Source organism: Eretmochelys imbricata, chromosome 25, assembly GCF_965152235.1.
Source record: "Eretmochelys imbricata isolate rEreImb1 chromosome 25, rEreImb1.hap1, whole genome shotgun sequence".
In the NCBI taxonomy this organism is placed as follows: Eukaryota; Metazoa; Chordata; order Testudines; family Cheloniidae; genus Eretmochelys; species Eretmochelys imbricata.
The window spans coordinates 6,240,342-6,382,223 of NC_135596.1; the positions used below are offsets into that span (position 1 = coordinate 6,240,342).

The 141,882-nt window shown below is 53.6% G+C and overlaps 2 protein-coding genes across 7 annotated transcripts; both read right to left on the minus strand.

Annotated features, from left to right (window-relative positions):
* Positions 1-3,349: 3,349 nt before the first annotated feature.
* On the minus strand, positions 3,350-27,870 carry ABHD17A (abhydrolase domain containing 17A, depalmitoylase). Of its 4 annotated transcripts, none has more exons than XM_077842136.1 (6): positions 27,575-27,870; positions 26,714-26,831; positions 23,638-24,179; positions 11,850-12,044; positions 6,439-6,618; positions 3,350-4,490 (listed from the first exon to the last, which is right to left on the minus strand). In XM_077842136.1, exons 3-6 carry the CDS (start codon positions 23,943-23,945, stop codon positions 4,265-4,267), a joined length of 909 nt encoding a protein of 302 aa, XP_077698262.1. In that variant the 5' UTR covers positions 23,946-24,179; positions 26,714-26,831; positions 27,575-27,870; the 3' UTR covers positions 3,350-4,264. The 4 variants fall into 4 exon arrangements, with proteins under 4 accessions (XP_077698262.1, XP_077698261.1, XP_077698263.1 ...); XM_077842135.1 differs by having other exon boundaries at positions 26,702-26,831; XM_077842137.1 differs by lacking the exon at positions 26,714-26,831.
* A 15,013-nt stretch (positions 27,871-42,883) lies between these two features.
* Positions 42,884-60,687, minus strand: LOC144280156 (AN1-type zinc finger protein 5-like). Of its 3 annotated transcripts, none has more exons than XM_077841955.1 (7): positions 60,530-60,687; positions 58,600-58,703; positions 56,051-56,215; positions 54,673-54,763; positions 53,099-53,217; positions 49,593-49,703; positions 42,884-45,958 (listed from the first exon to the last, which is right to left on the minus strand). In XM_077841955.1, exons 3-7 carry the CDS (start codon positions 56,199-56,201, stop codon positions 45,810-45,812), a joined length of 621 nt encoding a protein of 206 aa, XP_077698081.1. In that variant the 5' UTR covers positions 56,202-56,215; positions 58,600-58,703; positions 60,530-60,687; the 3' UTR covers positions 42,884-45,809. The 3 variants fall into 3 exon arrangements, with proteins under 3 accessions (XP_077698081.1, XP_077698079.1, XP_077698080.1); XM_077841953.1 differs by having other exon boundaries at positions 54,673-54,766; positions 60,530-60,684; XM_077841954.1 differs by having other exon boundaries at positions 54,673-54,766; positions 60,434-60,684.
* Between the last annotated feature and the right edge of the window lie 81,195 nt (positions 60,688-141,882).

The following is a 141,882-nucleotide window of genomic DNA, read 5'->3' on the forward strand; positions in this document are numbered from 1 at the left end:
GGCTGCCTTGTCCATGGGGCGAGTGGGGCTGGGATGGAGGCCCCGGGCCGGAGTTTTCGGCCTCCTGCTGCTGTTGCCACCTCAGTTTCTGGTCCCGGGCCGAACAATGAGCTCCTTTGAGTCCGCCCAGCGGAGACCGGGGCAGCAGACCCGCGGCGTGGCCCACGCACATGACTGCCCCCGAGCCCCGCCAGGCCCCGAAGGAGATTAGCGCGTCACCTGACGCTGCGGGAGGCCACGGGCCTGGGAGGGGACGTGCAGGGCAACAGGGAATCACAGCCTGGGGGGGGACCAGGACTCTGAGACCAGCCTGGGGGAGGGGAGCAGGCAGTGCTGGGACAGGGCTGCTCGGAGAAGGCCTGGCAACCGGGCCGCAGGGCTAGCAGCCAGAGCGCGCCTGGGACAGACGGAGCCCAGTTGGGGCTTGTAGTGGGGGGGATGGGGTAGAGCAGCACCCCCGAGTGGGTCTGATTAGCTCTTCTGGAGCTCAAGCTTGGGCCATTCTGCAAAGTGGGCCCCCCCCGCCCCCCGGTGTGTGATCTGCCCCAGTCCAGCCCCGGGCCCCTCCAGAACGTCCCTGGCGAGGGGGGGCACTGAGCGCACCAGCAGGGGCTGACCCGCCCAGCGTGGTGGTGGGGGGGGCAATGGACAGCTGTGATGTGAGCAGGTTTGAGTCAGAAGGGACCCCCTAGCACACCCCACATGGGCCATGCCCCTGCCCTGATAGGGACACATGGGCACCCTTGTCAGGCGAGGCAGGGAGTCGGATCATTCCTCATGCCAGGCCCCAAACCGAATGCCCACCCACACCCCCCCCGCCGAGCTCCAGCCATGCCAGTGGGTGAGTGCCCAACACCCCAGTGCCAGGTCTCTGGTGCTCCCCCCCACGGCCCACATCAGGCCGTCTTGAGGGGTGGAGGGTGGGCACGGTGAGCCCCCCATTGGCTGGCACGGCCGCCATAAGCAAAGGGGCCAGGGGTGTGTAGAGGGGCCAGGCCGGGCGGAGTCACTGATTGTCCCTGTTTCACCCACAGCCCGACTCGAAGAGACAATTCGTTCACAGCTTCCCTGGCACAGCCGCTAATTGCTCCTGGGAATGGGGGCTGCAGCCAGGCAGGGGCTCCACGCCAGGAAGGGGGTCGTAGGTGGTCCCAGAGAGCTGGGTGGGTCCATTTCAGAACCCCCCCGCCCACCACCACCCACACACACACATCAGGCTCCTTCTCCCCCGGGTATGGGGTTAACTCAGCAGCCCTTGGCCTAGCAATCGGGGCTGCGGCAGCTGGAAAAGGCCTTGCTCACTCTCTATTTGCTGTTGCTTTGACCAGTCTCAGGGCTTGGGGCTTCCAGCCCATCCCTCAGGAGGAGCATGCATGGGTGCTCCTGGGTGTGGGCGTACATGGATGTGGGTGTGAGTACGTCTGTGGGGGGGATGCGGGCTCTTATATTTATGGCTGGGAGTGCACGTGGGAGTGTGTAGGTGGGTGTGTACTTCTGTGTGTGGATGTGCAAATGTAAGTGTGCACATGGGTGAGTGTGACCACGGGGAGGTATACGAGTGCACGTGGGGAGGGTGCATGGGGAGTATGCACATGGGGGGGGCAGGTGTGACCCTGGGGTGGGGTGAATGCCCGTGTGGACGGTGGACATGTCACTCCAGTAGCAGTGTCCCCTGCACACGTCTCTTCCCCACACGCTGCCCCAGACCGAGGAAGGCCCCACCCCTCCCGCCACCGCCAACCCCGCCGGGACTCAGAGCCACCGGACAGAGCCAGGCGTCAGGGAACCTGGGGCACAAGGCTTTCGTTGGCTGCTAGTGGGGCTTGTCTCCTTCCCTTCCCCCGACTCTCCCAGCCCCACTCCTCTGCACTGGGTCCCCTTTACAAGCTCCCCCTCCTGTTGCACTGACCCACTCGCCCCCCGCCCTGCAGCCAGGTCAAGGTTGCTGGTCATCAGCAAAGCTGGTAGGGGGAGCCCGGGACTGCAATGGCAGGGGGCTGTGGGTTGGGACTGGTAGAGCTGGGGCAGGGGAGACCCCAGGTGTAGGAGAGCAGGGTGCAGATCAGGACTGAGGGATACCAGCCCTCCCAGCTTAGCTCCCACTCGTTCTCCCGAGAGCCACGTTTATCCCACACGTTTTCTGCCCAGGCCTGGTGGCATTTGGGGTTAAAACTCAGCCCTGCAGCGAAGGGGATGCACATGCAGGTCAGAATCGGGAGGGGGGTCAAGGGGGCTGAGGCCTGGTCTGTCTTGGCTCCTCGTGTGCTGTTGCTCACCTGCAGGAATGTGGCAAGGGGCCCCAGCTGCCCGTAACGCTGGTGGCTTTGCACCAGCCTCGTGCCCAGCAATGGGGGGAAAATGCCAGCACAGCCAGAGCTCTGGAGAGGCTCCAAACCTCCCGCCCAGCACGTCAGGAACTCACCCGGGGCAGAGATTCTGTTGTGGACCCTAATAAATGGGGGGAAGGGGAGACTAGGTCAGGGGGACGCATTCTAAACTGGGGTAATTTACACCCCTCGGGCTAGTCTGCCCCCTCCCTGCCCAGCCTCCGCTGGTCCCCATACGCTGCTCTGGGGTCACAGAGGGGCCGTTATGTTGCAAGGCCCTGGGGATGAATTCCCTAGCACAGGCCCAGCACAGAGCACATGGCATCAGAGATTCTGCACTGGCCCACCCTTCTGGGGAGAGGACAGCTGGTCCAGTGGCTGATTCATTTCCCTGCTTGGCTACACACTCACTGGGGGACCTTTGCCTAACTCCCACTAAAATCAGCCTGACCCAGTCGCTTGGTGCCTCAGTTTCCCCTCTGTGAAACGGGGATATGAGCCCTGCCCTGCCTCCCAGGGAGGTTAAGATAAATACATTAGCAATCATGAGGGGCTCGGATACTGTGGGGAGGGGAGCCAGAAATAGGAGCACAGAAAGCCAGAGACTTCAAGCAGCCCGGGGCTGCTCTGACTTAGCCCGGGGGCAGGTTCAGTCCCCAGAATCCAGAGGGCAATGGAAGTGGCATAAATCTCCTGTGCCCCCTTGCCCTAGCAGCACATCCCAGAATGGAGCTGGCAAAGAGAAGGGTTCCCCAGTGGCTTCCATCCACCTTAGACGGGGGGGCATGATAGTGGGGGAGGGAGGGGGCACGGGGTGGCTGCCCTTGCTGGTGAACTCATGCTGGGCTCACGGGCCTGCAGCTGTGTGCTACTTGGGCGGAAGGGGGAAATCAGGCTGCTGGCGTGACACATCACACTGTGTAAAGTGTCATAAATTGTCCCTTGTGCTGGACTCTAGAACCACCCGATCTGGGACGCCCAGAGGTGTAAAAAAGCCCGAGATGGGCACCTGGTGAGAAGTGTTGTAAAATTTTACATCTTAAATCTTTATTCTTCGATTCCCTCCTTCCAGCGTGACTCGAGGGATCTGTCTCTAGATATTTGGAGTAAAGAAAGGGGGTGCCCCAAATACAGGGGAGTCTTGCGGAAAGAGAAAACAGGACGGATGCCGAAGATCGGGGACAGCGCATGTCTCCTAACCATGCTTGCCCGACCCTTTTCAGGGAGCAGGGGTTGCACGTCGGGGCCGTTCCTTCCCAGCAAGGAGCTCAAACGCCACTCGGTCTCCTCCATCCCTGCCCTCCTGGTCCTCACTGGTGTTCGATCCAAGGGAAGCTTTGCTCAGGGCCAGAGAGCCCTGCTCCTCCATTCTGATGCTACTGATCTGGGTAAGGCAGAAGGAGGGGTGGGGGGTGTCTCATGCAGTGATCAGATCCCAGATAGGAAAAGGCATGGGGCTCTTCAGGGATAATTAACCCCCTCAAACCTGCGGCAGGGCCAGGACTCCAAAACATCTCATTGCTCATGGCAGAACAGCTGCATGATGGGAAAGGAACTAAGAGGGCTGTCTGCAGTGGGGATGGGGGGACAGAACCCACGGCAAGCTCCAGAGACGGATCGAAAGTGGCCTCAGCACTTGGAGCAGGAGTCGGGAAGCTGGAGCCGGTCTTTTCCCCACCGCATGGGCTGGGGCTGCCCAGGCTGAAATGGGAGCCATCCCGCACGTCCCGTCTGTAGCGTCTGGCGGGGAGGCGGAGGGTGGGCCGAGCCGGGAGCACAGTGCCTGGAAACACCAATGACTTGAGGACTGGCCACGTCCCGCCAGCTCGCCAGCCTCAGTGTGGGCTGGAGCTGAGGCTGCCCAAGTTGTTACACCTCCAGGGGGCAGCGCGGCCCGATCCTGCCTCTGGGTCAGAGTCAGGGGTGGCAGCTGGGGCTCAGTTGCGTTGGCTGGTCAGCTCCTGGGAGATGAACTTCCGCAGGCGCTCGAGGTACTGGCTGTACAGTTCAATGTCATTGTGGCCTGCCCCCTCCACCCACAGGGGCTCCACGGCCTTGGGGCAGCGCTCATACAGTGCCAGGCCGTGAGAGAAGTCGATGACCTCATCTTCGGTGCCATGGATGATGAGGACGGGCGAAGTGATCTTGGACACCTTCTCGATGCTGCCGGGAGGAGAGAAGCAAACAACCCCTGAGCAAACGCTGCCCTGCATCGAGCACCTCCAGCCACGAGGGGCGCCCCAGAACATGCTGCAGCCCAGGCCCCACCACTGAAATGCAGCTGCCTCTGGGGTGGAGGAGGGGAAGCAACCAACTAGCTCACAGCCCTGTGCACAATCTGTTGGGGGTGGAGGGCCTGAGGAATTATGGTAAGGACTTGCAGCAAACCCCCCCCCCCCAGCTAGACTGCAAACCCCTCACGACAGGGGCTGTGTGTCCTTTGTCTAACACCCCATAGACCAGTGTTTGCCCACAATAGTGGGCTTGCTAGGGGTGCCACAAGATCGGGGGCAGGGGCTCCACATGGATTGGCCCTCAGACCCAAAGAGGCGTGTTCTGAACTCGGGTTGAAATAGCACATGGCAGCTCAGATGGCAGCTCAAGATCCACTCCAGGCTCCATCTGCATCTGCTCAGCCCAGTCCAAAGCCCTCACTACGGTTTTCACCTGGTTCGCTAACCTGAGTTCAGAACGCACCTCTTCTGCTGCGAAGACAGACCCCAGGGACTCTGGCTCCGCCGTGCTCCGACCACAAGTAAAAACAGGGGGCTTCTTCCAGCCAGCCCTGTCAACTCCTAGATTTCAAGGCCAGAAGAGACCGGTGTGGTCATCTGCTCCGACCTCCTGCACGCATGGGCCAGAGGATTTCCCCCAGTGCTTCTTGCAATGAGCTCAGAACTCAGGGAGCCTGAGCGCGTCCTTTAGAAAGAGCCGACTGATCGCCAGTCAGAGATTCCAAGTGATGGAGGATCCACCATATCTCTTGGCACAGTTCCCTGGGGATTTTCCTTTCGGTACATCCCTGTTCCTGGAGGGTTTTAAGAACAGGTTGGACAAAAACCTGTCTAGGTTTACTTAGTCCTGGCTCAGCGCTGGGGGCTGGACTAGACAACCTCCCCGGGTCCCTTCCAGCCAGACATTTCTATGATTCTGTGATCGATGCTGCCTGTAACTGACAGTATGTGTACATGGCTACAGAACACCTGTGGCTGCTCCGGGTCAGCTGACTCGGGCTCGCAGGGCCATCAAATTGCAGGAAATATTCCGGCTCAGGCTGAAGGGGTCTCAGAGCTCAGACTCCAGCCCAAACATCTATTCTGCAATTTTATAGACCCACAGCCCGAATCAGCGGTCCAAGGCCAGCTCCGGGTGTTTTACTGCAGTGTAGACGTAGAGGTCTGCAGGGCAAACCAGAGCCACGGCTGTCACTGTGATTACACAGGGGCGCCGACGGGAACTTAACAACCCATTCTGCTGATGCTGCGCAAACAGGAAAAGCCTCCCATGCCCATTTGGGCAACTAATGTCTGCAAGGCACTTCGAAGGCCCCAGGCTGAGGTTCCAATGCAAGCGGGGTGCTGTGGGTACAAAGCAGCACCATGCAGGCACCCTGTAATCTCGCTGTTTTGGGGGATGCGTGGCCACTTCTGGAGGAGAATCTGCCTTCGGTCCCCAGGCTGGCTTTGGGGCCCAGCAGGTGAGGCGGCAGCACGAGAATGGGGGAGGGTGGGATTAAACCGGTGCCTCCCCGTCCCCTTACAGGGGTGGCTGGATTTCCAGAAGGGCAGCTGGCAGCCAGAGGGGCCCCAATTTTCAGACCCAGGCACTTTAACAGTTTGTCTGCATCCTGCCATCTGGCACCAATGGACATCCATGCACCCCGGCGGAGATGGGCGCCTCCCCAGGGGATAATCAGATGTCCTTCCAAGGCATCCACACAGAAAACAGCCCCAAGGCTCACCTTTTACCCACCATCTCATGTGCTGCCCCCCACCCCTGCAAGGGCGAGTTGCAGTTGGAGTCCATGTGGACACTGGGCCATCGTCCCCTGGCAGCCTGAGCTGAGCAATCTCCCCAGCTGGGGGGGGGTCAGTGTGGGGGGAACACTCACTTGGGGAAGGCGTCAAAGCAGTACGTCTTCTTAGTGTCGGGGAAGGCGACTCTCATGCCCGAGGTGAGGGGCGAGTGCAGCACCACGGCGGCACACTCGTAGCGGGAGGCCAGGTCCACGGTGGGCACCGTGCCGATGCTCTGCCCGTACAGGATGATGTTCTCCGGGCTGATCCCGTACCTGGGCAGGAAGGGAATCTGGGGGGTTAATTCCCAGATGCTGTCCAGCTGGGGGAGACATCTCCCTGCAGCCCCAAAGGGAAATCCCAACACAACAGGTTGATGGCGAACAAGGAACTGTCCCGCCCAGGCCAGGAGATGGGCTGGAAGGTCCGACAGGCCTGGCTCCTATGACTCTCTGAGAGTGAGGGTCCCTGGGCAGAGGACACTAGGTGGTGGGATTCCCCCCAGCCCATCGGGGACCCCAGTACAGGGCAATGCAAAGGGCAGCCCAAGCCGGCTGTCTCCCTGCAGGCCACCTGGGCAAAAGGCAGGTTAACCACCCGCAACCACAGAGACCAAGTGACCCACCCACGCTCACACAGGCAGAGCTGGGCCATGCACCCCGGACTCCCGAGTCCCAGCCACGCAGCAGCCTGTTCCCATCCTTCCCAAGGAGCCGTTGCAGGGGGGCTCTGGGCTTCCCCCCGAGAGCCGCAGCAGGGAGCTGAACCCTGCACAGCAGCGAAAACACCGACTCGGGCTTGTGGCACTGATTTGCCTCCTGCTGGGGGGCGGGGGGAACGTGGGGCACCCCGCCCTTGGGCCTGATCCTACTCCTAGCAGGGCCCCCCTTCTCCTAGCCTCTCCCCCCAACGCTATCAGCTGAAACAAACATCCATCCCCGGGCCAACCTACATGCACCGCAGAGGTTGCCATGGTGACTGGCTTATCCCCTCTGGGTTTCGGGCCTCGCCCCTTCCACAGGTGGCTGGCTCCCCCCCAGCCCAGATTCAATCGGACCAGCCTGAGGTGCCTCCCGCCCCCCCCCCCCCCCCGGTCCTGGGCACGCTAAGATCCCTGGGTCCTGATCCGTTCCCCACAGGGAACATGACTGAGTCCCGTGCAGGCCTGTGGGGCTGATGTAGGGCAGGGAAACCTGGGGGAGGCAGAGGAGGGGACGGCTGCTCCAGCGGGGGGCCCGGGCCCGGGGAGCTGCTGAGGGCAGGGGGGGTGGTGGAGGGAAGTGCTGGGAGCAGAAGCAGAGGCAGAAGCAAGGCAGGGAGGGCCCTGGGCAGGAGGGCGGCCCAGCCAGGAGCCAGCAGAGGGACTGTGGGGTGCAGGGGCCACTGACGGCTGGGAGGATCCGTCGGGTCTGGGGGGCTCCATGTCTCATTGTCACCCACCCAGGATCAATTTAAGTAAGGCATCGAGCCGACCCTGCAACCCGAACTGCCCAGCACAGCCTCCCCAGCAGACGGCCGCAGCTACACGCCATCCCCCTGGCCTGCTCCAGGCCGCAGGGATTCTCTGGATCACGAGCCCTGTAGGGCGAGGATCGCTTATCCGCCTGGCTGTGACCTACTTCTGCACAACGCCGCGGGCGGAGGCAGGGCCGCGCACAGGACCCAGGCAGACGCTGAGCAATTAGCAACGTCAGTGGCTCCAGTGTACATTTCCCCAGGGCGTTCGGTGCTGGGGGAAGATGCCGCATGCCGCGTTGGCAGTCGTGGGGATAGAGGCTTCTGTTTACCCACAGCCTGGGCAACAACCGGGCAAACTACCTCCCCCCACATCCCCAGCTCTGGAAGGACACACCTCTCCGGTTGAATTACTAAGGCCCAGTCAGCCCCGCGGGGGCTTGGTCTTTCCCCCGGTTTGGATCCTTCCCTCTGGGTGAAATACAACTGAATTGCCAGTCGGATTTCTCGGTGCCAGTGAAGGCATACACCTGCTCTGGAGAGGGATACTGGTACCGAGGGACTGGCCAATGAGCCCCCCACTCAGGGCTGGGAGCCTTGTCTACACTAGTCATTTCTGCCTTGGGCTCAGCTTGAACCTGGAGAGGGAAGGCGGATTCTTTTGCTGAGTGCTCAGCCCCACCCTGTGGCTTCTCTCTTTTAACAGAGCCCAGCCCACGTCACCCAAACCGGAAGGCTCCCCACGGCACCGGGCGATGAGTCACCCCAGAGCAAAGCAGCTGGGTGGGCTGGGACTGTCTAGCACCACCACATAAATCGCGGCCTCCGGTCTCTCCCTCCTGCTTCCCCCTCTGCAGAGACGCCGGCCCCTGCCTGTGACTGCCCGGATGACAGGGCCGGCGGCTCTCCGAACAGGCACTAGGCAGCCAGAGGAGGGACAAGTGGCCTCCTCCGAAGACCACAGGAGGAACCCGCCTCTCTGCTCAGTAGCGGGAGTGCGGCCGAGTGGGTAGCGCAGCAGAGTGGGACTCAGAAGAGCTGGGTTCTGTTCCTAGTGCTGCCACTGAATGGTCTTGGGCAAGTCCCTACCCTGTGCCTCAGTTTCCCTGCCTGCCCTTTGTCTCTGTTGTCTAGCTAGGCTGTGCTCTGGGACTTGGACTGTCTCACTGTGTCTGCTCAGCACCTGGGACAATGGGCCCAGGTTTAGCTTGGCTCTAATACAACTAGTAATAAAGGGAACCTGCGTGGGGGGAGGGGAATGTGGTGCTCTCTGATGACATGCAGAAAAGGCCTGAAGCTTTATTTGTTTCCTAGTGTGGTTTGTCACATTGGGGACTCAGGCGTCCTGGCTCCGGTTAGACGCTGAGCAACAGCAGAGTCGACAGGGTTAGACACGGGCAGACCATGCCCCCCAGGGGAGTCCTGGTCAAGGGATTTCTACTCAGGCTGTTCACACCACTTCCCTTATTGCCTTATTTCCTGTAGGAGAAACACTCCCTGGAAAAAAGATTCAGTGACCCTGTCATCCAGTTCAAAGCTCCTGCTGCACATCCCAGAGTCACCCCAGGAGTGCTCCAGCTAAACCAGACCTGCCGCCCCCGCCAGACACAAAACTAGGTGGAACAAACCAAACCTTCCAGACCCTCTTCCTACCATATCAAAAAGGGCACAAACCTCCCCACAGCTCCTTGCTGGGCACTTCCAGGGCAGCCTCTGAGACTCCCAGCCACGCACCCGCCAGCCCCCGGCATCCAATCCACAAAGGCCCCCTTGGCGCCGATCGACGCGTGGCAGGAGAAAGCATCCGGGCCCGTCCCTTCGCGCCGAGTCAGCGGGGCTCATGCATCATGGTTGGTTCTCCAGGATGCTTCCTTCTGCCACCTGTCCCCCGTCCCTAACCACCACCTGCCCCAAAAAGGAGGGGTTCAGCCTCTGGGGCCCGGGCAGCCCTTGGCCTCGTCGCTGAGGCTACTGAGATGGTGGCCAGTGAAAGCAACCATCTCCACTGGCCGTGTCCCCTGGGAGCTGAGCTGGGACCCACCAGCCCCCTGCATGCTGGCAGCACCCAGCCCTGGACCACGGTCACACTGGCCACCCCAAGGGGAAGGCTCCGTCCCTACGGTTCCCCCGGAGCCTGCCCACCCGCACCGTCCCGTGCATTAGCTCAGCCCTGCCCCCACCCCACCAGCGGCCTCCCCTGCGAGCCCCTTCCGAGTGGCTGTCTCGCCCGGTGAGGTTTCCTGTTTTCCACAGTGCAGGCCACGGGGCTTTCCTGGCCCTCCCCACCCCCACGGCACTCTCTGCGGTGACCTCGAGCTGGGCTGCCTGCATCTCACTGTGGGTGACGGGTTCCCAGCCACCTAAAATGCTGAGCCACCAAATTGCTGTGTTCTGAGCCAGCTGGGCCTCCTCAGGGCGCCACTGATTTTGACGTTTTGATTCTGAGCTTTTTGCTACAAACCATTTGCAGAAATTACGGTGAATTCGCAAAACGTTTTGGTCAATCTGAATCTGCCTCTTTCGCTGGAAAAAGTTTCAGTGGAAATATTTCCCCAGCTCTCCTCGCAGTATCTGTGGCTCGGGCCCGGAGAGGGAGAGTCACACACGTGCTACCAGTGGTCTCCCGCCGTGGCCTGGGTCGGGGGATGCTGGGATTAGGAGAGCTCTCCTCACCCTGTATTGTCTGGCCTCAGCCTCAGACACTTGCCTTCACGCTGGTGTGGATCTAGGCTGACGAGAGAACTGGGGGACGGGGCTCCTTGTTGGTGGAGGCACAGAGCCGGGTGGCGGCCACGTGCTGCAGCCAGCATTGCCTTGCCAGATCCCCCAACAGCTTCATGTCGCAGGGCGAGAGGATGGAGCCTGGTGGGACTCCATAGAAACATGTGATCTCCCAGCAACACCGGACGGTTCATCCCAGTGGAGCGCTCCAGAGTTGGGAGTCAGGAGTCCCTGGGCGCCTCCCTTCACCTGGAACATGGCTCCCTATGCACATCTATCCACCCAAGCCTGGGTCCTCCCTGTTGAACAGATGGGGAAACTGAGGCACTGAAAGGTGGAAGTGACATGATCCACTGAGTTGGTGGCAGAGACAGAAAGAGAACCCAGGAGTCCTAGCTCTCTGAGGTTTAAGCCACAAGGCTGTCTCTCCTCTGTAGATAGCTGAGAAATCTGCCCCAAAATACTCCCCCACTTTTAGCCCAACTCTCAGGCTTTGAAACCTGAACCTTCTTCCAGGTTCACAAAGGTGTGGTGGGTTCCCTCCTATCGCCCCCATTATTTCTGTGCCACGTCTGTGCTCCCTGGCTCCCTGCAGAGGGGCTCTGCAACCGCAGGGAAAGCTGCCCTCCGATACTGCGCACGCAGCTGGAAGCCCCAGAAATCTCACCCTACAGCTGTCCCGAAGGAGCAATCTGTCCCACCAGGTGACAGTCGTCCAGATCATAAATAACCCTTGGCCCTGCTCTAGCACATGACCTTCCATCTGAGGCTCTCAAACAACTTGACACACAATAAGCAAAACCCCTCATCACATCTTCTATGAGGCAAGTCAGTATCATTCTCCCTGTTCTACATATGGGGAAACTGAGGCATGGAGGGGAGACATGCCCAAAGTCACAGAGTGGGACTCAGATCTCCAAAGGCCTATCCACTGGGCCATGGTGCCTCTCTCAACCTTAACCTGCAGCCCTCCCCCTCCCATGCTCTTCTGTCCCTGAGCTCCACTCATGCCCCTCAAACCTGACCCACAGCTCCCAGGCTATGCCAGCCCTGGGATCCCCCCCAACTCTGCCGATGCCCTCCAGTCCTGACCTGCAGCCCCCTGCTATCTCAGCTGTGGGGGTCCTTCCTATCCACAGCTCTGTGATGCCCCTCAATCGCAGCCTGTAGCCCCTCTATGCCAGGCCTGGGGTCCCCAGGCACTGACTGCCTGAGCAGGACTCCGGGAAGGCCAGATCTTCCTGTACCCACTTCCCTTTACTCCCCTTCCCAAGCAGCCTTGGGCCTGTGAGGCCATTGGGGAGGCTAGCCGGCCCCAGGCAGAGCTCACCTCGTTCTCAGGGCCTGCCAGGCCGCATCGATGTCGGCGTAGAGATTCTTCTCCGAGGGCTTCCCCGTGCTCACGCCGTAGCCCGAGTAGTCGTAGGAGAAGATGTTGCAATTGATGCGGGTGCCCAGGCCGATGTAGAAGCTGCTCATCTGGCCCAGGTCCACAGCGTTGCCATGGGAGAAGAGCACCGTGAACCTGCCGGGGCAGAGCTGCGGGTTAATGCACAGAGAGGGGCAGCCGGAGGCCCTGGGCCATTGCTGAGCACTGCAGCCTTCTGCCAACTGCCTGCCCCCACAGGGACCCAGCACAGGACTGGGGAGCCGCTGGGAGCGCCTCGCTAGCCAAGGGCTGGGGGAGCCACAGGAGGGGGAATGGGGGAGGGGAATTTGGGAGGGAAGAGGATGCAGGGGAGATCAGGGGGCACGGAGAAGCCTGGGGGGGGGGCAAAGGAGGGGGAGGTACAGGGGAGGGCCGGTGCCAATGTCATTCCAGAGGAGAACAGGATGGGAGGAGACGGGAGATGGAAAGGTAACTCCAGCAGAACGGAACCCAACCCCTCCCCAGCACCAGCCCCCTCCCCAACTTGACCACCCCCCAGCTCAGTCTAACTGACGTTCTTCTAGCCCCCCCGCCCCCCCCCGCCCGCGTGCTCCTAGTGGGAGGGGCAAGAGGCCGGAGGCTGCACGCCTCAGACGGCGCAGACCCAGTGAGGGCAGGGGGCTGGGCCCACCAAGCGCCCACAGAGAGCAACGACCTTCCACTGAAGTGAACAGCGAAGTCTCTCAAGCAGCCGCTGCCCCCCCCTTCCCCGCTCCGCCGCCCGCCGGCAGCAGAAGCAACAGCAGCAGGAACCGTTGTTACTGCCCCACGGGCCGGCCCCTGGGGCATGCCTGGTGTGGGCTCTGCAGACCTGCGGGCAGTGGTGATGAGTCTGACACTCTCCCCTCTGAGTTCACACCGGCCTGGCACCATGGTGTGGGCTAAGAAACACCACATCAGAGGGAGGGGAGTGGGTGACTCTTCCCACCGGTTATTTGCAGTGTAGCTGTAGCCGCATGGGTCCCAGGAGACCAGCGAGACAAGATGCGGGAGGAGGGACCAGCTTTTACTGGAACACTCCCACGTTAGCGTCAACTTCCTGGACACTATGATCAGCTTCCACAATGGAACCCTACAAGACAACCATATACAAGAAACCCCAGGATCTCCCCACCTACCTTCACAGATCCAATAACCGCCCCAAACACGCCAAGAAATCCGTTCTCTACAGCCTGGCACTCAGGCACCACAGAATGTGCTCCGAGGGGAAGGTCCGGGATACACACCTTAACACATTTAAACCCGCCTTCACCAAACTAGGACATGCCACCAGAGAAGTAGATTGCGTCATGGAACGGGCCACCCAAAACCCCACGAGAACCTGCTTCAGGACAGAAATAAAACCCCCTCCAACAGCACACCCCTAGTTGTCACCCACCTCCTCATACTGGAATCCATACGGGGTATCATCTAACAACTACAACCCATACTCAATGGGGAGCCCATCCCGAAAGAAATCATTCCTGAACCCCCATTTCTGGCCTTCAACCCTCAACCTCTCCAAGCTCATCAGAAGCAAACTCTCCACAGACCAGGACACACCAGCGCAAAGCGGCCCCAGACCCTGCCAGAACAACAGATTCAAAACCTGCATACACATCTCCACCGCTACAACAATCAACACCCCCATCCCAACACACCTTTCCAGATCCATGGGTCCTCCATGTGCCTATCACAGCCCGTGGTGTGCCTCATCCAGCACACTAAATGCCACAATAACAGCTGTGTGGGTGAAACCAGACAATCACTACGCTCTCGAATGAACTTACACAGGGAAATGATAAAAGCCAAACACACCCTATCACCCTGTGGGTGGACACTTTTCACAAAGCGATCACTCCACACCTGACTTGTCAGTCCTCGTCCTCAAAGGAAACCTGCACAACGCTTTCAAAAGACGAGCCTGGGAGCTTAAATTCATAACTTTGCTAGACACTAAAAATCACAAACTGCACGGAGACACTGGCTTTATGGCTGTTACAACAATCCGTAACCCACTGACCCCCTCTTTTTGTCCTATGACTGTGGAGGTGTTAATGGACAACTCTACCTTGAATGGCCCCTTACTTACAATATATGCTGCTACTCATGCTAAACAAACTGTTCCACCTTGCATTTTGCTGGTAGGACCTTTCCCAGACCTGAAGAAAAGCTCTGTGTGGCTGGAAAGCTTGCCTCTCTCACCAACGAAGCTGGTCCAGTAAGAAGCATTACTGTGCCCATCTTGTCTCTCTTTCCCCTGGGGCAGAGCTAACCTCAGTTACGTGCTCAGGCATGCTGTGCTGCGGGGTGTGGGGGCCTTCGTAAGATGGGGGGCACTCCTCCCTCTTCGGCGTGTTGTGAGCATCAAAGTGCGAATGCTGCTCAGAGCGAGGCCAGGGGATGTGACTCGGCCTTACTCTGAGGGGAGAGCAGATCTTCGAAGTGCACCAGGGAAAACCAGCTTCTGAGCAGTCCGCAGCCCAGGGGGAAGGGAGGGGCAGGGAGCCACATGCTCCTTGGATCCCAGCCGCCAGAGAGAAGATCAGAGACCGAGCAGCTGGCACACGCGCCTTCAGCCAGACGGGGCCGGCGTTTATGAGGCCGCCAAAATTGACAAGGCAGAGAGGCTTGGCTGGCGGCATCTGCAGCCAGACCAGGTGCTAACACACTTCGTCAGCTTAGAGGCAAAGAAATCCCCTGCAATCCCAGCCTGTCCTCATCATGTGCTAAATCCAGGCGCCTGCAAAGAACAGCGGGGGCAGGTCTGTGCTTAGATCAGCTCTTCATGGCACTCCTGGTTTGGCTGGCACGTTTGGAGGCAGAAATCCCACTCATGGGCAGTCAGTTCCTCTTTGCCAACCCCAGTCCCCCTCGCCCGGCCTGCTCTGCCGCCAGGTCCCAGCGCTGCCTGCAGGAGGACAGCCCCACAGGACAGACGTACGGCACCAGGGTCCCAGCAGACACATCCCAAAATCCGGGGCATGTGAGCCTGGATGCAAGGCGGGACGACCCCCAGCCAGAGCTGGTGTCTCCGACAGACGGCAGTGTGACCTCATGCCGGCCACGGAGAGCCTGAACCGCCCATCGGCGCCAACCGTGCCGGAGGATGGGACGGGAAGGGGGCTGGGCAGCAGGTGGCCTGGCTGGGAGTGCGGCCCCCCAGAGCAGCCTCCAACCCCAGACCTCGGCCAGGCTTCAAACGGTCAGAAATGGACTACGCGAAAACCTCCCATTTCTGCTTTGCTCAGCTCTTCAATTCTTGTCCCCATCCCGCTCCCCCAGCTGCTGTCTTGGTATGGGCCAGCTGCTCTGGCTGACCCTCGGTATGAGCTGTCTGGCCATTGGTACAGTCTGGCTGACCCGTGGTATGGTACAGCTGACCTTTGGTACAGTCCAGCTGGGGGGACCCTTGGTGTGATCTGGCTGAACCTTGGTATGGTCTGGCTGGGGGACCCTTGGTGTGATCCGGCTGGTCTGGCTGGACCTTGGTACGGTCCAGCTGGGTATGGTCTGGCTGGGGGACCCTTGGTGTGATCTGGCTGGTCTGGCTGGCCCTTGGTACGGTCCAGCTGGGTATGGTCTGGCTGGGTGTGATCTGGCTGACCCTTGGTACAATCTGGCTCGGTGACCTTTGGTATGGTCTGTCTGGGTGACCCTTGGATTCCAGGCTCTCTCACCCATGCCCCCTGCCCTGGTTCAGGCCTCACTCCCTATCACCTGGGTTGGTTCCTCCCCCACGCCCCCCACCAGCAACTTAGGCCGGCCCAGCCGAATTCAGCTGTGCTCCAGGTGCCTTGGCCACGATGCCGTCTACTCCTCTCAGCGACAGCTGTGGGCAGCATCTTCCGCTGGGCGGCAGGGAGAGCCCTTGACTTTCCCAGAGCCAACGTCAGGTGCCAAGGGGCAGGCTCCAGCTTGCCGCACCGGCCCTGCAGGCCACCACGCCAATGCAGATACACATCGCCCCACATGCACGGTGCGGGGACAGACACGTAATACACTGCACTTATCGCTGCCCTTTGCCCTCCTCACCAGCACTCTGGATCAAGCCTTGGGTTCAACTCCCAGCTTTGCCACTAGGCCTGACGGGAGTCCTTGGGCAAGTCACTTTCCTCTCTCTGTGCCTCAGTTTACCCATCTGTAAAATGGGACGAATGACACTGACCTCCTTTGTAAAGTGCTTTGACATCTCCTGATGGAAAGTGCTGCGTACAAACTAGGGATTATTAACCAACCTGCCCCAAAGTTTATTCATTCCTCTGGAGCAGCCATACCCAAAATTATTCCACTGCTATACCCAATTTACGCTGGCCAGATGCCCATGATGGGTAAACTTGGGCCTACACCAGTTCAAGTTTAAGGTCTGACTGCTGTTACTATTGATGAGTTGTACTAAAGGAGCCCTTAGGGGTCCCCAAGTGAGATCAGGACTCTATCATACTAGGCACTGCACAGACTCATAGTAAGAGACAGCCCCTGTGCCAAAAACTTGCAGCCTAAACAGAGGAGGCTGACAGATGGTGGGAGGGGAAGGGACTTGCCCAAGGTCATCCACAGGTCAGTGGCAGAGCCAGAAACACCCAGGTCTCCTGAGACCCAATATAGTGCTCTACCCACTAGGCAATGTTGCTTCAGCAGGTGTTTTATACTACGTGAAAATACAGCTCTCATTTCTCGCTTCAGAAGGGCCTAAAATCGTGCACATGAAAGCCACAATGCTTATGTACAGACAAACTATGTGAGGTTATTTTGGGGCGTGAGGGGATGTGGGTGTGTGGGGGGGGGGGAAGGGTGTGACTGGCCCATTCTGAGCTGCGCCGTAGTTAGACACAAGGACCAGGATTCAGAGGGGAACGGGGGAGGATGGGAAACAGCATTTAAAGTCAGGTCCTAACGCCTAAATGGGAAGCTGAGCTGCTTTTAAAAATCTTGGTCATGGTAGCAAAGGGCTTTTAGTCTAGAAACACAGAAACTGGGCTGATTTAAGTCAATCGGTTTCTAAATAAATTTAGATCAAACAGCCCTCTGGTGCGGACACACTTAAATCGTGTTCGTGAGGGCCTCCTCCTGGGAAAAGCTTAATTTGGTTTGTTACCAGATTCAGAATCTACTTTAGCTAAAATCACTGTAGTTTCTGTGTGCTGAGCAGGGCCTCAGGGGCTGGGATTTACAGGTGGAGGGATAAGTCCCCTTAAAATGTCTAAATCCATTTCTAGCATACAGTAGAACCTCAGAGTTACAAACAGACCAGTCAGCCACGCACCTCATTTGGAACTGGAAGAACGCAATCAGGCAGCAGCCAAGACCAAAAAAAAAAAAGAAAGAAAAAAGGGCAAATACAGGACAGTACTGTGTTAAATGTAAACTACTAAAACAATAAAGGGAAGCAGCGTTTTTCTTCTGCAGGGTAAAGTTTCAACGCTGTACTGAGTTAATGTTCAGCTGTAAACTTCTGAAAGAACAATCGTAACGTTTGGTTCAGTTACGAACACTTCAGAGTTACGAACAACCTCCATTCCCGAGGTGTTTGGAACTCTGAGGTTCTGCTGTAGTTTCTCCTGTGACACGTGGTATAAACAGGTTGCATGATGGTTGGAAGTGGGGTGCAGACTTTATTGGATACCCTATATACCTGACTTGTGCAATGGGCTTTCCAAACTCCGGCTGAGAAAACCCTTATAGTATCATCCAGCATTCTCTGCTGGCCCTGCTATGTACACTTACAATTTAGACTGACCTGGCCATGTCACTTGAGGGGGGGCGTGTAAAAAGTTCAGACCCCTGAGTGCAGTAGTTAAGTCAACCTAACCCCCAGCACAGATGAGCCTAGGGCAACTGACGAAGAAGTTCCTCCCCGTGAGCTGTAATGGCAGTTCCTCAAGATGTGTGTCCACAGGGGTGCTCCACTTCAGATGTGCGTGTGCGTCTCGCGCCCTTGATTGGAGATTTTCCAATAGCAATGCCCGTTCAGCCAGCGCATGCCCCTTAGCCTCGTCGTGCCGGACCCCGAGACTATATAGGGGTGTGTCGGCGAACCGTCCTCCGTGCCTTCTCCACCCAAACATCTCTGCAGAGAACCGTCTGAAGCAGAGGCGAAGCAGAACAAGCAGGGGAGCACCATAGGGACACGCATCTCAAAGAACTGTAGTCACTGCACGAGGTGAGTCATCTCTTCTTCAAGTAGTGTCCCTGTGGGTGCTCTACTTCAGGGGACTTCTGAGCAATTTCCCCACAGGCAGGAGGGAGCTTCAGAACTGAGTCCAGAATTGAAAATAGTCCTCCTGTACCCTGAGCCACATCAGATCGGATGGCCTGGATCACGGCGCAGTGCTCTGAAAATGAAGGTACTGAAGCCCACACGGTAGCCCTACACATCTCAGACATCAGATGTTCTTAAGCAATGCTGTGGATGTTTCTTGTGACTTGGTAGAATGTGCTGTCACCCCTTGAGGAAGATGAACGTTTGCGGTCTCATAACAAGTGACAATACATCCAGCTACCCACCTCGACAATCTCTGAGCAGCAATCGTAGATCCCTTGGCTATATCCATGGAGGAGATGAACAGCCTGGGTGACCTCTGAAATCACTTGGTCCCATCCAAGTAGAAGGCCAGTGCTCTTCAAACATCCAGGGTATGAAAACAGAACCCCTACATAGGTCTATAGCTCTGGGAAAACCAATGGCAGATGAATAGATTGGTTGAGGTGGAACTCCGAGAGAACCTTAGGTAAGAATTTAGGGCGTGGGTGTAAAGAAACGTTATTATTGTAAAGGGGAGTTCTGCCATCAAGGTGCAAATCTCCCCAACTCTACCGGCGTTGTGATGGCTCCTAAAAAGGCTGTCTTCATAGATAAATGGAGTAGAGAACGGGTTGCCGTAAATTCAAATGTTTCATAAAGTAACTGAGTACCAGATTGAGGTCCCAGGTTGGGGTCGGGTCTCCACTTTCGGGGTAGAGATTCCCCAAACCCATAAAAAACCTAGATACAGGATGAGCCAATATGGAAAATCCCTCTATATTCGGATGAAAGGCTGATATTGCAGACAAGTGGACCTTAACTGGGTTAACTGATAACTCTAATTTCTTCAAATCCAGCAGATAATCCAGGATTACCTCTTGTCGGGGGTCAGCAGCCACTACCGCCAGGACCTCGGAGAACACCCTTGGGGCCGAGGAGAGACCCAAGAGGACACTAGGGCTCCGTCTCAGGCCAAGGCACTAGAGAAGGAACTGAGGGCGGTTTGCCCGCTCGACCCTATATGGCTTCGGTGTCTGGCATAAGGAGGTATAGGTCGCATGCGCGGCCCAAACGGACACTGCTAGCGGAAAATTCTCCGACCAAGGGCTCAAGGGGCACCTTAAGCGGAGCAGCCACAGGGACACTACTTGAAGAAGAATAATTTTTCCATCAACCTAGCTACTGCCGCTCGGAGAGGTGGGTTAACTTCCACCGCTATAGGAAACATCTGCACGACAATGCTACACTGGCGTAGACATGGTCTCATGCTGCTAACGCTGTCAAAGCCCTTCGCAAACGCCCTTTCATTAAGTTTCATGACAAGCAGGAACTCTACACCGATAAGGGACCTTTTCACCCACCACTAAGAGGCATCCACCTCTGGAGTGGGAACACAGCAGCTGTTTAACCCTGCACTGGCACGCTTATGTAATCGTTGAGGACAGGAAGTGTGGAAAACCCTGCAGGGAGGATTCGCTTCAGAAGAAGGTCACTACCTTAGCCAGGAGCCAGGTCTAACATGGACAGAAAGACCCACTTCCACCCACGCAGCATCAGGCAGCACTGCCTCCAAGGAGGGGAGTGCCCCCTGCTGAGTCACTGACCTCTGGAGGTCTCCGATCCAAAGAGCGACCCAGTTTGAGAGACCCAATGCCCACGGTGGCCCAAGCAACAGGCATCACGCCACATGTCAGCTGTCAGGAACAAAGGCAGTGACCCAGGAATTCCAAAGGCAGCTGCGAAGCCCCCGGCCGTGTAGAGAGCTTACGCAGCAGCTGCCAGTTCCCAAACTCAGCCGTGCCCCTGCAAGCCCTAACCGCTGGCAGGATGAACAGCAGACTCTAGGGCAGGGCACACACAACGTGAGGAGGCCTCGGTGCTGCTCCCTGGTCTGCCCTTCCCCAGCTGTCACTGCCGGGTGTTGGGAGCCGCCATCACTTTTTGGAGGTTTAGGAGTGGGCCAGACAAGTTCCACCCCAGCCTACAGGGGGGAGCATGGAGCCTTGGATAAGAGTGGCACAATATCAGCCCCAAGCAGCCTAGCAAAATGTACCTGCCCCGGCACAAAATCAACAGCACCCGGCACAACTGTGCCTCTGGGTGCCACTTTGTAAGACACATAATAAACGCTCTCCAAGATGATCAGAAAGGCAAGTGATGGGCAAGGAATAAGAACCTAAAAAGCACAGAATCATGGGGGGCAGATGGGGAACTAGTGATATTTCACTTGCCCATGACGAATAGTTGCTAGCCCGGGCATGTAGAAGGTAAGTTAAGTATTTGAGACGCCCTCCATCCATCTCGGGATTATTCTGCCCTGCAAGGCGGGTTGACAGCAAAGATCTAGGTCTCTACGTGTTAAGATGTTATTCACAGGGAACAAATATTTAATAATGGGCTCTTCAGTCTACAGAGAAAGGTCCAACCCGATCCAATGGCTGGAAGTTGAAGCTAGACAAACTCAAACTGGAAATAAGGCATACATTTTTAACGGCGAGCGTAATTAACAACTGGAACAATTTACCAAGAGTCACGGTGGAGTTTCCCATCACTGAGTTTTCAAACCAAGATTGGATCTTTTTCTACAAGACCTGCTCTAGGAATTATTTTGGGGCAGTTCCCTGGCCTGTGTTACGCAGGAGGTCAGAGTAGATAATCCAAAGTGGTCCCAACTGGCCTTGAATCTATGATCGCAGATCAAATAGAAGGGGTGAAGTAGGAAATAAATATATCATATTTGTGACTTTAAATCTCTTCTGTCTTTGTTGTTTTGGTTTTTTTCCTATTTAGAAATAAAATCTCTAACATTTTAGACCCAAATTTGCCAAAGCAGCCCCTGACTCTGTTGGCTTCTATTATCACAACTTCAAACACCTAGGGAAGCCTAGTGATCAATCACTGGAACAAGCTATCAGGAGGAGGGAGTCTCACCTCTGGCTGTCTTCAAATCTAGACCCTAGACCCAAATCTAGAATTCTGCAAGATGCTTTAGCCCAGGGGTTTTAAACTTTTTTTCAGTTGCGGGCCCCTAAAATATTTTGAATGGAGGTGCAGACCCCCATAGTCTGTGGATCCCCAGGGGCCCATGGATCCCAGGTTGAAAACCACTGCTTTAGCCAAACACGAGTGATTTGGCTCAATACTCGGGCAACTGGATGCAATTCTCTAGCCTGTGATACACATGAGGTCAGACAAGATGTTCTAATGGTCCCTTCTGGCTTTAACTCTATGAATCTATATCCCGGCTCAACTGAAGTCGATGGCAGAACTCCCACTGGCTTCCGCAGGGCCAGGACATCAGCCCATGGGTGTCCTTTTCAGAGGTGGTGAGCAGCCGCGGAGCTCAATGACGCCAGTTGGGGTCCTGGGTGCCCAGCACTCCCCAGCCGTCTCAGGCTGGGCACCTGGAGATGGAAACCACCAGTTGCCCTGAGTCGTGAGTTCTCATCTTGAGGGTCACAATACCCCTGCCCACCTTGCATTGCTACGTGGGAAGGGAATCCTGGCTTAGTGGGAGCGGGACCCCAAGACAGAACAGGTTGGGAAGCACCCGTGGACTATGCGGTCAGCGGCACTGGAGAGCAACGGCCCCTCTGCACAGTACATCCACAGCCCACCCCAGCCATGGGCCCGGACTGACTTGCAAGGGCTAGCACTGGGATCACAGCCTGTCGGTCCTTGGCCAAACTGCTGCACAGTTGGCCAGGTGATCCAATCGTGGCTCTTCCGTCGTGGACACCAACCAGCCACTGGGCTGAGACCCACCCCAGCATATCCAGCGGATGGAGAGGTACCGAACAGACGCCTGCCCTGAGGAGAAGGCAGCCCCAGCCCTTCGCCAGGGCTAGGGAAAGGCTATGTAGTGTCCGTGGGGTGAGGGTGGGCCTGGAGAGGGAAGGGAAAGGGTTAATTGAAACTGACATTCTGTGGGGCTCGTTGGCCTCCTTATATGCTCCCCGCTGGTAGCAGAGAGGGTCTTCTCGATGCCCGTCCTGCCACAGCTGTGATTCTAGCGCAGCACCTGCGAGGGACCCTGCTTTGGTTTATCAAGGCCCAACCCGCGCACACCGAAGGCAGCGGGAAGGAGTGGGGCAGCACGGAAGGGAGGGAGACGTGGCTGCTGGATTGGGGACACGCACTCTTGGGAGGAACCGTGAAACCTGAGCAGCTCACGGACCGATGCCCTCTGGCAGCAGGGTGAGAATGGGGAGGAAGACACACCAGGGCAGATGCCTGAGCAAGTGTGGGGTCTCACAAATCATGGCATGTGGGACACAGAGACTTGGGGGGGAGGTGTTGGGGGGGTGAGGGGCACAGAGGTCTCGGGGGAGGGGATGTGATTCCACTGGCACTCCTAGCTCAGGAGAGCGGCTGGGGTTCCAGGTGCGAGTCAGGGCCTAGAAACCCCAGACTCAGCTAACGAGACTAATGAGCCCAGCCCACTGAGTGGGGCAGGGGAGTGGGGCTGAAGATCAGTTGCGGGCAGAGACACAGAAAGGAGCCAGCGCTGGTCCACAGTCCATAAATAAAGCTACCACTCACCCCACCCCTCACTGCCCCCAGCTCTGCCACCTGAACCAAGGTGCCAGCAAGCTGGAGCCCAGGCCCTAGGCTCAAGTGAGGGAATAGTGGCCAATCAGAGGTGGGCAACAAGGCCTCACCTGGCAACACATCCTTGGGAGCCTGGGAGCAGTCCCCAGGGCCCCCATACGAGCTGTGAACGTCTCCAGCAAAGGGGCAGAGCCCCCACAGGCAGCCTGGACACTCCCAGCGCAGCACACCTCACCCATTCGCCTGCATTCAGCCTCGCCATTATTATTCAATAACCCTCTGCCCTGCACCAGCAGCATCCATTGGCGGATCTCACAGCACTTCACAACTATCAGCTAATTAAGCGGCACAACCCACCCACCAGTATAGCGCCATTCCCCTCATTCTACAGATGGGGGAAACTGAGTCACAGAGCAGGGGAAGCAACTTGCTCAAGGTCAGTAGCAAGGCTAAGAACGGAACCCAGGTCAGCAGCAGGGCTGGGAACGGAACCCAGGTGTCCGGGTCAGCGGCAGGGCTGGGAATGGTACCCAGGATTCCGTGCCCCAAGCACTGTGACTTTACTACCTCCCTCCGCTTTGATCTTTTTGTTTGATTCCATCCCCAATTCTAGTTATGAGCAAAACAGGTTTTGACAGCCAACCTGCAGTGAGCATTTGCCCGGGCGTCTCCAAATCTCTGTGACTGGGCATCTCGCTTGGGAAGGTGCCCGATCTGGCACCGGGTCGCTGCAGGCCAGGAAGTGGCACCATGTCGGAGCTGCATTGGCACAGGATGGCACGCTCCCTACAAGGTGTCACGGACAGAGGACCTGCAGGAGGGGATCAGACCCTTGGCCCAACTGAGTCGGGAATCCTACCCCCTGCTCTGCAAAGAGGGTTCAGCTCCCAGACCCGTCCGCAGCTTGCCACTCACCTAGCGCCAGGCACACACCGGATATACATGCAGCCGACCCGGTTCCCCCGGCCACTCTTGGTTAGGAACACCTCAATGGTGTCCAGCTCCCGCTGGGCGTACTGGAAATCCGCCCGGTCCGTCAAATGCAGCTTCCATCGCCCCGCGGTGCCTCCTCTCAGAGAGCTGGTGCTGCCCACGGGCTCTGGCTCGGGGACCATGGCGTAAGTAGGCTCCGGGGGGAGGAAGGCCAGTTTGGCCGCTATCCGGCTGGGGCAGGGCGGGCAGCAGAAGAGACAGCACAGCTCACTCACCGACAGTCCGTTCATGGCGGCGGAGAAAGCACCGAGCGCGGAGTTCAGTTTATTTTTCGATTTAACGAACAAAATCAAAAGGAATTTTTTAAAAAACCAGCAGATCCGGCCTGGTCACCGCCCGTCTCCTCAGCCTGCCCTCGCCATGGCGGCCGTCACAACCAACGGGCCAGGCGTCTGCTGCACACCCCGGCGCCGGTCAAGGTAAGGTCGGCCACCCTCTGTCCGTCCGCACCGGTCGGCAACACCCTAGGACCGAAGGGGGATGGACAAGGGGTTGATGAGAAACCATGGGTAGTGCAACCTGGCAAAAAAGAGCATCCCAGCCCACGCTCCGAAAGCTACACAGCACACAACCACACAATTCACACCCCCCCCCCCCAGAAAAACACACACAGCATAACCAAACAATAAACACCCCTCCCCAGAAAAACACACACAATACACACTCTTCTTTGAAAAACACATAACACCCATCACCTCACCGAAAATACACACTTTATACCTACACAATACAACCCCCTTGCTGGAAAATACACAATAGACACACACAAAATATACCATCCTCACTCCAAATCCCACAAAACACAACACACAATACACACCCACACAACACATACTCTCATCAAAAACCACACAAACGAACACCCACACAGTACATTCACCTCATCGAAAACCACACACAAACCACCCACGCAACATACAACACTCACTATAAATCACACACAGTATGCCCACACAACACACATCCATCACTAAAAGCCACAAAAAAACCACCCCCATGCCATACTCTGCTGACACATAATTCACCCACCCATCATACGCCTGCCACCAAAACCCCCACACAGCACAGCCGCACAACACACCGAAAACCACATGCAGCTCATACCACTCACCTACCAAAGCCACACTCTGACAAACACACACGGATCACCAACACACGCGACACACCTCCTGCGCCTCAAACCCCACACACAAGACACAATGCCCACCATGGTCATGATCCTGCAATCCGGTTGACAGATTCCCTGCCCCCCCCACACACACACAGAGCTCAGACGACGGACATGGGGCTAGCATGTTGCGTGTGCTATCATCCTATGCATCGTCGCGCAGCACCACATCCACTCCAGAAATTACACAACGCCCCACGCACGGGGCAGCGATTCTGCAGCATATGCTCACAGCCAGGAGACAGAATTTAACACACACACCAAAGCGGTTTCTGCAAGTTTGGGCAGAGCCTCCTGTCTGAGGAATGTTAAACTAGCCTAGACCCCGAGGAATTCTACTCCAGCTGCTTCCGCAGGCGGGGAAAGAAGAGGAAAGGGTGGAAGGAAAGAGAGGCCTGTGAAATAGAAGGCTTATATGGAAATATTTCTATCCCGAATAACTGGATCCCCCCCACTCCCAGAATAACTGGATTACACACACACCCTCCCTCCCCCCCCCCCCCCCATCTGGGGCTTGTTTTACATTAAGGGCCAAATTCTGATCTCACCCCAGTGTAAATCCTGAGTAGCTGTGCTCAAATCAATGGAGGTCCTCGGGATTTAGGCCAGTGTAGGAAAAAGCAGGATTGTGACTTCCCCCTGCCTCCCAACACAAGCTGATGGGGGGCAGGAGGGAGATGGAAAATAATCTATTCAGCGCCCCCCCCCCCCCAAAAAAAAAAGAATAGGTCCCAGGATCAGAGGCGCACTTCCTTCCATTTCATTCTTCCCTCCGGCTGGGATATTTGTGCTTTGTGCAGCTACTCAGCAGAACAGCTGCTCCCCTCTAATGGTACATCAGAGACATACCACACAGAGAAACACCCCTGTCCACACTGGACAGGTGTCTGCCACGCAGACATGACAGATGCACCCTACACACGTGCCATTAGACACACGTGCGGCCGCACGACCCCGTTGTATGCATGACAGGCACACCCGGAGACGCACACACTAACGCGAACGTTTGCTCGCTTTTCACGGACACACGCACGAGACAACACCAGAGGGCACGCTCACACACCCAGTGACCTGTATTACAGGCACACACCTGTGCACGCTATAGACACAGGCAGGGTAGAAACACACTCACACGTTTACAGCACAGGCTCACGCCCACACCTGTCTACTCTACAGACACGCGGATTAGAAAACACACACACACACCCCCGTCTACACTGCAGACACACATTTTTCGATACCACAGCTTGACAAAGCCCTGGCTGGGATGATTTAGTGGGGGTTGGTCCTGCTTTGAGCAGGGGGTTGGACTAGGTGACCTCCTGAGGTCCCTTCCAACCCCGATAGTCTACGATTCTTACAGACACAGTCACTCCCCGGCCCACACAAGACTCGTGTCACTCCCCGGCCCACACAAGACTCGTGCAGCCCAGACGCACACTTATCGGCACCAAACACACACACTTATCTACACTGCAGACACAGCACCATTGCAGAGCTACAAAATACATGGAAGTATCCATGCGACAAACACACACTTATCTCTAGTCCCAGACACACATGCACCCGGTATGAAGACAGTATTTGGGGGGCAGAAGAACCGCCGGGGCTTACGACTGCTTAAAAGAAACCAAAACTAGCCCCTCTCTCCAAGGATCTAACTCCAAACTTAACTGGGGGGTTGGGGGGGGGGGCAGCGTTTGGATTTACACAAGTAGGCTGCAACCCTGCCCTTGCAGAAGTCAATGCCCGGAAAGGGCCCCCCTCCCCCGAACAGTGCACCCCCCCCACAGCACGCTAGAACAATGGGATAATCACCCCCATAATCACCCCCACATCCTGCAGGCGCCTTGGGCCCCGCTGAGCAGGGCAAGTTCGGAGCTGGAGATATTGAAGGAGCCGACGGAGGAAGACACCAGCAGCCGGGGCGGGGAGTGCGGGGCGACGGCTGCAGTTGGGGCAGAGGGAAAGAAGGGGCGCAGGGAAATCAGCTTCTAATGGGACTGGGGGGCGGGGGAAGGTGATTGCAGCTGGGGGAGGCGATACAGGGGGATTGAATCAGCTCCCAGATGGGCTAGGGGCTACACCGGGACGGGCTGGGGGCTGCCGGGGATCGGGCTGGGGGCTGCAGGGGATCGGGCTGGGGGCTGCACCGGGACAGTCTGGGGGCTGCAGGGGATCGGGCTGGGGGCTGCACCGGGACGGGCTGGGGGCTGCAGGGGATCGGGCTGGGGGCTGCACCGGGACAATCCGGGGGCTGCAGGGGATCGGGCTGGGGGCTGCACCGGGACAGTCTGGGGGCTGCAGGGGATCGGGCTGGGGGCTGCAGGGGATCGGGCTGGGGGCTGCACCGGGACGGGCTGGGGGCTGCACCGGGACGGGCTGGGGGCTGCAGGGGATCGGGCTGGGGGCTGCACCGGGACGGGCTGGGGGCTGCAGGGGATCGGGCTGGGGGCTGCAGGGGATCGGGCTGGGAGCTGCACCGGGACGGGCTGGGGGCTGCAGGGGATCGGGCTGGGGGCTGCACCGGGACGGGCTGGGGGCTGCAGGGGATCGGGCTGGGAGCTGCAGGGGATCGGGCTGGGAGCTGCACCGGGACGGGCTGGGGGCTGCAGGGGATCGGGCTGGGAGCTGCACCGGGACGGGCTGGGGGCTGCACCGGGACGGGCTGGGGGCTGCTAGGCAGGGCACCTTTGCTCCCTTATCCGCTGCAAGCTCCGGAGCGGGGAGCATCCGGGCTCAGAGCCGGTCCCGGGCCCCACTCCGAACCGGGCCGCTGCTGCCCGCTCCGAGCCCCGCTCCGAACCGGGCCCGGGCCCGCTGGCGCGCTGAGCAGCTGGAGCCGGGCGCGGCCCCCCGCATCCCCCCGGGGGCCCTGCAGGCTGGGCCCGGCGCGCGGCGCGGCTCCCGGGCGCTCCAGGCTCCTTGGCCGGCGCAGCCAGCGCCTCGTCCCCTGGCTCCGAGCGGCCGGCGGCGGATGTGACAGCAGCGCAGCCCGCACTGGAAGTGACGCCTCCTCCTGAGTCCTGCTCCCTGCACGGCCCCCGGGGAAGGAGGAGCAGGAGCCTGGTGCAAAGACATGGAGGGAAGGGGGCTGCCTGCTCCCCGGGCTGCAACCACCCCCCCCCCCGCCTGGAGGGGCTGCCTGCTCCCCGGGCTGCAACCCCCCCCCCCCGCCTGGAGGGGCTGCCTGCTCCCCGGGCTGCAACCACCCCCCCTCCCCCGCCTGGAGGGGCTGCCTGCTCCCCGGGCTGCAACCACCCCCCCTCCCCCGCCTGGAGGGGCTGCCTGCTCCCCGGGCTGCAACCACCCCCCCTCCCCCGCCTGGAGGGGCTGCCTGCTCCCCGGGCTGCAACCACCCCCCCCCCGCCTGGAGGGGCTGCCTGCTCCCCGGGCTGCAACCACCCCCCCTCCCCCGCCTGGAGGGGCTGCCTGCTCCCCGGGCTGCAACCACCCCCCCCCCCCGCCTGGAGGGGCTGCCTGCTCCCCGGGCTGCAACCACCCCCCCTCCCCCGCCTGGAGGGGCTGCCTGCTCCGCGCTGCAACCACCCCCCCCCCCCCGCCTGGAGGGGCTGCCTGCTCCCCGGGCTGCAACCACCCCCCCCACCCCTGGAGGGGCTGCCTGCTCCCCGGGCTGCAACCACCCCCCCTCCCCCGCCTGGAGGGGCTGCCTGCTCCCCGGGCTGCAACCACCCCCCCTCCCCCGCCTGGAGGGGCTGCCTGCTCCCCGGGCTGCAACCACCCCCACCCCCCCCCCCGCCTGGAGGGGCTGCCTGCTCCCCGGGCTGCAAGCACCACCCCCCGCCTGGAGGGGCTGCCTGCTCCCCGGGCTGCAACCACCCCCCCCGCCTGGAGGGGCTGCCTGCTCCCCGGGCTGCAGCGACCCCCCCACCCCCGTGCTCCACAGGCTGCAATGATCCCTCCCTGCAATGTGTGCACCAGGGCTGCATGCTTCATTGCTTCGTGCATGTCGGATGCATAATTCATAGGCTGCAGCAATTACTCTCGCCCCCCTCCGCCCCCCCCGGCAGGGTTTGCATGGCTGCTATTTCCATGCTTAATTGGGTGAACTATTCACCCCACCCTTTGCAAGCCCGAGTTTGCTTCATTTGCGGCAGCGAACCCCCCATCTCCCGGTAAGCTAGGTGCCTGCTTTATGCTTGAATCCCCCCCCCCGCGCCCAGTTACTCTGGAAGCTGTGCAAAACGGGGGGGGTGAGGTATTCATACTTCATACATACTGTAGCGACACTATCCCCACTTCCTTATTTGCAGGCTGGGCAGGAGGTTGGGGCTTCTTGCACAGGAACATGGGGGACAGAGGCCGGAGTTTCCCTCAAGCTGCATTAAAAACTCCTTGGATTAGCGAGAAGAGGCCACTCAACCCAGGAGGTGACCAGGGAGGGGTCAGAGTGTGCAAGCCAGGGGACCTGTCCCATTCCGAGCGCACCGGCTGCATCCCCTGTGCCGTGGCTGGCATTATCCAGCCAAGGGTCCCTGCTGAACCAGGGATCAAACGACAACTCTGAGCAACTTCCCTGAGTTTTTCAACGGTGGATCTCAAAGCGCTTTACAGAATGGGAAACTGAGGCACCCGGGTGAGTGTCAGAGCCAGAGCTAGAATCCAGGTGGCAATGCAGACGGGAGTCAGGGTTCTCTTCCTGGTTCTGCTGGGCAACCTTGGACCAGTCACTTCTCTGTCTCTCCTGTATGTTGTGTCTATTTCGGGGGTGAGTTCTTGGGGACAGGTACTGTCTCTTGTTACCTGGATGTACGGCACCCTGTACAACCGGGTCTCTAAGCACTACCGTCACACCAATAACAGCTCTCCCGATCAGGGGCGGCGAGTTATATGGGCCCATGGTGCCCTTGCTCCAACAAATTCAGGGCATGGGGGCCTGGATCCACCAGGCAATGTTCAGGGCCAGGTCTCTCCCCCAGCCCCACCTGCTGCCCCGAGCATCCCCCTCTGCCCCAGCCCTGACCCCCTCCTGTACTGTGAACCCCTCATCCCCGGTCCCAACCCACACCCCAACCCGCTGCCTTAGTCCTGAGCCCCTCCCACACCCCAAACCCCTCATCCCCAGCCAGAGCCTTCACCGCCCCCCCCCCACACCCACCCTCTGACCCAGCCCTGAGCCCCCTCCCACGCTCCAAACCCCTCAGCTCCACCCCATTAATTTTGTTATGTGCAACAATATGCGGGGGTGGGGGCAGGACTTGGACCCGTTCTGGGCACTACCAAAAATTATACAAACCTGCCGCACCTGCTCCCAGTCCAGTACCCTATCTCATAACACACCGGATCAATAACAGGTTGTAACCTCTGGTGTTTAACTGGCCCCCACGTTACCCTAATATCTGAGCACCTCACGGTCTTTACCATACACCAGGCAGGGCAACAATCCGCATTGTACAGCTGGGAGGAGCTGAGACGCAGGGAGACGATGTGACGTGTCCAAGGGCCATGCAAAGAATCCATGGCAGAGCAGCAGCTTGACCCCAGATCTCCCACCTCCTAGGCTAGCGCCCTACCCAGCCTTCGCCTCTCAAGCAGGAGTGATCCAGTTGTACTAAACGTGTCAGTCTATCTTGGCGTTTTAATCTGCAGGCTCCAAAGAGGCTCCAGGGATCTTAGCATGATCCACACGGGTGCCACATGGATGGCACAGCAGCAGTGGACGGCAAAGGTCCCGTTATTTTAGCAGGGATGTTGAGTACGCTCAGCTCTGCACCTGGACGGCTGTTTTCAGAGCAGGGAATAACATAAAACTCCCAGAGAGGAAGCCTCATTGGTAAAAGTAACAGAGCTGTAAACTGAGGGTATGTCATCACAGGGGTCTGTGCAAACAGGATGGGGGCCCATCGTTTCCTGGGATCAAATAGCCTCACATTGCATGGGCATGCGGCTAGGATTCTTCGGACGTGCACGAGAGTGGGTTTTACAACCAATGTAGTGAAATCGGTGCAGAGCCCTGTATGGACGCTCTTACTTCAGTTTGACGGCGGCTTACTGGGGAGGCCCAGTGGCCTGGTGGACAGAGACTGGGACGCAGGAGACCTATGTTCTATTCCCGGCTCTGCCGCTGGGTGACCTTGCGCAAGTCACTGCCCTTCTCTGTGCCTCAGTTTCCCCATCTGTATAATGGGGGTCATGATACTGACCTAGTTTTTAAAGCGCTTTGAGCTCGACTGATGAAAACCTGTATAAGAGCTTGGTACAGAAAACTTGACAATGCTGCTGAGACCACAGCCTATCATGCTAAGCAATATTGTCCTTGTACTCCCATGCCTGCAGTTGTCTCTTGTCTTATACTTAGATTGTAAGCTCCTTGGGGGCAGGGACTGTCCCTTTGTTCTGTGTTTGTACAGCACCCAGCGCAGTGGGATTCTGCTCCATCACTGGTCCTACAAATAATAATGGCAATAATATTTAATAATGACAGGTTTCAGAGTAGCAGCCGTGTTAGTCTGTATTCGCAAAAAGTAAAGGAGTACTTGTGGCACCTTAGAGACTAACAAATTTATCTGAGCATAAGCTTTCGTGAGCTACAGCTCACTTCATCAGAATTCCTGTCTGAATGCATCCGACGAAGTGAGCTGTAGCTCACAAAAGCTTATGCTCAGATAAATTTGTTCGTCTCTAAGGTGCCACAAGTCCTCCTGTTCTTTTTGTGAATATTTAATAAGAAGCTCAATCTTATATAAGCCACTCAGACTGAAATAGGGGCATCCTCACTGTGGGTTTGCCCCAGTCTAAATCAGTTTACATTCATCCCTGTAGTTTAACTGCTGAACCTTCCCCCTGCAGACCAGCTCTTACTACAACCCAACGTGTCTGAACCATTTAAAAAAGTTACTGCACGTAGTAAACCATCGAGCGTCTGGTTCAGATGTTGACACCGGGAAGTGCGGGTGTTTAAAATATTCAGAACCTGATTCTCAGTTATGCCAAGGCCCCTGAGCGCCAGTCTGGCAGTATAAAGGAGCCTTAAAGTAGGTGAATATGGTCCCAGGACACTAAACCAGCCCTGCCTCCAGTCCCCAGCATAGGGGCATATCAGGGACATGGCTAGAGTGCTCTGCACTGTGGCTATTCTCGGCTCCCTGTGGCCCATAGGCAGTAGAGCACAAGTTAGAGCAGCCTGAGGGCTACTCTAATTACACCAGAAGCCAAACAGGTCCCAGAATACAGGGAGTGCAAAGGTGGTGTAAGGTCACGTTTGCCTTTCCCCCACCCTTCTGTCCCTGCCTTACATGCAGTGAGGGAGGAACTGAGACCCGGGCGCTGAATGTGCAGATTCGCAGCATTTCTATGTCCCATTATAAAACCAGGGGTTGGATATTTGGAGTGCTCCAGCTGTCATGACAACCGGACTGGGCACCAGAGTCCAGACCTTCCTGAAAATCACCCTTTCCACTACCTCCAGCGGCAGCCTTTCACACCCAGCAGCCACATCGTGAGCGCTGGCAGAGCCCGTTACCCAGTGGGCATTGCACAGGGGACGAGGGTGCTGGGCCTGCGGGTGTGAGGAGCACACAGGGTGGGTCTTGGGCACAGAGCGCAAAAATCATTCACAGGCTTCAGAAGGCTGAAATCAGCCTCCAGCCTGGAGCCTCAAAGTGCAGCCAAGATATGTGAGCCTTAAAAGGGAGCATCTTCACTGCAAGGCTCTGCCCTTAACCCGTCTCCCGTCCACACACAAAACTCTCTGACCTGAGTGGAGTGGTGCTTTCAACCCAGGCTACCTGACCCAGCGGAGGGGATAGGCTAACACCTGGGTGCTGCTTTCACTAGGGCTGGTAACCCCACAGTGTGCAGTGGGGATGCAGGGTAAACCACCTGAGTGTGATAGTCCTCCAAGCACCTTCCCACACTTCCCCTGTGTGCCCAAAAGACCAAGTTCTCCCTGTGCGCCCATCAAGCCCCCTTCTGTCCTCCTGGCTCTTCACCCACTACCCCCATTCTGACTGCTCCTCAGCCTTAATCCTGACCTGATTCGACCCACCTCCCCACTGCTGGCCTGCTGAGGGAGCTGTCAGGGAGGGCGTCATGTCAGGAGGTGGGGCAGTGCCCTGCGCCACCCTGCCCCACCCTGCATCGTTCCAAACCCCTTTTTCCAGCATAGCCCGCCCTAGTGGAAGCCCCAGGGAACAACCTCCCTCCTGGGTGGCATCCACCTGGAAATTAACCAGCCTCCCAGACGCTGCTGAGTGTTTGCAAAGGGCTTTGATGCTCCCAGATGAAAGGAGAGCTACAAGCCTGCAGAACTGGTTATTGTCGTCCTCCTCCTCTAGGGCTGGCCCAGGCTTGCAAACCCCCCACACCTGCTGGTCCCAGCTCAGTGACATGTCTACACCCTTCTCTGTTCTGTTCACTCGGAGCCTCAACCCCGTTTATAAGCCTGAGTCTGATTTACCTCGGGTAGCGAATTCAGTCTGGGTATAAAATGCCCGTCAGCTTCCCTCCCTCCCCCAGCTGACCCCCTGCCAGCTTCCCCCATTACTATCTGGGGGGGGGGGGCACACACCACACCCGGAGCCAGCCCCATGACCAGTTGGGGGGTCAAATGACTGCACAGACTGGGCCGAAGAGCTCCTCTTCCCCATGAAGGTGGTGACAATAAGGACGATGCAGGGCGCCCCACAGCCGGTCTAAGCGAGGCAGATGTGTCACATCAGACCTGTGGCCCCAGCTGACCCAGGGGGGATTAACTGGCCTGGCAGCTCCAGTCTGGAAGCGGCTCGCCTAGAGGTGGAGCATGGAGCCCGCCAGACTTTGACAATGGGTTGGGATCTCCTGGCCTGGGGAAACACCCTGGCAAACAGCAGAGGAGCCTTGGATCAATACAAACAAGGCGTCACCTTGCCATGGAGTCTCTCAGCCAAAGTGCTTGGTAAATATTCATTCATGGAGTCTCCCAACACCCCCTTGCATTGGGCTGGCTGGGACTTTATGAAACATAGACGCTCCCTGGTCTGTGTGGTTATGAAAGATTATGAAAGGTTATGAAAGATATCAAGGTTGGAAGGGACCTCAGGAGGTCATCTAGTCCAACCCCCTGCTCAAAGCAGGACCAATCCCCAATTTTTGCCCCAGATCCCTAAATGGCCCCCTCAAGGATTGAACTCACAACCCTGGGTTTAGCAGGCCAATGCTCAAACCACTGAGCTACCCCTCCCCCCAGGGTAGCTGTTGGTTCCAGGTTCAGATTTTGCAGTGTTGTCCACCGGCGGGCACGCTCCACCCTAGAGGGGGTGCATGACGGTGGTGGGGTGGTGTTACTCAGCTTGGCCACAGTCTTAAGGGCCTGAGCACCTTCTGCTCCCTGCTGAGAGCAGCACTGTACAGGATCGGGGCCCGTGGAGCGAGCCAGTTCCGGCACATTCGTTCACTTCCACCCAGGGCAGAGAGGCCAACTTTGGAGCGCTGCAGAGGCTCATAGGCATCTCAGCGTGCTCTCCCCCACCCCGACCCAAGCTGGATGGGAGGCTGGTGGGTGAAGACAGGCTGAGAACTGGCCTCTGGTTCCCCCTTACTCAGCTGGCAGAGCACACCCCTCCTGGCAGAGCCGTGACTCAGAGCGGAGAGTGGGGCCATGCTAGTCAGAGCAGTTCTGCCCCTTCTCCAGCCACCCAGACTGTGCTACAAGACCGTGCACCCCCTTACCGCTGCAAACTGTACCAAGCAGTGTCAGTGGGGAGAGGGGATAGGTAGGTCCCATTTCCTCTCCCGTATTGTTCCCTGGTGGCACAGGCCTTGCCGACACCCCAGTTGGCATCTCCCAGACATGTTCCTGGTCAGGCCTGGCGGGTTGGCTGCCAGGAGAGCAGAAGGCAGAGCCCTCAGAGGATGAGAGCCTTGCACCAGCAAAGGGTGTGAGCAGGTGGTGAGTACGACACAAGGGGCTGGAGGGGCTTTGGAGTCTAGTCTCTGGGGTCCCTCCCCTGCTGGGATCCCTCCCCTGCTCCAGAACGAGGAGACAGCCCCGTCCCCCAGGAGGGAAGGAGCCCGAGGCTGTAAAACGCCACCTGCGCTGATGGGGTTCAGGGAGTAACAACAGCCGTTGGCCCTTCTCCAGCACCATCCTTCCACAAGCGCTCAGAGAGTCGCCCCAACAGGAACGAATCAGCCCCAGGGCTGGGTCATAGCATTAGCCCCATTCGACGTGGGGCAACCCGGGCCTGGAGAGGGGATGTGACTTACATAAAGTCACCTCACGAGTCAATGGTGGAGCTAGGACCAGAACCCAGGAGTCTTGACGCCCGTGGCTTAAAGGGGTCCAAAAATAGTCCAGAGGGTGGAGGGAATCATTGTCTACGGCAAGGGAAGTGACATTGCATCTGCCTGCCCCCCATCAGTTCTGTGCCCCCCGCACCTCTGCTTCTCCGGCAGCTGCTGGGACTCCACCCCCCAGCCCTTCCCAGGCGGGTGCTGCAAGGAGACGAGCCACCCGGTCCCCATTGCTCCCAGGAGGGGAAGGGGGAGCCGACCCACTCTGTGCTGCTGGGCTCTCCTGTGAGAACGATGGGGGCTCGCGACTGCACCGCGTGCCTCTGATTGGCTGCTCTCCCCCAGGGGGTGGGGTGGTAGTGAAGGCAGCCAATCAGAGGGGGGGTTTCCTGCAGGTTGGGCTGATGTGTGCACCCCTCAGTGACCCAGCTCCAGTTGTAGAAACGTTATTTCCCGGGGTCCTTGTGGGCCGGTGCCCTTGAAGCCCTGCTGATGCCCCCGTCCTGTACGAGCCCCACAACCGCCCGCTCTGCGGTACCCGAAGCGCCCGAACGCGCACAGCCGAGGCTGCGGGGCCCCCTCAGCCTTTGGGCGCCAAAGGAAGAGCTGACGCGTCCAAGTCTATTATTTGCGGTTATTGGGCATCTCTGACCTAAGCTATTTATCTGGGCCAGGCTCTTCAAAGAGGAGGCCCTAAGTGACGCCCACAGGAGCTGTCGGGTGCACGGCTCGCTCAAAAACCTGGCCCCAAAGGTGGGTGCTGAGCCCTTGGGAACCTGGCCCTGGGCTCTGCCATGAAGACGCAACACGCAGCCTGAGTCAGATGACCCAGTCCTAATCCCTCAGCCGATCTCCCAGCACCACAGATGGCAGGAGATCCCTTCCAGCTGGAGCTCAAGGGAAAGGTGACTTCCCCCGCCCCAGCTCTGATCCCATCCCCACAGGGCGGTGGCTGGCTGGACCTGCCGCAAAGCACGTTCAGGAATCGGCCTGGAGATTGTGTTGAGCCCAGTCTAGCTCAAGGCTCTTCCTGGGCTAAGAATAAGCACAATAACAACAACAACAATAATAATCATGCCTAACTGATATATAGGGCTTTTAAGCCATAGATCTCAAAGCATTTTACCAAGGAGGTCAGTATCAGATGCGGAAACCGAGGCACAGAGTGGGGAAATTATTTGCCCACGGTCACCCTGGCAGAGCCAGGAATAAAACCCAGTTTCTTCTGTCCCAGGTCGGTGCTTTATCCCCTAGGCTACACTATTTTGCATAGTGCAGCAACTGCAGCTTGGTCTGAGCTGTTAGTCCAGCTCCCAAGGCCAGTGCAGGATCATTCCCTGCAGCGTATCACCCTGGGCATTTTTTGGTCTAGTTCGACTCAAATGACTCAAGCCCTGGGGCTCCCACCACTTCCTCTGGGAGACAACTCCCCCCACCCCCTCCGATCTGCACCAGGAGGAAGTTTTTCCTGCTATGTCACCTACCTTTTCCTTTCATCCCATTGCCTCTAATGAGATGTCCTCCGAACACCCTAAAATCATTCCTCCCTCACATCCGTCAGCGCCTGGTTAGCCGGCCCCCTTCAGCCACACTGGTTGAAACACGTTTGTCATTTGTGGATGGTATCTAGCCATGCCCAGAAAAATGAGTTACACCCTGGGGCTGTCCAAGGAGGGGCGGCTCATTAGCCAGATTTCTGCAGCCAGGAAAAGAAAACCAGGCTCTGAGGCCTTTTAACTGATCACTCCTGCCGCTGCTCTGGAGCAACACAATGTGAGGGTTTAGGAGACAATCCCGTGCCCCAAAGGGCTTGTGAATCTAGCAGAGAGGCAGACCAAGGACTGATGGCTGGATGCTGAAGTCAGACACATTCAGATTAGAAATCAGGCCCCCGTTTGTCACCGTGAGGGGAGTAACCACGGGAACAAACTCCCAAGATTCTCCATGTCTTGCTCTCTTCAAGACCCCGACCGGCTGCCTTGCTGGGAGAGACACTTGGCCAAACACACGTTATTGGGCTCAAGACAGAGGTAACTGGATGACATTCACGTGTAGGAGGTCAGACTAGAAATACCTGGCACTTTTCACCCATAAATCTCAAAGCCCTTCACAGAGCAGTGTCATTATCCCCATTTTACAGATGGGGAAACTGAGGCACAGAGGGGCCAAGTGACTTGCCCAAGGTCACCCAGCATGCCATTGGCACAGCCAGGAATAGAATCAAGGTCTCAGGCCACTGCACTAGCCCTTAGGCCACACTGCCTCTCTTTTGGCCTTACAGTTTATGACTCACGCCCCTTCCCTTGTCTCCAGCTAAATTCATTTTCATGAACCAGGAGCAGAAAACCAACCCCCTTCTAACCTTGCGTCTCCAGCTGAGACACAGGCCTCCTGCACCTGTGCCGGGTAAGCCTCTTGAAGGATTCACAATCTCCACCCCCGCCCCACCTTTGTGTCCTTTCCACTTAGAATGAGCTTCTCTCGAGTGGAGGGCAGAATGAGAATTAACTCTGACAGGGGATTAGAGTCTAGTAAGGAGTAAAAATAAACCAGAGTGCGGGGGACAAATAGAGGAGAGCGATGGAGACAGGGACACTGGCAGACAGGACTCCAGGGTTCTATTTCCACCACTGGGAGTGTCAGGTAGTGGTTAGAGCAGGGAACCTATGACTTGCTGTGAGCATGTCAAAAAGGAAGCATCCAAGAAGTGGAAATCTGGTCAGATGACTAGGGAGGAGTATAAAAATATTGCTCGAGCATGCAGGGGTGTAATCAGGAAGACCAAGGCACAATTGGAGTTGCAACTAGAGAGGGATGTGAAGGGTAACAAGAAGGGTTTCTACAGGTATATTAGCAACAAGAAGAAGGTCAGAGAAAGTGTGGGCCCCTTACTGAATGGTGGAGGCAACCTAGTGACAGATGATGTGGAAAAAGCTGAAGTACTCAATGCTTTTTTTGCCTCGGTCTTCACAGACCAGGTCAGCTCCCAGACTGCTGCACTGGGCAGCACAGTATGGGGAGGAGGTGAGCAGCCCTCAGGGGTGAAAGAACCACACATCACCACCCAGGAATTTCAAAGTCCTGCGGCCAATCACGATGGTGCTAAAGTGCTTCCAATAGCGGTTGGAAAAATGTGTATAATGGTAGATGTTAGGCAGCCTTAGCACAAGAGCCACTGCTACAAAGCGAGGACTCCTCCAACGTTCAGCCTGGAAAATAGCAGGCAACCGATGATCAGAGAAGATGCCAAAGCTGCTCCTCTCCTCCTGTTTCTGCTCCGCTTTAGCTCTTCCCCAGCCGCGCTCTGGGGCTAGCTAGTGATGCAGCCTTTCCATTGGTTCTTGGCAGTTTCCTGTTTGGCCTTCCCAAATCACATGCTATCCGGCCCACCCCAGAGACCTTCCCCATCCCTGTCCCAGACAGCTTCACTGAGTGAGGGCCTGCATGAAGGACACCTGGCCAAATGTCAGGCTGAAGTCAATGGTCTGGAGCAGGGCAGAGGTCGGAACAACACGCGATCCAGTCCTCTTATCCGCTCCCCTTTAAACTGCAGTGTCGCTGATGGGAATTCACTGCCCCTAAGCATGGGAGGATCCCCCTTGCTTTAGCGAAGGTGGGGGCATGCTGGATCTTTTCATCCCGTGCCTGGCTCCTGGCCCTTCACTGTCAATCAATTAACTCTGCCCCACTCCATAGCTAACCCCTTTTTACAGCTGGAGAGGCCAAGGCAGAAAGGTTCAGTGATTTGCCCATAGGTCACATAGTGAGTCAGTGGCAGACATGGGATGCAACCCAGACCCCAGGGCTCTCAGTCCCACAGTATATAATGGGGACCCAGAAAGTACAAACACCGGGCCTGATCCCATGAGGTGCTGAGCTCCCAAGAGTTCAGCACTTCCCAGGATCGAGCCCCTATCCTGTTACCTCTGGTGTCCACTTTCCCTAGGGGATAAGATGAAGCGACTCTCTTAAGATTTGCTTAATTCGTAGATGTTAAGGCTAGAAGGGACCCTTACGACCCCCCAGTCCGATACCCCGCACAGCCAGGCCAGAGAACCTCACCCCGAGACTCCTGCATCAAACCCACAACCAGGAGCGGCGGTAGAGCATAAAGACATCCCTCTTGCTTTAAAGCCTTACGAAGAAACAAGTGGTCTCTCGGGAGTTAAATTAAAACATTGAGGTGATAGTTCAATCTTTCATTAAGTCTCATTACGATCTTTTGATCATAGTTTTCAACTTATTGAAAGCAAGAGAAATATACACAAGATGAAGAAACTCTCACATCTCACCGTAAAGGTACGTGAACTTATCTGGGTCCAGGCAGCATATAGACTAAACTAAGAACATTTAGAAATAAAGGGCCAACCATTAGGAGAGAAATCTCAGCAACCGCAGGAATCTGTGCATCAGTGGGATGCTGTAGCATGTGCCGGTTAGGGGAGGTGGCTGCTCATAGACTCGCCACCTGGAATTTGCATCTAGCTAAAATCAAGTCAGGGGAACTGCTGCTTTTCCCCTTTCAGTGGATGAGCTTCATAGGCCAGATTTCCAAGAGCGCTTGGTTCTACTTCCGGTTTACTGAGACTAGGAGAATCCTGCATCTTGGCAGGGGTTAGACTAGATGACCCTTGTGGTCCCTTCTAACCCTATGATACTAAGGCATCAAGGTTAGTTCCCCTTTACCTTACACGCTCACTGGCTAACCCTAACCTAAACGTGACTTTTCCTGATCGAGACAAACCCATAGGCACCTAAGAGGATGTCTGCATGGTAATTGGTGTAATTGCAGCATGTGTAGACATACCGGAGTGAGCTTCGCTCAAGGACCGGTAGTAGTGAAGCCATAGCAGCATGGGCCAGCTGTCTGAGTACTTACCTAGGATCCTGGGAGGGCCCATAGAGCCTGTCCTAAAGCTAGCTAGATCACAGCTCCAGTGGGTATGTTCACACGTGCTGCAATCAAATTTGAATGCAGGGTGCACACACCCGAAACGCAACTGGTAGATTTACTAAACTTCTCAGCACCCAGCAGAGCTCCAAGAACAAAGGAGAATTGCCCCCCCCCCCGCCCCCCGCCCACAACCACATGCACTGAAACCCTGGTTGCTGGGTTTTCTGAAAAGCTGGCCCATACCCCACGGGGGCACACCCCTTGGGAGGTCTTCTTTTCACCTGACCAGCTCTTCCACCACTGGGAAATTCCCCTTCTTCTTTTGCCTGTGAAAGCCATCAGCGACAGAGCGTGTGTTTGAGAACGCGTGGGCCTGATCTTTAGCTGGCATGAATTGGTGTCACTCCACTGACTTCCACCAGCCAAGGATGTGGCCTTCCAGCCCCTGCCAACACTCCAGCTGGAGCTTGCTTAGTTTTCAGCATGTCCAGAAGCAGAGATTCACATTCGCAGGCTGAGGCACAAAAATAAAATGTGGCCGGTATCCTGAGATCACTGGAGCGAAGGCCACCAAAGCCATCTCCCTGGGATGTCTTTTAGCTGCGGGCTCACAGAGGCTGTATTGTAATTTGCCTTTATTGCACGTGATTTACTAATGCCGGGAGTTTGGAGGCAGGTTATCAGCTTTAGTGACAGGACACAGGAGCCATTGAGCAGCCTGGTCAGGGTTCAACCAGGGATCTCGTCGTGTCAGGGAAATGCTGGTCTGGACAGCTGCAGGTAACAGCTCTAGGCACAGCAGCACATGGGACACTCCCCCTTTCTTTGCTTCCCCCCAGCACGCTCCCCAGCAGCGAACATCTCCCCAGCTGCAGGTGTGAGTGAAGCCTTGGGCCTAGACCCAGCTCCAGAAGCACCTGGGTTGGTGACCAGACACACACAGGCCCTGCCCCCGATGAAGTGAGCTGTAGCTCACGAAAGCTTATGCTCAAATAAATTGGTTAGTCTCTAAGGTGCCACAAGTACTCCTTTTCTTTTTGCGAATACAGACTAACATGGCTGCTGCTCTGAAACCTGTCAGAGGTACTGTGGCTCCTAGCTCCCACTGATTTCCATGGAAGTTGGGTGCCTAAATGCCTTTGAGGATCTGGGCCAAAGCTCCCAAAGGAGCCAAACACTTGTGTCCAAGGGTAGGATTTGGCCTTCAGCCCTTTTCATCCACGTGAAGTGATTGCCACCAACCCCTTCCTGCCCTGGGACCCAGCCATTGCTTCCACATCCCCCATGGAGTTATGGGTCACAGGTTATAGCAGCCTTGCTGCGATGGCCTCGCTGACAGCTGAGGAGCAGCGGATGGATCTCAGGCTCTGGCAGCAGCATGCTGTGAAGCTCCAGCCTGCCCAGTGCTGGGGCAGCAGAGGGGCACCAGCTGCCTTGGGTCGTCATGCACAATACTTCCAATGGCTTCCATCAGGCACGAAGGATGGGCACCTCCAAGCACCATCCCCGAAAAGCGGCAAGGCGAGTGACAGCCTGGCACTTGTCTGGAAAGGCCTTGGTTAGGGTTGGGCAGGACAAATCGGGGAAGGTGGGCATGGGAGTTTCACTGACTCCTTGTAGCTTTGTGTTCCTGGGCTCCAGCTGACTCTCAGGGTGTGTCTGCACCGCAATCACGGAGCGTGACCGCAGCATGGGCAGACACACCCAAGCTCACTTTAGTCCAGCTAGCTCGGGTACAAACAGCGGCAAAGCCCCAGCAGAGCACTGTACAAGGCCACCAGGTACCCTAGGTACGGCTTCGAACAGCTCACCTGTGCTGAAGTCCACGATATGGCGGCTTCACTGCTCCAGCACCCACGTTAGCTAGATGAACACTAGCATGGGTGGGTCTACACACAGTCTGCAATCTCCCCTCCGACTACAGCACATACCCAGCCTAACGTCCAACCCAAGAGGAACTGCACTGCAGGACAGGAGCGATGGGGACAGAACAAGCGGCAAAGCGTCCTGGGGCACCTTATAGACTGACAGACTTATTGGAGCAGAAGCTGTGAATCCACTTTGTCGGATGCATGTGCCGGGGACGGACAGCAACTCAGGCACTTTAAAAGCCAGCTAGCAAGGCAAGACTCATCACGCCCCACTCGGTAGCAGCAAAGCCCCTTTGACTTGAGACGCTGCTTTAGTGCAGCCAACCCCAGCCTGTGACAATTCAGACCTGCAGATCATCTGAAAGAGATTAATAAAGCAGGAATGTGATAGGCCCTGATCTGAACTAACTCACGTCAGTCTAATGCCGCTGGCCCCCCAACCCCTTGCACCTTCATTTACATCAGTGCAGTGGGTGTGTAAAACACATAAGAACGGCCATACTGGGTCAGATCAAAGGTCCATCTAGCCCAGTATCCGGTCTTCTGACTGTGGCCAATGCCAGGTGCCCCAAAGGGAATGGACAGAAATTCACAGGCAATTCAGAACGCCACTGTTTTAACATTCTCTTTAGACAGCTCTAAATGACCCAAGGAAGAAGGCAAAGAATCAGGCCCGCTGATTCCATCGGAGCTACTCCTGATTTATCTTGGGGCGAGCGAGATAAGAAACAGATGCAATGCGTTTTGGGGAAAACCCCACCCAGCCACTCATCATAGTACCCGGCTCTTCTACGGCGCTTGTCATCTGGAGATCTCAAAGCGCTCTGCCAACGCTGACTGGAGATGAACAATACAGTGGCACTTGAACGGGGAAAGGGAACGAACGCGTTATCACGCAGCTATTCCTGGGGTAGTCAGTAGTTCACCCGCAAGACATCAGCTCAAATGGCGGGTGGCCAGAGAGCTCTCGAGCCACAGCAACACAAAGAGCAGTTGACACCATCCAAGCAAACTAGAATATATTAATATTTACATATCTGGTATCATACTTTCTAGGAAGAAGACATAGATAGAGGAAGTGGTGGAGAAACAGAGGGCTGGTTTATCACTGCTTGGGCTTCCGTCCACAATGAACCACCCTTCCCCCCGGTAAAGAATTCCCAGGCTTAATGTGAACGCTACTGAAAGTGTGTGATCAGAGAATGGTTCCAGGGCTCCCATGGCCATGCTGGAAGGGGCCAGGTTAGGGGACCAAGCCAGCCATGGTGCAGCAGACTCTTTTCACCAATAAAAATCTCTCTCTATAAAGAAAGTGGGGTTTCTGCTTGGCTCAAGACAAGTGGGAGCCAGCAAGCGTCTGATGGGAGGAAGAAACCACTAGTGTTCACCCTCCTGGCTTGAATTAAACACAAGACCAAACGAGCCCACATAGGCTAACAAAAGGATGGCGCAGAAGGAAACCAACCCCCAACACTGGTTATACGGCCCCAAACTGCTGGAGACCCGATGCTGGTCTCAGAAGCATCCGTGTATATCCAGAATGACTCCAGCGGAGATATTCCAGCTTTCTGCATCGATGACAACACAGGTGCTGTGTTTACAGCCTGGCCCTGATTAACTGCTGTGTTACCTTGGCACACACCTAGAGTGCCTCTGCTGAAACCAAAACAAGACTTTGCCATGAAGTCAGCGGTGCTCCTTGGGATTGGTGCTCCAGGCTGGATCCTCAGCTGGGCCTGCCTAGAGCACCAATCCCAAGAAGCACCGCTGACTTCATGGCAAACCAGCCAGTTCACACTGGCGTGTCTGCACTGAAGTCAATGGAGCTACTCCGGATTTGCATAGAGTGGAACAGATTCACCAATGCGTTACTCTAGTTTTATATACTAGCTCCATGCAGATCAATGGAGTCACACCAGTGTAAGACTGGAGAGTGGCACTTGCGAATCAGGCTCTCTATCGCCACTGTAGTTACTCTGGATTTACACCAGTGTTACTGAGCCCAGAATTTAGCCCTTGAATTCTTTCCCCTTGGTACCTTCTGCAGGGAATGCTGCTAGGAGGAGGAGGGGAGAGACTGATTTGGCTGGATCCAGGTAGAAAAATTAAAAATCTTTATCCCCCGCTGGTGTGAATGGGCCAGGCCGCGTGGATTTCAGTATTGCTTTACAGCAGCTCAGGTCTGGCCCAGGGAATTGAACTGCTCTTTGCACTTTTACTACAAAGTCGATGTTTAAGGAAACAGTTTATCATGTGGGATAGTTTAAAAGTGGGGCAGAGGCATTTTAGTTGCTTTGTTCTCCGGGGGCTCATTTCACTTCCTTTGCTTCTGGAATTCGTGGCTCGTTCAGTTTGTTGGGTCCTGTAGACAGGCCAGAAACGAGCCATCTCCTAATGCTCCCATCTGAGGGCTCCCTCAAAGCAGCAGTGGCAGACTGATTCCTGGGGTGAGAGCTGCTGCGTGGCCCGGGTGAAATTCACTCCTCTGCAGGGAGCCAGCCCAGCGCCTACATACCAAGTCCTGCTCAGCACAGGAATGGAAGTGGGATTTCGGTGGCGCACAGGTGTGGGGGTGGCGCGCCGCACAGAAGTGGATTTCACAACCCCCCCACCCCGAATCCTCTTTTCAAATCTAATCGAGGGCCAGATCCTGTGAATTTCCAACATTCCCTTTCCCTCCTCGAATCCAGGATTGGCACCTCAATCTGGGATGCAGAGGTGTCCAAACTCAGCCCCTTTGGAACCACACCTGGGAGGACCCGTATGGCTCAGAATGGTAGAAGTTCCTAAGCAGGCATATTCAGCTGCTATAAGGCAATGGAGAGGCCCTGATTCACAACAGCCGAGGATCCGCCACTACCACTGCACCCTGGAAAACAAGCAGTGAGCTGGGAGAGGTTGGCGGCTCAGTGGGATTTCCCACCAGATCCACCCACTCAAGAGAGAGTCTCACTGAATATCAGCGAGGCCTTGAGGGAGGACAGAGCTCTCTGAGATTTGCATGAGTGCAGCAAAGGGAGGAGGAGGAGGATTGCTGGTCTGAGTTTTGCGCACAACCCTGATAAGAGAGAATCACACAATAAGGCAGAAGGTAAAGGGTGGGAAGGGTGAATGGGGTAATTGGCGCGTGGGCTTCAGTGGGGCTACAATTGGCCTTGCTCAGTAAGCAGCCAACAACTGCGCATGGGCGAGTCTGAAACACAAGGCTAGTGCTGTGCATCTAGCTGGAGCATTGAATGCAGCCCCCACAGCTGAGCCCAGCATCCCACAAAGCCTGGGGAAAGGAAAGAGGCATTTGTGGGTCTTTCCTTAACATTCCTAGCTCATGAGTGTGACTCTCACATTTGGCTGCAGCGTCCGCGAGCTCATAATGCTGTACCACCCGTCACTGCTCAATATTCTGCCGCGACACCAACAGCTGCTTAAGAGGAAGGGAGAAAATTCAGAGCTGTAATGGGGACAGAATCTTTTCCCTGTGCCTGAGACCAAAGGCCTCAGCGGGAGAGGAGATGACGTTTGCTGCTGCTGAGCTTCCTTGCGTCACCCGGGTGGAGAGCGAGGTGCTGCAGTGACTCACCACACTCACAGCAGGCTCCCGTTTGCAAAGCACGGGGCTGTCGACAGAACGGAAGGGCTGCTGAACTCCACGCTGAGTGAACCGTGTGTGCAGCCCTGCTGGAAGACAAGTCCAAAGCTCTTAACATCGGGGGCAGGCGGGGTATGTGCAGATCCCTTTTCTTGTCGAAGACGGGTTAAAAACAGGTCAACTGAGCGACGGTTAGAGGAAAAGAAGTGGGGGGAAAGGAGCCCCAGGGGGCTGCTGAGTCTCCTCACCTCCTGGCAGGATCCCAGACACCTTGGGGGGAAGGGAGCGGGGGTGGGAGGAGTGCCACACCACAAGGCTCCAGTACTCAATGCTCAGCTTCCTTCACAACTTCTGGATCTTCTCTGCCACAATCATGGGGTTCTCCTTGCGGATCTTCTCAGCTGCCTCCGCCTTGTAGTCATACGGGCAGCTGTGCATGTCAGAGTACCGGTGGATGGCACAGAACAGGTTCCCGCAGCGGCAGTCAAAACCTGGATAGGTGAATTCCAGAGAGACAAAGCAGAGTTAATCATTAACCATCAGGGCAGGGAGGTGACACAAATAGGGCGAGAGGGTTGGCTCTTAGCACACAGCGACACCCCATTTATGCCTAAAAAAAGGTCAGAGTAGGCACCTAGCTGCCTGCGAGTCCCCCGTGGATCCCCCCGGTTATCCAGGGCAGCTCAGCTGCTGCCACGGGGCAGTGACTCGGCCATCCCGTCATTTGGTTTCCTGTGACTGGGCCAGCTGTCCTGAACGGTGGGAAAAGGTTTTTAACAGGGCCTACTGCCCCTGCGCTCCCACATTCTCTGGAGATGAGGAGGGCTAGTGAACCAATCAGAAGCCAAGGTTGGAGGTCACAGCACGTCAACAGGCTTCCAGTAAAGATCAGGCTTCCTGTTCTCAAATTTCCACTGACCAGGAGTCAGCTCTTTTGTGCCCTGATGGCAGGAGGAGTGGCTCAAAGTACAGTGTGCCACGTTAGATTTACAGCACAACCCATTCAAAGGGCAGGCCGAAGGCAGCAGCAGCAGCACTGAAAGCGTTTGAATAACCAAAGATAATGGACTATGGGGAAATGACCCTGTTTCAGACACCAGTTTGCTGAAGCTCAGATAATTGAGGTTGTGCTGTATTTTGATGGATTTCGCTAGATACTAGGTAACAGACTGGTTACTCCTTGGACATTTTAGATCTGCTTTATCCACAGAACCGTGCTAGCTACAACCATGTCCAAATCTGATCATTGGTCCCCTGGGAAATTTTCCAGAGAACTGGGTTTTATGGCTAATACCTCTGGTGCCTTTGGATGGAATCAACTACACACATGAACTACTCAGCTACCTAAGCCTCGGAAGTCTGTCATTTAATCATTTAGTTTAGCTCTCAGACAATGTTTTTCAAAGGTGTTTTAACCGGTACCATGATCCCAGTGTTCTAAACTGGGGAGTCCAGGCACAGAGCAGGGAAGTAATCTGCTCCAGTTCAGCAGCCGAGCAAAACCCCGGTCTCCTAGCTTGAGGCCAGCACTTTAACCACCGGACAATGCTGCAGCCTGGAGCACCTTTCTGGAAGCGACATGCTATGGAACAATTTCCAAGATGCCGGTGTGATGTATGAATTTATCCCCACCTGAGAATCCAAGGACACAGGTACTGACCTGGCTTCTCCTGATTCACAGGAATTCTGTGAGCTACCCAATATTCCCATAAGAGGGGGGTGGTGGTGGTGTGTGTGTGTGTGTGTGGGGCGGGGGGGGGGGGGGGCGGGGTTCGACCTTTAAACATACTAGTTAAGAAAGCAGCTTCCCTTCCAGGAGGGCATCCCAATCTGGAGAGCCTGCACAAAGAGTATATTTCCCCTCCTCTGGGTACCCGGAAGTGGACATGCTAATAAGATTTATATGATAGCGCTCAAAGGCTGCAAATCGAGATGAGGGCTTCGTTGTGCCAGGCACTGCAGAAACACCTCGGGCTTATCTTGCGCATGGGACCTTAATGCCGGTTAAAGCAAAGGCTCATGTGTAAATTTCATGTTGCTAATCACAATCTATAACTAGGTTAAAGAGGAGAGAGCTCTGCTCAAACAGCGTGACCTCCGCAGCTCGGGGGTTCACTTTTTCCAGGGAAAGATTAAATGGTGGAGTAATTTGAGGGGAATACTGTTTTTGATAAGGAAACTCAGCCAAGTTAATTGCTTAGTGCATTCTCTTGCCTGTAACATCTTACAGGACCGGATTAATCCTGCTTACCTAGAACAACCCTGTTACTTTTTCACCATTAAGCTCCAAGGGGTCATAACAAATAGCTTGATCTTGCTTTCATCGAACAGTCAGAGTCCGACTGATTTTCGGAGGCAGGCAGGGGTTTGGGGGGCAAATTCTCAAGTGCTCATTCCTGGCCTAACTTTGCCCCTGTTACTCTCAGTAGGGATTTGACCGCTGACTTCCACAGAGCGAGGCCAACACCGAGTGCTTTTGAAAAACCCAGCCTAGAGCGCCGGTCCCATGTTACGCTGATCATGGTTATTATGGTAGTGGCTAAGGACCAACCAAAAAGGGAGCCCCATTGAACTAAGCACTATTGAAACCCAGAGTAGCAGACAGTCCCTGGGGTATGTCGGGAGTCACTGGTAGATAGGACCCTAGTCTGCAACAAAAGACTGACTATACCTGGGCTGAAGGGTAGAGGGCCCAGCCAGCTGGCAAGTCAAGTTCCCTCTTTCCAAGGAACAGCTGTATATATATAAGTGAACAGAGTGCTAGGGAACAGTGCACGATTGACAGCCCTAGGGAGTGAAGAACCGGTAGCAGCAGGGCAAGCCCTCCCTTCTCCTGCCCCTCCGACAATGTCTCTCACTGGACCTCAGACTCCTAGACTTTACGGCCAGAAGGACCATCATGATCATCTCCTGCACATCGCAGGCTGCAGGAACCTCACCCACCCACTCCTGTAATAGACCCCTGACCTCTGGGTGAGTTACTGACGTCCTCACATCTAGGTGAGTTACTGACGTCCTTGTTTAAACCTTCAAGTGGAGAGATTTGCTGCTAGCAGTTGCTGATCGGCTACATGCCATTGTAGGCAGTCTCATCATACTATCCCCTCCAGAGACTTAGCAAGCTCAGTCTTGAAGCCAGTTAAGATTTTTTTGCCCCCATCATTCCCCTTGGAAGACTGTTCCAGACCTGGACTGCCAGTGAACGAATTCCAAACATCCCTATTGCAAAATGAATGTGTAGATACATTCTTAGATTACCCAGGCTTCCCTATAGCCAGTCTTAACTGAGCTCAGCTTGTGACCGGGCCTTATCTGTCCATAGCGACATCTGCAAGAGGCTCACATTTCCTCAGTGGCCTCTCAGCATTAGGCAGAAAGTACAAAGGGCTTAAAAAAATCCACACACGTACTCGCCTCCTTCTCTGGTATGCCAGGGTCTAGCGCATCACTTTAGCTTTCCAGTGAATAAAGAGACCAAGATTTTCAGGAGTGACTTAAGATTTCAGGTACCTTCAACTTGCGAGATCTTAAAAGGGCCTGATTTTCAGAGGGTGGGTACTTTCTGAAGATCAGACCCTTTTAAGATGTCTCAAATTGGGGACCCAACTACCGAGGCACCCACAATCACCAGCTGTCTTCCGAACTCTGCAGACAGCCAGCTCCTTTGCCTTTTCTTCTGCAGGACGCTTTGCCGAGCAGCAGCTGAGCAAAACTGAGAGGCGCTGCTCAGTTTGCTATTGGACTGCTCAGAGCAGCAAGGAAACAGACGAGAATTGTGTCACTTGCACTCTGCCACTGCTTGGGAAAGCTAAGGCTATGGGTTCAGAGGACAGCATTCCTTTGACAGTGTTCAAAGGACAGCATCCCACCGACCAATTCACCCACATTTCTTGTGATGCCAACACATCCCTTGGAAATTTCACCTCCAAACACTGACTCACCCCAACTCTGCTTATCTTGTGAAATCAGAAAGGATCACAGAACCAGGAGATATGGATGTATGCTTATGAAACTCTACAATAATGTCTGAAAACAGATACCACCTCAGGGATTCAAAAATCTGCTTTCCCTAAAGCAGGCAGGTACCGTTCTTGGCCAGAGGCCACTTTCCCCATTGCGTCTTACCAGTTAGCCCGATCTTCTTCCGGCAAGTGAAACAGCGATTCTTTTTCAGTTTGGGTTTTTCTGAAGTCTTCTCACCCTCAGCAGAGTTCTGGGATATTTCAAGGAGGGTCTCTGGAACAAAGAGAGGAGGGGAGAATTTCCTTACCTCCCTTCCACACCAGGGAACATTTCTATGTATTGTTTTTGTTACACTAGCACCTGGAGGCCCTAATGGAGATTGGGACTAGAAGCTGTACATACATACAGCGAGAGAAAATACCTGCCCCAAAGAGATTATCATCTAGACAACAGAGAAAGGTGAGAGACATTATCTCCATTTTACGGATGGAGAATCGAGGCAAAGAGATCACATGACTTGTCTGAGATCCAGATCTCCCAAGTCCCAGTTCAGGGCTTTAGCTTAGCTAAATAAATAATGAATGTTCACACTTACATAGCATGTTTCATCTGTAGGTCTCATAGAATCATAGAATATCAGGGTTGGAAGGGACCTCAGGAGGTATCTAATCCAACCCCTTGCTCAAAGCAGGACCAACCCCAACTAAATCATCCCAGCCAGGGTTTTGTCAAGATGGGCCTTAAAAACCTCTAAGGAAGGAGATTCCACCATCTCCCTAGAGAACCCATTCCAGTGCTTCACCACCCTCCTAGTGAAATAAAATGCTTTATGCAGGTAAGTAAGCACCACTATCCCTTCTCTACCTGTGGGAACCCTGAGGCTCTAAGGGCCAGGTTTTCAAAGGTATTTAGGTGCCTTGTTGGACTTCCAAAAGCACCTAGGCAGGCTGGCACCAGTCTCCCGTTGAGATCCATGGGAGTTCGGCGCCTAACCAGCCTAGGCACTTTGGAAACTCCCACTAGGCACCTATCTGAGCACTTACATGAGAGGAAAGTGATCAGGAACAGCCAGCATGGATTCACAAAGGGAAGGTCATGCCTGACTAATCTAATCGCCTTTTATGATGAGATTACTGGTTCTGTGGATGAAGGGAAAGCAGTGGATGTATTGTTTCTTGACTTTAGCAAAGCTTTTGACACGGTCTCCCACAGTATTCTTGTCAGCAAGTTAAGGAAGTATGGGCTGGATGAATGCACTATAAGGTGGGCAGAAAGCTGGCTAGATTGTCGGGCTCAATGGGTAGTGATCAATGGCTCCATGTCTAGTTGGCAGCCGGTATCAAGTGGAGTGCCCCAAGGGTCGGTCCTGGGGCCGGTTTTGTTCAATATCTTCCTAAATGATCTGGAGGATGGTGTGGATTGCACTCTCAGCAAATTTGCGGATGATACTAAACTGGGAGGAGTGGTAGATACGCTGGAGGGGAGGGATAGGATACAGAAGGACCTAGACAAATTGGAGGATTGGGCCAAAAGAAATCTGATGAGGTTCAATAAGGATAAGTGCAGGGTCCTGCACTTAGGACGGAAGAATCCAATGCACCGCTACAGACTAGGGACCGAATGGCTAGGCAGCAGTTCTGCGGAAAAGGATCTAGGGGTGACAGTGGACGAGAAGCTGGATATGAGCCAGCAGTGTGCCCTTGTTGCCAAGAAGGCCAATGGCATTTTGGGATGTATAAGTAGGGGCATAGCGAGCAGATCGAGGGACGTGATCGTTCCCCTCTATTCGACATTGGTGAGGCCTCATCTGGAGTACTGTGTCCAGTTTTGGGCCCCACACTACAAGAAGGATGTGGATAAATTGGAGAGAGTCCAGCGAAGGGCAACAAAAATGATTAGGGATCTAGAACACATGACTTATGAGGAGAGGCTGAGGGAGCTGGGATTGTTTAGCCTGCAGAAGAGAAGAATGAGGGGGGATTTGATAGCTGCTTTCAACTACCTGAAAGGGGGTTCCAAAGAGGATGGCTCTAGACTGTTCTCAATGGTAGCAGATGACAGAACGAGGAGTAATGGTCTCAAGTTGCAGTGGGGGAGGTTTAGATTGGATATTAGGAAAAACTTTTTCACTAAGAGGGTGGTGAAACACTGGAATGCGTTACCTAGGGAGGTGGTAGAATCTCCTTCCTTAGAGGTTTTTAAGGTCAGGCTTGACAAAGGCCCGGCTGGGATGATTTAACTGGGAATTGGTCCTGCTTCGAGCAGGGGGTTGGACTAGATGACCTTCTGGGGTCCCTTCCAACCCTGATATTCTATGATTCTATGATCTGCATCTTTAGGTGACTAAACACCTTAGAAAGTCTAGCCCTTGAAGACAAAGGCTACATCTACACCGTAGCCAGGGGTGTGATCTGTGGATCGTGCAGATGTACCCATGCTAGCCGTAACCTTGTTAGCTCACTGAAAACAGCCAGGAGGATGCAGTGGAGTGAGCTTCAGTGCAGGCAGGACAAGCGAGCACACACCCCGGAGGGTAAGGAGGACTTGTGCAGCCCATGCTGCCACATCCTCAAGGCTGTTTTTATCAAGCTAGCTAGAGCGCAGTTAGTGCAGGTACGTCTGCATGAATGAGGCACAGCGCATCCCACACACCCCTCCCCCCCGCTGCAGTGCAGACCTACCTCCAACAGTGTCTTGCTGTGATGACCACGCAATGAGTCAGTGGCCAGGAAGAGAAGCCAGGTCTCCCAACTCCCTGCCCACTCCCTTTTCCACCAGACTAGGCTACCTCTGTCTTTGCACCGCTTGCCAGAAACCACCCCCACCCTAGCCTAACCTACTCTTCCCATGCTCTTGCCCTGTGCCCAAAAGAAAAGAAAAGCTGTCACTATATTGAGCCAATGGTTGAATCCGGCAGCAGGATCTGCTTCCTTTAATGGCCACCAACACTCCATTTTTTAAAAAAAGTTTGCACAGGAACAAACAGGTGGTGTGGGTTAAATAACCGTGGCTTCGGACTGGAGGAGAGCATCTCCATGGCAGTGTGTGGCGCTGTTAGGGCTCCAAACCAATTGTAACTGACCAGAAAGAAGCCGTTCCCTACTTAGCACTGACTCTTGCACTTCTCCACTTTACAAACATCTCTGTGAGGCAGGCAGGTTTGAACCTTACCAATCTGTGAAATGGCTAAGTGAGGAACGCAACTGCTCAGTGACTCGCCTGTGGTCACAGAGTCAGTCACCAGGATAGCCGGAAATAGAACCCAGGAGTCCTATTTCCTAGTCCTCTGCCATTAACCTGCACTGGATCGATCGCCACTCATTCCTCGAGAGAGATGGCACGGAACTCAGCATGCAACCACAGAGAGGGGCACACCCAGCAGTGGGTTGCTTCCAGGTGTTCTGACATTTAAAAAGACAGAAATCATGGAAGATTATCTGGCCGCCAGGTATTTGAAGGTTGGTGGCTAGTCAGTTCTCAGCCCACAGAGTGATCTATTAGGCCTCGACCTCAGGCAATGAGGAAAAGCCTTTCCAACCCTTTCCCCTAGATCTTAGCTACAGATCGTACATGTATGACTCCTCCCTGTGTTCCTGGCTACTATTTTATTTGCTGCTTAAAATTGGATTGTCATTTATACTCGTGCCAAGTCTTAATCAGCTGACTACCTGATGAGGAAGATGCTGATGAGGTTTCTTCTGTGCTAATGTATCCGACCGTCTCGCTGCTGGTTTCCTCTCTGGATATGCTCATGGCCGTCATCTGATGGGTCACAGGAGTCTGAGTGCTGGGAGTATTCACAACAACAAACAAACCACAGGGCAAACAGAAATATTTTCCTCTGATGAGCAGTTATGTGAGAGGCATCTTCAGCTCATAAAATTAACTTCATTACATTCACAGAAACTGCAGCGGCACGGTAGGTCAATCATTTAACCTTTCTTCTCTGGAGACTTTGGGTCAAGTTTCTCTTAGGACTCAAATGGAATGAATTTGTGATGATCTCAGCCTTCCTCCTCCCCCCTAATCCCAAGGCCATGGACAGGATTCACAGTCCACAGAGAGAGGTCCAGGACTGGAACAGCTTCTGGTGAGGATTGTACAGCTATGGCAAAGCTGAGTGAGAACAGCAGGGGTGGTGTGAGAGATGAAGCAGCTGGGACAGACCAATGGGATTTGAATACAGCGGGTTTTGGGATTCTGCCTAGGGTGCACAGGCAGAGCTGTGTGTGTAGAAATGGGCACAGTATTTCTATGTACTACAACTTAGTATTCTGGGTCAGAAATCCACCTGATTCTTCTCCCTCGAAGAGTCTAAGCCCTGGATGTTTTTCCTTCCATTTATTAAAGTCTGTTTCAGACACATCTGTATCATTGGTTTTGAATTTAATACTATCTGGAGCCTTTGAAAGCTATGAGCAGAATTCAACCCTGGGTTAACAGCCATCAATGGAATTACAGTGGGGATGGATTTGATCTGGTGGGTTTTTCATTCCCTCTAGAAAAGAGGCAAGGCCGGTTTCTCTCTTTCATCAACAGCCCCTTCCAAATGAGGAGCTGGGCTGGCCTCCCCTGCATTCAGCCGCTGAAGTGAACACACCCAGGCAGTCAGCTCCCTCAATCAAATTAAGGACAGAACTCTGCTGAACTTTACAGCAATGAACTGGAGACAATAGGTCTGATTCTCCTATGTCTCATTCCAGCCCTCCAGGGGTTTTCTAGAACACACATCACTCCTGTATCCAGGTGCTGCACCGGTACATTAGCCACACATAGGGAGGTCTATTGTGGACTTCCCGAAGTATTGTGTTCCTCTCATTCACAGCATTTTTACACCTACAGTTCCACTGACTTCAATGGAATTATTCTCCTCTCAGGCTGGTGTAAAGAGTCAGGCCCTGTGGCTTGTCTGTACAGACAGGATGCTCCTCTGAAATGAAGCAGGCGGAGAGGAAAAGGATCAGACAGGGTTAACCTCAGCAAAGCTCCAAGCAGCACCTGCATGGAGGTGGAAGGATACTCACAGGTGCCTTTCATACCTGGCCCCATATGTCAGCTAGTCACCTTTGGGGCATTAGAAGCTTGGATGCTGGCCCTGGTGTCTGGCAGGTGAACAGTCAGTGATCTCTTTAGACCCAGACTGTTTTAGAAAAGCTAATCAGCTGTAAGGGAGAGAATAAAAACCTCTCTCCTGGTCCCACAGCTATTGCTGGTAGATCCGCATAGAGTTTCTTGCCCCTACCTGGTTTTCACATCTTCAGGCGTCAGGTCTCCCTCTGTGCCCTGCCCTGGGATGGAATCTGAAGCCACAGGGCTGTTGCTGGGACCATTTGCTGCTAAGACAAAACCCCACATTCTCAGTGAACAATCAGAAATATCAGCAAGCTCCACAGGCGTTAACCAATAGCCAAGGGACAGCAGGCAAGGCTCAGGAATGAATTCCTGATTCACTTGGTGTCCTTCAGACCCAGGATCACAAAACCCTTCTCACCAACTCAAGCTGTTTTTGCCACAAGAGCCAAAGGGATCATCCACTGAGGTTTCAGGTGCTCCTGAGGCTTTGATGGATGATGAGGAGAACCTACCCCCAAAGGCTCCGAGTGCTGAGCACCCTCAACTCCCATTGGCTTCAATGGAAGGCTGCTCAGCTCCCTGCAGGATCAGGCTTCTTTGAGAGTTCCCCTCTCAGTTTCTTGGTACTGAGAAACCAACCTGCCCCATTCTCCACCTCGAGACAGACATGCCCTTTGAAAGGGCCCTTAAAGGGACGCTGCAGGCGCCTACGTTATCTTGAACCCAAATGTTATTTTGCCACTGCTTAAAGCCAAAGGACCAGATTCCCAGCTGCTGTCAATCAGTGTTGTTTCACTGGCTACAACAGAAACACACCGATTTACACCTGCTGAGGATCTAAACCAAACTCTTTAGTGAATTCTCTAATCCTCCTTAAGGAATAACAACCTCCTTAGCGTACCATCCCCCACAGTGAAATCAAGTACAGCATTGCTATGCTGGGGATAAAAATTATACAAGGGATTTATCAGGCATCTCTCACGTTGCTATCTAAGTACCTGTACACTCAGTGTCTGCATAAACCCACAGCAGGAGTGAATCCTGCTAATGATGGGAAGAACAGAGTTTGTCTTCACAGCTGCCTCTCTGTTCAGTCACATGTCTAATGTGTTCAGTAGCAAGGATCAGATCCTTAATTTCACTGCTCTGATTGTCAGCACTATTGAGATGAGAAAACTAGACAACCCAAGTGGCCAATTTAATCCCTGGTGCCATTTCACTGACTTCAGTGGGTTTGCACCAGGGATGAATCTGGCCTGATGTCTCTGGTGGTAACTGGGGAGCTGAGGGAGCAGCAGAACAGCATGGAGTCTCACTGTCAGGACATGCAACATACTGGAGTGTGATGAATGGGAGCCATGTCTAACAAACAATTTGGATCAGGGTGCATACAATTAAGGTAGTGCAGGGATTGTGAGAGCCTGGTTTATATGCCGAGGCAGAGATCTCTCAGATCGGCTGAGAGGCAGCTCTACATTTCATCCATTCTGTCCTGGCTTCATAAAATATCACGCACCCAGATTTCCAATCAATGGACTTTCCTCTACCTGGGGGGCTTATCCGGCCGCTGCTCTGTTGCCTCTGTAGATACTCCTTATAGCAAACTGAGCACATCCCATTGGTCCGGGGGCTGCCGTAGAATCCACAGCCTGTGGTACACAGCATAGGCACCTGTGTTTGATTAGTCTCCTGGGCCATTGTCACTTCTCCAACTACAAAGCAGGAACAAGAGAGACACACAGCAGTTACATATCAGCGTGACATTTCCTTGTACATTGTGGCTGACCAAGGAGGTGCACAAAGGCCCCCAAGAGAGGCGTGATCTTGTGCAATTTTCCCCCCTCAAAAGTTACGCTCATGCACAAGTGTTTGCTAGATCAGGGCCCTTGCGAACTCTGCAACCCATATTCACAAGTGGCCTAGTCCTGCATCACTAAAGTCAAAAGAAGCAGGATTGTAAGTAGTCCCTCCTCATACAAGTAGGCCTACTAAAGTCATGGGATACCTACATGAGTAAGGACTACTTGTGAGAGTAAAGGCTGTACTATCAGGTCCCAAATAGCAATCAGAAATTTCCTTACGTGTGTTAGCAGCAGCTCCCTCAATCACTAAATCTAAGCATTTAAACGGACCATACTAGGGTGGGTTAGTTACGTTTTGCACTTTTACAGCTTTCGTTTTCATTTATAGCAAGTTTTCCTTTCTGGTTCTCAGGCACTAGCCCAAGGCTGTGATAACTAACCTGGAAAATATTAAAAGAGAACGTTTAAATCCAAACAAATGTCTGTGTTCTCTGATCAACTGCTTTGAACCTTGATGGGAGTGGGCTATGAAAGTAAATAAGAGAGAATTCCTATTATTACTAGGTTTTGTAAAACCCTTAACACACGCAATTTTTGGCCAGTCTTGTGTTGTTTTAAAAAAACACCCTCAAACTATTTTCACACCTGTGCATTTTCACATTCGAATGTGCTGCATTATTTATGTTCCCAAACTGTACTGAATTATTTTAAGCAAAAGCCATAAGCAACAGCTCCTGGTAGTAAAGAGCAGTGAGACGGAAAGAGATGAGAAACATACGACACAGCCTACAGCACAGATTATAAATTATTCCTGTTGCGTGGGCAAGATTCTGCGTCGGTTACGGTGTTGTAAATCTGTAGTAAATTCACCAATCTCAGGGTCGTTACTCCAGGTTTACACTGGTTAAAAGGCAGATCAGAATCTGGCGCCGAGCTACACACAGTACAGTAAAATAATTTTGATCCAGTGGAAGCAAAGCCTTTAAAAATTGCAACAGGAAATTCCACTCTGCCCTTGGCAAAGCTTTCTGAAAGAGGCGGGAAGCAACTCTCTCCAAGCCCACAGATGTCCCTCCATGTGCATAGTGCATGTTAGAACTGGGTAGGTTTAGGGGTTGATCAGCTGGTGGGAGGGGAGCAGAGCCAGTGCTCCAACGCAGTACTGTCCTTAGCAAGCACGTGGCATTTCTTCAACACACCCCACAGGAGTTACTGCTGCTTCATTCAGCTTGATGGAAGGATCCCAGCGGCCCTGAAAGAGCCATGTGCCTGTAAAACCTTCCCCTGGAGGAAACAATGTGTTGGGAACAAGGAACATTTCCCCTCTCCTGAGGTTTTCTGTGGGAGGGGAATGATTCAATTCTTACTAGCTCACTCCTCTTTGTCCTTACATGGGTGATTAGAGTTCCTTTAATATTACCCTGCAGCTTTCCTTAACACAGCACGGATTGGGTTCCCCATGCTCTGCATTGGGTTCCCCATGCCCTGCAGGCTACGCTACGTAAACTTTACGTTCAGATAAACCTCCTCCACACTTGACTATCTAGATGTTGCCCCGTGGATGAGATTAACTCAACTCACGCTGGGAATACTGAAGCAAAACCCTGGAATATGAGAGGACCTGGATGTAACAACAGTCCTTTTCGCCCTCATTTTTGGAAGTGGCCTCTAATTTTGGGCACCCCGACAACAGCCGCCTCTTTTGAATATAAAATCCTTTTGTCCAATGGTACTTGGGGGAATTACACAGAAGTGACAATGAAAACAATACTCATGCTATGAAAGCAGATCAAATGCAAAAAAATAAAGTGGCAGGATCCAAATGGAGGGTCCTACTGAGGAACCAAATGTGATCAAAGCAGGAAACGTCACTGCAACAGAAGTATATTCACAAGCAGAGAGTGTTGGCATGGATTTGGAGAGGGGGTCAAATTTCCCAGTAGGAGAGTCACCTCAGCAAAAGGCTGAGTCCCGGCATGATGCTGCTATCCCTTAAAGCAGGTCTAATCCTCACCCCTCTTTGCCACCATGCCCCATCTTGTCCTGAGCCAGCAGCTTTGTGCAAAGAGACACATGGAGCCCTGGGGAGCTCCCGTGCTGCTGTCACTGAGGAAGGGGTACACCAAAAGCATCACTCCCTAGCAGAGGTCAGGGTCCAGTCATCAGAATGAACCTTACCCACTGCCCAGCTTGCTGGTGCTTCTCTCCCATGCTGCTTCCTGGATTAAACCTACCCCACCCAAAGAATTGGGATTTTTCTCAAATTCCTATACCCAGCCTTCAGAGGAAGTCACCTTAGCTCAAGAACTGCTCCAGCTGTTGCTTCCTGTCTGGGGAAGATGTCACCCCCACCACGAGCTGCCTTCTGGCAGGGAGAACAGGGCAACAAAAAACCAACCTAAAAATAAGGGATGAAAGTTAAAGTTACAAAACGCACACACCAAAGGGGATCACTAGTAAAAGCCCTTCCACGGATAAAAAGAGCAGCGTGTGTGGACATGTGTGTGGGGCAGGCGGACAGCAGAGATCAGTACTTTAATCTGCGGATCCAGAGTTTATTCCCCACAGGCTACTCACATGGCTGAGACTATGATGCCTTTGTAGAGCTCTGGGGCACATAGTGCATTTTGTTCTGGGTTGTGTAACACACAGTGTATAATTATGGGGCTATAGAAATGCTTGGTGGCGACGGGGGGCGTGGAGGCATCAACACTGTGCTCAGCAAACAGAAGAGGAACTGATGGGGCGTTGTACCTTTTAAAGCCAATCCATCATTGGGGAGGTTAAAATGGCCCCATTTAAAGGAGCTGATTAACAATGTCAGTTTATTTTCAGTCACCTGTTCCCATTTTTGGGGAGAGGCATGTGGCCCAGTGGTAAAGACAAAGCAACGAGGAGTCAGTACTACTGAGTTCTGTTCATAGATGTGGGAGTAAAGCATGGCCTTGTAATGAAAGCAGCAGGGAGTAGGAGCCAGGCCTTTTTATTACTAGCGCAGGAGCGTGAGTGTAATCTAGTGGTCAAGGCAGGGAGACTGGGTATCAGGACTCTAGGCTCCTATTCCTGGTTCTGGGAGAGAGTGTGGTCTTATGGTTAGGACAAAGGGACTGGACTCAGGGCTCCTGGGATCTATTTCCAGCCCAGGAAAGTGAGCGTGGTTGGTCAGAGCTGGGGGAACTGGGAGTCCGGACTCCTAGCTTCTATTCCCAGCTCTGGGATGGGAGTGTGGCGTAATTGTTAACGCTGGGGATGGGGGAACTAGGAGTCAGGATTCCTGGGTTTTATTCCTGGCTCTGGGAGCATGATCTGGTTCCAGCACGGGAATTGAAATCCAGACTCTGTGTGGCTGGTCCCCATGTGTACAATGGAGCCGACTTGCCAGAGGGCTGTGAAGGACCTGGAGAGCCAGGCGCTGTCAATCCAGGCTGTGGGCACCCATGGGGGTCATTACTCTGCCCTTCAGGTCCCTGCCCTGCCCCGCCCCCCCCGGCCACAGCCTCACCCCGGGCCATCTGCAAAACAATGCACCTGGCAACCTCCCTGCCCCCTAACTGACAGGTCCCTCCACCAATCGCGCCGCTAGCCTCAACCCACAACCGCCCCGTGGCAGCCATCGCCTGCACGCCGGTGGGCGGGACGAAATCGCTCCGCTCGCCCCGCACCCGAGGGCCGCCTTGCTTCAAATAGAGCCCGAGGCTTCGCGGCCTTGTACTGGTTTTGTAGCCACGCTCCGGCTCAGGGCCGGGGACAGGCCACGCACGCACCCCCCCATCTTTGTGGGTGTGTCGGGGGGGGTCATCCGGCCCTAATTCCAGCCCCCGCCTTGGGCCCTCCCCGGGACTAGGGGCTTCAGGCACCTCCCGCCCCCCTCTCCCCCGGCCCTGCGAGCCTATGGGCTTCAGGGATCCCCCCGGTGCCCCAGGCCCTGGGACCCCCTCCCCGCCTAGCACCCCCCGCCCCGGCTCCACGACCGCCGCGGGCCTAGGGTATTCAGGCACCCCCGGCCCCTCCCTGCCTGGGACCCCCTCGCCTCGGCTCCGTGACCCCGGGCTGAGGGGATTCAGGCGCCTCCGGTCCCACGCCGCCCTGGGACCCGCCCCCGGGGCCTAGGGGGTTCAGGCACCTCACCGCATTGCCCAGGCCCTGCGACCGGCCCCCGGCTCTTCCCGGCGCCCTCCCAGGCCCCGGGCGCGTCTCCGGCCCGGCCCGGCCGCGCTCACTCACCGGCCGCCGGCCCCAGACGCCGTCGCCGAGCGGGAGCGGCCCGGCCCAGCGGCTGCTGCTCCGTCCAGACACCTGCGGGCGCGGGGGGGGGCCCGACCCCGGCACAGGCGGTCACGCAGGGGCGGCTGCCGGCCAGCTCAGGCCCACGCCGGGGAAGGCGGGCTGGGGGCGGCCGGGAAACATGGCGATTGGCAGAGAGCAGCCCCGAACCGCCCTGGCTCCCTCCCCCGCCATGGGGGAGGGGGAGATGAGACCCCCCCCCCAGCCAAGAGGGACAGAGATCTGATACTCCCCCCAGCCATAGGGGAGGGGGGTGTAAGACCCCCCCTAGCCATGGGGGGGGAGAGATATGAGACCCCCCGCCATAGGGGTGGGGGATGTAAGACCCCCCCCCAGCCATGGGGGACAGATCTGATACCCCCCCAGCCATAGGGGAGGGGGATGTAATACCCCCCCAGCCATGGGGGGAAAGGGATCTGCGACCCCTGCCATGGGGCGGGGGGGGAGATATGAGACCCCCCCAGGCATAGGGGAGAGGGATGTGAGATCCTCCCAGCCATGGGAGAGGGGGATCTGCGACCCCTGCCATGGGGTGGGGGTGGGGATATGAGACCCCCCCAGGCATAGGGGAGAGGGATGTGAGATCCTCCCAGCCATGGGGGAAGGGTCTGAGATCTGATACCCTCTTTCCAGCTATGGATGCGTGGGACGGGGAACAGATACCTTTCCTGCCCCCTTCCCCAGCTGTAGGTGGAGGATTGGGATCTGATATCCTCCCCCACTCCCGCACCCTCATCAGAGATGGGGGAAGGCAGGGATCTGATACCTGCATTCTGAGGCAGATATTGGGAGGAGGGCTGGGATTTGATTCCTTCCCCTCCCCACACACTAGTCAGGTAAGGGAGTGGCCTAGGATCTGATACCCCCACCCAGCCACAAAAAGCCTGATACCCCAGCCAAGAGGGGGCAGAGCTGAGGGAAAGCGGCAGTGAGAATGCAGGTGTGGTTAGCTCACCGGCACAGTCAAAAACACAGGCCCTGAAATAGCAAAGCACTTAAGCCTGTGCTTAAATCCCATTGATTTGGATGGGATTCAATCATATGCTTTGGTAGGTTGCTGAGTTGGGGGCATAGTGAATGGGGGCTCTGCAGGACAGTTGGGTCATTTGCCGCACTCCTTTCAAAGGTAAAAAAAGCTTCCCAGCTCCTACAGTGAGCCAGAGAGGGGATTTGCCAGCTGTTTGGGACGGGAAGTTGCAGGAGAAGATCTCCACCTACAGCCAAATTCCATGCTAGAGAATTTCCTCTTTCTTAAAACGAACAAACAAACAAATGGGCAGCAGGTTTAAAACAAACAAAAGAAAGTATTTTTTCTCACAATGCACAGTCAACCTGTGGAACTCCTTGCCAGAGGATGTTGTGAAGGCCAAGACTATAACAGGGTTCAAAAATAACTAGATGAGTTCCTGGAGGATAGGTCTATCAATGGCTATTAGCCAGGATGGGCAGGGATGGTGTACCTAGCCTCTGTTTGCCAGAAGCTGGGAATGAGCGACAGGGAATGGATCACTTGGTGATTACCTGTTCTGTTCATTCCCTCTGGGGCACCTGGCACTGGCTACTGTCGGAAGACAGGATACTGGGCTAGATGGACCTTTGGTCTGACCCAGTATGGCCCTTCTTATGTTCTTAAACAAGAACACCCTAGGAAACTCCATCCAGAAAACTATGCTAAGAGAATATTAAAGAAGTAACTTTAAGCTCCCAGAAGCCAGGAAATGACAAAAGTAAAATTGCCTATGTAACCTAAACCCTGCCCCTTGTGCATATGTATTACGATACAGTCTTGAATTACATGATCATGTATTGATTCTCAGTACAGGATGATAGCAGATCATTTCTCCTACAGCCGTCAATACACACGTGTAGCATCTGATAATATTTCTTTTCATTCTCTTATACTTATGTTCACTTCGTTATTGTGATTGCCTAGGGCAAAGGGACCATTGTAATCATGTAGCCTGGCCTCCTGCATTATTATTATTTTATTTGTACTGTAGTAATGCATAGGAGCCCTCCTCATGGACCAGGACCCCAGTGCGCTAGGCGCTGTATAAACACAGAATAAAGCGTCTCCGCTCCAAAGATCTGACAATCTGTTTGCATGGCATAGATCTCACTCACCCCAGGGTAAATCTGTTATTTTCATCTTATATCCATCCTGAATTTGTCAGGTTTCAATGTCCAGCCATTGGATCTCATTAAGCATTTGTTTGCTGGATGACAGTGTCCTCTGCTATCAGAAATCTTCTCCCTGACCATGATCAAAGCACTTTGTAGTCATCTCTTTGATGAGCTAAATAGATGTAAAGCGCTTGAAGTCTCTCTCTGTAAGGCATGTTCCAGACTGTGAATCATTCTTGTGCCTCTTCTCTGAATCCTCTTCAATTGTTTCACACCTTGCTTAGGGGATGAGAGACAAGGTGGGACCATCTTTTATTGGACCATCTTCTGCTGGCAAGAGAGCCAAGCTCTCAAAGCTTATACAGGGTATGTTTAACCTGCAGTTAAAAACCCACGGCTAGCCTGTTTCATCTGGCTCAGGCTCTGGCTAAGGGACTGTTTAACTGTGGTTTAGATGTTCGGACTCGGGCAGGAACCTGGGCTCTAGGACCCTGTGAGGTGGGAGGATGCATTCAGGGATGAGGCAGTTAATTACTAAGCTAATTTATCTGAGAGCTGAGGTGGTCTGTTATATACCTGCAAATCTTTGTGCTTGCTCTGTGATGTAATACTTAATCCACAGTCCACCGTGTAAGAACGATTTACTGGGTGCTTTTCATATCAATTACTTTAATGTACTCTTAGTCTAGTAGATGGAGTCTCACAGCTTCAAGACAGAACAACTGTATTTAAGGTTGTAAATGAAGATGTATGTTGTTAGCGTGTATTAGCTGAAAATGAATGTGTGAGGATGGAAGGAGAAACTGCATTATAAGGAGCACTCACATGCAGGAGGAGCAGAGTTAAGGTTTCATGTACCTTTTGTAGCTTTATGCCAGTGAATAGGAAACAAAAATCCCAACACCCAGTCCATCTCTCAACGCTGTGTACAACAAGCTAATGCTGTGATATCAGTGACCGTCATAAACGCTGTGACGAACAGGTCTTGGAAAGTAGGCTTGCAGGCTACCTGAAGTGACTCCACCAACCATTGTGCGGTTGGTTGGGGTGCTTTGCCCTGTGCACCCAGCATTCAGACTTTAGGGTTAAGGTTGCAGAACTATCTTATATGTGCTCTGAGACGTGCAGCCGCCAAGAGGGTTATGATCTCTTACAGCAGGGCACTGATACTGCTGTGGCAATGAACTGCAAAGTAATGGTACCCCAGGCTAACCCGCTGCGGCACACTGGCACCTTCAAGTGGCTGGGAGAAGTTTCTGAGTGTGCTACGCCTGTGAGCCAATGCGCCTGGTCCTTTGGCCCAGGCAGTAGCTGCTCCTGCTCTCAGAGCTAGCGGACGCAAGTTCAGTCCCTGCTTGACCTATCCAGAAAGCCTCTGTTATACAGTCCAGTGGAACCGTGCAGGGTTTTTCCTACTGGAGTAAACATGAGGGCATCAGTGCCTGTCAGAGAGGGTGTTCGGTGCTGTGAACAGGCTTCTGCTCCCAGGAGTCAATGGCCCTTTCTGATGTTGGTGGGTGAAACAAAGTTTGGTCTTATCTTACTCCCTAGTGGCTGTTTAACCACAGTATGAGAGGCAGTATGGTCTAGCAGTGCCCTGGACCAAAACTCAGGAGGCCTGGGTTCTAGCCCCATCTCTGCTACTGAGCTGCTTTTTGGCCGTGCGCAAGTGACTTCACTTCTTCCTTCCCTCTCCCACCCATATCTGTATCGTATGGATTCAAGGCAGGGGACTGTCTCTCTTTCTGTGTACACTGCTCAGCCAATAGGTGCTACTCTAGGGTCACTTGCAGGTTTAAACAAGTGTAAATGGTGAATCCTCTGTCACTTGAAGTCTTTAAACTGTGATTTGAGGATTTCAGGAACTCAGCCAGAGGTCAGGGGTCTATTTCAGGAGTGGGTGGGCTTCTGTGGCCTGCGATGTGCAGGAGATCAGATTAGATGATCGTGATGGTCCCTTCTGACCTTCAAGTCTATGAGCAGGACTGAGGCAAAAAGCTATGCTGGGAGCCCAGCACTGGAATACCAACTGGGGTTGCAGATCAAAGTGGACCTGCACTGGCTGATTTCGGTGCTGCCAGGCCTTGGTTTTGGGAAGAGGGATGGGGGGACTTAAATTTGTCCGGATAAATGTTCTTTCCTAGGTAGGTGAGATTGCTGGCTGGCGGGAAGCTGAGCTTGTCTCGGTGGCATCACTGTGCAGGTGTGCGTTGCCTGTAGGACCGCAGTAATAATGACTGGTTCTGGGCCACTCACCTGGTGCTCTGGAATAACTTGCCAGGAGACCAAATGGGCTACAGTGAATGAAGGTATTTCCAGGGACCTGCCCCGTGATTTCCGCTTGGGGCTGGCGATCTGCTCTCCTTAGCCTTTCTTCCATTGAAACTGCTTTAGGGTCTGATTCTGGAGGGCACTTCATGTGGCTGGACCCTTGTGCCTGTCCGGAGACCTACTGGGCCACCCAAACAGATCCGATTGCAGGTGGGGGCTTGAGAGAACACTGACAATGCCTCCATCTATGGTTAGCAAGGCCTCCCGTAAATGAGCTCCCAGCAGCCTTGGCTTTTAAACACAGCCTGGGCTCCTTCTGAAAGGAAAAACATCTTCCTCAGTATAGCTGGCTTTGTGAGTTATTTCTCTTCATCCGTTTCATCCTTGGTCTCTTTGCCCCAGGGGTTGAAAGATCGGATTTCTTTAGGGCTCAGCTCAGCTGGGCTGGTTAAAATCTTAAATCACAGAACCATAGAATATCAGGGTTGGAAGGGACCTCAGGAGGTCATTTAGTCCAACCCCCTGCTCAAAGCAGGACCAATCCCCAACTAAATCATCCCAGCCCGGGCTTTGTCAAGCCTGACCTTAAAAACCTCTAAGAATGGAGATTCCACCACCTCCCTAGGGAACCCATTCCAGTGCTTCACCACTCTCCTAGTGAAAAAGTTTTTCCTAATATCCAACCTAAACCTCCCCCAGCTGACCAGCTGGAGATATAGCACCCCCCGCCCTCCCCGCCAGGTGCAAACATTTTGCAACTTTGGCTCTGGGTCCAAATTTTGTATCTTGGGTTCCCCTGTGATAGCAATACAGAAGGGGGCGCTTTAGGTACCCACTTTTCCAGGCGCTGCCGCCTCTCCCCTCTGGCCAGCAGGTGGCAGCAGTGCGTCAGGGAAATCAAAGGCCTCTCCATTTCTCCCCCAGCTATGGGAAGGCAGCTAGCTCCTTGCGAGCTCCCGGTGCATTCATGCTGGCACTGCAAAATGTAGCATGTCCCCATGGTCGAAAGTGGATACTGGGGAAACTTCACGGAGCAGAGCTCTGTAGGCAGCCTGGCTTGTAGCTGGCTTTGCTTTCAAGGATTTGCACCGCTTTGGGTTGCAGAAGTGCCCAGGCGGGGATGGCGTGGGGGGTTGTTCTTGTTTTGAGGAGGGCAGTGCCAGATGTTGGAAGCTGGTGGCATCACTTGGGGTTGTCCCTTTGCTGTTTATCTGTGTTGATAGATGCAAAGTAATGCACTTTGGAAAACATAATCCCACCTATACATATACAATGATGGGGTCTAAATTAGTTGTTACCACTCAAGAAAGAGAGCTTGGAGTCATTGTGGACAGTTCTCTGAAATCATCCACTCCATGTGCGGCATCAGTCAAAAAAGCAAACAGAAGGTTGGGAATCATTAAGAAAGGGATAGATAATATAACAGAGAATATCATATTGTCTCTATATAAATCCATGGTACGCCCACATCTTGAATACTGCGTGCAGATCTGGTTACTGCATCTCAAAAAAGATATATTAGAATTGGAAAAGGTTCAGAAAAGGGCAACAAAAATGATTAGGGAGATGGAACAGCTTCCATATGAGGAGAGATTAATAAAACTGGGACTTTTCAGCTTGGAAAAGAGACGCCAAAGGGGGATATGATTGAGGTCTATAAAATCATGACTGGTGTGGAGAAAGTAAGCAAGGAAGTGTTATTTTCTCCTTCTCATAACACAAGAACTAGGAGTCACCAAATGAAATTAATAGGCAGCAGGTTTAAAACTAAAGGAAGTACTTTTTCACAAAATGCACAGTCAACCTGTGGAACTCCTTGCCAGAGGATGTTGTGAAGGCCAAGACTATAACAGGGTTCTAAAAAGAACTAGATGAGTTCATGGAGGATAGGTCCATCAATGGCTATTAGCCAGGATGAGCAGGGATGGTGTCCCTAGCCTCTGTTTGCCAGAAGCTGGGAATGGGTGACAGGGGATGGATCACTTGATGATTACCTGTTCTGATCATTCCCTCTGGGGCACCTGGCATTGGCCGCTGTCTGACCCAGTATGGCCGTTCTTATGGTGCAGGTGCTGGCTCATGCTTCGTGTGGGTGAATTTCAGCCAGAGCCACAGACTGCGAAAGGCACAATAAGATCCATTTCCTTGTTCTTCTCCCCCAGCTCTCGTAGCTATACCCAGTCCTTGCTCCAAACATAGACTAGCAATGGGAGGATTATTGCCCCAATTCTGCAAACGGGAACTGATGCACAGATCCCCTGCTCACTGAATTTAGGGGGTGTCTTTCCATTGATTTCCCAGGGCCCCTGGATCAGGACCAGAGAGATTAAGTGACTTGCCAAAGTCACACAGGGAATCTGTGGCACTGAAGCGAGATCTCTTGCACCCAGCCTGGTGCCTAAACCACCAGAGTGAACACATGCTTGCCCCACTATGGACAACAAGCTTTTACTGGTCCCTGGAGAATGCACCTCTAGCTAGCCTGGACCCTAGGAAAGATAAGGAAGGCCTGGTATTGGCTAATGTGTATGTGCCTCCCTGCCCTCTACAGGAAGGGATCGGAACTGCTCAATTGCGTGTCATAGGCCCCATACTGTTAGCAAGAAATTTCCCTTTAGTTCTATTGGTGGGAATTATGTCCTTGGAAAGGAGGATCAGAATTCTACCCTATGCTCTGGTTCAAACTGGAATTCATTCGGGGACGTCCTGGGGTCTGTGCTATGCTGGACATCACACTAGATCATCACTCCTGGCCTTCCAGACTGTGCATGCCCAGTGCTGTGATGTTGTGGGTGGTCCTGACACTGACAACTGTGAAGTCCTAGATGGCCTCAGATTTGTTACAAGGGGCGAGTGAGGAGAGCTTTCCAGAGGCAGGGAGCTGTCAGGACACGAGCGAGGCTATGGGAGGGGCTGGGAATGGGAGAATGCAAGTGGAGCTGTGGAGAGGTAAAGCGCAGGGTTCCCACCTGCCCCGTCCTAGGAAGTGTAGCAAGAGAAAGAGACACCTCCACCCCACCCACCAGACACTGTAGCCTAAGGGAAGTTGCCCAAAGCTCAAGGCTGTAGTGTAGACACTTTCTGCAGCGACAGAAGGGATAGACAGTGTAGTGGTTGTGTCTGATGGGACGCTGAATCTGGCTCAGTCCACTGGGGTGTTGATGTTACTGTTAAAACATTTTGCTAGAAGCTGAGATTCCCTCCAGGACACTCTGTCCTAAACGTCCAATGAGCCCAAACCTCTTGACAGGCAAGAAACCCATGTCCCTGGCCCTCCAGCAAACAGCCCTCTGCATTTAGAATCCAAGCCTGCAGAAAAGCCCACTCCGGAAAGCCAGGGCCCAGGTGGCAGAAACAGAATGGTCCCGCAAGGCCCTGGCAGTCTTGGAAACTTGCCCATTATTTGACGGTTTTCTTCAAGCCCCACCTGCTGGAGTCAGGTGATTGTGTGAGACTCTCTGCTTTCGTTTACAATTTTTTTACATTTCTAGGCCCCCCAGTGGCAGAGCAAATCTTGAAACTGGCCCAGAAACCAGCAGGCAAATTAACAAGAACCCCACATACACTATTTTAAATTTTTTTTCCTGATGTTTAAAATCAAGCTCATGATTTTGGGAGCCTGACTCGTGATTTTGGAACACTCGGGGATCAAAACAGCAGTGCTCTAGTAGCTAGGGCACTGGAGTTGGAGTTAAGAGAGCTGGATCCTGGTTCTGACCTGCTGTGTATCCTTTTGCAGGTCACGCCCCCTGTGCCTGAGTTTCCCCTCACACCCTTTGTTTATTTACACTGTAAAATCTTTGGGGGCAGGGACTGTCTCTAGGTATATGTATGTGTATCACCCAGCCCAGTGGGGCTGGTTGGGGCCGCGGTACAAATAATAGAAATAATTAGCAGTATTGCCCTTGGGGAAACTCCATCTGCTGTGAGAAGGCTCATCTCCTTGGGAGTCTCCGTCTCATACAACTGACACTCTAGAGGCACAGGATTCCCAGAGGCTGCCATATACACAGCCATGCCCCATGCCCAAAGGGACCTCAGGCTGAAAGGAGGAGACAGACATTTCCAATAGGGGGAGAGTGTCGCACTTGGGCAGTGCACAGGATTGTGGGCCACCCATGCAAATCAGCACGGGATGCCCAGGGGCTGGGTGGTCAGTAGGTGTCTCCCCACGATGCTTTGAGTGGTATTATTTTTGGACCCAAAGCTGGCGGGCATTCCCAAGGGGCCACACCTTCATTTACTCTCTTCTTTGCTCCACCTTGCACCTGGGACAGGGTGTGGCTGTGACAATGGGATAGAGAAATATTTCCGGAGCTCCCATCTTCGCTTGCTGCCCCCGAGCGCCAAAAACCAGCCAAGAAGAGACAGCTAATCCACCGCTCTCTCTAGCCATTGGCAATCCACCTCTGTGAGCATCCCTCCCTCCCCCCCCCCATGCTTTGGATTATCTAATGACTATCACAGTACAGCTAAATGTCATTCTACTTAAGGAAGCGAGGCGGCCTAGATGAATGAGACGGGGGCAGGGGAAGCTAAAGCAAAACAATATTGATTCCTCGCCAATTACCACAGTTATCAAAGCAGCGCAATTAAAGGGAGAGGATGGAATTTTCCGTTATGGTGCCTGGATCTTCTAGGCCAGCAGCGGAGGGTTTGTTAACGTGGATGGCTTTATTTCACCTCTCCCCCCCCGCACATACCACTTCCAGTTACAGCTCAGCTGGGGCTAATTAGCTTGTTTTTTCTGCAGATTCAAACCCCCCCCACCCCGCATGCAATAGACGCAATCAGGGACATCCAGCCGAGCGCAGTGATGGCCAATTGCTTGAGCCAAGGGTTAAAGACGTGCCGAGCCCTCGGGGAGTTTGAGGCATTTCTCTTCTTCTCAAGGTTCATTGAGACACATGGGCCTCCCTCCCTGGGGGGAAGTCTCATGCTGAAGCAGGCTTCTGTATTATTTCCCCCAAGTGGGAGGACTCAGAATTGCTCCACTGTGTCAGAGGTCCAATACTGCTCCGTCCCTGCGCTCTAGACAGTTTACACCTACAGCTAAGATGACACCATGGTGGGCTTCCCCCACCTGAGCTGCAGGAGGGGGTGCCGGGCGGCTAGCAGTACTAGGTTCCTTATCCTTTCTGCAGTCTAGCCACCAGAGGGCAGCATAGCTCAACGCTAAGATATTGCATTATTCTCCCTCTCCCCCCCACCCCCGCCACCCCGGGCTCCTTCCGAGACAGGCAATGTTTGCCTCATGTCTCTGAGGTTTCAACAAGTGTTTTCCTTCAGCACAAGTGAGATGGGTTCTTCGGCCGCGGCTGGGCAGCTGAGTGACAGCTGTGAAGTCCCGGGCAGCCACGTCTAGGTATCTTTGCCCCTACTGTGTATGGTAGATGGGAAAAGCACAATTCGGTGACTTACTCAGAGCCACCACGGTTGTGTGTGTGAGCCCCTAACTGCCAAGCCTCCCTCATCACCAGCTTGCTCCTCCCTCTCCAAGCTGCCAACAGGCCTGGGCACCAGGCTTAGCCCGTGGCCGAGTACAGGATGGGGGTATGGAACTGTCTGGCTGATGGTGTAATGCCAGCGTTGCCAAGGGGCTAGTTAGCATGGAGCGATGCAGGATGCTACGTGGGACCCTAGAGTTATAATTGTGGCAAATCTGAGTCCCCAAGGTAAGTGACATTCAGAGGGAGGCCCGGTGGGGCTGAGAGCTGGGTTAGTGCCCATGCTGGGTGCTCTGGGTGCACCCCTGGGAACCACGTGGAAAGGCAGTTTCAGAAGGAATTTACCCATCACAAATGTTCTCCCTTCAGTTGGTCCTCCCTTTATGCTGGGGAGGGGTGGGGTGTCCCCAGGTGGGAGCTTCCCTTCTGCCTGCAGGATCTGCAATTTGTCAGTGAACTGCAGTGCTAACAGTAGGCAGGAAGGTGCAGCAGGGCCTCCTTTGTAAAGTGCTTTATGGACGTGCCGGGGCTGTGGGCATCATTATCCCTGGTTTACAGATAGGGAAAATGAGGCACCAGGTGGGGGAGTGACTCGCTCAAGCAAACCAGTGGCAGAGCCCAGGAGTCCTGGCTCCCAGTCCAGTGCCCAGACCACTGACTTCACCATGGATGGGAGCAGGCCCCGTTTAAAAAGCTGTTTGTAATCCCAGCCAGGCCAGCCAACCAGGGGAGGTGTGTTCTTGGTCCCGTGTTTCACCTGAGGCAGCTTTCACCTTGCTGGCTGCTGCCTGGATTGTAGCTGGCCTGTTTCTGAAACCCCGGTCGCCTCACTCGCCCTTCTGCTATCCCCTCGGGGGCAATTGACCCCACGCTGATGGGGGCTTTGTCTGATGGCTTCTGGGCTCGGACTTGAAGCCCATTTGCTGATGCTGCCCTAGACATGGGTCACATCCAGCTGTCATATGGCACTTAGGTTTTTAAAAAATGAACACAAAATATTAATCTAATTAATAAACAATTTAATAGGCTGTTTGAGCCATTTATAAGACACTTATTACTAGAGCTATCTACGTATCCATCATCCCATATACACCCATCCATCCCCATACACATCTTTCTATAAGTCTAGCCCCCTATACATTACCTAACATCATCAATCTATCTATCTACCTAGCCTATCCCATACACACCTATCTGTCTGTCTGTCTGTCTCCATAATATTGAAGAGCCCCTGTGCATGTGGTGGGGTGATGCCTGCTGCGAGGGAAAGAAGGCAGCAGTTGTCATGCCATCACCAACAGCTTATCCACCATTTGATTAAGACATCCTTAGCCACCAGCTCTGCCGGGTTCTCTGTAACTCAGGCCTTCCCAGGGATAATAGAATCTGAACAATTGTTTATTTTGATCATTACATGATAGGATGGATTTATAAGTGGTCCTGGGAGTCTGGACATTGGGGCTTATTCTGTTGCCTTGGGAAAGTCGTGACCCCACTCTCAGTTTCCTGCCTCAGTTTCCCCATCTATCAAAGCCAGTTAGCAATATTTATGCACTGCCCAGGGCGAGTTGTGAAGCTGGGTATGGTCACGTGTGGGGAGTTGCTTGGAGATCCTTGGCTGGCTACTGCTGTTTAGATGGAAAGTATTATTATATGTCAGGTCCTCAGCATCCTAACTAGAGCCCCTCAGATTCCCCTCCACACCCCACCCCACCCCCATTCCAGAAGCATTGGCTGCATCTCCCCTTGGTGCCCATCAGTGGTATGGGTCACTCAGCCAGAAGGGTTACTGCTGAACCGAACAAGGCAACCCACCTCTCCCTCAGGTGTGGCCCATCGGATTAGTTAACCCACATTAACCCTTTCTGGGCAAGTGTAGGGTGAGCACAATTCCACTTGGGTTCAGCTTCAGCTTGTTGTCCTTCCCCCAGCAGCTGATCTCGCTGAAGCACTGGGCCAGCATGGTGGTAGCGGTGGGATGGTATGTGATGAAGAACAGGTGGAGCTGGGTGTCACCTGCACGTTGCTGGCTCTGGAGTCCGTGCCGTCCGACCCGTTCACCTCGAGGCTCCACAAGGAAGAGGTCAAGGGGCTAGTCTCCACCTACCTGCACCAGCAGATTTCCCAAAGAAATCTAGTGGAGACGAGGCCTAGCGGGGAGCCTGACCCCCAAAGTTCTGCTCCAAGGAGCTTGGAAGCTCCACCAAGAGCCTGGTGCAGTCTGGGAGCTCAGGGAGCCACACCCACCTGGCAGAACAAAGAGCTCTTCTTCAGGGAGTGTAGACGGCCACGGGTGAAGCACCCTGGCTAGCGGAGTGAACTAGCTGATCACAGGCCCTTTATCAGCGCAACATCCCTCACTCAGCCAGTTCTACCAGCTTCTCACCTCTTCCCCTCCATGTGGAGATCAGACTCTCCCATCCCACCGTCCCACTACAGTCAAGAGCCCACAACAGTTTCACATTCCACCCTAACATACAGTCCACCAGCACCCATAGATCTTCACACCAGTGGGCATTCAAGCCCTCTTTTTACAGATGCAGGGAACTGAGGCACAAAAAGGCAAAGTGTCCCTCCTGTGGTCACATGGCAAGTCAGAGGCAGAGCCAGGAAAAGCAGCTAGGAGTCATGAATCCCCCAACTATAACCACCAGCTAACACAGCCTCCCAGAGCTAGGGCCTTGTCCACATGGGAAAGTGTTACCAGTTATAGAAGTGATCCTGGTATCGTTAGATTGGTGAGTTATACTGGTAACACCCCCTTCCCCCACACCAACCCCCCACACCCATGTAGACACTCTTATTTTGATCTGAGTTTAATTTAAAACTCTTTCCAAGCAACATAAGATAAACCAAAAAAGCGCACTCTTGTTCCAGACTAGGAATGACCATATGGGGTGATACAGTGGTAAAAGTATATCTGTTTAAATTCATGCCTTAGGTTACACCGAAAAAAACTTCTGTGGAAACAAAGCCTAGGAGGAGAACCTGGGAGTCCCAACTCCCATCTCCTGCTCGAACCACCGGACAATACTATCCCCCAGGGATCAGCCCAGAACCCAAGAGTCCCAACTCCCAGCTCCTCTCCTCTAACCCCTGGACAACACTGCGTCCCTTTACACTGGGGGCCTACTCCAGGACTTGAACTTCCCGTCTTCAGTGGCTAACACATTAACCCACAGCCTCCCTGTCATACCTGCAGCCCCCCCGCCTCTGTGACACACATCTCTAAGAAAAATAAAGGCAAGAAGGGGGCTAAAATTCCTCTCCCTGAAACACTAAGAGACTCAGCGGGGAAGATCCCCCTTGCAAAAACAGCCTCCTTTCCTGCGGGCTCACATAAAGGACCCCTGCAGGCGCCGGCCCAGTTGTTGACGAGCCTCGTGTCGCAGAGGCAGGCTCGGGACCCGGGAGCCCTTTCAGACTCTATTCTTTGGTTGCAAACTGCTTAATTTCCGGCCCAGCCGACAGTTGTGTTTGTTGTTTCGATGGAAGGGCGGGCACTTTTTTTTTTTTTTTTGGCCTGTTACAGTCCCCGGGCTATTCATCCGTTGCCACGGCAACTGAGCTCCATCAATGGCCATCCAAGATTGCGGCTGATTAGAGACAACATGTACGAGGTGGAAGACGCTGGGCACCTTGAAAACCTCATCTTCCCAAATGACTCGAATTAGCCTCATTATTCCTCCCCGGCCAGTTCGCTCCCCAACTCTGCAGAAGACACAGAAACGGCACCTGTGTGTGTGTGGGAAGGGGGAGGACAATGCATATTTTTGCCAGTCAGGAGTGACCTGGCAAACTTCTGAGCCCCTCACCACCACCACCACCACCACTGGTCAAAGCTCAGCCCTTCAAAGGTATTTGATTTCAATGGGAGCGAGGCCGGTGCGAGTAAATAGCCCCACGTTGCTGAGAATGACGCCCCCTTCCCCCCAGGCTGTGGGGTGAGTATCTCCCCATTGTGCTTTGGAGGGGGAGTCAGTAGGGAGATCAGATTCCTCAGAGAGCAGCAATAGGGTCTGGGAGGCAGGAGACCTCGGTCCTGGTCCTGCCCTGCTCACTGTGTGATCTTGGGCAGCTGGTGTCCCCTCTCGCCCTTTGATTGTTTAAGCCCTTCCCGGGGGCAGAGATGGCCTCTCGCAATGTGTAGCTGTCACGGCCGCCCCCTCGGCTGACACCTGAACTGGACACCTCCGGAGTTAAGAGGAGAAGCCAGCGACAAGATTTACTAGCAGGGTCTGTAATAGGCTTGGGCACAGAGATGGAGATGCACAACACACACTGACCAGGGGGTTACACAGCTACCACACTGGGGGTTATAGTGGGTCACAACTTGAATATGAGCCAACAATGTGATGCCGTTGTGAAAATGGTTAATATCATCCTAGGGCACATTAACAGGAGTGTTGTATGTACGGCACGGGAGGTAATTACTTGGCTCGGCACTGGTGAGGTCTCAGCTGGAGTCCTGTGTCCAATTCTGGGGGATGCACTTCAAGAAGGATGTGGACAAACTGGAGAGAATCCAGAGGAGAGCAATAGAAATGATAAAAGGTTTAGAAAACCTGATCCCTGCGAAAAAGTTTAAAAAAACTTGGACTTGTCTAGTCTTGAGAAAAGAAGACAGAGGGGGACCTGATAGTCTTCAAGTATGCTAAGGGCTGTTATAAAGAGGATGGTGATCAATTGTTCGCCATGTCCACTGAAAGTAGGACAAGAAGCAATGGGCTTCATCTGCAGTAAGGGAGATTTAGGTTCGATGTTAGGAAAAATTCTCTCAGGGGAGTTAAGCTCTGGAACAGGCTCCCCAGGGAGGCTGTGGAATCCCCGTTATTGGAGGTTTTTAAGAACAGATTGGACAAACCCCTGTCAGGGCTGGTCTAGGGTTACTTGGTCCTGCCTCAGCACGGGGGGCTGGATGCGAGGACCTCCCGAGGTCCCTTTCAGCCCGACATGTCTATGATAAACGAGGCCCATCGTGTTCAAATCTAGGTGACTGACGTTAGGCACCAAACCCCAGGGAGGTTCTGAAATCAAAGTGGCCTGACAAGTTGCCCAGATCATGGGGCCAATAGACAACTCCTTATCCTGATGACTAAAGAGCAAGGCCCCACAAGACACAGTGTGCGGGCAAAAGGAACCGCCAGTCCCCACTCCAGCCAGGGGGACAGAAGCCCCCCTCTGTCCTCCAGTGAAGGGCTCCGTACTCCATTGGCTAGGGGCAGGAGATGGGCAGTGCCACCCTCTGGGGTGCAGGGCCAACCATCCCCATGCTCTATCACTCCAAGAGGCAACCCTCGGCCACCCCACATCAGCAAAGAGGGCTACACGGGGGTAGCCAAGGCCAGGGTTGTTCTGAGCAGGAGCATTAAAATACTTCCCTCCCTCCGCTGGCTAAGTTCATAAACGTCCAACCTGGGACCACATGATTCAGGGCTTTTACCCCACCCCCCGCATTGGACGTCTAGGATGTCTCTCCTCCGAGGATCCTGGGCTGCTTTTCTGATACTTAGGCTTAGCCCCCACTGGAAGCCTCGGAGGAAGGGGGAGTCTTATCCCCAGGTACCTGCTGGGGAAACCGAAACACTGAGCGATCCTGGTTGAAATGTTCAAAGCTGGCTGGGAATCCAACTACATAACTCCCCCAGGGCCTGGCTGGGCACTTCTCAACCCAGCTGGTCAGCAGAAGAGCTAGGAATGCAACCCAGGAATCCTGACTTACACCCTCTCTGCTTGAACCACAAGACTACCTGCTTTCCCAGAGCCAGGGACAAAACCCAGGAGTCCTGACTTCAAGTCCTCCTATTCTAACCACTAGACTCCCCTCCCCTCATAGAGTCAGGATCAGAACCCAGGAGTCCTGACTCCAAGCCCCAACCAGCTTTAACTACTAGACCCCTCCTCCAAGAGCTAGGAACAGAATCCAGGAGTCCTGACTCCCCGTCCTCCTGCTCTAACCACTAGACCCCACTCCCCTCCCAGAGCCTGAGACAGAAGCTAGGAGTCCTTCTTTCCAATCCCATGTTTTATAAAGTCGCCCTCCTGTTTAACTTGCTCGCTGGCTCAGATACCACGGCTGTTCTTCTAGCTTTTGGCTCTTTCTGCCTGGCATGGGTGTTGTCACATTAAAATAAGCTGGTTCATTCTGCCCACAGCGGTGGGGTGACCTGGTGATACGGCTAGGCCAAGCGGGCCTGCCCCAGGCAACGTTCCCTCTAATTTTTGACAGGCCGTGTGCGCAAAAAATGTCTTCTGTGCAAATTTTTGACAGGCCGTGTGCGCCAAAAATTTCTTCTGTGCAAATTTTTGTGCGCGCGGTGTTTCCCGTGTGCGCGGGGTTTAGGATCTGTGTGACCGCACACATGCGCACAGCTTAGAGGGAACAGTGGCCCCAGGGCCACTGCAATCCCCTCTGCTTTTCCCCTCTCGTCTCTTGGCTAACGAGCGGCACTTAGAAATAGCAGCCAGCCTCCCTCCGAGGACCAAATGCCTGCGCACGGCAAGATGGCCGCTCGGGTGTCTAGCCGTCCGCCGGAAAACATTCTCCCGGCCCAAGCGTCTCCACTGGCGGGAGTGGGTTTCTCAGCCTGTATGCGCTGGGCCGCTGAGTTCTGTCCCCAGCTCTGCCCCCCGCCCCGACGCCCCTTCCCCTCCACCGAGCGGAGCTTGGGAGCTGAGCTGTCAACCCGCATCTATCAGCCAGATCTGCGGCCTCCGTGTTTCCCCCGGATGAACTGATCGCTTCTGACGCCCGCTGGCTTGAGGAGAGGCTCCCTCCTCGTTTGTCTGACGTGGTTCAGCACAGCAGCAGGGGTGCTTCCGCTCCGCCAGCCAGCGGGGCCTAATGCGTCTTGACAGTTGGGGTGGGGGGGCCTGGCTGGCATGTGGCACCCAGGCAGGGAGCCGAGGAGCAGGACTCTCTGGCGTCTCTTAGCCATGGCAGCCATCAGACCATCGCTTTAGAGAGCTCCTGTCCGCCCCAGAGGAGCCCAGAGCCGGGAATCACACATCGGAATACAGCCAGCGCCGCTGGGGTAGGGGGTGCTTGGCTGGCAACTGGCACATGATCTGCTGCCCAGCAATGGGGGCCAGGGGACTTTGGCCAAGGAGGTTTGGGGGAGAGGGGTAGCTCAGTGGTAGCATCGGCCTGCTAAACCCAGGGTTGTGAGCTCAATCCTTGAGGGGGCCATTTAGGGATTTGGGGCAAAAATTGGGGATTGGGCCTGCTTTGAGCAGGGGGTTGGACTAGGTGACCTCCTGAGGTCCCTTCCAACCCTGATATTCTCTGATTCTATGAACCTCTCCACTCCTGCTCCATGCGCCATGGCCTCTGCAGAGGTGGAAAAGACACATACAGCGAGCTGCATGAAACTTGCTCTATCCAAGGCTGAGGGGGGAGCGGATGGGCTAGGGGGTCAGTGGTTGCACCGTATGACCTTGAGCAAGTCACTTGGCCTTTCGCATGCATCAGTTACTCCACCTGGAAACAGACATAGCGATATCTTACCCACTTTTGTAAAGAGCTTTGAGCTCTATGGGTGAAAAGCGCGAGACACCCATAGAGGGTTTGTATCTCACCTAGTACAGTGGGGTCCTGGGCCATGACTGGAATACACATAATAATGCACAGGGATTAATGCAATCAATAATTTACACCAGCCATCTAGGTTCTTACCTGGTCCTCCTCGCTGTACTGGCTGAAGATCATTGATGGATTGTATCCTTGTAATCTCCCCTGGCGAGGTAGGGCAGTGCTCTCCCCATTTCACAGATCGGCACCAGAGGCACTGGGCAGAGAGGAAGGAAGGCTCAGTCGTTAGACCACTAGCTCGGGACTTGGGAGACCCAGGTACAATTCCACGCTCCACCACGAACTCCCCATGGCACATCACTGGGGATTAATAGCCCTGCCCTACAGTGCTCACATATTCTGATGATGGGCGTTGAATAAGTACTGCACATATATAGGGTAGATTAAGTGACTTACTCAGATGTGGGAATTAAACTGAGGTCTTCTGAGTGCCAGGCAATGCTCTCCCCACTAGACCATTGTTCCTACTTAGATTACCTTGAATAGCCTTCCTCCTGGAAGAGGCATTCCCAATGCTCTTTAATTCCATGCTATTATTCCAGACAGTCCATAAATGATACCTCTGAACCCAGGGCAGAAGGAGTTCCAGTAGTCAAGCCACTGGCAAATTGGGTGCTAACATGACTCGTGTCTGCTCTGCCAAAGTGTCATGGCCATACAATTTTAATGCGCTGCCTTGAATTATTCATGGCATTGCTGAAGCAAACCTGAACATTGCACAAAATGGCCTGAATATTTCATGAATTATTTCACTTTTGAATTTTTGCCAAAGCTCCCTTTGGCATGTGCAGATTGTGGCAGTGAGGGGGAAGGACCAATTGGACAGTATTCGGCTTGGCTTAAAAATGTGGCCCAGTATAATAGTCCTACCTCCACTCAATAGGGACTGGCTCCCGGAACGAAGGGCCCAAGGTGAAGCTAAGTAACGTCTTCCAGGTTTCCCTTCCCATCAGATGAAGACAGGAAAGACATCCACTGAGGCCTGATCCAATGCCCATTTATTGTGGTCTGAGGAGCACCTACTGGTGGTCCAGGAGAGCCAGCTGGTCACCAGAGCCTGCTGGTTCCTTGACAACATGAGCTTTCCCAGTCCTCTGCATTTTCCATACGGTTTCCCTGGGGACGTGACGTGCTCATGAATGGGAGGGGAGGTGGTCAGAATGACCCACAGTCCACAGTTGGATAGAGTCCAGGGACCCCCGATCCTTCTCCTTCGGCTGATCAGACAGTGTGAACCGCTGGACATAGGCACCTCTTCGGCTGTCGCGTTTGGAGGCTGGGGCCAGTGTGATAGGAAAGGCCACTTGGCCTCTCTTGGTAGTGATGTTTGGGGTCCGATCCTGGTCTCATTTGTGCTGGTGTAATCCAGAGTCACTCCATTGGAGCCCAGATCCTCCTGGCTCCAAATCCAAGGCCTAATCATTTAGGCTAAAGGAGAATCTCTGTCAGACTGTAAACATGTTGGGGCAGGAACTGGCATTTACTATGTGTTTGTACAGCACCTAGCACAATGGGACACCACCTGGTGGTGGCCTTTAGGCATTACCACTATGTAAATGTTAAATAATAATAATATTATCAGTATAGGGCTTATGACACACAGCTGAGCTGTTCTGATTCCATCCACTAGAGGGCACCGGTGCCTAATCCTCCCTAGTCAGCTCTTATGATATTACTGTATTATGAATGCCACAGGACCCCACAATGATGTCACCCTAAGATCCTGGAATGCAGCATCCTCTGTCTGGCTTGTTCTCCAGCCTGCCACCCCCTCTAACCCTGCTCGCTCTTGCGTGCTGTCCTCATGAGGGTCATGCTGATATTTACAAAGACAGATCAGCACTTGCAATTAGCATGATTCCCCTTCCCTTCCTGCCTGGGGCATTAGCCTGCCTATTGGATGGTTCCTCGCTGCAGCGGAAATCATTACGCCCTCCCAACATAGCAGGGGGAGCTCCTGGCTGTGGAAAAGACAGCGATCTGTCAGGGAACACAGTCGGCTTGGGATACCTGCTTCGCTGCGGCAGGTGGACCCCAAAAAGATTTCGCTCAGACCCAGAGCCACACTTTCCCTGAGGTCTGGAGTGTTCAGCGATGAGATGTACCCCAGTCTCCTTGCTGAAATGTCCCACACCATTGTGTTTATGCACACACACACAGCCTACCTGCTCATTGATGCTGTGAATATATAGGGCCGGATCCTGAGATCCTTAGGGAACAAACCAGGGCCGTGTGCATCAGGTCACCGCCTCGGTCAGAAGAGGTCAAGCCCAGTGCCAAAAGCGCACACTCCCACTGGCAGAATTAACAGAGCCATTTCTTCATCAGTAGCAGGTTGTTATAGCAGCTGGGTCAGCCCCCCACCACAGACACTACACTAGTTTATGGCATGTAATCAGGGAAACTCCCACTTGGCTGGACCCTGCGGTGTTACATTTATACGTAGTTCTTAGGCAGGCAAATTCCCGTTGACTTTAATTGGAATGCGATTTAACCAGGAGGCCAGGAATTATTGCTATTATTTGTATTATAGCAGCACTTAGAAGGCTCCACCCAGATTGGGACCCCATTGTGCTAGGCACTGCACAACCACGGAAGAAGAGACAGTCCCTGCCCCAAAGAGCTTCCAAGCTAAACAGACCAAAGATGGCAGGAGAAAGAGAGGCATGAAGGGACTTGGCCAAGGTTGCCCAGCAGCAGAGCCAGGAATAGGACGCAGGTTTCCTGCCTTTCCATTGTAGGTCTGACACTCACAATGCTGACATCGGGGCTGGTCAAGAAACCCCAAGCGCCCACGCACAACTTATCCATCTGAAAAACAAGAAATGAATAAAAGCCAACCCCCAAACCTGCTTTTTACCCTGAAAAGGGAGATGAGCCAGAGACTCCATGAAGTTCACTAGGGACTTCACTATCGCTCTTGATTTGATACAGAAGGTGCCCAGATACTCCAGGGATGGGCAGCAGGATAAAACCCTAGGATGGATAGATAGGCAGATCAGCACTTACAAATGCTTTGGGATGACAAATTCTACACGAATAGATCCATTCTGTTGCCCCCGTTGCATTCCCAGAACATTTCGGATCTGCCCACAATCCCCTCCATCGCTCCTGTCCCCTTGCTTGCTAATGGATTTCCAGTGATATGCATTTTGCTCTCCCATCTCCTGACAGTTCATTCAATCTCTCTCCACCCATTGGCTCCTCCCGGCCAACCCTTGCTGTCTCCCAACTCCTGCCCTTGCTTAACAAGAAGCAATTTATTTTTCAGTATGTTCAATTACGCCATGAAAATTATTAGAGACACGGGCAGCATGTTCGCTTCAGGCACGTGCACTGCTGAGACTACAGATCAATCGTCCCGACAAGATCAACTGAGTTTTCGCTTTGGCTGGCATTTTTGAAGGAGTTTAGGGGAATCAGGAGCCCAAATCACACTGAAATGGGTACCTAAATCCAGGCTTCTATTTTTATTTTCTTTTGCCTTTTAATTTTCCCTTTTCTTCTTAAAAAAAAGAAAAGGAAATCCCATGAAAACAACTAGGTCAGGCTAAACAAAATTGCAAAAAAATTCAAAATGGTTTCCATTTTACTTAGCTCTTTGGTGCAGGGCTCTCTTTTTGTCTGAGTGCAGTGGGGTCCTGGCCCATGCCTGGCTTTCACAATACAGCTAATCATAATTTTTAAAGTTCAACATGTAACAATTTTTTTAAATCCCCCCGCCTCCCCCCGTATTTACTGGAGACATTTTGAATGTTTAATTTCCATGGCTGCTTGACTTTTTTTTTTTTTTTTTGCCACTGATTGTTATAAAATTCATGATGCTTTAATTTCCCCCTTTTCCATATTTCTTTTGCTACTCTGTAACTTCTCAAAACCTTTCCAACTCCCAAATCACCGAGTGGCAGAGTTACAGGGTCACTGATTTTAAAATACTGCTTTGGGACTTGTTCCAAAGTTGAGGAAGTCTTGAAAAGCTGCAGTGTGACAAAATGAAAAATAACAGGGGGAAAAAAGTCTAGATATGGTTCAATCTTGAAGGGCCAATCATTGGGATCATCTTGCCTGACCTCCTGTATAATGCAGGCCAGCAAACTGCCCCGCAATAATTCCTAGAGCAGATCTTTTAGGGGAAAAAAATCCAATTGATTTAAAAATTGTCTCTGACGGAGTATCCACCATGACTCTTGGTAAATTATTCTAATGGTGAATTACTCTCACTGTTAAAAATGTATGCCTTATTTCCAGTCTGAATTTGTCTAGCTTTAACCTCCAGTCATTGGATCATGTTAGACCTTTCCCCGCTAGATTGAAGAGCCTGTTATTAAATATTTGTCCCCTGTGTAGGTACTTATTGACTGTGATCAAGTCACCCCTTAACCATCTCTTTGTTACGCTAAATAGATTGAGCTCCGTGAGACCTGCTCGACACTAAAAAGTGAGGTTGTTTCAACTACGTTGGTGTGGGGGGGGGGCACATTTACCTTCCTGAGCAGCGTAGTTAAAATGACCTAATCCCAAGTGTAGAATTCTTCCATCAGTCTAGCAATTGCCTGTCAGGGGAACGGATTCCCTATGCCAATGGAAGAACCCTCCCTGGTGGTGGTGATAATGTCAGCAATGCAGCTACAGCCGTGCTGCTGAAGCATTTCAAATGTAGACAAGCCCTCAGTCTATCACAAAAAGGCAGGTTTTCTAACCCTTCGATCATTCTCGTGGCTCTTCTCTGAACCCTCGCCAAGTTATCACCATTCTATCCCATTCCGTGGCAAAAAGGAGGAGAAAGGGGCCAGTTTTGTTCAATATATTCATTAATGATCTGGAGGATGGCGTGGATTGCATCCTCAGCAAGTCTGCAGATGACACTAAACTGGGAGGAGAGGTAGATACGCTGGAGGGTAGCGATAGGGTCCAGAGTGACCTAGAGAAATTAGAGGATTGGGCTAAAAGAAATCTGATCAGGTTCAACAAGGACAAGTGCAGAGTCCTGCACTTAGGATGGAAGAATCCAATGCACCGCTACAGACTAGAGACCGAATGGCTCGGCAGCAGTTCTGCAGAAAAGGACCTAGGGGTGACAGTGGATGAGAAGCTGGATATGAGTCAACAGTGTGCCCTTTTTGCCAAGAAGGCCAATGGCATTTTGGGCTGTATAAGTAGGGGCATTGCCAGCAGATGGAGGGACGTGATCGTCCCCCTCTATTCGGCATTGGTGAGGCCTCATCTGGAGTGCTGTGTCCAGTTTTGGGCCCCACACTACAAGAAGGATGTGGAAAAATTGGACAGAGTCCAGCGGATGGCAACAAAAATGATTAGGGGACTGGAACACATGACTTATGAGAAGAGGCTGAGGGAACTGGGATTGTTTAGTCTGCGGAAGAGAAGGATGAGGGGGGATTTGACAGCTGCTTTCAACTACCTGAAAGGAGGTTCCAAAGAGGATGGAGCTAGACTGTTCTCAGGGGTAGCAGATGACAGAACAAGGAGTAATGGTCTCAAGTTGCAGTGGGGGAGGGCTAGGTTAGATATTAGGAAAAACTTTTTCACTAGGAGGCTGGTGAAGCACTGGACTGCGTTACCTAGGGAGGTGGTAGAATCTCCTTCCTTTGAGGTTTTTAAGGTCAGGCTTGACAAAGCCCTGGCTGGGATGATTTAGTTGGGGATTGGTCCTGCTTTGAGCAGGGGGTTGGACTAGATGACCTCCTCAGGTCCCTTCCAACCCCAATAGTCTATGATTCTATGAAAGGGGAGGGGAATGTCCATGATCAGAACATTTAAACACTGTGAAAGATTTTAGTTTTGGCAAAAATAAATAAACAGAAAATTATAGAAAAGAAAGGTGTCTTGAGAAAGATTCTGCCTTTTTTTTTTAAAAAAAAAAGGTCTTTTTTTTTTGGCCAAAATAAGTTTTGAACTAAGAATTTTGACCAACTGTACAAACAAGGGCATTGAGGGTAAGATGTGCTCGAAGTCAGGGAATTTGATTGTTCAGGTTCCCGCAGCAAGGTTCACTTAGACACGTTACATTCTGCCTACAGGTCAGTCAAACACCGTGCTCCACATCATAAATGGCAACGTGCATGTGCACTGTTAAAGAGCTGTTACATTTCATCCCAGAGGTGGCTGCATTTCAAAGGCGCATGCTTATTTCAGTGAAAGTTTTCAGACCCCTTTAGGATGAAAGGCAACAATATTATCAGCATTGCCCTTTTGTTTACACCACAAACCAGAGTACGCGGATCCTAGATAGCTGCAACAGGGCTAAGTGAACACTGGGGGAACCACAGTGTTGGAATCTCTGGGTTTGTGCATTTATGGTCTCAGCTTTAGCAGGGCATTAAAGTAGCTTCTTGCATCTCTACAGTGTGAAGCTTTGGCGGTAGGCTGTAAGCTCTTTGCGGCAGGGACTCGCATTGTATTACAGCCTCTGGCTCAGCGGGGACCTGAGCTCACCATAATAATAAAAAACAGTAACAAAACCTGAAGGCAGATGTGAAGTGCCTAGGTAGACTCAGGCTGTGGCCATGTCCCCACCCCACGTTCTCCTCCCGCAAGCCACTCGGTCCTCAGCCCCTTGGCAACCCCTTGGCCCAGTCCCTCTGCTCTCCCAGGACCCCCATGGGCCTTAGCCTGAGCTTGCATCGATGCCTGGTCGTCAGTTTGGGATGGTGCTCATCTAGTTGGCATGGGGCAGCACCTGCCTGGAAAGAGATTGCCCCTTCCGTCCCACCAACCACCTCACTACGGAGCTGACCCAGAGCCCATGGACCTCCAGTGCCTTTGGATCAGGCCCGACAATATCAGGCCAAGCTGTTTCCAGTGTCTGAGGACAGAGCCGCCATCCAGCCGTAAGCCGTCATTGTCCAGAGAGGCATCACCTACATGAGACTCACCTCTCTTCAGGTGACACTGAGCTAACAGCCTGGCCCCTGGGAGCTGGTCAGAGGTCTCCACTCTGGGATAACTGTGTCCCATGGTCTCACTGAGCCCAGGTCCGGTGGCCTTCAGGGCCCATCGGGCTGGAGTCATGGGAGGGGGGTTTCACGGGCGAATTGCGGTGACGGTGGAGGCTGTGGCTGACGCGCTGTGTGTACTTCTAGAGATGGGCCTGAGCCCCCATTCTGCTTCCTCCTAAGGCAGGACCTGATCCAAAGCCATTGCAGCCAATGGGAATCTTTCCATTAGTGTCACTGGTGGCTGGATCTGGCCCACAGGAGAGCTTAGACAGCCCACCTGGCCTTGGGCCCACCAGGATGCAGAGTGAGAATGGATGCTTCTGGCCAAGGGGCATTAATCAGTGGTGCTGGATTGCAGGGGAGGGTTGGGGGATGGGCAGCAGCTGCCCAGGGGAGACCTGGGATCAACAGCAGGAGGTGCTGCAGCTCGGGATTGAGCTGCCATTAGCTAAAGTCCAGGGGGAACCAGATGGGCAGCACAGGGCAGGGAGTAGCAATCAGAGTAGGTTGCCTGAGAGGAGCTTGTGGGTGTGTGACACTCACCTTGAGCAGCGCAAGACGAGATATTCCTGAGATACAGAGCCGGGAGCTGGGGGGGATCTGGCTGGTGCCTTTCTCTGTGTGATTCATGAGTGGCTCCGGGAGCATTCATGCAAACCAGCTGGCTGTGGGGTTCCACATGTGGTTGTGCTGAGTGATCACAGCGCCTGGAGGGGTTTGCTGCTTGTCACTAGCAAAGCATTGTGAGAGACAGCCCAGGCTGGAGAGTTAAGGGGGCACAGAGATCCCACAATACCAGGCTGCACCCTGGGGATCTCATCACAGGGGGGTCTAGGACTGGATTAGCAGGGATGTAGGTCAAGGGCAAGAGACACTGGCAGAGTTGATGCAGGGGAGAAAGCCCAGGGCTGGACCGGACTTCTCAGCCGAGCTATGTTAGGGGACTTCTACACTGCAAAGAAAAACCCGGGTACCATCTCAGAGCCTGGGTTCATTGACTCAGGCCATGAGGCTAAAACTTGCAGTGCAGACGTTTGGGCTTGGGCTGGAGCCCAGGCCTTGAGACCCACCCCCCTCACGGGGTTTCAGATCCCAGGCTCCCAGCCCAAGCCGGAATGTCTACACTGCGATTTTTAGCCCCACCACCTGAGCCTCAAGATCCCCCATCAGCTGACCCGGGCCAGCTGCAGCCGTGGTGTGGGTCTTTTATTGCAGTGTAGACGTACCCTTAGGGTCCTTGGGCTGGAATAGCAGGGGGCTGTCATCAGGACTGAGGTCATTGGCAGAGCTGAGTGGGGAGCCCAGGGCTGGAATAACAGGGGGCTGTAGGAAAGGACTGAGGCCACGGGCAGAGCTGTGCAGACGTGGAGTTCAAAGTCTCGCCCTGGCGCTCTGCACAGACCTCGGGAGGGCGAAGAAGCAGTTCTCGCCCCGTCGAAGTGGCAAAAACCATTTGCAAACAAGGTTTTTAGCTGTCGTCGGTGTTTCCGAGCCAATCGCTGGGAGAAAGGGGGGGCCAAAGTCTCATCTTTTGATATTTTTTTAATAGCATCTTGTCCATAGAATCATAGAACCATAGAATCTCAGGGTTGGAAGGGACCTCAGGAGGTCATCTAATCCAACTCCCTGCTCAAAGCAGGACCAATCCCCAACTAAATCATCCCAGCCAGGGCTTTGTCAAGCCTGACCTTAAAAACTTCCAAGGAAGGAGATTCCACCACCTCCCTAGGTAACCCATTCCAGTGCTTCACCACCCTCATAGTGAAAAAGTTTTTCCTAATATCTAACCTAGCCCTCCCCCACTGCAACTTGAGACCATTACTCCTCGTTCTGTCATCTGCTACCCCTGAGAACAGTCTAGAGCCATCCTCTTTGGAACCCCCTTTCAGGTAGTTGAAAGCAGCTATCAAATCCCCCCTCATTCTTCTCTTCTGCAGACTAAACAATCCCAGTTCCCTCAGCCTCTCCTCATAAGTCATGTGTTCCAGTCCCCTAATCATTTTTGTTGCCCTCTGCTGGACGCTTTCCAATTTTTCCACATCTTTCTTGTAGTGTGGGGCCCAAAACTGGACACAGTACTCCAGATGAGGCCTCACCAATGTCGAATAGAGGGGAACGACCACGTCCCTCCATCTGCTCGCTATGCCCCTACTTATACATCCCAAAATGCCATTGGCCTTCTTGGCAACAAGGGCACACTGCTGACTCATATCCAGCTTCTCGTCCACTGTCACCCCTAGGTCCTTTTCCGCAGAACTGCTGCCTAGCCATTCGGTCCCTAGTCTGTAGCGGTGCATTGGATTCTTCCGTCCTAAGTGCAGGACTCTGCACTTGTCCTTGTTGAACCTCATCAGATTTCTTTTGGCCCAATCCCCTAATTTGTCTAGGTCCCTCTGTATCCTATCCCTACCCTCCAGCATATCTACCTCTCCTCCCAGTTTAGTGTCATCTGCAAACTTGCTGAGCGTGCAATCCACGCCATCCTCCAGATCATTAATGAAGATATTGAACAAAACCGGCCCCAGGACTGACCCTTGGGGCACTCCCTTGATACCGCCTGCCAGTTAGACATGGAGCCATTGATCACTACCTGTTGAGCCCGATTATCTAGCCAGCTTTCTATCCACCTTATAGTCCATTCATCCAGCTCATACTTCTTTAACTTGCTAGCAAGAATACTGTGGGAGACCATATCAAAAGCTTTGCTAAAGTCAAGATATATCCCGTCCACCCCTACCCCCATATCCACAGAGCCAGTTATCTTGTCATAGAAAGAGGAAAAGGTGAAACAGTTTCCAGGAACGTATGGGATGTAGCAGAAGGTGCCTTTGGCTGCCTCTCTTCTCCCCAGCCAAGGCAGGATTGGTCCCTGGGCTCCCTGGGTTAACCATGAGGCCACACTGTAATTTACGTGGTGCTTTACAAAGAGCCTCTCAAGGTATTGGGAGTTGAGGGCGCTTTGTGTGACCCACTGGCCAGCGTGGGGTCCCCACCCCTGTCTGTACCCAATGTTACAGCCCCACCTACAGAACGCCAGCTCCGGCAAGTCAGGGTCTCTGCACTGGAGGTCCCTGGCTTCAGCCAAGATGGAGGCTCTTACCTCAGAGGATCAGGCCCTACAAAGGTAGGGGGCTGTCCCAATGATTATGGAAGTCTGTGGGAATCTTTCCACTGACTTCACTGGGCTTGGGCTGGGTTCAGGCCTCATGCAAGCTTCTTAAGAAGCAGATTGCATGCACCATAGTTATGCTGGGGGGTTCAGCAGTCACACCCCCTCATTGCAGCTGTTGCGTGTGATAACTGCCTTCCATTCAGAAACAATTAATTGCCCCTTTGTTTAGTGAGAGGTGATACAATGGAAAACCACCGCCCAAGGACTAAACCGCATGCAAGGCTGGGCAGTGGCTGATCCATGGGGTTTCCCAGGACATCTGATTGCAAACACTGAGACAGAGAGTTGTTTGGATTGCAGCTGTGTGACTAAGGCCATGTCTACACTTCAGGTGCTATACTGGTACAGCTAGGGCGCTGTGGTTATGCCACCGTAGTGCTGCTGTTTATATGTTTTGTACCACAACAGAAGGGCTTTTTCCATTGCTGTAGGTAATCCAACTCTTTGAGAAGTGGTAGCTATGTCAACAGAAGCATTCTTGTATTGATCTAGCCACATCTTATCTCAGAGGTGAGGTCAGCATAGCTACAGCACTCAGAGGTATGAATTTTTCACAAATGACATACCTATGTTGATCTACATTTTAAGTATGGACCACGTCTGTGTGAGAGAGAAGCAGCAGAAACACCACAGAATCAGACAGAGATCGCAGCAAAGAAGCCAAGACACAACCAGAGAGACATGTGTGACATGACCCTGAGAAAAACTAAGAGAGAGCTTTTGGGCAGAGTACTGTCCAGAAAGAGACTTGGGACTGTGAGCAAAAATAAAAGGACTCCTGCAGCTTGATTCGTCCTGTGTTTAGCAAAACCGGACTTTGCACTCATCCTTTGTAAATAAACAGGATTGCAACAAAGTCATACTCTGTAATCAATTTCTCCTCTTAATGGGAAATAACTCAGAAGACCCTAAAAATTAAGTAACCTCCCAAGCCAAAATGGGGTAGCAGTAGTAAAACTGCAAGATAAAAATCCCTTCCCTCCAACGGAGCTACTTAGCTCTTGCTGAGATGATGAGGACCAGGATGCAGGGGAGGTCAGGCCTAGATGCTGCATAAAGAAGGACAGATTAATTTCCTCCCTGCTTCTTTCCCTTCAAAATCCACATGCCTTAGGAGCCATTTTCCCAGAGATGCCCCATTCTCTTTGAAGCACAGTTGTTAGCCACACACAAGCCATGCCCAGTGGGACCAGGGAAGGGAGGGAGGCAGGAGAGAGAGATGCTTATGGTTTATTCAACACAGCGTCAGAAACTAGAAGAGGATCACACAGCTACAACAACGCTGCTGCGCAGAAGAGGATTGGCAGAGGAGATACCCCACCTTCCTCCTGAATTGACAGCTGTCCAATGAAGCCAGAGCCAGCCAAGGTCTCGGGTCTCCTCGGGCGAGTGCTGGGAACAGCAGCGCAAAACAAACTCATGCCAGGATTCTTTTTTAAGATACAAACATATTTCTCTCCAGCGGCTGCAGATTTTCAGCCAGCTCTGGGCTTTGCAAGTTAAAGATAAAAACAAGGAGACAGAGCTCAGGTTCCTAGTCAGCAATTCCCTTCAACATGTGCTTCAGGGCGTGGCTGAATCAGGCCCAAGATAAGCATGTTCCTAAGGTCCAAGACCCAAAGAAGGAGCGGGTGGAGGTTCTGGAAGCAGCTGAACTCAGCTGCCCCGGCCCTGCCTTCTGAACTGGACTGGTTCCCTGGCTCTGATCATTGCCTTTTGATCATCCTGCCTGGTTCCACAGACTGTGCAGGAAGCACCCGACTGGCTTCTTGGGTTCGCTCCGGTGTCCAGGGCTGATCCTGATCTGTTCCTGACAGAGATGGAATCAAAACGTCCCTGCTGAAGCCAGAAACATTGGGGGTATCCAGAATCCAAACCCAGGGGAGCCACAAGAGAGGCGGGGAGAGTGGAATCAAACCCAGAGCCTCGTCAAAATGTCACCTTTTGCCTCGCAGCCAAACTCCAGGAGCCCGGAAAGTCAAAGCCAAATGCTGCAGCAGCTCAAGACTGAGTCTAGTCCCCAGATTTTGCAGCTGCCCAGTTACGCAACGAAGCATAATCGATAAATGAACGTGAGGCTGGGAGATCTCTTCAAGGAGACTTTGTGCCCGGCGTTAGGCTGCCAGGCATCTGGTTTTCGACCGGAACGCCCAGTCAAAAAGGGACCCTGGCAGGTCCGGTCAGCACCGCTGCCCGGGCCGTTAAAAGTCCAATCAGCGGCGCAGTGGGGCTAAGACAGGCTCCCTGCCTGCCATGGCTCTGCACGGCTCCCAGAAGCAGGGGCATGTACCCCCCCACCCTGCACCTCCATGTAGGAGCCGGAGGGGGGCATGCCGCTGCTTCCAGGAGCTGCTGGAGGTCAGCACTGCCTGGAGCCTGCTCTCTTCACCCGCTTCTGCGCCTCAACCCCCTGCCCTGATCCCCCTCCCGCCCTCCGAACCCCTTGATCCCAGCCCGGAGCACCCTCCTGCACCCCAAACCCCTCATCCCCAGCCCCACTCCAGAGCCCACACCCCCAGCTGGAGCCCTCACCCTCTCTCACATCCCAACCCACTGTCTCAGCCTGGAGTCCCCTCCCACACCTTGAACTCTTCATTTCTGGCCCCACCCCAGAGCCCACACCCCCAGCCGGAGCCCTCACCCCCTCCCGCACCCCTAACCCCTGAGCCAGCCCGGTGAAAATAAGCAAGTGAGTGAGGCTGGGGAGAGTGAGCGAGGGGGGGAGGTGGAGTGGGGGGGGGCCCTCAGAGAAGGGGCAGGGCCTCAGAGGGGGCAGGGCAGGGGACGGGGCAAGGGTGTTTGGTTTTGTGCCAGTAGAAAGTTGGCAACCCCAGCCCAAAGCCCGAGCGTCAGACGCTCCTTAGCTGAAAGGCCATCGGGGGACGTGCCGGCTAGGAGCAGGCTAAGACAATGAAGCTTGAAGGGTTTTCTAGCACTGAGCGTGGACATGTATCTAACACAGCCCTGCTGCTTCTGGACTGCTTTGACATCAGCCTCCCGCTTGCTGTTGTACATGAGCATCCTGCACTGGGCAACAGGTGCAGCTATTTGAAAGAACTAATGCGATCCTGGGAGGCACAAACAGGGGAATCGCCAATAGGGGCAGAGAGGCGATTTTACCTCTGGAATTGACCCTGGTGCGACTGCTGCTGGAATAATGTGTCCTGCTCAGCTGCCTGCGAGGCACAAAGGACGGTGATAAATCAGGGAGGGTTCAGAGAAGAGCCTCAGGAATGATTACGGGTTAGAAAACCGGCCTTGTAGTGACAGACTCAAGGAGCTCCATCTATTTAGCTTGACAAAGAGCAGGTTAAGGGGTCACTTGATCATAGTCTATAAGTTATGTGCCAGCAGTGCCCCTCTGCCACGTACATTGGCCAGACTGGACGGTCTCTGCGCAAAAGAATAAATGGACAGAAATCTGACGTCAAGAATTGTAACATTCAAAAACCAGTTGGAGAACACTTCAGTCTCTCTGGTCATTGGATTACAGACCTAAAAGTGGCAATTCTTCAACAAAAAAACTTCAAAAACAGACTCCAACAAGAGACTGCTGAATTGGAATTAATTTGCAAACTGGATACAATTAACTTAGGCTTGAATAAAGACTGGGAGTGGATGGGTCATTACACAAAGTAAAACTATTTCCCCTTGTTTCTTTTCCCTCCTACTGTCCTTGTAAAGTGCTGGAAATGGCCCACCTTGATTGTCAGTACAAAAGGTTCCCTGCCCTCCCTTCTCCTGCTGGTAATAGCTCACCTTACCTGATCACTCTAGTTACAGTGTGTATGGTAACACCCATTGTTTCATGTTCTCTGTGTATATAAAATCTCCCCACTGTATTTTCCATTGTATGCATCCGATGAAGTGAGCTGTAGCTCACGAAAGCTTATGCTCTAATAAATTTGTTAGTCTCTAAGATGCCACAAGTACTCCTTTTCTTTTTACGGATACAGACTAACACGACTGCTATTCTGAAACCAGTCTATAAGTACTTACACAGGGCGGAAAATATTTAATAATGGGCTCGTCAATCAAGCAAAGAAAGGTCTAACACGGTCCAATGGCTGGAAGTTGAAGCTAGACAAACTCAGACCTGAAATACGACGTAAATTTTTTAGCAGTGAGAGTAATTAACAACTGGAACAACTTCCCCTGGGTCACGGTGAAGTCTCCATCAGAGACAACGTTTAGCTTGAGACTGGATGTGCTCCTAGAAGATCTGCTCTAGGAAGGATTTAGGGCAGGTCTCTGGTCTGTGTGATACAGGAGGTCAGACCGCGGATCACAGTGGTCCCTTCCGGCCTTGGAATCTATGAATCCTGGGGGAAAGCGGGTGGAGCCCACCAGACTGAAGATCCTGCCCCCTCAGATAAGGGTGGGGCCACAGAGCTGAGGAGTCCCTGTTATTTGCTGTGGAGAGTGGAGTCTTATCCATAGAGAAGGTACCACAAGGGTGAGTTTCTCCCACCACCAGCATGCCCCGTGCCCTGCAGTGGAAGAACGCTGGTGATAAGATGGGACTAGAAGGATCTGGGAATGGGGGAGCAGAGGCCAGGGCAGGAAAGCTCAGGAGTGGATTGAAGTGGCTGCCCGGGGAGGCGATGGAAATCGCCATGCCTAGAGATCTTCAGGAGAAGATGGGCCCACGATGTCAGTGACTTGGGCTGCCTCCGTCAGCTAGCAGTGTGGCTAGAGGAAAGGTGGCCGGCGCTTAGCAGGCTAGTCTGGGGCTTGGCCGATCCAGATTCAAATCCTGGCTCTGCCATGGGCTCCTTGGGAAACCGCTTTGTCTCTGTCTTGGGTCCCCATCTGTACGACACAGAGCGTAGCACTGCCCTGCCTCACAGGCTGTGCGGTGATCAGACACTAGGGGAATTGTGGGGGGCAGGTAAATGCTGTACCTAAGAGAGATGCTCGATAAAGACCCCTTTCCTACAGCTTTGTGACATCATTCATTGCTAATGGCACCAGCAGGGAGTCCTGAGTTTCTGATCCCAGCTCTGCCCCACACTCCCTGTGTAGCCTCAGGCAGGTCCCACCCCCACCTTGTGCCTCAGTTTCCCCAACTGTAGAAGAAGGATGATGATATTCACTTGCCCCCCTCAGGAGGGGGGCTGGGAGGGTGATTCACCCACCGCCAGGGCAGTGCTAAGCATTATTACAGCAAGGACACTTTCTCCCAGTTTGAGACCTCCCCTCCCACGTCCCCACCAGGGCTGAATCCGTGTGTCCCGGCCCCCTTCCTCCCCCCCGCCCCCCAAACCAAAGCCAAAGCAAGTAGGCTTGGCTTAAAGGGACAGCAGAAGAAATTCTCCCCAGCTGTCAACAGCAGCTGCCACTGCTCCTGTGCCCCCACCCCGCCTTATGTTGCCAGACTCCAGCCTAGCTGCATGGAGGACCCAGTGCAGGACCTGACCCCTTCAAATGCCTCCCCCCACCCCCACCCCCACCCCACCCGGCCTTAGCAACTGGTCGGCTTCATGCTGCCCAGCCAGCGAGATGCTCCTGGCCAGCATAAGCTGAGGCTGGAATCCGATTTCCAAACAGCGGAGCCAATTCCCACCCTCCACCGCCAAGGGGTCAGAGCGGACAGTCTGGCTGCAGGGACATTAGCAAATGGATTGGTTCTGTTTGAATTTTCTGTCTCCATCAGCCCGATCCAGAGCAGACGAGGGCGATGCTCAGAATGAACCTGCCAGGAGCTGGTGGCATCGTTCCTCCCTCCCCACAGAATATCCCCCAATGGCTTAATATCAACAGCCCCTCTGCTATCTATCCCCATACACACCCTAATATCTATCTATCTCCATACACACCCCAATAACTATCTATCCCCATACCCCCCTCTATCTCCATACACACCCCAATATCTATCCCCATACACCCTAATATCCATCCACCCCATGCAGACCCCAATATCTATCAATCTATCCCCACTCACCATCTATTTATCTATGTATCCCCAGACAGCCCTCTATTTATATATCCAATCCCCTATACCCCCTCTATCCATCTATCTCCATACACACCCCAATATCTATGTATCCCCACACACACCCTCTGTCTATCCACCCCCATGCACACCCCAATATCTATCTATCTATTCTATTTATATGGTCCCCATTCCTGTAGGGTCTGAGCATCTGGCTCAGGCTGCTCTCGCAAACTAGGCCCGTTCAGTGTTGCAGCCCCCCCCCGCCAACACTCAGCTCAGCTGCTGAGGCAGTGATGGGTTCACACCGTGGTTCAGTTCCCCAGCAACTCTAATTCAGCACAGAGCCAGTAGACTCAAGGGCACAACCTCACTTTACTCCAGCTGGGGATCTGGCCCAGAGACTGCAATGGAGCTGTGTCGACTTGCGCCCCCTGGGGATCTGGCCCATTGACTTATTTTCACCCTCTCATGATTGGCCCCTACACGGCTGCTCCTAAACAAAAGCGCTTTGTTAAACTAGGATCCGCGTGGAAAGGGAGTTTCAGCGGTGCCATGAGAACACAGGGGTCGGGCGGGGCCCAGCTCCTCCAGGACCAGCTCCTTAATTCAATGCTTGGGCCAATGCCATCCCTGGCGTAATTCCACTGAAGTCAATGGGCCAGCTTCTCCATTGCCCTGAGTTGGGTGCCGGCATTTTCCCCAGCGCAGACGCTACCAGACCAGAGGTGTTTTACACGCACGTTACACTGGTGTAAATCTCCAGGCAGGGGCGGCACCACGGAGAATCAGACCCAAGGCGAGCTGTTACTGATCACACTGAGATCCGGGCCCCGTTGGGCTGCACATAGAGACCGTCCCTGCCCCCGAGACCTTGCCGTATAGACTAGACAAAGGCTGGGAGGGGAAACCGAGGCACTGAGTGGGGTTAGCACCAAGGACAAATTTGGTTGGTTACTACTGAGGTGGTGTGGTTTGAATAGGAATGCTTCTTTCTGTCCTCCCCAGGGATGGGGGACAGCTGGCCCTAGAGCACAGCTCTCCGAGCCCCCAGTCTTATCCACAACCTCGTCTGTCTTACCCATAAATAACTCTGGGGGGTTATTTATGCCACCCCACTCTAGGCACAGACACACCCTGACTGGAAGTCAGATCTGCTGCCGTCTCTCCCCGAAGGGGCCCCGAGCAGGGAGAGGGAGGCATTAGCCTCAGCTGCTGGAGCTCCTTCTCCCCCCAACCCAGGCCTGCGGATTAGGGATTTATCTTCCATCTCGCCCTGGTCCTTGCTTAAAGGCTTAAAAGCTAAAATCCCCACTAGAAAGCCCCAACGATGCAGCCAGTCCCGTCCATCTGCCTCTGGCTCCCCCGCTCTCCCTCAGCCCTCCGCGTATGACACTGGCCTTCTGCCCATCCCGGCTTACTCTGCAGTGCATCAGCGACGGGGAGGGCCCAGGATGGGGGCAGCACAGATGCCGTCAGGAGGGAGTGGGGGGCAAGGTGACTAAGGGGCTATGCCCATCCTCCCCCTCCGTGGTGGATTAGCCACTGGGCCAACGGGGACTGGACCCAGGGGCCCTGGCCAATTGGGGGGCCCAGGGAAAATGGGCACCCTCACACCCCAACCTGCTCCGCCCGCCCGACGCTCCTGCTGGGGAGCAGAGGCAGGGCACAGGGGCCTGGGCAGGCGGGGGCAAGCCCTGTGCCCCAACTCCATTTCCCCATCAGGAGCACCAGGGGGGCTCCCACTTGCTCTGGCCTAGGGTCCCACGTAATCCTAATCCGCCCCTGTCTTCCTCCTGTCCCCTCTTTCCCAGCTGGCAACATTTCAAGGGACCTCCCCCCTCCCAATGTTATCAGAAGGGCCCCCTGCCAGCTGTGCCCCATCCCTGGGGAGGGAAGAAAGAAGCATTCCTATTCAAACCACACCACCTCAGTAGTAACCAACCAAATTTGTCCTTGGTGCTAACCCCACTCAGTGCCTCGGTTTCCCCTCCCAGCCTTTGTCTAGTCTATACGGCAAGGTCTCGGGGGCAGGGACGGTCTCTATGTGCAGCCCAACAGGGCCCGGATCTCAGTGTGATCAGTAACAGCTCGCCTTGGGTCTGATTCTCCGTGGTGTCGCCCCTGCCTGGAGATTTACACCAGTGTAACGTGCGTGTAAAACATCTCTGGTCTGGTAGCGTCTGCGCTGGGGAAAATGCCGGCACCCAACTCAGGGCAATGGAGAAGCTGGCCCATTGACTTCAGTGGAATTACGCCAGGGATGGCATTGGCCCAAGCATTGAATTAAGGAGCTGGTCCTGGAGGAGCTGGGCCCCGCCCGACCCCTGTGTTCTCATGGTACCGCTGAAACTCCCTTCACTAGCTGGCGGCCTGTCTGGCACACAGCACAGCTCCTGGTGGGTGTCAGGGGGTCAGCACTTCTTCCCACGCTTGGGTCCGGCGGGGTGAGCTGGTGTTCCTGCGTCTAACCAGGCCTGCTGGCTCGGGATCCCCCTATTCCAGGTGGGTAGCGCCTGGCTCTTCAAGGAGCCGCACTGGCATCAGTGTGGGCTGAGCAAGGTGTTACTCAGTGGGAACTGGGGCCGGGGGGGGGGTCTCAAATCAGCTCTTGGTGGCATCAGGCTAATGGTAGGGGTGGGGCTGTGAGACAGGCGGGACGTGGATGGGGCAAACCCAAATCTCAGCTCGCAAGATGTGCTCCCTTCCCCCCCCCATGCCCCGGGAGAGAACAGTACCTTTAAGAGACACTGGCAAGAGCCAGCTGGAACCTGGTGCAGAATAAAGGCCATCTCTTGCAAGCGCCGTAACCGCTGAATGCTCACTGGACATCACGTCCCCACAGCCTCGGTGCCCCACCAGCTCCCCCCAGATGGGTCAGAGCAGCCCCACGTTCCAAGCAGCCCGAAGAGCTCGGGAGTCATATTTGCATCTACCCTGGAGCCGGAGTCAGGCAAGGTCTGGGTCCTCTCAGCATTTCAGTTCCCCAAGGCAGGCCTGGGATCATGGCATCTCAGCCCTAGAAAGGGGGTCAGGGGGTGATAAGAAAAGGGCCCCATCCTGCTACCAAGAAAAGTTAACGGCAAAAGTCCCATTGAACTTTTAGGGGTGCAGGATCAGGCCCAACCCCTGAGAGCTTCACACTGGCAAAACTTACAGGAAGTCTTTGCCTTGACAAAGACTTAAGGATTGGGCCCCAAAAATATCCCTGGCCCCACAGATCCTCCCTGACTGTCATATTGCCAGAGGGTCAGGGATAGAATATACAACAGCCAGGCAGCAGGTCCCTTGAGCCTCCTCCATGTCAGCATGGCCTGCAAGTAGCCTCCCCGTCTCGCCCACCCCTGCCGCCGGGCCCAGCCGGTCCGGAGCGCCAGTCAGACCCGCGCCCCGCTGCTGTGTCTTTCCGCTTTGCCACTGGCCGCGTTTGCTCAACCCCCCAGTCCAGCCCAGACACCCAGCCCCCACCCCAAATATAGGTCAAAGGCAGGAGCCGGGTTGGGTTGGAGCCTGGCTCCATTAGCTTAATGAGCCCCTCGCTTTCCAAGATGTAAAGGTAATACGCGTCTCCGCAGGGAGAGGGACTGGGCTGCGGGAGGGTTGACCCGGCAGGTAGCATGGGTGGGGGCAGCAGCCCCAGCAGCTGATTGAGGTAGATGTCAGCATGGGAGGGAGATGGTGTTTAGCACAAGGCAGGGGGGGTACTGGAGGGGTCTCTGAAGCCCCCGCTACAGGCAGGGCCCAGCTCAGATTTAGGTGCCTTGCAGCCAGTGCCGTCCCATGGCATCACCTTTCCCCTCCCACCCACCCCATGGGAGGCAGCAGGACTGGGGGGCCCCGGAACCTGCTCCATCCCGGGGGTTATTAGTTCCCTGGCTATCGCTGGAGATGGCATCGCCTCCCCCAGGCAAGTCCCAGGGCTGACCCCACTCTCCCCTAGACCGGTGGCGCTCCACATTCCAGAACTGGGACCTCTTGGCCAACGCCCTCCCACCCAGCCGGGCTCGGGCGAGGCCGGTTGGCTTCCCCCCTGCAGGGGTGTCACATCGGAAGTGAGACCTGGCACCTCTGGGCTGCGTCTGTCTCACCCTTTCGGGTCCCTGCATGTCACTTCCCAGCACGCAGGCTGGTCCTGCCGCGGCCAGTCAATCATAGCGCCCGCAACAAACCCCCATGTGCAGTAAATGCACAGTGGCTGCCAGGCCTTACCAGGGCCTCTCCCCTTCCCCCTAGATTCCTCCACCAGCTAGAAGCCAAGGGAATCCTTAGTAGTGAGTCCTCAGAGCCTTTGCCATTATTGCATCCCCCGCTCCCCCGGGGGCTCCCTGTGCACAGGGCTTTTCAGCGTCAGCAGCTCACCACGAGCTCTTATCCCCCACAGAGAATTAAAAAAAAATAAAAAATAAAATCTAGACAGACCCTGGGCTGGGGAGTGTCACTTTGATGGAGTTAAATTGGAGCCAATAATTAGCGCCAGGGTAGAACATCAATACCAGCCCAGCTCCACGGGAAGGGAGTGGCTGTGGCTGGGTTTATCACTCAGGCACCATGTTGCCCTGCCAGCGATCGCTGTGTGAACAAAAGGGCACAATTTCTCCTGCCACCCGCCAGGGCTCATGCCAGTCATGGATCTCCTTCTCCCCCCGCGCCTCCCCCAGCCCCGCAACTGCTGCAAGAAACCGGCCTCTTGGATCAGCTGCTGGGAATAACATCCTTGTTCCTGGGGCCTGATTCTGCAGGGTGGGGAGTGCACCCCAAAACAAACAGAACGGCGAGCGCTTGTGATTGGACTCTGTACCGCAAATGGAGCAAGAAGAGGGTGGGTGGGATGTTTCAAAGGAGCTTACCTCTTTCTCTGCTGGAGTTTTTGGTGACTGTCATTGATACTATTGTATCTGTGTTTCCCTCGCTGGATGACCATTTAGGGGTTTGCTCCACATGGCCGAGGCCTGCAAGGTTGAGTTGACTTGTCTCAGCACTGCTGGGGTGTGTGGGGAGTCACTGGGCAGCCCCTTGAAAGCATAGGTAGCTGCCATCTCTGGTGCCGTACAAGCATAGGTTATGCTGGTTAGTTGCATCACCTGGGAGAAGGGCTCAGATGTTCAAAGGATTTCAGTGGAAGTGAGGAACCTAAATAACTGTGACAATCTCAGCCCAGGTCTATATCTCAGGTCTGGTTATACCTCGTGCTGGTGAAACGGAGAGGAATCGAGAGCACTGGCTAGCATCAAGCACAGAGTGCAAAGACACAGCTCTGCCTACACTCCTGTAACAGGGCATACCGGCCCTTTAAAACTGGCCTCCTTGGCACCAGAGCACTCTGGGATCTGTAGTTTGCAAGGACCTGGGAGTTGTAGGTTACTCCCAAGGCATGCTGGGAAAATGTGCCTGCTATATAACTCATTCTCCCCAGAGCTCGGAATGGGAGGGAGCAGTAGCTGCAGGGGGGAATTTCAGAATGGACCTGGAAGGCAGGGAGGCCAATTCAGATATTTCTTGCGGAGGGCAAATTCCAGTCCCCGCCTCTGGCAGGGACCCTGTCCTGGTCCCTGCTTGTCCCCTTCTGCCACAGGGAACCTGGGTCTCCGTCAGCCAGGAAGACTGCCCTCTGTCTCACCCACACAGCACGTGAGCCGGTACCACTTGGAGTCGAGTTCTCGGCAGATTCCTGCGCTCTGCCATGCAGGAACAGACTCCCCGGTGTCAGGTCACAACGGCGGGCCGAATTTGAGTGGCATTGTGACCCCGTGTGCCAGTTTGCAATGCCACTTGCTGAAATTTGGCCCGTCCCTTCCTCCGTCTGTACAGACAGGCAGCTGGGTCAAGTTTCAGTGATGCTGTGACCATGCAGCCAGAGCGATGCTCCGGACCCCTCTGGCACTAGCTGTATTGAAAAGTGGCTGGGCCAAGGTCCCGTTCTCCGCAGGTCTGCGGCCTACGGAACTTGGAGCAAGTGCAAAAACGCTGGGGGTGGGGAAATTCATCTCTCTCACCCTCCCCTAATGGGAGGGGGCACTAAATGTATCTTAAAGGGAAAGTGAGTAAGCCTGGGGAAGGAGAAGCCCTGGGCAGGGGGGTTCATTTAGTCTGGGGATGAGGGGGCTTGGTTTGGAGAGAGCTTTATTTCTGGGTGAAGGAAGCAACTCAGGGCATTGAAGTTTTTCCAGCACTGGGCTTTCTACACGCACGCAGCTCTGTCAGCATCCCTCAATCCTGAGCCACGGCCCCTTTGCAATTCCTGCCATTGTCCCTCCCGGTATGACGCTGTGGCCAAAAGGGCTAATGCAATCCTGGGGTGAACAAAGAGGGGAGAGGTTATTTTACCTCAGTATTTGTCACTGGTGCAACCGCTGCACGAATCCTGTGTGCAGTTCTGGTGCCCACAAAGCAAGAAGGAGGTTGATAAATTGGAGAGGATTCAGAGAAGAGCCACAAGAATGATTAAAGGATTAGAAAACCTGCCTTGTAGGGACAGACTCCAGGAGCTCAATCGATTTATTTTAACAAAGAGAAGGTCAAGGGGGGACTTTATCACAGTCTGTAAGTACCTACCTGGGAAACAAATATTGGGCTCTTCAATCTCGCAGAGAAAGGTCCAACACGATCTAGTGGCTGGAAGTTGAAGCTAGACAAACTCAGAGTGGAAATAAAGTGGACGTTTTTAGCAAGGCCATGGCGGATTCTCCATCACTGACACATTTTAAATCAAGGCTGGGTGCTTTTCTAAAAGACCAGCTCTAGGATTGATCTAGGGGCAGTTCTCTGGCCTGTGTGATACGGGGGGTCAGACTGGAGGATCACAGTGGTCCAGTCTGGCCTTGGAAATCCTTCTCCCTACTGCACCGCCCCCGGCTACCCCAGCGTCCCCTAAACAAGGGCTGTACGTGGGACGGAAATAGGTGCTAGGAGGAGACCAGCCTAAAGCACAAGTGAAGACTGGAACTTTGCTCTCTCTAGGAAACAGACCAGTGCATTGACCCATCCCTCCCCTCCCCCCCCACCCCCCCAGCCCCGGGGCCCTAGTCCTACCCCCCCCCACCTCCCGATGCTGAGATTACCAGGACTGGCACCCACGTCCATCCCGCCCAGCCAGCGCTGGGGCCCTTGTGCTCAGCAGCCTGCGATTCCTGGCAGTTTGTTTACTATGTGATATAATCCTCTTTCCTTTAGTAATGATGAAAACGGTGCCGGGGGGGGTGGGCAGGAGAAAAAACCCCACAACAACCCTGAACGCTGCTGCCGAGCACCTGTCTCTTGGTGGGGGAGGCTGGCGAATTAGCCAGTGTGCCAAGCTGCCGCAGTGCTTCACTCTGACGCTGCCTTGCCGGGTGGCTCACTTGCTTTGCAACTAACAACAGTCCCCATAATCCCAGCACCTAGGGGCCGTTAGCCCCTCCCCGCAACACCCCTTCTCTCCAGTGCGATGTGTCACAGATACAAGCACCTGGGGCTCTGGATCACACAGGGGCAGTGGGCTCCCAGCTGGACAATCCCTTCTGCTCCTGCCCATGACCCAAGTGTACACTGGGGGCTGGGGAGAACACAGGATTGGGGGCGGGGGCAGCTAGTTAATTCCTACATCAAAAAGCTCTTTGCTAATGTCTCGGCCCTAATGGAAGAGTCGTGTCAGATTCATCCAGCTGTTGCAAAAGCCCATCTGCGAGGGCCCACGCCTGCAGGCGAGCTGACTGCAGGGGGGAGCTGGGGGGAACTCATGCGGAATGGCAGATCTAGGCCACTGTGCCAATGCAGAGCGAGGGGGAAGCGGGGCTGCTCTGCAGAGCCTGGATTCAAAACGATCACGAGGGGATCATGAAAACCGGGGCTCTTTGCTGTGTGTTGAGGGCCAATCTGGGGGTGGGCACCTGGCAGGGGAGGCGCCTGGCACTGTTCTATCCCCCAATCTACCCGGCCTCACCTAGCCTGAGGAGATGGCAGATGAGTGACGGTTTCCCTCTTCCTTCAAAGCTGCTTCTCCCACCTGGGACAGCTTTTCCCCTGCGTGGCTGCCCAGGGCCTGGCTTGGATGGGGAGGTGGCAGGGTTGGGTCAAACAGAAGGAGGGGAAAGCCCCTTGGGACAGCATCTCCGTGTTCTACTATGCGCTGGTGGTGGGCTTTTCCCCCCTCTCTACGCTATGGTCCATGCACGGCTCCTGCTCCTCAGTGCCTGGGTGAGGAATGGATTTCAGAAGCACGATGGTTATGAACTAACCGGCTTCCGTCCACGGGAGATCAATACAGCTTGCTAATTCAATGGCAACCGGCTAAGCCAATTAACCAGGGACCACAGAAATCGATGCTAACAAACTGGGGTAGGACAAATGACAGCCCCAGCCAGGGCTCTTTGCATTCATTCTTCCTTGTTCTTTGCTGATAAGTTGCCACTGAGAAGCCTCTAGACCAAACTCAAGCCAAAAGCAACAGACCTTGTGGGTGGCTCAGACACCATAAAGTGTATAAAGAAAAGGAGTACTTGTGGCACCTTAGAGACTAACAAATTTATTTGAGCATAAGCTTTCGTGAGCTACAGCTCACTTCATCGGATGCATTCAGACAGGAATTCCGATGGTGCCACAAATACTCCTTTTCTTTTTGCAAATACAGACTAACACGGCTGCTACTCTGAAACCCGTAAAGTGTATGTTACACCAAAGAGGCTTAACTGCATCTTAGTTCTTTTGGCCCAGATCCTCAAAAGGTATTTAGGTGCCCAACTCCCATTGGCACCTAAATACCTTGGAGGATCGGTGCCTGACTTACTAGAATGAACGTGTAACTGGCCTAGAGCTAGGGGAGAAATGTACTTTGTTCCCAGGAAATATTTCATTGACAATGGGACCGTCTTTTTGTGCTTGTCAAAATTTTTCTTCAAAGGTTTTGGGAATTTTGTCAAAAAACTGACTTTTTGGGGGGGAATTTTGCAACCAAAAAACTTCAGCTGAAAACAGAATTTTGGGGTTTTTTGTTTACAGGCCGAGCTTTTCGATTTTCAAAATCAGGTTTCATTTTTTGATAAAAAATCTGAATTTTTTTATTGAAATCAGACTTTTTCCTGCAGAAATTTCCATTTTGACCAGCAACAAAAAAGCTATTTTTCTATGAAAAAACCAAATGTTTCCGATGAAAAATGTTGACCGTCTCTAATCTGACCCTCGGTCTCTACCCAATCAAGTCTCTTCGTCATCTCTGCCTCAACCTCATCTCTTGCTCAGCTCCACGCAAACCCACCCCAGCTCCACCCAAAACTAGCCCAGCTCCAGCTGTCTTTGCCCTCAGTTGTCATAAGGGGGTTCCGATGCTTCTTTAAAGGACCTGGTCCCCTGATCACAATTTCTCTGCTCGGATAATTCTGTTCTCTCCCTCCCCCTTTGAGCAAGGGGGGAAAACAAGGGGACACTGGTTAGTGGCTTTTGAATGTGCTGCAGAAGGCAGGAGGGTATTGGGAAGGAGCTATGGGGATTCCCACCTTTAGGGCAGCACCTCAATTTAAGCCCCTGCTGCTAAGGATCAGAACCATATGACTCTTGTAAAGACAGCCAAAACCAGGCAAAAATCCCCTGGTTGCAGTTTTGGGCTCTCAGCAAAGTGACCATGGATGGGTGCCCTCATCCCCAACAAGCAACACCAGTCTCAGGAGAGAGGCCAAGGAGTAGCGGGTTATTGGAGACTGACCCCAGAGATGTGGCTGCTCCGGATCAGAGTTCCTAAGCAAGGCAGTCAATTGCTGCAGTGGTACAAATGCCTAGGCAGACAGGGCCTGACTGGCCACTGCTGTCAGTGACACCTTTGTGTCCAGAGCTGGGCCAATGTACGCCACTGGGGATCCAGACCATGTGTCTGGTGACACACAGGCAGGGCTGGAATTCCACCAGCTCGCAGAGATGATGCTTGATCCTCCCCACTTTCCGTGCTATGTAGCTGGGATGGGGAAAAAAACGTGAGACCCAGTTTCTTGGTCCCTTTGCATGGAGTCTGATTGTTTGGGGCAGCGATTTCTCTCTGCGTTTCCAGATCCTTCGTTCGAAGCAACAAGCACAGCTGCAATCCAATAGCCAGTGGTGGGCGCGGCAGAAAGTGGGTCAAGCACATTGGACACCATGTGCTATTCCTCCCCTTGTTATCACAACCCAGAGGGGAAACAAAACCCTGTCTCCCCAGCAACGCAGCCAGCCACCATGCAGCGTTTGCAGCCAAGCTCAAGGTGTGCAACGGAGAAAGGAAAACTGGGCCAGCGGGTGCTTCAGAAACACACACACACAAATAACTGAAGCAGCAGGTAGGAATGGCGACTTTGCAGCCAAGGGCATTAGGAGAGGTTCTAGCTCTTAGGGACGGCCTGGGCCGCAAGTAAACGTGCTGGGTGTTCCCTGATCATTCCCTTCTACTGCTCCCTGAGGTCCCATGGTGCTAGGCGCTGTACAGACCGGGGATGGATCACTCAATAATTGCCCTGGATTGTTCACTCCCTCTGAAGCCTCTGCCACTGGCCACAGTCAGAAGCCAGGATACTGGGCTAGATGGACCATTGGTCTGAGCCAGTCTGGTCGTTCTTATGTTCTAAGAGATGAACCTCACCGTTGAGGTATGTTACGGGTCCCTGATCCACAGAGGATATAAGTCTGTTATAACAACAATTAAGAAGTCTTGGCTCATGCACTAGTAGCTCCAGCATTTAGCTTGGGAGGCAGGGGTGCCAGAACAGGGGGAGGGCCCGGGCGGCATGGCCCCCTCCACTTTTTACCGGCTGTAAGGGTGAGTGATGGGTGGGGGGGAGGCGGAGAGGAGCAAGCAGGTGGCAGGACCTCGATGGGAATGGGCTGTGCGAGGGCGGGGGCTCAGGGAGAAGGGGGTGGGGCCACGGTTTGGGGACCTGTGGCCCCCCCACTTTTAGGGCATTTCCGTTGCTCCTGTCTGGAGGTCCCCACTTCAATCCCTGGTGCACCTCCCCAAGATAGTGGCCACCACAGAGCCAGGCCCTGCCCTGAGGAGTTTACGCTTCCAAGAGCTGAGAGAGCTGAAGGATTAATATCCCCTTTATACTGCTGGACAAGCGAGACACAGAGATTAACTGATTCACACAGCAGAGCTGGGAACAGTGCCCAGATCTCCCACTTTGGTGCCTTATCCACTAGTCTATACTGCCACCCTGAGAGAAGGCTGTCCCCTCCTTGCTATGATACATAGCTTCTCAACAGAGTGTGGGGCCTTTCTGTACAGGGCCATGTGTAGGAAGTTAGAGAACTCTGAATTTCAGGAGGTGCTTGATGGGAGAAGACAGAGCACATGGAGGAAGGGCTGAAGCTGGAAGGAATGCTGTCTTGGCTCTTTTTCCTTTCCTGCTCCACCACTGAACTCTCCCTGGCCGTGTGATCGCTGTCTGTGGTTGTTGCCGTTCAGCAATGAGGTTCACTTTGAAAAATAAAAGGCTACATTTTGTTCCTCTTTCTATTCATTTAAGCTCTTGCACTTCAGCAAGGCTACATGGGAGCACGTTTGCGCTCAAGATATGCGTCCCAGAGACTCTGTGAAAGAAAGAAAGAAAGAAAGAATTCCCTTGCTGCTTTGCTTTTTTATGCATGCCGGAATCCTGATGCCCAATCCCCTGCTCCAACCAACAGATCAGACTGTTTCCCAGAGCCAGGACTGGAACCCAGGAGTCCTGAGTCTGTCCCCTGCTCTAACCACTATACCACACGGTCTTCCAAAAGCCAGGAATAGAACCCAGATGTTCTGTTGCTTTCTCTTTCTTTCTTTGTTTCTCCACCAGAGATGCAAGAGCGTGGTTTAAAAAAAACCAAACCTCTTTGACTTTCTACAAGCACGATACCTTTGTCCATTAGACACAAGAACTAAGACAATATTGATCTGTGTCTTGAACACGTTCCTGAAGTGGTTCTTGTGAATAAAGGTTTTTTTACAGGGCTCCAAACAGGCTGTATTTTGCTCCTCTTTTTCCCATAACAGCTCCTCATCCGTGCGTGGGTTTTTTTGTGTATTTTATAATTGTTTCTTTTCACATATTAACAAGCAACAAAAGCCGGAAAAGCCCGACTGCTGGAGCTTAGGTTGCGTTTGTGGTTATTTTAGCAGCTCACCCCTGTGGCATCTAAATCCTTCCCATGCAGTAAAAATAAATAACATCTGGGGTGTGGTTTGCTTTTCCTCTTTTTCTTTTTCACCGTCCTTTTGTCCGTAACTTTTCAAAACTTTGCCAACTTTATTGCTCCCTGGTAAACTACTAGCCACGCATCCCTGCGCATTCACCCAACCCCATTCCTATTCAGTGTGTATCATGGGTCCCTCTAGTGGATACTCCACAGAGGATAACACCTTACTACTTCTGCCAGGAACCAGAGTGGCTTCCTTAGCTTAAGTGGCAGAGATCTGCCCTACGGCTGTGTGGTGGGGCCAAACTCTGCAGATGGGCCGTTACACATACAAAGAGCAGGCCCTGACTTCTGAAGGATGCAGTTGCTGGGCTCACTGGAAGTTATGGGCACACGCTGATTGGCTAGGTTGGTATTTATCCTTTACAAAATGCAGCAGTAAAGCAAAGATCACCCTGAGTCGATACATCCAGCGTGTCTAGTTACCTGCCTGATACTGCCTAGATTCTCCAGTCATTGACTGGGTCTCGTATTGGATGATCGAGGAGACGTTTATTCTTTGGTTGCCCTGGAAACCAAAGGGGATCTCTCTAGGACGTGTAGGTACAGTATTCTTTCCTTCCTGTCCTAACCTCTTGCACAGTTCACATCAGAGGTAGCTGCATATCAGTGGTGGGCAAAGTGATTCTTCTATACTGTAGAATACGCTGCATTTCTATCACTTCCTTCCTCCAAGGATCTCAAAGCCCTTTACAAGCCTCCATTAACTAAGCCTCACAATTCCCCATTGTACAGAGGAGAAACTGAGGCAAAAAGAGGGAAAGTGAATCACTCAAGAAAGGCGGCAGCACCAACAGGACCAGAGCTCACCTCTAAGGCAGATGCCTCTGGCCAGAATCGACCCCCTGGGCCGCAATGCTGCCAGCAGGGGAAGTCAGGCCATACAGGCACCTTCTCAACCTGCCCAGCGTTTGCCCCGCTCATGCCACACGCTGCTAAGATTTATAGAACTGTCGCCCTGCTCTCCAGGAAGGAAATTGTTGCTCCTCTTCCAAAACCTTCCAGGCTAAGAAGCAGCTGAGCAAAGGGCCTCCGTGGCTTGGCGCAAACCCCTTTCCCTGAGCAGCGTGTTGGGAAGCTAATTGGAACATTGAATTTCTTCATTAAGGGTAGCTCGGGGCTGTTTGAGTGGAATTAGGCAGCGCGAGGCTCCCGTGGCTGGCACAGGTGTCATTCCTGTCTGTGCATATGCCAGGCTAGTTACTGTCATTAGGGGAGGTAAATGGAGCCTTATTGAATCACAGCTGCTGTTAATAACTTCCCTATTTATTAGCATCAATTACTGCCCTACCCGGGTCAAGAGTGCCACTCAGTCTATGCCAAGGGCTGTGGCATTCTAGATAACAAGCTAGGATACCGTCTCTGCCTACTTCCCCTTGCCAGGAGCAGTAGTTGGCACACAGCCTGAATGTGTCTGTCTTGAAATCTTTCCCAGGTTGAGGACAAATCTGCAAGTTCTTAGCACCCAGGAGCCCTGAGTTTCAGTCCTTTGCTCTAACCACTAGATCACACTACTTCCCAGAGCCAGGGACAGAACTCAGGAGCCTTACCCCCTGTCTCCTTCTCTAACCCCAGTCCACACTCCCCACCAAAAGCCAGCATGAGAACCCAGGAGTCCTGAGTCCCAACCCCTCTAACCCTTACCAAAAAGACAGCAACAGAACCCAGAGATCAAGAGTCCTCATTCCCTGCTCTAACCACTAGACGCCACTCTAGTCTTGGAGCTCAGGATAGAAAGCAGGTGTCCTGACCCCAGTCCTGTGCTTTAGTCACTAGACACCCTCCTATCTTGGAGTTTAGAATAGAACCCAGGAGTCCTGATCCCAGTCCCCTGCTCTAACCATTCAACCACCCTCCCTCCCTTGTTAGCAGAACAGTCAGAGTGAACAGGGGTACTATGCTGACAGCAGACGAATGGGGGAGGCCTGGCAGCACGGCCCCATGGCTCATTCAGAGATGGGGAACACTTACTGAACAGGACAAGCTCCCAGGCAGCCTCATCCCAGTTCAGCCTCTCATCCTGACAAGAATCAGTCCAAATCAGGATAAGAGCCCAATTCAAACTCCCCCAAAGCTCGGGGGCTGTTTGGACTCCTAGTTCTGGGCCAGGCCTGTCTGTCCCAGAGGCAGACCCTACCCCATTTCCACAGCATGAGCCTGTGGGTCCAGACATTGGTGCACTCCCTGTAGTGAGCAGGACCCTTTGGCTAGAGATAACAGCTGGGGAAGGGGAAACCAGGTCTTATTTTTGGCATTGCAAATCGTTTAAAATCTCAGTATCAGCAAAGCGCTGGGGAATGTTCAAGAGCCTCGCTTGCTTTAGCTCAGCTCTGGACTGGCATCCCTGCTCTGTTTGGACCAGGCGCAGGGGCCGGACTCAGGGTCTGATCCTCTGCACATCGGTGAGGTTCACAGACTAATCCTACACCCACCGCAGTCTAACACAGACGGATCAAGGGTCCCGTCCTCACCCATTCATCCTCCCAACAGCCGCAGAGGGACGTGTCCCATTTAAAGATGGGGAGCACAGAGCGGCTAAGGGCAGGATGCACAAAAGCCATTAGGCGCCTCCGTCCCAATTTCAGGCACTCAAGTCCCCGTTTTGGCTCCCCTGCAGTGCACAAAACTCCCGCCAAGCCCCGGAGGCACCCGTGCTCCTGCCTCTGGGCGTGTGGGCAGCTGCCTCCCCCTAGGTGTCTGAGCCCCCATCTCCTGCCTGAGCCCCAGAGCGATTCACAACCCAGGGGAAGACGGGTGCTCGGCCGCCCAATTCGCATGCGGGGCCCCATCCGCGAGGCGCGCTCAGAGACCACCTGCCAGCTCAGCTCCCGTTCCAGACCCAGCCAGAGAAGCAGGGAGATGCCCACCTTATAACTTTCAGCCCAGTGGTTAGAGCAGCTGCCTGGGCTGGGGGAGGTCCAGGTTCATTCCTCGCCTCACCCCAGGCAGTGGGTGAGAAAAGATTTGAGCAGGGGCCTCCCACCTTTCCAGGGAGCTGAAACCCCAGAGCTTGGGGCTAGCCAGAAGAGCGGCTCCCTCGGTCACTCCTGTAGAAGCTGCTCCATGGTGGATAAATCCTGAGGGTTGCATGGGACGTCTGCCCCTGGTTGGTGAGCACATCTCCCGGCTCAGGCCGTGCGCGCCAGAGGAGCGCCCCCCACCCGCCAGTCTGTGAATTGCAGGCGGTGATGGCACCTCCCTGCAGCCCAGATGTAGGTGGGGCAGGGCTTAGCACACAGCTCTCACAGTCTAACTGGGCTAGACAGACAAAAGGTAGAGGGGAAACTGAGGCACAGAGCGGTGAAGGGACTCTCTTCTCAGTTTCCCACACCTGCCCGTAGTTCCCTGGTAACTGTGGTAACCCGCCCATACCTTATTATCCAGGGCAGGTGCATCCTAGCTGCTTCGTTACCACCCAGAGGCTGTGCCAGCCCAGTGGAGCTATTGCAGTGAGTGTGGCCCAAGTTGGGGTCGGTTCTGCCTCGGGCATCACTTCGGCAGCCTCCGGCCCCCAGCCAGCACAGCAGATCTCAGCCATGTGCTCCCCTGGGCACGACTGGGGCCCGATCCTGAGGATTTGCCGAGCCCCACAACTCCCACTGATTTCAAGGAGGGGACCGGGGCATGGGAAGAAAGGAACAAACACCAAGCCGAGAAACGGTTTATGGCAACACCAATTTAGACACATTGGCCCACAGGTGCCGGATTCTGGAAGCAGCAGAGTGCCCCCTAGTGGCAATCTAGGGCGCTCGGCACCTCTCCGGAGGCACTCGGCACCTGCAAGGAGCAGTCCCCATGCGCAGGATCGGTCCCTTCCGATTTCACCTTCCACCCAAACTGGGCGAGGAGGAGGGCGATGGGGTGGGCAGATGAGTTCTGTAAGTGAGTGCCCTACTCTGGGCTTTCTGCTTCCCTAATACTTAAGGCCTCGGTCCTGCCTCGCACATTAAGGTCACTGGGATCCTATGACAAGAACAGAGAGAGGGAAAGAATTTTTAGGGCTAAGCTGCTTGTGCCAAATTTGGATGGAATTCAGGGAACCGCTCCTCCCGCAATATTATTGTGTGGAAACACCCCTGCCCCGCCCCGCCTGAAAGGGAGTGTGTGTGTGAGAGAGAGAGCGTGTGCAGCGAACAAGGTGAGAGAAAACCTGCCCCCCTCTATCTTTGGGACAAGTTCCCATGCACGTTATTCCATCACAACCCCCTGCCACCCTATGAAGGAAGGCTGGACTGGGGCTCCCACTTTACAGCCTGGGAAACTGAGGCCGGGGGTGTTTACAAGGTCACCCAGTGACTCAGGGCTGGGAATAGAACCCAGGAGTCCTGCACTTGGCTGCGCAAACCCTGCACCGCATGGCTTTCAAATGTCAAAGCACCAAATCCAACCACCCCTGGCAGGTTGCTGGGATGCATGGGACCCTATTTTCATGGTTCTATTAAGGTTGAGTGAATGAATGCTGGCACAAGGGTGAAGAGGGTTCGCTGGGATGCTCAGAAAGGTCCCTTCTGGCCGTCTGAGACCTGAGTCATAATCCCTTGCTTTTAATCAGTAGGTCTCCAAGCACTGTGCAAAGGAGGGCAATGTTGTTATCACCACAGATGGGGAAACCGAGGCACGGGGTGGCAAAATGACCTGCTTAGTATCACCAGGCCTGGAACCCGTGTGCTTAGAGTCCCAGAACAATGTACAGGCCACAAGCAAGCAGCTAGCAGAGCTCGGGATAGATCCAAGGAGCCAGGACTCCCAGCCCCTTAGCTCTAACCACTAGATCACACTACCTCCTTATATACCCATCTAGATACACGCTCTGGGCCTGCTTTGCCTCTGTCACACCAGTGTCAATCAGCTCTAACTGAGTTACAGCACCATGAGAACAGCAAGTGAAATCTCTCTCAGCCCTGCTAAACACCTGGCTCAGGAAGTGGCTAACCAAGGGCTTGACTATACATAATGTTAAGCCTCCGAGCGCTGGCTTTTTCCAGAGTGCCAGCCAAATAGGTGCTTAGAGGGCCGAGTATAGAAGTCCCCAAGCCCCAATTAGGGCGGCTCAGTGGTGCAGTGTGTTAACACACAGCCTTTCACCTCCCCAGCCCAGCTTTAAACCTTGCGAAGGTCACATAAGGAAGAGGGAAGCAATGCTGGGATGGGGGTTAACCCTTTGCTCGCCAGGGAGGGCAAGGCCCTCGTACGCTCCTACAGGCCCCCTTGCCATGTAGGATGCAAGCCAGAACTGGAGGGCTGAGTGTCACCTGGAGACTTTAAGCAGAAGGCCCCAAATGCTCTGGTCCCACGTCCCCAAAGCATCAATCCATGGGGCTATCCCAGAGCCACTGACTGCCCTGGAGTCACCTGGCCTGACCCCTCCGTCAGATGCACCCAGGTTGGATCCTGGCAGGGATGTTGCCCCAGTCACTCCCCTGGGTCTCCTATTGCCGCAGACAACTGGCCTGGCTGCTAAGAACTTCCATCCTCCCGTGCAGCCAGCGAATGCCCCACACCCCCCTGGGCCTCCTTGCGATGCCACCAATTCCCGTGCCTCATTTCTGCTCTGGCCTTGAAGCGACGTGCAGATTTTGATCGCGTCCCTCCCTGTATCCAGCTCCCTAAGCATCTCCTCCCCCCCCAGCCTGGCACCAGCGCCCCCCTCCTCGGTGCTTTCTCGGGGCTCCTTCAATCTCTCTCCCGCGTTGCGGGGACCCGAGCGGCGTGCGCAGCTTCACCGAAGCCAGCTGTGCCGGGAGCAGGGCTGGAGCTCGCTCGTTCGGAAGTGGGGGGAGGTAGCGTCCCTTCTCTGCCTGCTCAGGCCGGGCCTGAGGGAGCCCCCGTGCAGTGCAGGCTGCGAGCGGGAGAGGACCACACGATGTGCCTGCTTCCGGCAGCCTCAGTCCGGAACCCCCTGCAGAGTCACCGCGGCCCAGCCCCGTCCTGGGTCTGCTGCGAGGGGGGCAGAGCCCTCCGAAGGGCACATGAACGTGGCAGGCTCGTGTGGGGCCCTCCAGAGGGTCAAAGCGCTGGGACAAGCAGCAAGAAAGTCTTCTGGGGCTTGTTCTTTCCTTTAACGAGAGGAAAATGTGGAGTGCGATAAGAATGGGGGGAAGCTCATCGGGGGGGTAACAGCCTGAGTCGGGGGAGCAGGAGCATTGCAGGAAGGTGGGCGCGCAACAGGGGTGTCTGGTGGGAGAGGGCTTGAGGAAAGTGCCCTGCCAGGGGATTCTGGCATGTCATTTAAAACACACATGAACCCCCTCCCCCCCACCACACACGCACTCACATGCACCTTCACAAAAACATGCATGCAAAACTACGGCTGCATAAACCCAGACGGTGCTGCTGTAAGCTGGGCTCAAACCCAGGGCCTTCTGCACCAAAGCCATGCCTCTCTCCCGCTCAGTTTAAGGGGCATTTCCTCTTGCCACGAGACAGCAGTAAACTGTACAGTCGCTGGGACCCACCACTGGAGGGAGACATGCATCAAGCCAGCATATTTTACACACACACACTCACAGGTGCATTCACATGGGCACACACACGCAAAGGCACACACACACATGCCCGCACAGTTCTCTGTGCGTCCTCCGGCAGGTTCCCCACGGCAGACAGGAAGCCAAAGAGACGGCGAGCTGGGAGATCCAAAGATCAAAGCCCTGTGACCGTGAGGTACCATTCCCAGGAGCTTAATCTCACCCCAGCACGGAGTGAATGCCCAGCATGCCGGTCAGGGCCCAGGAGGCGATGCTCAGGCTGGCCTGTGAAGCAGGCAGTCTGGTCTAGTGGGTAGTGCATCACACTCAGACCAGACCACTGAGGTTCTGTTCCTAACTCTGCTCGCTGTGTCCCCGCTCACCCTTTTTCTATGTACGCTGCGGTCTCAAGGCAGAGCACGTCTCTCACTCAATGGCTGTGTAGCACCCAGGGGCCCTGATCTCAGTCGGTGCCACTTTAATACACACCATGACCGACAGCAGGACAGAGGGCAGCAGGGGGAGCCAGATGTTTTCTCCAAGCAAGATCACTCTGTCCCGGATCCCCACCGTGGCAGGGAGAGGCCAGTGACCCAGGCTCTATCCTCGGATCCAAAGGAACCTGTGAACATTTGCCAACAGCCAGTCCCACCACCGGTTGCAATACAGAATAAAAAGTGGCCAGCTTGCCTGGGGCCCGTACCTGCTTTCCCAGCAGTTCTGGCCCCCAGCCAGCCCAGGGGGTTGATGGCTGAGGGAACCCATGAACTGGAAATCGGATAAGCTCTGCTAGATCCTCAGCGAGCTTATTTCCCTCTCTCCGCATTAACGTGTTCACTTTGGCCCCCAGCTTTTCCCACTGACCCAGTGATCTTTGCTATTTCAGGCCCCCGAATTAAGAGATTGAGGGGGCTAATGCCCAGTAATGTCCCTGGCTCAGAACATGCAGGTAAGACCATTGCAAGGCGGTGTGCCGGGGCGGACAGGGATGTGGCGGTGGGCAGGAGGAGAAGGGAGCTGCCCACAGGGCCCAGAGTGAGCCGGGTGAGTTCAAGCCACGCCATCAAAGCAGGCAGGCAGCGTCCTTCGTGCAAACAGTGCCACGCGCCTCCCCGGGCAGGTTTGCCATTGGCGTCAGTGAGATCAGGAGCTACAAGACATCCCTTGGCCCTGGCTGTCACCCACACCAGCTCCTCTCTGCAGCTAGATTGACGCACGGGATGGGGGGCTGGCGGGGGGAGCCAGGCCTTCCTTTATCATGAAACCCAGGCGCTCCAGAGGTGCCTGGCTCTTTTGCCTCCAGGCATCGCTGGGCAGACGACAACGGGGGGGGGAGAGAGGAATGAGGGAGGGGCAGGGATGGAGGAAAACAACAAGCTGAGGGGTCCCATCGAAGTAACAACTGGGAGCCTCTGGGGGAATGGCTAGAGCAGCATAGCGAGGAGTTCCACAGGGCGTGGGGGTGGGGCCAGGGAGCGCCGTTCACACGAGCCACCCAACAGCCCTCAGGTGCCACTGATTTACCAGCTCCAAGAGCCTGAACCAGTCACTGTGTCCACATGCCCCCAAGCAGCCTGCTTAGCATATGGGCAGCATGGCCCAGTGGTTGGCTGCTAGCTTAGGACTCTGGAGATCTGGCTGCTGTTGACCTGGCCTCTGTCTCTCCTCCTACCCTGGGTCAGTTGAGACTGGAAGTTCTTTGGGGCAGGGACTATCTCTCACCCTAGGCCTGGCACCCCAGGGCCCCTGATCTCAGAGCGCTAGACGGTACTGGTTCCTAGCTCTAACCACTAGTCCATACTACCTTCCAAGCATCACCCTTAGTTGTGCACAGACAGCTGCTGTGAATTCATGGGTGACAGGCAACAGCCTTTTCACCCACCCAGCGTGCATGTGGAATTAGTACATTCATATTCAGCTGGAGCATCAGTGCAGCTGGGTGGGACTCAGCACTGGCTGGGCATAGAGCCCTTCACACGAGCAAGACACTAGGGAACCATCAGAAGTATCTATCTATCTGTCTATCCCCATACACCCTATCTATCTCCACCCACCCTATCTATCTATCTGTTTGTCTATCTCCACACACCCTACCATCTATCTATCTATTTATCTATCTCCATGCACCCTATCATCTATCTATCCATCTATCCTCATACACCTGTAGTGGGCAGTCATCCTGCTCCTGGGCAGAAAGGTAGGCTGACTGGGGAAGCAGTCACAGCTGTGGCCACACCCCATCAGGCCACAGCTGGCCCTGATGTAAGGGCTCAGGGAGGAGCTGGATCAGACTCACTCCAGCCCTGGAGGGGGAAGGAGCTGGCTGCCTTGGTGCACAGAGTACCTGAAGCAGAGCAAGGGCAAGGGCAAGGGCAAGGGGAGCTCCAGCCTGGCTGAAGGCCTAGGGAGGTACTGGGGCTGCAGGGAGACAGCTGGGCCAAGACACGCAGCGGGTCCAACCCCCTTACCAGTGATGAGTGGCCATTACAGACTGCAGTCTGCCCCCAGGGAAAGGGGGCTAGATGATGACTGGCAGTAGCCACTGAGGCAAGGTGGGTATAGAAGGTTGGGGGTTCTCTGGGGAGGGGAGACAGAGTGTGGGGACTGCTGTAGGGCAGAACCCCAAGAAAAGGGGCACTGGGGTTCAGGAGTGACATGGGGCCTGAAGCAGGTGGGGCACTGGCCAGCAGGAGATACTCTGAGGCTGGAAAGAGCTAATACCTGGACTGAGCAGCAGGAGGCGCTGTGGCAGTGAGTGCTCCATCTGCTACACACGCCCTCTAGCTATCCTCATGCCTGCTGTCTGCTCCTTCGATTGATTTATCCACTAATTCTTTCATCCTGGATTCTCTAAGGAAAGGGTCTAGCCAGCCTGTTGGGAGCCGCCCCAATCATTCAAACCCTCCTCAAGAGAGTGGAATATTCTATAACAGTTCTATTATAGCGTTAATATTCATTATTATCACAGGGGCTCCTACATGTCCCAGCCAACACCAGGGCCCCATTGTGCTAGCAATTTCTCTCTCTCACACACCCACACCCACACACCACATTTAGCTGGCCATAGCGACATCGCCCAAGGGTGTGAAAAATTTCCCCCAGCTAAGTGCTGTAGCTAAACTGACCTAATCCCTGACGTAGATGCGGCTAGGTGGACAGAAGCGTTCTCCCATCGACCTGGCTCCTGCTGCTCGAGGAGGTGGAGTCACTACAACCACAGAAAAACCTCTTCCGTCACTGTGTGTGTCTACGCTATGGGGTTACAGTGCAAAAGCTACAGCCCCAGAACTATGCCGTTCTATCCTCCGTCTTGGGGTAGACAAGCCCACAGTGAGAGATGGTCTCTGCCCTGAAGCTCTCTCAGTCTAACGGTCAATTAACTGTATTCTACAGATGGGGAAACTGAGGCACAGAGCGATGTCGTGGACTTGCCCAGGCCCACGCAGGGAGTCTGTGGCAGAACTGGGAATTCAGCCAGGATCTCCAGTCCAGTGCCTTAGCCACAAGACCATCCTGCCTCTCGAATTATCATGTAATAATTTGCCAAGTGGATGGGACTCAGAATATCTGGGTTGTGTTCCTGGCTTTACCACCAGCCTGCTGTGTGACTTGGGCAAGTCACCCCACCAGTTTGTTCGTCAGTTTCCCCATAGCACCTCCACAAATAGATACCAGCCCGATGAAAATCCCCTTGAGCCCACTTTCTCCCTAACCCCCAAGAGAAGCCTCGAACTGTGCTTGGGGTGGGGGTGTTAACAAACCCAGGCCATTTGAAGAGCCTGTCCCGGTGAGGAAAGCAGGCAAGGGGTGGGCCCAGATGCTGCTCTGGGAGTTGCTTTAGTGAGGGTTCGTTGGCTGAGTGGGCCATCAGCCCATCCATCAGGCCAGAGACCTCCTGGGGCACTCTGCATTTACACCAACGTACCTGAGACTGGAGGCCCATCGGATCAGCACCCCACCCGGCCGCAGGCATGCGGTGGCAGGATTGGCACAAGAACGTGGCCCAATAGGTTCAGGGCCTCTGCCTCCCTGGCAGCCCTGAATTAACAGCCACTGCTCTTTGCTGAAGCACATCGGGCTCCACCTGCCAGCAGCCAGTGCCAGGCCCTTCCTTGTTCCCCTCGCTCCACTCAGCTTGGAGCAGGGCTGGATGGCAGAGAGGAGAGCCTGAAGTTTAACTAGTCGCTTTAGATTCTTCTCGTGCCTCCGCCACCAGGGAGGTAGGCATCTCATTAGCAAGGGCTGCCTGCCTTAATGACAGCCTGGCTGGCTGGCGAGGCTGGAAATCAGTACTTAAAAGAGCCCTGTAGCAAGGAAGAGGCCAATATTTTTCACCCAGTGAGCTCAAAGCACTTTCAAGAGCTGGGCATGTATCCTGCTCAGCAGTAGCAGAGAAAGGCAGAAACCAGTTTTCCCATCCCATGAAAATCATCTGGATTTAGAACTTTTTTCCTGGGATGAAAAGTCAAAATCCCGAAAAATTTCACAAACTGGTAAAAGGGAAACATGCGTAGGGCCAATCAGCACATCTCGTTTCAATCATTTTGAACATTTCATTTCAATTTTGCCCATTTGCAATGTTCATTTTACTATCGTTAGCTGAAATTTCGAAACAAACATTTGTTTTGAACTGGACTTTTTTTGCTTCAGAATGAAACATTTTAAGAACTTCAAAACTTGTTTTCTTTCCCAAATCCTTTTCGAATTGAAAAATTCATCAAAACCAACCTGTTCCCACGAAGACTTTCAGTTTGGATTAATCGGCATTTTCCAATGGAAAAAAAGTTTCATAAAAAACAACCAACCAACCAACCAACCAACCAGCTCTACCCATGGGGAAACTGAGGCACAGATTTGCCCAAGGGCACATGACTTAGAACCCCGATTTCCTGCTTGTCAACCCCATGTTCTAGCCAAAGCTGGGCTCTTTATCAGCTTTCCCAATGACCTAGGTGTTCCCAGCAAATCCACAGTGTGATGGTCCGTTCCAAAGGACCTGCTGGTGACTACGGCGCTTGCAAAGAGGCAGATGTCCCCTGGCATGGCAGCTCTCAGTCAGGGGTCCGAGGCCCCCAGCGGGGGGGTGCGTGAGCAGGTTTTAAAGGGTCCGCCAAGCAGGGCCAGCGTTAGACTTACTGGAGCCCAGGGCAGAAAGCCTCGCCACCTGGGGCAGAACCTGAAGCCTGAGCCACTTAGCTACATGGGGTCCTCTGTGGCATGGGGCCCCAGGCAAGTGCCCTGCTTGCTCCCCCTTAACGCCGGCCCTGGCTTTTCTATGCAGAAAACCAGTCGTTGTGGCACAGGGGGGCCGGGGAGTTTTTTAATAGCACCTTGGGGGGGCCTCAGAAAGAAAAAGTTTGACAACCCCTGCCCGGGCAGAAACAGCCAGCAGATCCCAAAAGCCTGTGAGACTCTTCTGTTGCTGCGTCCCTTGTCCCCCGCCCCCCCCGCCCTCCCCCGCCGACACACAGGGTTTGCACAGACACTCATGGACATTGCACAAACAACCCCCTGCCCCCCATAGACACAGACCCCTGCGCACAGACGTGATACGTAAGCATTAGGGCCCTACCAAATTCACTGTCCATTTTGGCCAATTTCAAGATCATAGAGTTTAAAAAATTGTAAAAAAATTTTTAAAAAGTTTCATGATTTCAGCTATTTAAATCTGAAATTTCACATATTGTAATTGTAGGGGTCCTGACCCAAAAGGGAGTTGGGGGGGTGGGGTCGCAAGGTTATTGTAGGGGGGGCTGGGGTTGTGACAAAGTGGGACTGCTCTTAATGTTTCCTCTGAATAGTGTGGGGGTGCCTCAGTTTCCCCTAGGCAGTTCTTAAGTATCTAGGTGGCGGGGATAAGGGTGTGTGATCATTGCAGAGCCCTAGAGGGCAGGTGTGTGCAGGGGTCTGGACACAGAGAATGGCTGACACCCTGTTTCCTGGCAACTGATGGCCTGGGCCCTTCCCCCCTACAAGGCGAGAGCTAAAGGGTTGGAGAACAAAGGAATCAGGTGACCTCCTGGCCCAGAAAGGAACAAAGCCCAGAGGAGGAGGGGCTGGAGGGAGTTTTCAGTTTGGGGCTGGCTGGGACATGGAGTGAAGTGCAGACAGGGTTGTCTGGCTCACTAGCCCCAAAATGGATCCAGCTGAGGGGTCCGGTTCTCTGCACCTACAAGCTCTGTGTTAGACCATTTTCCTGTCATCTAATAAACCTCTGTTTTACTGGCTGGCTGAGAGTCACGTCTGACTGCGAAGTTGGGGTGCAGGACCCTCTGGCTTCCCCAGGAGCCCGGCCTGAGCGGACTCGCTGTGGGAAGCGCATGGAGGGGCAGAGGATACTGAATGCTCCGAGGTCAGACCCAGGAAGGTGGAAGTTGTGTTAGTTTTGTGTCCTGAAGACAGGCTGCTCACAGAAAGGAAACTTCCCCAGAGTCCTGACTGGCTTCATGGGGAGCAGTTCCAGAGCATCACCCAGGGACTCCGTGACAACTGGTGGCAGAGGTGGGATCTACTGAACCCCGTGGACGGCGCTTCCTGCAGTAAGTGACTGGGGAGCAGTAAAACGAAGGGGGATTGACGGGGACCAGGTGTGCTGAAGATTCAGAGACAGACGGTTTCAGGGGGCGGTTAACCCCTGGGAGTGTATGACTAGAGAGAAGGACTTTTGCAGTAACAGGGTCCCCGGGGGATTACAGCGAGGGGTCCCAGGGGCAGAGGAGTCTGCCGCTCGACCCTGGCAAAGAGGTGGTGACCTCGAGAAGGGCTGGCACACTAGGGGCTCTCCCTGGAAACTGTGGGGAGCTAAGAGCACACAGGCCTGTGAGTCCACAACAACTTGGGAAGAGCGGCGTGATGGCCTGTCACTGTCTCCTTAAGAAGGACATTGTAACCCTGTGCAGAAAGAGAAGGTTGAGCATTGGAAAGTTCACCAAAGCAGAGTTAATCGTGCAGCTGGAGGAGGATGACCGCTCTAAGGAACAGATTCCTGACCCTAAATGGGGCTACAGCAGGATCTGGGAGCAGCTGGAGTGGTAGCCAGGCAACCCCAAGACTCCCCAAGATCAATGGCCCCATGTCTAGTTGGCAGCCGGTGTCAAGTGGAGTGCCCCAGGGGTCGGTCCTGGGGCCGGTTTTGTTCAATATCTTCATTAATGATCTGGAGGATGGTGTGGATTGCACTCTCAGCAAATTTGCGGATGATACTAAACTGGGAGGAGTGGTAGATACACTGGAGGGCAGGGATAGGCTACAGAGGGACCTAGACAAATTGGAGGATTGGGCCAAAAGAAATCTGATGAGGTTCAATAAGGATAAGTGCAGGGTCCTGCACTTAGGACGGAAGAACCCAATGCACCGCTACAGACTAGGGACCGAATGGCTAGGCAGCAGTTCTGCGGAAAAGGACCTAGGGGTGACAGTGGACGAGAAGCTGGATATGAGTCAGCAGTGTGCCCTTGTTGCCAAGAAGTCCAATGGCATTTTGGGTTGTATAAGTAGGGGCATTGCCAGCAGATCGAGGGATGTGGTCGTTCCCCTCTATTCGACATTGGTGAGGCCTCATCTGGAGTACTGTGTCCAGTTTTGGGCCCCACACTACAAGAAGGATGTGGATAAATTGGAGAGAGTCCAGCGAAGGGCAACAAAAATGATTAGGGGTCTGGAACACATGACTTATGAGGAGAGGCTGAGGGAACTGGGATTGTTTAGTCTGCAGAAGAGAAGAATGAGGGCAGATTTGATAGCTGCTTTCAACTACCTGAAAGGGGATTCCAGAGAGGATGGTTCTAGACTATTCTCAGTGGTAGAAGAGGACAGGACAAGGAGTAATGGTCTCAAGTTGCAGTGGGGGAGGTTTAGGTTGGATATTAGGAAAAACTTTTTCACTAGGAGGGTGGTGAAACACTGGAATGCGTTACCTAGGGAGGTGGTAGAATCTCCTTCCTTAGAAGTTTTTAAGGTCAGGCTTGACAAAGCCCTGGCTGGGATGATTTAATTGGGGATTTGTCCTGCTTTGAGCAGGGGGTTGGACTAGATGACCTCCTGAGGTCCCTTCCAAGCCTGATATTCTATGATTCTATGATTCCTGTCCCCGACCAGACGAGGGTCTTCACGATCGGGTTCCCCATCCAGGGATCGGAGACGGACGGATTGGAGCTGAGTCCGAGAGAGCAAGAGGACTGTGAGAGACAGCGAGAGCCTGAGAAAGAGCTGCAGAAGCAGCAGCAGCATGAACTGGCGGTGGTGGGGCAGAGAGGCATAGGGGACCCCCCAGGGGTGAGTGGGGATAGACCCCGGGGGGCCAGTTCCGCAGGGAACCTCGAGACTAAATTGCTGCCCCTGGTTAAGGAGGGCGAGGGGATGTGGATGCCCACCTCACTGCCTTTGAGCAGGCTGGCGATTTGAACCAGGGGGACCCTACGGAAAAGCCCCAGTATCTAGCGCCCTTGCTGGGTCCCAAGGCCAGAGACTCCGTCAGCCAGATGGGTGGGAAGGTGGACAGGCTCCCACTCCTGACCCCAACTTATATGTCTGTGTGGAGTTTCCTGGGGCCAGGCCCCTCGGACCTCCAGTGGGAGCGGAAGGTGATAGTCAATGGGGAGACATTCCTGGGATGGCGAGATCCTGGAACAGAGAGAACTGGTGTCAGGCCCCGGGTGGTGCAGCCCCCCAGATGCTGAGGGGCTGTGTGAGCTGGGTGAAGGTCCTAGGTAGGAAGCCCCTCGCCCTGCCTATGGCCCAGATCCCTGTGCAGACCCAGGAGGGGTCGGGCTGGCTGACCATTGGGGTGCTCCAGGACACCAGCTGCGAGACCCTGTTGTGGGGTGACTGTGTCTCTTTGGGACAGGATCCAGGCCCTGCTCAGGTAACTGCCAAGGGTTTGAATTTGAATCCAGGGAACCAATCGGTGGAGAGGGAAATGGTCAGTGAAAATGCAGATCACCTGGCTGGCAGGGGGGAGGAGCTGCCAGGCTCAGGCTACCTGCCTGCCTGTAACCAGACCCCTGGGGCTCCCCGCCCCTCCTTGCACACCGGAGAGGGGGCTCACGCTGGCTCTGATGCAGTGAGGAAAGCAGCGAGCTTGCTGCCTACCCCACTGGGACAGCAAGGGAAGCGCTGAGCACAGGGGGAGCTGAGACCCCAGCTGAGTGGGGGGAGACACAGGCAGGGCAGGGGATCTGTTGGGAGTGGCAAGGTGCTTGGTAAGGAAAGTTTGGATGAGTCTAGGCAGCCTTGTGAGCTGACGGCTGTGTCTAGTCAGCAGGGTGGGAAGGCGAGGAGAGTGGAAGATGAGTTTCCCTGGACCTTACCTGTTAGCTGGGTGGAGAATTGTGACAGGGAAGGAAACGTGCCTGTGTCTGTCAGGGGTATTGACTTGCCTGTGGAGGGAGCTACCCTGATCTCCAAGCAGTTGTCTGTGACCAGTCTTGCATGCTGGGACAAGGGGTATGAGATCCCAAGCTGTGTGTCTGGTAAAGGAGAAAGTGTGTCCGGCTCTTCTTTGTCTGTGGCGCAGACAGAAGGGGCCTTTCAGCCTGTGATGGTTGAGGGTTGTGCAGTTGTCTCAGAGCTGGTTCTGGATTCAGCTAAAGCTCAGGAAGGGAATGGTCCTAAGTTTGTGTCTGCTCGGGAGAATGGCCCTGTAACTAGGTCACATCCAGTTAGTGTCTATGTAAAATCCCAGAGACCAGACAATTCTGGTGCTTGTATTTTGCCTGTTGCTAGTGTGTGGCTGGGAAAGGGTGTCGCAACTCTGTCTAATCAGGGTGAGATCCTAGCCAGGGCACAAGGAGAGCATGAAGATGATTTGATTGTCTTACCTACTGAGGGTGTGGAAACCTGTAGCAAGAAGGAAAAAGATTCCTGAACTTGTCAGAAGCATTCTCCTTCCCTTTGCCACACACCTTTTATCTAGGAAGTCTGTAAGTTTGCCTGAAAGGGGATTGTGTAGGAATCCGTGTGATGGGTCAGAGGTAATTCTGGATGTAAGGGAGACCCAAAAAGAGTCTGTTGTTGCCCAGGAAAGTGTTCCTCTAGAGCAAGCCCTCGTGAAGAGGGTAAGAGCAGAATTTCTGTGAGGGGTGAATTGTTGTATAGAAAAGCCCTAGGGAAAGGAATCCTCATGGAGTCTTTGCAAGCAGTTTACTGCAAATGAAGGGTGTGAAAGTGATTTAATCAAGAAAGTTTCGGTTCCTAACAGCCAGAAATTTTCTGTTGTGAATGGATCCACTGACTTTCCTGTTGAAAGATCCAGTGTGGATAGCTTTGAGATGGTCTCAGATGAAGTGAAAGCTGTTAAGAAAGTTACAGTCCTATAACCAAGTGGCTGTGTTTGGCCAGCTTGTTGGGGAGAAGACCCAATCCCAGTTTGACTCCCTGGGGTTTTGGGGTGGCCAAAGGGCATGGGCTGCATAAACCTTCCCACATGCGGCCTGCGAGTACTATCGACCACCCCCGGCCTAAGGGAGGGCGTGAAACTGGAAGGGCCTGGTGTAACTCCTACCAAGGAATGGGAGAGATGCTGGGGCATCCTTGGGAACTTTGGTGGCTTCGAACTTCCCCAGGTCACAGGCTAAAGTGACCCCGCTCCATTTGATCTCGAAGGGGGGAGAGATGTGACGAAGTGGGACTGTTCTTAATGTTTCCTCTGAATAGTGTGGGGGTGCCTCAGTTTCCCCTAGGCAGTTCTTAGGTATCCAGGTGGTGGGGTAAGGGTGTACGATCATTGCAGAGCCCTAGAGGGCAGGTGTGTGCAGGGGTCTGGACACAGAGAATGGCCAACACCCTGTTTCCTGGCAACTGATGGCCTGGGCCCTTCCCCCCTGCAAGGTGAGAGCTAAAGGGTTGGAGAACAAAGGAATCAGGTGACCTCCTGGCCCGGGAAAGGGACAAAGCCCAGAGGAGGGGGGGGCTGGAGGGAGTTTCAGTTTGGGGCTGGCTGGGACATGGAGTGAAGTGCAGACGGGGTTGTCTGGCTCACTGCCCCCCAAAATGGACCCAGCTGAGGGGTCCAGTTCTCTGCACCTACAAGCTCTGTGTTAGACCATGTTCCTGTCGTCTAACAAACCTTCTGTTTTACTGGCTGGCTAAGAGTCCCGTCTGACTGCGGAGTTGGGGGGCAGGACCCTCTGGCTTCCCCAGGACCCCGCCTGAGCGGACTCGCTGGGGGAAGCGCACGGAGGGGCAGAGGAGGCTGAATGCTCCGAGGTCAGACCCAGGAAGGTGGAGCCAGGGGAGCTGTGTGTCCTGCAGACAGGCTGCTCCCCGAGAGGAGACTGCCCCAGAGTCCTGCCCGGCTTCACGGGGAGCAGCTCCAGAGCATGGCCCGGGGACTCCGGGACAGCGGTACTGCTACCCGTCCGTCTTTGCTGCTGCTGGCGGCGGCGCTGCCTTCAGAGCTGGGCGGCTGGAGAGCAGCGGCTGCTGGCTGGGAGCCCAGCCCTCAAGGCAGAGCCGCCAGCAGCAGCGCAGAAGTGAGGATGGCCTGGTACGGTCTCGCCACCCTGACTTCTGCGCTGCTCCCTGCAGAGCTGGGCCCGCAGTCAGCAGCCACTGCTCTCCGGCCGCCCAGCTCTGAAGGCAGCAGCGCAGACGTCAGGGTGGCCTGGGATGGTCTCGCCACCTTTACGTCTGTGCTGCTACTGGAAGGGCCCGGCCTTCAGAGCCTGGTGCCCGGCAAACGACCGCCGCTCTCCGGCCAGCCAGCTCTGACGGTGGCACAGGAGTAAGGGTGGCAATACCACCACCCCCCTAAAATAACCTTGCGATCCCCCTGCAACTCCCTTTTGAAACGCTGGTCTCCCCCGTGAAATCTGTATAGTATAGGGTAAAAGCACACAAAAGATCAGATTTCACGGGGAGAGACCAGATTTCACGGTCCGTGACACGTTTTTAACAGTAGGGCCCTAATAATCACACACAGAGCCATGTGCGTGTGTTCACACATACACATGGAAGAATATAGACCTGTCAGCAGAAGAACACACCCGGGTAGAAATCCACACACACAGCTAGAAACCTGGACAGAGACCCTCCCTCCTCAGGGTTATGGATGAACCCTGCCCACTGACACACACACACCCTGTGGGTAAAATAATGTCCTGTTTCCTCTCAGGGAAAAAGCCAGACAACCCATTGATCATACATTTCATACGCCTGTAAATAGGCTTATAAAGGGAAGCAGCTGTTTGCATTCTTATTACTGCTCAGCGCTGGCTACGGGGCTAACAAAGCCAACTCAGAACGGCCAGTTGGAAAAATCTCATTATGCACCTTTGTGGCCGGACAGGAAACAGCTTCAAAACGTAAAGCATGGTCGGAGCATGATGGGAGGAAGGGGAAGAGTGTGAGGGTGGCTGGTCTGAGGGAGAGAAGGAAAATCAAGAGGTGACTTGATCGTGATACGTGAGCACCTCCACAGGGAGAAAATATCAGGCACTAAATGCTCTTTAATCTAGCAGAGAAAGGCAGAAAAAGAACCACCGGCTGGGAGTCAGAGCCAGCCCAACTGAAGTTAGAAATAAGGCAACATTTGGAATGGTGAAGGCAATTAACCCTTGGAACAAGCTCCCCGAGGCAGTGGTGGATTCGCCGTCTCTTGCTGTCCTCAGATCAAGACAGGCTGCTGTTCTGAAAGATGCATTAGCCAAACACCAGTTACTGGGCTCCACATAGGAGTAACTGGGTGAAATTCTCTGGCCTGTGCAGTGCAGGCGGTCACACAAGATGGTGTAATCATCCCTCCCGGCCTTAAACTCTATGAACCTAGGGAAGGAGAATGTGGCATGTGCAGTCCAGCTGTGCATGTTTGCACAAGTGAAACTGGTACTTAATCATCATGACAATGCGGGGGGGAGGGGGGGTGCAGTGTGCGTGTCTATGGTGACCCAGCTCGCGTGCATCGGTGCCCAAACGGCCCAAGCAATTAAATCTGTGTACAGAGTTCTGTGGGTGCAAGTCAGGAACTGCCTTCGAAATTTTGCCCCAGCTGGAAGAGAATAGTGTTGTTTGACCATTAAATAATGTTTTCCCCAAAATGTGCCCTGAATCAGTGGTTCTCAACCAGGGGTACACAGAGGTCTTCCATGGGATACATCAACTCATCTAGATATTTGCCTAGTTTTACAACAAGGCACGTTAAAAGCACTAGCGAAGTCAGTAGAAACTAAAATTTCATACAAAGACGTGTTTATACTGCTCTCTGAACTATGTACTGAAAGGTAACTACAATATTTATATTACTTTGTATGGTAAAAATGAGAAAGTCAGCAATTGTTCAGTAACAGTGTGGATGTGACACTTGTGTATTTTTATGTCTGATTTTGTTAGCAAGTCGTGTTTAAGTGAGGTGAAACTTGCGGGTACACAAGCCAAATCAGACTCTCGAAAGGGGGACAGTAGCCTAGAAAGGTGGAGAGTCGCTGCCCTAAATGAAGCCCTTCTCATGGTCTGGGATATCACTAGAGAGGGGCCCAAATAAGCAACAACCAGATCTCAACAGCCCAGAACTTTGGATGCCGACCCAGACTCCACAGCCAGAGAACTGTCTATGTAACGGCCCTCGAACAGAGTAGCCAGGACTTTGGTGTTGGCCCCATCCTGCTGGGGGGCTGAAACAACCAGTTACAGGCTACTTAAATACAGTTGCTGTTAGAAATAGGCCTAGGCCCCTCTGATGTACATGCTCCTTGTGCCTCTTTGAGCCACATCTGTTGATTTTGCTAACACTGCCGGAGCTATGGGAGGAAAATCTGGAGTCTCAGGGTCACCAGCTGAGTTCCAGGAGGCAGACACTTTGTTAGAAGTGGGATTCAGAAAGAGCCCACAGGGACTTCAGCCCCATGCCCCAAATCCTGATCCCCTCGTGGCAGGGAAAGGTTGGAGTAACTCAGCTGAAGTCATTGGACCCACAGGTGTCAGCAGGTGCAGATGTGAGAGCAGGGCTCATCTTCATCTGACTTGCAGAATCCAAGCTGGTGACACTCAGTGTCAATTTCTGATAAGTTCCTGGAGTATCGACCCATCAGTGGCTATTAGGCAGGATGGGCAGGAATGGTGTCCCTAGCTTCTGTTTGCCAGAAGCTGGGAATGGGTGACAGGGGATGGATCACTTGGTGATTCCCTGTTCTGTTCATTCCCTCTGGGGCACCTGGCATTGGCCACTGTCGGAAGACAGGACGCTGGGCTAGATGGACCTTTGGTCTGACCCAGTGTGGCCGTTCTTATGTTCTGGACTAAAGTCCACTGATTGCAGCTAGGCTCATTCCACATGGATACGGGTATAACTGAGAGCAGAATTTGACCTTGCCCCCTCTGCCAGGAACGGGCAGGCCAGCCACCACCCCGACCAGTTTAAGAACAGCGCCCCTACCAGTCCCTGAGCCACCCGAGCGCTGGTGCAATTACCCCCCTTCCCTTCTCTGCCGGGGGAAGCTCACGTAAACATGAGGCAGCTCCATGAGGATTGTGAGGAGTGGAGGTCTCCCTGTGACCGTCTCGCTGGTGTGAGAGGGTTGAGAAGCCTGCAAGTCCCCAGAGCCCTAGATCCATGCTTGTTTTCCCTGGCACACATCATGGGGAGCTTGCAGGTTAGGTGATGAATAACTAGATCATTCAGCCTCTGGGATGGAATAATTCCTATTAACTACTGTACCGCCCTGGCCCAAGCAGGCCAGGATGGCATGATCCCCCTCTCTCGAGCTCACACCCATCGTTCTAGTCCTTCCGAGGCAGCTGGGGCAAGTAGGGATTAGTTTAGGTGCAACCTGCTTCTCATGTGGCTCATAGCAAACCCCTAGCAGGGTGTGGGCCACAACTGGATGGGTCGGAGCCCTGCCCCAGCATGCCTGGGCTGTCGGCTCCCCACCCTAGCTCCTTGTTCCAAACTCATCAGTCTCCCAGGCGGGGCTTGACGCAGTAGGAGTCATAGAATCATAGAATCATAGAATATCAGGATTGGAAGGGACCTCAGGAGGTCATCTAGTCCAACCCCCTGCTCAAAGCAGGACCGATCCCCGACTAAATCATCCCAGCCAGGGCTTTGTCAAGCCTGACCTTAAAAACTTCCAGGGAAGGAGATTCCACCACCTCCCTAGGTAACGCGTTCCAGTGTTTCACCACTCTCATAGTGAAAAAGTTTTTCCTAATATCCAACCTAAATCTCCCCCACGGCAACTTGAGACCATTACTCCTTGTTCTGTCATCTGCTACCACAGGGAACAGTCTAGAGCCATCCTCTTTGAAACCCCCTTTTAGCTAGTTCAAAGCAGCTATCAAATCCTCCCTCCTTCTTCTCTTCTGAAGACTAAACATCTCCAGTTCCCTCAGCCTTTCCTCATAAGTCATGTGTTCCAGTCCCCTAATCATTTTTGTTGCCCTCTGCTGGACTCTCTCCAATTTTTCCACATCCTTCTTGTAGTGTGGGGCCCAAAACTGGACACAGTACTCCAGATGAGGCCTTACCAAAGTCGAATAGAGGGGAACGACCACGTCCCTTGATCTGCTGGCAATGCCCCTACTTATACAGCCCCAAAATGCCATTGGCCTTCTTGGCAACAAGGGCACACTGCTGACTCATATCCAGCTTCTCGTCCACTGTCACCCCTAGGTCCTTTTCTGCAGAACTGCTGGTGAGCCATTCGGTCCCTAGTCTGTAGCAGTGCACGGGATTCTTCCGTCCTAAGTGCAGGACTCTGCACTTGTCCTTGTTGAACCTCATCAGATTTCTTTTGGCCCAATCCTCCAATTTGTCTAGGTCCCTCTGTATCCTATCCCTACCCTCCAGCGTATCTACCCCTCCTCCCAGTTTAGTGTCATCTGCAAACTTGCTGAGCGTGCAATCCACGCCATCCTCCAGATCATTAATGAAGATATTGAACAAAACCGGCCCCAGGACCGACCCCTGGGGCACTCCACTTGATACCGACTGCCAACTAGACATCGCTACCCATTGAGCCCGACAATCTAGCCAGCTTTCTATCCACCTTATAGTCCATTCATCCAGCCCATACTTCTTTAACTTGCTGGCAAGAATACTGTGGGAGACCGTGTCAAAAGCTATGCTAAAGTCAAGGAACAACACGTCCACTGCTTTCCCTTCATCCACAGAGCCAGTTATCTCATCATAGAAGGCAATTAGATTAGTCAGGCCTTTCTTGCCCTTGGTGAATCCATGGTAACTGTTCCTGATCACTTTCCTCTCCTCTAAGTGCTTCACAATTGATTCCTCGAGGACCTGCTCCATGATTTTTCCAGGAACTGAGGTGAGGCTGACTGGCCTGTAGTTCCCAGGATCCTCCTTCGTCCCTTTTTTAAAGATGGGCACTACATTAGCCTTTTTCCAGTCATCCGGAACCTCCCCCCATCGCCATGAGTTTTCAAAGATAATGGCCAATGGCTCTGCAATCACATCCGCCAATTCCTTTAGCACTCTCGGATGCAGCGCATCCGGCCCCATGGACTTGTGCTCGTCCAGCTTTTCTAAATAGTCCCGAACCACTTCTTTCTCCACAGAGGGCTGGTCACCTCCTCCCCATGCTGTGCTGCCCAGTGCAGCAGTCTGGGAGCTGACCTTGCTCGTGAAGACAGAGGCAAAAAAAACATTGTGTACATTAGCTTTTTCCACATCCTCTGTCACTAGGTTGCCTCCCTCATTCAGTAAGGGGCCCACATTTTCCTTGACTTTCTTCTTGTTGCCAACATACCTGAAGAAACCCTTCTTGTTACTCTTAACATCTCTTGCTAGCTGCAACTCCAGGTGTGATTTGGCCTTCCTGATTTCACTCCTACATGCCCGAGCAATATTTTTATACTCATACCTGGTCATTTGTCCAATCTTCCACTTCTTGTAAGCTTCTTTTTTGTATTTAAGAGCAGCAAGGATTTCACTGTTAAGCCAAGCTGGTCGCCTGCCATATTTACTATTCTTTCTACACATCGGGATTATTTGTCCCTGTAACCTCAATAAGGATTCTTTAAAATATAGCCAGCTCTCCTGGACTCCTTTCCCCCTCATGTTATTCCCCCAGGGGATCTTGCCCATCAGTTCCCTGAGGGAGTCAAAGTCTGCTTTTCTGAAGTCCAGGGTCTGTATTCTGCTGCTCGCCTTTCTTCCTTGTGTTAGGATCCTGAACTCGACCATTTCATGGTCACTGCCTCCCAGGTTCCCATCCACTTTTGCTTCCCCTACTAATTCTTCTTGGTTTGTGAGCAGCAGGTCAAGAAGAGCCCCTGTCCACTCACAAGGAGTCAGGGGGGTAGCTAGTGATCAGATAGGTTAATCGTCTTTAATGTAACCATTAAATAACTTTTTTTTAACCATTCACCAGGCATGCCAGTTCCCAGCTCACATCCCTCTCCTCCTGCTGCAAAGGCCAATGAAACATTTGGAGGTTGCAGTTAACGCATTCTTGGTGTGCTCACTTGGGTCAGCTATGCACATCTGCCGGTGCGCACTCCCCCTGCTTTCACATACTGTACTTAATTAGCAGCAAGTAAACAGTAAAAAAAACCCTGGAGTAAAAGGGAGCATCTGAAAGCTTGCAGGCTCTCAGGACGATTAGCATGATCTGAATATCTGGCAAGAGCACCCTGGAAATTAATTTAGCAAAGATGCACAGGAAGAGAAACAGGGAAAGAAAGAAAGAAATTTATTTTGTAGATGCCTTACAACAAGCATCATCCGTTCCTCATCCTCTTACGCGAAGGGGCAAGATGGATGTCTTTGAGCGTATCAGCCATGTGAGATGAGAACGGAGCGGACGGGGTTGTCAGCAAGCCCCCCCAGGGTTGTGAATGAGTCTTAGGAGGGTTACACACCGAACAGGGCCCCAATGCAGAAGACAAACAAGCTGTGGCATCTCTAAACTCTCTCCCTGGGAAATCAACACGCCTGCCACGTGAGGAAGCACGAGTCATTCGCCATGGAAGGCGGGGGAGCAGGTCCTTTGCAAGAGCTGTAATTGAATGAACGCAGTCGCCGGCAAGCCATTGGCCAGGCGTCAGGACTGAACAGAGCACTTCACTAGGGGTAATTACTCCTGAGAGCAGCCGCGAAAGGCTGTGGGGCAAGCTCAAGTTGCCGGCCATGGCTCTGAGAAGCGGTGTCTCTGCAAGGCATGGCCTTGTTGTGCTGGCTCTTCCCGTGGGCCCAGGAACCTCAGGGAGTTTCTTGGCTGCAGCTGAATTCTTCACTGGAGGAAACAACGACAAAAGGGACAGGCATCCAGGACTGAGGGCTGCGGCTCTGGGTACCTGGACAGCAAGTCATGTAGGCTAGACCTGCGTGAATCAGAGAAGATCAGGGTTGGAAGAGACCTCAGGAGGTCACCTAGCCCAACCCCCTGCTCAAAGCAGGACCAACCCCAACTAAATCACGTATGGGCCCACCCCGGATGCTAGGGGTGTCTGAACCACCTCCCTTGGGACTTGCGATGGCGGCCCTTGAAGAGGGACATTCGTATGTGATTCCAAAAGGAACACATGCTGCCCAGTGAGCTCCTCTTCCCTGGGGAGGGGGAGTGGGGGAGAAGGCAGAGATGGGCATGTCTGTGAGGGACAGAGGCACTAGAAACAGGACTTGGGAAGTCGCCACTTACCTTTCCGAGCCCAGCAGCTGGGAATCTGAGAAAGCACCCGACAGCTTGGGTCCTAGAACCCAGGTTTAGGCAGCTGGGAGCTGAGCAAGTTGGGATTGTTCCGATGAAACAGTTTTTCAACAGAAAATGCCGGTTCGTCGTAAGCGAAGTCTCTGGTGGGAAAGAGCTGGTTCTGACGGAAGGTTTCTTGGGGAGGGGTCTGGGGGGCCAGATGGAATTTCTGGTCCAAAGGAGGCAATGAGGAAGCCATGCTCTAGACCAGAGGTTAGTTAATTTGGGTCTAATCAAGGCTTATGAGGACTCAGTCAGGAAGCCCCAGAACGAACAGAGAAGCTCCTGAGAAGAAGGGACTTCTCAGGGGAGCTGGGTAGAGAGCACACCAGCAAAGGGGACCGAGGAAAGGTGCTCCCGGAAGGAGCAGGCCCTGAAGAGTGGAGAAGCCCAGGAAGGCCCTGAAGAGTGGAGAAGCCCAGGAAGGCCCGGTCCGGTCCCAAAGTAAGCAGCAAGAGGTACAGATCCCTGGGGAACTACACACCGCTCCAGAGAAGAGCTGCAACACCTGGACCTTTGAAGGGAAACCTGAGTCCAGAACAGGAACCCATCCCCAGATGATGGGGGGAGACCTGGCTCCAGAAGAGGGTCCCAGGTCGAGAGGGCCTTACTATGAAGAGTCTGGATGGAGAAGGCGGATGGAGTCACCTGGGGAAAGCAGGCTAATATTAACTAACCCCTCCCCCCCAGCTAGGACACCAGGGGTTAAGACTTGCTTGCATATCAGTTGGGCCTTTGGTTAAATAAACTAGACCCCTGAAGGGGCACTGTTCACTATAGAACAGCCCCATTGAACTTGTTGAAAGCCCATTAGGGGAAACTGAGGCAGTGGTTCACCTGCTGCGCCATGCCTGGCCACAGGGGGCGTGCCCGGGTGATCACCATATCATTACGGGATGGCACTGATTGATCAGTGGAGATGTTTTCTGGGACAGATAGGGAATGTTATCTACAATCTATCACCTGCTATTTTGTGTCCTTTCCTTTTACAGGCGTATATAGGAAGCAGCAGGAGCTGCCTGCATATCGCACTTAATCCCCACCCATCTGGATCGATCTCGCCAAAAGCACATGCTCCTGAGAGCTTGCTATGTGCCTGACCCCAGCTTCATCAATATCACCATCATTAGTAGCCGGGAGCCGCAAAGAACAGAGCTCCTTCCCTCACCAGATTCCTCCAGCTGCACCAAGACCCTCTGCAAAGGGAAAAAACCCTGCCTCCATCTGCAAATTGTTCACTGCAGAGAGGAAATATTCCCTATCAAACCTTGGAGCATCCACTATCCTCTGCAAAATAATCCCCCAACACAAGTGGGGCTGCACCTTTTGTTTTTACATCTTCCTGATGTAGAAACTCGGCCTGAACGTTTTTATTTCTCCTCCAAAAAGAGGGTTGGTTTGCCTCTCGCTTGGTTTTTTTTAAACCTTGAAATATCAAATCTTCTCTGAGCGAGGAGTCGTTGAGGGGCTCAGCGAGAGATGATTGAAAATTTCCCAGTGAAAAATGCTGTTTTGACTCAATCAAAACGTTTCGTAAAGATTTTGTTGACATTCTGTAGGACATTATTGAAAGAGTTAGTTTCCAGAAGGTCACAGAGTCACAGAAATGTAGGCCAGGAAAAGGTCACCTAGTCCATCCCCTGTGCTGAGACAGGACAAGGTAGAGCTCAGTGGGGGGAGGGAGAGCTCAGTGGTTTGAGCATTGGCCTGCTAAACACAGGGTTGTGAGTTCAATCCTTGAGGGGGTCATTTAGGGATCTGGGGCAAAAATTGGGGATTGGTCCTGCTTTGAGCAGGGGGTTGGACTAGATGACCTCCTGAGGTCCCTTCCAACCCTGATATTCTATGAAAACATACCTGGACCAGCCCTGGCAAATATTTGTCTATCCTGGTCTTAAAAACCTCCAAATGTTTCATTCTGGCTATTAGTTATTATTCTATTCTATTCTATTTTTTTGAATGGGTTGAACCAAAATATTTTCAAACAATTGACCTTTTGGTCCTAATTTGGGACAAACCTAAAGTGTGAAATCTCAGAATTTCCCACGGCATGGCAGCTCTGAACTGCCATCCTCCCTAGTCCCGGAGATGTTGTCTGTGAACTCAGGGCTCATTGTACTGGTCTCTTTTAGCTCCCGAGCAGTTGTGCAGCCACATGATCAGAGAGTCACCAGCTTGTCCCTGGTTCTTCCCTGGGAACTGAACTGTGCCAACCCAACCCCTACACCCAGATCCCTTCCTCCTCTGTGCCAGCTGAGCTACTGGCTGGGGCATATGGGGCAGAGCCAAAGTTCTGCCCACTCTGTGCCTACCTACTCCTTACCCACCTGGGCATGGTGCAAGCGGTGACAGGATAACTCGCATGGGTGAATAAGGGACCAGCTTATGCCTCTTCAGGCATTTGAGTGGGTACGTAGCCGGGTCACAGTGGGGCCCAGTGTGAGGAGGGGATTGCATTGCCAGGCCGCAAATCATTAGCATTTCTTTAGGTTAATTTCAATCAGTGAAGCTGGCAGGACGTAACTGGCTGGGATGACGCCAAGTGAGAAATTCAGGGGGAGCAATGGAGTTGGCAGGTGAACTCACTGCAGGGAAACGCTCACGAAACTAGGAGTTCGCTTCCTCCTGCCGAGGCCCTGAGTACAGCGAACAATGTCCGGGAGTGGATGCTGTGGGTTGAAAATGCTTTCTAAAGTGTTCTGCGTGGGGAGCTGATGTCGAAGTGGTGGCAGGTCTGGACAAAGGGGGATGTATGCGTTCCGGGGGGGTCACCGAACATTCACTTTAAAGTGAGTTTGTCAAACCCTGGGCAACGGGGTAGCCCTGCGTTAGTCTTTCACTTCCAGGTGAAATGTGCTCAGATGGGGTGATCAGAACACTCCCCACTCTTCCTGCTAAGGATTCTGGGTCAGGAGAGTCCAACAGTTTCCAGTACTAAGAAGTACTATAATTTGAGTGAACACTAGGGGGCATTCAAGCCACCATCTGCACCTATCACAGCATTAGACGTCTCACTTTAACGTTGATGATCTCAGTTCTACACTATCTGAGCTGGAGTTTATGGGCAGAAATCCCAGCAATGGAGACTCCTCATTCAGTGGGAGGTTTTTGAAACAGCTTAATTTCATGCTGGCTCGCACATCAGCAGCAGGACTCTTAAGCTCCAAGTGTGGGTTGAATTCTCCCCTCCCTTACCCCTGTGCAGCCCCAAGGACCAGTGCATGGGTGTTTGGTGTTTGCTCCTACAGAGCCTTTATAACAGGTGGTGATGTGTGAGAAGGGACTGACCCAGCATGGCTCTTAGCTTGCAGAGGGAGTTTGCTGGCCCCACAATTAGAACAAACATGTGTGTTCTTGTGAAGGGCTGCAGCATGTTTGAGTGGGGGTCCCTGGGAGACAATAAACCTTGAATCACTCTCCAGAGTGGAGACACACTGGTGATGCTCAGGGGACCCATACACACACCACAGTGAGGTGATGCAGGGCTCTACGCAAGCCCTTCTCCCTGGGGTGAGTCAGGGGCCTGGCCTGAGTGCCCAGCACTTTAGCTATTCCCAGAGACCACAGGGGATCATGGGAAGCAGAGGGTGAGTTAGAGCAGCTCTGCACAGCCCCATAACACAGGGAGCCTCTGACCCTCTGCAGGGCCCCTCCCATTTCAGTAGGTGCCAGAAGGTAGTGGGAGAAGCAGAGCTGTTATGTGCACAGGGCTTCCGGCATAATCATGCCATGGACTGTTCATTGGCCATCTCCCCAGCTGCGTTGCAGACTCTGCTCGGTGATGTGAGTTCGGTTATGTGATGTTTACTGTAATTTCAGTGGCGTTCTCTGCAGCGGGTCTTCTGTAACATTAGTCTCTCTCTGTGTTAGTGACAGGAAAGTCACTGGTGCTGGATAATTGTGTTTGCATTAGCAAACGCTGAAGCAAAAATAGAGAGTTAGAGAAAAGACTGCAGGAGGCCCATGGTTTTTCTCTCTTCTTTGGGGTATTTGGTATGGATGCAGCTGGCCAAGGAACCCCAATGCCAGGAATCCCTCAACACTGGAGTGGGGCAGGGGACAGAGGAAAGAGGAGAACCAGGATGTGAATTTTGCAATCGACCCCACTGTGGCAGAATACACCCCTGTACACACTCTGTTGCAATAATCTTTGTACAAGGTGTGCCTTGTAAGATATCATTTGAAAACACATAATTTGCTGGTCAGTATTGTCCTGATAAAATCTGTGTGGCAATATGGTATGTGAGGTTACAAGATTCCCCTGTATGGTGTTATTAACACACAATCCAAACCCCACAGCCCTGCCCAGACAGCAGTCAGGTCTGTCCTAAACAAGAAAGAAATGTGTGCTTGCCTTAATTTGTGTTTAAGCAGTAAACAGAATCATCAAGCAGGAAGGGAAAACAAAGAAAGTTCAAACAGGTGTAAAAAAAACCTAGCAGGGAACATCCTTCCACACAAACTCTTTGGCTCCTGGTGCCCAGCTGGAAATGTTTTGCAAGAGGAGGACTGAAACTCTAAAAAGGAGGGACAAACACCCCAAGGCACCCCTCTCTGTCTCCCTGCCCACCTCATTCTCTGCACCTGAGAAGACAAAAGGAAACAGCCGTTGGACTCTGGGGGAGTGGTCCTGACCTGCAAGTTTGCTCAGTAATCTGCTGGAGCATGTGGTGAGGAATTTTGCTTGAATCTAATACAGTTTGTTTAGTTAGGCCCTAGTGCGGCTTTGTCTACACTGGACTTTTGTTGGTAAAACTTTTGTCATTCGGGGTTGTGAAAAAAACACACACCCCCGAACAACAAAAGTTTTACCACCGAAAAGCGCCGGTGGTGGTAGTGGGATTTGTCTCAGCGGGAGAGCTCTCTCTTGCTGACAAAGAGTAGCCACACTGTGCACCTTTTAGTGGCATGGCTGTAGCAGCACAGATGTGTCACTAAAAGGTGCGTAGTGTAGACGTAGCCAAAGCGTTTTATCTTGATTTTTCTTGTGACCCATTTCTGACTTTTATGCCTCATTACTTGTACTCACTTAAAATCTCTCTCTTTGTAGTTAATAAACTGATTGGAGTGTTTTATCTAATCCAGTATGTTTAAATTGACGTATCTGGGCAGCTAGTTAAGGTAATCAACTGGCATATTATTCTCTTGTAGGAATAACAGACTTAATATATTTGTACCATCCAGGACATACATTTCTAGGAGAAGATCCAGACTTAGGGGGCATTGGGGTCACCCTGAAATACAACCCAGGTTGGTGAGAGCCAGAGCATAAACCAGGTGTGGCGGGCTGGCTGCAATTACACTCAGACCCTCAGGGTGTGGCTTGCTCGCTGGAAAGCTATATGTGAGTAGCCAAGGTGGGAGCTACTTTAGCAAGGCATTGTGAGGCACCCAAGGGTGCCAGGCAGGGGTGACCCAGCCCCCCTTTTCTGGATTGTGCCCCGGTATGTCACACCCACCCAGGGCCAGAACTTTCTAAACAGCTCAGAGCGTTGGCTGCGGAGTGGTTAGAAATCTGGTCCTGAGCTCTATTGACTGTTTGTCCCTGTGGCCTAGTGGATAGAGAACTAGACTAGGACTCAGGAGACCTGGGTGCCATGTCTGGCTCCACCACAGGCGTGCTGAGTGACCTTGGGTGAGTGGCTTGCCTTTTCTGTGCCTCAGTTTCCCCACCTGTAAAATCGGGATAAGAACAGTTATAGTAGGTCAGACCAATGGTCCATCTAGCCCAGTCTCCTGTCTTCTGATAGTGGTTAGTGCCAGGTGCCCCAGAGGGAATGAACAGAACAGGTAATCATCAAGTCCCCCGGTGCTATCGAGTGCTTTGAGCTGGGGGTTGGACTAGATGACCTCCTGAGATCTCTTCCAACCCTGATCTTCTAGGATTCTATGATCCATGCCCTGTTATCCACTCCCAGCTTCTGGCAAACAGAGACTAGGGACACTCAGAGCATGGAGTTGCATCCCTGCCCATCATGGCCAATAGCCCCTGCAGGCCCTATCCTCCAGGACGATGGTGCTGCCCTTGTTTGTGAATTGCTTTGAGATCTAGTAATGAACAACGCTATAGAAGAACTAGGGATTATTATTTCTAATCAGCCAAGCCACATCCCTGAACTTCAATACCGCAGGCTTGACCTCGGGATCCACCCTGTGCCCTCTGTCTGCGTCTCTGCTTCCTGCCCTTCTCTATCAACTCCCCTCCCCAGCTCTCAGCATCCCTCCCTGCTGAACCTTTTCCCCTTGGTCCCCCAGAGCTTCCCATCCCCAATGGACTCTTGGCCAAATTGCCCCTCCCACCTCCTTTTTGCTCCCGAATGGCTCCAATTAAGGGAGCCCCTAGTTCCGTTGTAATTGAGCATTTCGGAGCCGCTGCAGGGAGTCAGCAGAGCAGCAGCCGCCCCTAAGCTTCTGGAACCGAAAGGAGATGGAGCTGCCAGAAGCGCTGGGCAAAATCCTGGCTAGCTCCTGGAGTGAGTCCTCTGCTTGTCGCAGTCAAGGGGCAATGCCACTAGCTGTTTCAAAGCAGCATTCGGCGGGCGCCTGGGAGCAGAGAGAACATCATGCAATGGCATGTGCGGTCTTCTCAGGCTTCCCAAGGGGAGCCCATAAGCTTAGGAGAAGCCCTTGTTGCCCGAGGACTAGGGGTACCAGGGAGAACCTGAGACTTGGAGTGCGGCTACACGGCAATCAGAGCCGCGATTTCAGCTTGTGAAGAGGCACCAGGGCTAGCTCTGCCCTAGCAGTGAAGTCGGGCTAGCCGCACGAGGACGTATCCGGGGTCCCAGGCGGAACTGTACAGCCTCTATTGCCCTCCACAGCTTCTCTACTCTGATTGGAGCTAGCTAGATCAAAGCTGGCTCAGGTATGCCGCAACCACACCCCTGCTTGCAATGTAGACACATCCTAAGTGGGACATGGACCCACCAGCACGCAGACACCCCCACATGAGCAGGAAGAGGCTTGGTAGATCTAAAGATGCCATCAGCTAACTTTGCTCCGAGCCCCCTGATCGGTCCTCTCAGGCAGGAGGACGCATCAGATAGAGCGTGGGGGGCGGCTGCTTCCCCCATGTTGCCCAAGAGGCATCCTTGCGGCCCAGCGATCATCGAATCAGAGGCTCTCTCCAACTTTGGGGCCGGGTATCCTGGTGTAGCCGGCCTTTGGGGATGTCAACAGGCCACCGGTGGTTGTTCCGGGAGCTGACCTTTGGGTAGATCAAGTGTAGTGCTTGAAGTGTGAACCACAGAATTTACAGCCACAAGGGCCCACCAGATCATCTAGTCTGACCACCTGTAGATCAGAGGCCACTAAGCCCCACCCAGCACCTGCACACCAGCCCCAACAGCCAGCATTAGACCCAAGTATTACAGCCCTCCATCAAAGCAACTGTCCCGAGTGTGCAGGGAAGGGACTAGATCTACTGGGTCTTTTCTCCAGCTGCTGCTCCCAGTGATGTAGCCAGGGATTCACCTTGGATCTGGATTCGAATCTAGATCCCCGGGGCAACCACTGGTGGCCTTTACAAGAACAAAAGGGTGTAGAAATTGGAGCACTTGCATCTGGGTTCTCTGAATGGCCCCCATCAATACCCATGACACAACTGAGCTCTTCATCTCAAAGAATATTCTTCATCACAGATACCTTGTATGGAAGGTCTGAGTCACTGGATAATAACAGTGCAGTGGGGAAACATCTATTAAGAACTGAGTTATTTCGACCCTTAAAAAGACACATCTCTATTCTTTGGGGCTGTGTCATCCTTTTTGCCTCATGAATGTTCATAGCTGTAATGGAAACTAATTAATTGCCCGCAAAGAGCTTCCTCTCGACAAGATCCAGCTAGGGGTCGCTGGGTGATGGACAATTTTCCAAATCAAGAAGGAATTTGCCATTATTGCATGAAATGGTCCAAAGTAGGTGGCTGTCGAATGCGACGAGCCAAGTTCAGTCCAGGGCAATGCTAAGAGGTGATAGAGATTTATACCAGGCTAAATTTGACCTAATGTGTTAGCAGGCTAAAAAAATAAAAGCGGCCATTAAACATAACCCAGTAAGACGCATTCCCGTTATGCCATAATCGGAGATGGGCATAGCAGAGGGTCTTTGGCCAGGGTGCATGGCAATTTTTCTGGAGTAGGGTGCCTGTCTGCATGCAGCCCTGTCTCTGTGCACAAACCCTCTTTGCTGCCAACGGATGCAGAGAAATGCTAGCCTGGAGTTTAGAACCTGCCTGGGGTCAGATTCTGGCTGAGCGTCTGGTATAGATGTGCCACCAAGGGCAAAAGACACAGGAGATGAACACATGAGCACATCAGAGCAATCTGAGAGGGGCCCCAGGAGCAACGTGTGGATCTAGAACCAAAGAATGGAGAGTGCTGGGGTTGGGTTGACCTTATCGGAGAGATGGGCCAAGCACAAAGTGTAGGTCTTAAATCTGGATTACCGCTCTTCGGTCTCCTGTAAGCTTGAACAGTGCCCAGCACAATGAGGCCTCTTGGTGCTATAGTATTAACACCGGCCTCTCTCAAATAACGTCAAATGCCAGACAAGGAGCTGGTTTAGGGTTAGGGCTGATATTTCATCTTTCATCCTGGCAGCCTGCCTCTTTTGCAGCACATCCTGGAAATGAACTGACGAGGGGTGAACCTCCAGAGACCCAGAAGCTGGACAAGCGATTTGCTAGGCCCTAGAGTTGGTCTAAAATTTGCCGATGGAACGTTTTTTCCATCAGAAAATACCAATTTGACAAAATCAAAACTTTTCACGGAAAGTCGAAACTAAGCTTGGAAGGGTTCGATTTTTATTGGTAACCATCAGTAAATGTCAAGTTCACTGTACACACACACACTGACCAAAATGTAAGTTCATCAATAATAATCGAAATTTACGGATAGGCAAAGTGAGAAAAATGCTGTTGGAGAACTTCTGAGAGTTTGATTTAAGGCTATTTACTTTGCGTATTTTGACATGTGACGTTGACAATATACGTGTTAACGGTCATGCACCTTTCGCTGTTTGACGCGCAACATCAGGTACCATTAAATAATTATTGTCTGACCATAATTTCCTGCAACTGTGAAAATGTAAATCGACAAACATATTTTAAAATGCTCACAAATAACCATTGATGTTCTCCATCAAAATTATTTTTAAAAAATCAAATTTTGACATGCCTGTGCACAACACCGGCCAAAGGACTTTCCCAAAATCATTCCCATTTGAACTAGAGCAGAATATGCCGACACCTCACAGACACAGCTAGGTTCCCAATATCTGAACTTACTAACAATATATAAATGTACTAGCGAGATACGTACCCTGCTGGTCTGTGATGTTCTGTTGGCTTCTGCAATAGAGAAGGGAGGCTATGTCAGGACTGATTCCCCACTCTGGCACTTCAAGTGCAGAAGGTGGAGGCCCGCAAGGACTCTAAAAATTAATACTGCTTGTATTAAACTCCCAAGGTTACAGCTTCACTCTGACCTTGGATGGGTAGATGCTGCCACCACCCAAGTGCAGAACCCCTTTGAGAGACCAGGAAGGGGCACTTGGGAATTCCTTCCTGTGGGGTACCCTCAAGCCCTTTCACCCCCTTCCCACCCCCACCCCCACCCCCCCCGGGGAAGCACTGAGAAAGAAAAAAAAGAAAGCGGCTGTTGCCACCAGCTAATTAAAAATACCATGTGCACAAACCTCTTAAGACACAGAACTCCAATTTTTCATACCTGGCCCAAAGCGTCTTACAGCACCACTGCTCTGTCCCCCTCTCCCCAGGAGAACAACCACAGTCGGACAAAGGGGAAGGTTTTTCTCAATTTTGAAAAGTTCTAGCCTTCCCATTGGCTCTTTTGGTCAGGTGCCCACTTCCTTGCTTTTACCTATGCATAGCCGTGAGACTTTTTAACCCTTTATAGGTAAAGCAAGTAGAGAACAGCTACTAAGAGGGATTTTATAGCTAACTGGCTGGCTGGGTGTCCACAACAGGGAGCTACCCCCACCCCCTTCATTTATCACAGGCTATTAGAGGGCATCCAAACTATCTAAGGGTAAGTCTACAGAACCTGGGCCAGCCTTGGGTTTTTCTTTGCTGTGTAGACGTATCCTAAACAGAGATATTACCCTAACCCTATACATAGGCGCCGACTTCTGCTGGAGCCAGTGGGTGCTCGACCCCCTTCTGCCCCAGCCCCGCCGCAACTCCACCCCTGAGCGTGCCACATTCCCACTCCTCCCCCCTCCCTCCCAGAGCCCCTTGTTACGCGACGAAACAGCTGTTTTGCGGCAGCAAGAGCTGGGAGGTAGGCGAAGGACCAGAGATGCGGCGCGCTCAGGGAAGGAGGAGGAGGTGGAGCATGGGGATCCGGAGCACCCACAGAATCGGAGCCTATGCTACTATACCCCACAGTCCTGATTTGGGATGAAATGAAATTTCCAAAGCTTGGAATTTCCTGGAGGATGAGAATTCTGTTTTCTGACCAGATCTACTAGGCCCCACTTCCTCCCTTGCAGCGGTGGTAG

Bases quoted from the DNA above. Each gene is read 5' to 3' on its own strand.
- LOC144280156 (XM_077841953.1), bottom strand. From the start codon at position 56,201: ATGGCCCAGGAGACTAATCAAACACAGGTGCCTATGCTGTGTACCACA. The intron at 53,218-54,672 runs GTAGGGGCAAGA...GAATACTCCCAG, and splicing joins CCTGAAGATGTGAAAACCAG to CACTCAGACTCCTGTGACCC. The intron at 45,959-49,592 runs GTAAGACGCAAT...TCACCTATCCAG, and splicing joins GAAGAAGATCGGGCTAACTG to GTTTTGACTGCCGCTGCGGG.
- ABHD17A (XM_077842137.1), bottom strand. From the start codon at position 23,945: ATGAACGGACTGTCGGTGAGTGAGCTGTGCTGTCTCTTCTGCTGCCCG. The intron at 12,045-23,637 runs GTGAGTGGCAAG...CTGCCCCGGCAG, and splicing joins CGGTGTGTGCCTGGCGCTAG to GTTCACGGTGCTCTTCTCCC. The intron at 6,619-11,849 runs GTGAGCTCTGCC...CTTCCTGCCCAG, and splicing joins TGGCAGGCCCTGAGAACGAG to GTACGGGATCAGCCCGGAGA.